The following is a 101,174-nucleotide window of genomic DNA, read 5'->3' on the forward strand; positions in this document are numbered from 1 at the left end:
CTTAGCAATCATTGGAAAGATTTGATAAACCATTTCAGGTCTTAATTGATTGTTCACGCTTACAGTGGCTTTCAGACAGCATACAAAAAAAAATTAGTCTCCCCCCTCCTCTTTTCAGAACATAGATGGACTAGTCCATCAAAATAAACTGCCAAATCGCTGCGCGTGGCGCTAACGTTTTTTACAAATAAATAAATACTCCCTTTTAAAATAAATACATTTATGCAAACCGACACACCTGAAGACGACCGTTTGTGTTATGGTCGAAACGTCGTGAGAATTTTTATTGTTTTATATGTATTTTATTATTTTGTTGTTTCCCTTCAACGTGACTTTACCGAAAGAACTAAGTATATGAATTACTGCAGTCACGAAAGCTTTAAATCAAAATTTAACCGCCTCTACGGGGAGGGTTTTCACATAACTTTAAGATCCTTCAACAAACTCCGGGATAAGAAAGCTCAGCTGATCGAGTCTCTCACCTTCCTGAAGAGATGCCGCGACTCTGGGGTAATACCAATCGCATTTACACTGACCTCTGCTGCTGTAACTTCTTCTAATGCGAAACGAATTATTTTCAAAACTAGCTTAGCTCTTATCTCAGAAAAAATCAGACTTATTCGCACCGAACTAGATCAGTTAGATAAGACACTCTACAAATCACACTTATCATTGACGGCAACAATGTCCACATCGGATTGGGAACATGTAGACAATATGACTGCCTCTTCAGCTGCTACTATGTCGACCAAATGTAAGGAAAACCTGATTTCCAAATTTAACCTCCTCTTCAACAAAAGACCGGACCCACACACCAAAAAGTTAGACGTTAACAAAGTCGTAATTAATCGCAGTAACAGTTCTATTTCCGATGGTCTGAAATCCGTTTTAGCTAAAGGTCTAAACTTTGCAGTCACACCTAAACACATACCAGTTAATGATATAATTGCCCAAGTAGACGTTGCTCTCAGGGGCCTGGGTCACATCGCTGCAGACGTAGCAAGATCTGAAATCGCTGCAACCCTCAAAAACGCTAAGATGCCAGCTAGCAACCTCAGCAAAGATGACCGTTTTGAATCATATAAATTTAAAAAGAGGGATGATATTGTAGTCCTCTCAGCTGACAAGGGCAATGCTACTGTCATCATGGATAAAATAGAATACAACAACAAAATTAAAGAATTACTCGACGATGGTAGTTATACAAAAATAAAAAGAGATCCCACCAACAGCCTCGTCACACAAACCAACAAAATAATTTCTGATTCAACCGCATTAATTGATCAATCTAAACAGTTTTCATTGAAACCTTCTGCTGCCAGGCCACCAAGATTATACGGCTTACCAAAAATACATAAAGTAGATACACCCCTTCGTCCCATCGTCTCTACTATCAACTCCCCCACCTACAAACTGGCTCGTTTTTTGTCTGAAATCCTGCGTCCTTTCACTGGAAAAACCACCTCTGCGGTACAAAATTCTACTCACCTGGTATCGACAATCAAGGGTATTTCCCTGTCCCCAGACGACCTGCTTGTCAGTTTTGATGTAGTTTCCTTATTCACCAAGGTTCCTGTACCTGACACCATTGCAATCATTGAAGACTTGGTTCATCAAGGACTAAACACTGAAGTACCCCCACTGGTGAGACACTGTTTAACCAATACATACTTCACTTGGAATGGAACTTTCTACAAACAAACTGAGGGCACCCCAATGGGCTCCCCCCTATCTCCGGTTATAGCTAACATTTTCATGGAGAAATTTGAGACTGACGCCATCTAGACTGCCACTCTGCGCCCAACCTCATGGAAGAGGTACGTGGATGACACTTTTGTCATCTGGCTACATGGCCGGCCTGCTCTAGACCAATTCTTCGACCACATCAATTCCATACACCCAGCCATCAGATTTACCATGGAAGTCGAAATAGATGGCAAGCTACCTTTTTTGGATGTCCTAATTAAAAAGAGACCTGATGGTTCAATGAGCCACTCTGTCTACAGGAAAGCTACCCATACGGATGCTTATCTGAAACCGGATTCCCACCATCATCCATCACAGAAGAATTCTCTCATCAAGACTCTGTATCATAGAGCCCAATGCATATCCGACCAGGAACACATAGGCAGTGAACTCAAGCACGTACACCAAGCTCTTAAGGCTAATGGTTACTCCGACTATACAATCCGCAAAGCTATCACTCAAACCATGAAGAAGGACCCTCTTGAGGAGCCTTTCTAAACCATCACTTTACCCTACATTGCGGGGATCACAAAAAAGATCTCCAAAATCTTGAATAAACACAAGATCCAGGTCCGTTTCAACACATTACATAAAATCCGTGATCTGGTTCCGTCTGTAAAAGATGTGATTCCGGACATACAATACCCTGGTGTCTACAAACTAAGTTGCCTCTGTGGTAGCAGTTACATTGGAGAAACCAAACGCCATGTCTCGGACCGCATTCGTGAACACAAAGCAGACCTTAAACACGGTAGGACCAACACCTCGGCCATGGCAGATCATTGCTATAATTCAGTAGGCTCACATGACATTGACTTTTCCAAGACAGAGGTTCTTTGTAAGCCATCTAGCTACCATGAGAGATTCGTTCATGAGGCTATCCACATATACAAGCACAGAGACAATTTCAACCGAGAAGATGGATTCTGGCTTAGCAATCATTGGAAAGATTTGATAAACCATTTCAGGTCTTAATTGATTGTTCACGCTTACAGTGGCTTTCAGACAGCATACAAAAAAAATTCGTCTCCCCCCTCCTCTTTTCAGAACATAGATGGACTAGTCCGTCTAAATAAACTGCCAAATCGCTGCGCATGGCGCAAACGTTTTTGAAAATAAATAAATAAATTGATAGATACACCGTTTTCAAATAAATAACTTTATGCAAACCGACACACCTGAAGACGACCGTTTGTGTTATGGTCGAAACGTCGTGAGAATTTTTATTGTTTTATATATTTTATTATTTTGTTGTTTCCCTTCAACGTGACTTTACCGAAAGAACTAAGAATATGAATTACTGCAGTCACGAAAGCTTTAAATCAAAATTTGATTTTTAACATTAGTTGTTTACACACACACACCACGCACACACATTGACTAACACACACACATCGACTGACACACATATATTTCGACTCACGCACACACACACATCGACCTGCACGCACACACATCGACTTATACACACACACACGAACGTACACACACACGGACGCACACACAAATACATCGACTTACACACACACATCGACTGACACACACACACACACACATATCGACTCATGCACACACATGGACGTGCAAACACACACATCGACTTATACACACACACACGGACGTACACACACATCGCCGCAATCACGCAAATAGACTCACATGCACACAAGGACTTAGACACACCCATTATTATTATTTGAATATTTACCAACTTAATTTGGAAATATTAGTTGTCTACACACAAACATTATTATTTTAATATTACCAAACTGATTTTTTTTAAAATCTTAGTTTTCTATCTACGTGAATTTAGCGAAATAAGCAATAAAATAGTACTGACTTAACATTGCCGTGGTGATGCCTAGTCCCGTGCAGAGCCCCCGGCCTCACCTAATTGCCCAGCCCGCCGAGGTGGCACCTTGGCAGGCTGGGGGCTGGGCAGCTACCCCCCCCCCACCATCCCCCCGCCCATGGTGCGTATATGATGATGGGTATATGATGATGATGATGCTCCAGGGTATATGATGGTGGTGCTGCTGGTGGTTGGTTATATGATAATGGTGGGTATATGATGATGGTGGGTATATGATGATGATGATGGTGATTGAGTTCATGAGTCCAGCAGAGTAGATGTCTCCCTTGTGTGTGTTGAACTTCTTTCGCACAGTGCGAAGCCAACCACGCAAATCGGAGGTGCGGGGTAAGGACGACAAACTAAATCCCCAAATCAGTTCTAAACAAATGAGTTTTCGATTGAAAAGTGAATCGCTCAAGTGGCTTCCTAATTTTGGAAGAGCGTTCCAGACGGCCACAGAAGGGCATCTGCAAACGCGTGATGCGGTGACCGTCTTTGTGGGCAAGCCAAAAGCCGCTGCGAGGATGACCAAAGGTCTCGTGATTGTTTGTACTCCTTGACCAGATCAGTAAGGTATTGTGGTTAATTTGTGGCAAACACTTTGTGTGTAATGAGTGCGACCTTTTAAGAGCAACCTTGTGGGTACCACCTGAGGTGGCGCTGGCTTTAGTGCAGCGGTGGGCAGTCCACCAAGCACTGGGATCTTCTGCCATTCTGGGGGTTTCACCGGCATAACTGCACGATCCACCACTAGAAAGCCACGACCAGCGATCTCACCTGGTGATGGATTTAACCCAGTGATATTCTGCAGACATACCCAGTTACTAGTGTAGTGAGTCCAACTGAGTTACAGACGTTATCTTGGGAGCAACACTATTTATTCAAATAACCATATGTAACATAACACAACCTACGCTCGGGTCTCGAATGCCCATCTAACCATGCGACGGCAGAACTAGGCACGGTTCACTATCCCGGTCCGGACCACGAGCTGGGTCCCGAACCGCGTGGCTCGAGACTTCTTCTCCCTGACGTGGATCTTGAAACACCAACACTGGAAGAACCCCGAGCTCCTCACGGAGCTCTCATTATATGCCCCCGGGCTGGTGCTGGCTCCGCCCTTAGCCCCGCCCACCTTCCAGGCTTCTCAAGCTCCTTCTCGAATGTTCCCGAGAGCTCTTCGAGACCACGTGACCGCCCCTCGGCCCCCGTCCACCGGTGCCCCCCCTCCAGTATCGTCCGGTCACATAACAACAGGTCAGCCAGAGTATCATGCCCCAGAGTAACCCTGGCTGGCTGGCTGACGCTCGCACTCGCTCCCTCACTGGGAGCCGGCACCGCACACTGCTTGCGGTGCCTTCGCACTAAGCAGCGCTCACCCAACCACCGCTGGGGTTGGTATTGCAGCCCGCAACCCGGGCTGCCTGCAATGACAACATTACCGGACGTGACTTCGCAAGTCCCGGCACCACACAGTGACAAATACAGTCACTACACTAGCGCCAAATATTGTGGAAGTCGGTGAGTTTGTAATATATGAATTCTTCTCAGTTGGGGATTTGTATTAGTTTTCTGTCAGCCATAATGGGGATTGTTGCCGTCTGCTGATGTCGGTGTCTATTCTGATTTGTTGTGATATTATTTTATATTTATGGAGTGCCTTTGTGCTCTGTTGACTACCACCACTGCTTTAACAGTTCCAGTTTCTTCACGTGGCAAAAAACTACTAGTTTCCCAGTAACCTTTGTTCATGAGGTTATAAAGTAATGCACTCACATTGGCCGTGTAAATAAATCGTGGCCGCCAAGATTCTGCTTGTGTAGGTGCCACCGATGTCCTCTGAGGCCCAGGGGCCATAAGTTGTTGTGGGTTGCGCTGCCAGTCATCTCAGTCTATCCCGTGACCTACTGCCAGTGGGCCTTCGACACTTCACGTGGCCTCAAAGTGCACCTGGTCTGGCACAAGCGCTGTAGTGAGGTGACTTCCACTTAGTGGCGAACGACAGCTGTTGTTGATGTGGGTGTCGGCAGGGGCCGTTGGTTGTCTGGGCAACATGGGAGGTGGGGGGGGTAAACGGTATAAAGATTCTGATTCTGAAACAGGAAACGAAGTTCACCGTCAGTTACATCTGGGACCTGTCTGGGGAGTCCAAGGAAACACATTCCAACGTATTCAGTGACGTGTGGTGAGGTCAATGGCTGGGGAGGCACTGGCTAGTGTTAGAGCCAGATTCACACACTGAAGGGAGCGTGGCCTCACTGAGGGGGTGTGTCCTTGCTTAGACACATCCCCCTCAGTGAGGCAGATGTGATAGCTGCCTCCCCTGGTGCTTTTTCATTGCAGTTTCATGACGAGACCAGCGAGCCTAAATATCTGTATACACATACGTGAAATGAGTTACCTAGAGTATGGAAGGCGAGGTCTACAAACATTACATTGGTGACACACTGAAATAGTAACAGGCACGTGCTTATTGCCCGCGCTCCATCCAGTTACTGAGGGGTTGCGCAATCAGAGGGGAGGCTGAGCTCGTCGCTGCCTCACCTCTCGTCTCTTCCTGTATTTGCAGCGGCGCTCCGTAAATTTGGCGATTTTGAATATAAAAATTATTGGAATCGTACAGAAATGACATTTATAACACAGATCAGTGGAAAAATCTTAATATTTATTTTATCTGATTATTATTTTATTTAACTTTTTGTAACAGCTATTTTCATTGGAGTATGACAGGTGAGGCTCTGCCTCCCCTGACCGCATGTCCCTGAACGTATTCTTTGGGTTTTTTTGGTAAAGTCACGTAGACAGAAAAATAATAATAAATTAAGTGAATAAAAATTAAAAAAACAAAAAAACACATGTAGACTGTCGGCTGGTTCTTAATCGGAGTGTAATGGCAGTCTATAATGTAGACTGTAGCCTGATTATCACGTTTGGTGAGTGTACCGTCAGTCTATAATGTAGACTGTAGCAACGGTAATTAAGCTGGGTGAGTGTACTGGCAGTCGAATATGTAGACCGCAGCCTGGTTCTTAACAACGGTGAGTGTACTGGCAGTCTATGATATAGACTGTAGCAATGGTTATTGAACTGAGTGAGCGTACTGGCAGTCTATAATGTAGAATGTAGCCTGGTTCTTAACCTGAGTGAGCGTACTGGCAGTCTATAACGTAGACTTAATCTTGGTTCTTTCAGTAACAAAAATAAAATAAACATTAAAAAACCACGACATTCCAACGTTGGGCCAACATTGGTATAGGTTGTAACCATTGGGTAGCCACCTGCCCGGGTTTGACCCACACAGTCCAGAAAAGTGGAATTGTTGTTCGCGCGGCAGTAATTGATTTGTAATGGGATTTGGTACCTGTTTTGTGTTGTACAGCATTATATTGTGTAGGACTGGATAACAGGATACTGCAGTTTTGATAGACCTGGGTTGAGAACCGTGTCCGGGTTTGGTCTACAGTTGGCAAGGTAGCGGACTCTAACCAACCCATGTGTAGCAGCTAGTTAGATATTCAGTGAGAAATCAATCCATGTGCAGTAGTCATGAATTCATCTCCTCCTCCAGATCCCTCAGACACCAGCATCATCAGTGATGCTGTGCTGGTATGACAGGAGAGACATAAGACACCGTTGATGCCATCTCGTGTTTTTATTTCTGCCGCAGTTAACACACAGAGGCTTCGGTTAAATAAACTCGCGGTCTCACTCACGCTCGCTCACACTCACTCATTCTCACAACAAAGATCCCCCATGTGGCCTCAACAGTGTTTTTGGGGCAAGTGCTGTTAGTGAGCGCCTATGAAGGCCGCCACGACACAAAGGGGTGGGAGGCCAACACTACACCTGACCGCCTTCGTCTCCCCAGTGGAAATGTTCACACACCGCACAAGGTACTCATTTGAGGCTCAGTCGACCTAGGGGAGGCCCAGGACCAGTTCAAATGATCGCCACTGGTGTTGTGAGTGTAAATCACACGGTTCACCAGGTTCAAAGTGCAGCGCGCTAACGGCGACACCACCACTCCCCACACTCGCTCACACTCGCTCGCATTCGCTTGCTGCCTCTGTCTCACTTCCCTTGCCAGCCACACTGATGGTAAGGCCGGTGCTGGTGAGGTTATTGCTGGTGAGGTTGGGCCCAATGACAGCACCACAATCACAACCACCACTACCGATAGCGCCACGAGTAGCGCCACCAGTAGCCCCACAAAGAGCGCTATCTATAGCTCCTGCCCAGTCACCATTATTAACCCACCACAGCACCATACACAGGGGTCTTGCCAGCTGATGAGATCCCCGCGACCCCGTACAGACCTCTCCATTAGGGACCCCCATTTCCATAGGTATCCCCTTTACACTGAACCCCCCATAGGGACCCCATTTACACCGATCCCCCCCTGGGGACCCCCTCATACACTGACCGAGCGGCCACGTTCCCACACACACCCAGGCACCGCGCGCTTCTCTTCCGTGCGGTCTAAGCAGGGGAAATGTACAGGATCATTCCGATGACGATGAGGATGACGATGAGGATGATTCGCATTGGCAATATATAAATAAATGAAAATCTCACACTGAAGCGCTTTAAAGTTGTGTATTAGTGTGCGTGTGAATGTGTTGCATGCACCTGGCCTGGCACAGGTACAGTGGTGACGTCACCGCCACTTAGTGGCGAATGGTGGGGGTTGTTTTTGTATTGTGTATGTGTATGTATTGAGTTATCTATGTGTGTATATGAGTGTGTGTATGCGTGATGGGTGTTTATCCGCTGCTAGTCTGCAGTTGCCACAGATTGTGTGTGCATATGTGCATACGAGTATGTGTACATGTGTATGTATGTATTTCTCCGAGTGTGTATGTGTGCGTATACAAGTGTGTGTATTTATCCACCGCTAGTCAATGCGGTTGCCACAGATGGTGAAGCGGTCTATCTCCAGCAGGTCGGTCTTAGGTTCCTCCTCCCTGCGGTGGGGGGTCTCCATGGTACCCCCCCCCTGAGGGGACTCCACCTCCCCCCTGGGGGACCCCTCCTGGGCCCCGGCAGCCCCCCTCTTGTCGGCCCCCCGTGAGCACGTGTGTGGGGAGCGGGCCCAAGCCTGGGACTCGCCTGGGGACGAGGGCGACCGAGATGGCTCCCGCATGAACGGGAGGGGGGGGCTCACGGAGGAGGAGGGGGGGGGCGGAGACGTGGGGCCTGGGGGGGGGCATAGGGGGAGACACAGAGCATGTGAGACATGGGGAGAGGTGGTGTGGTGAGAGCCCTGGTGGTGGTATGAGTCTCATTGGGTGAGGCGTTGTGGCGAGTGCCTTGATCGTGTGAGTCTGGGTTACTGTTGGTGCTTTCAGAGTCCCTGACTCTCTGCACACAATCATTAAGGACCTTCATGAAGGTCGGGCAGGCCCGGGTAAAACGACGTGGCCGGGAGTCAGAGCCATTCCCTGTACACCTTGGGAGTGCGACAGGGATGTCCTCTGGCTCCCACATTATTTAACATGTTTTTTTTACCACGTAGTTCATGAAGCCTTCTATGGCTGTACCGGAGAAATCTCCGTCTGGAACAGATACAATGGGATGCTAATCAATGCCCGGGTGCGGTCAAGGGATGGCTCCCTATTGGTCAACCATCTACGTATGATGATGATCTGGTGATTGCTGCTCACTCAGAGGAGGAGTTGTAAGCACTGCTGCTGAACCTGGAGCATGTCACTAAGAGGTGGGGCAGTTGTGGAGAGAGTGGAGAGTTTTCCATACCTGGGCAACGTGCTTATGACCAGCTCTGGTTTGACAGCAGAGGTCTCACTCCGAACCAGTAGAGCGGAATCTTTTCATCAGCTGCGTAATGCTGTGTGCAAGCGACCTGGTGTCACTCCACACGAAGCTTCGGGTCTCCTCGGCCATAGTCATGCCCTCCCTTCTCTATGCTTGCGAAACGTGGACCCCACTAATGGAATAACTTCGCTGGTTAGAAACATTTAAGCTGGTCTGCATACAATCCATCTGGGTCTTAATCAGGCTGGATTGTGTGAGGAGTCTCACCAGGTGAGGCGGTGTGGTAAGGGCCCTGGTGGTGGTCTGAGCCTCACCAGATGATGTGTGGGAAGGTGCTGGTGTGAGTCTCAGTAGTTGAGGCAGTGTGGTGAGCGCCCTGGTGGTGGTGACGGTGTGAATATCACCAGGTAAGGCAGCATGATGAGTCTCATCAGGTGAGGTGGTGTGGTGAGTCTCACCAGGTGAGTCGGCGTGGTGAGTGCCCCGCTGCTGGTGTTGCTGGTGCGGTGTGCGCTGCGGGGTGCACGGCGTGCGGAGCTTGTGCTCCAGTTTGGCGCTGCGGACGTAGCGACACGACTTCCCCAGCAGCACCACGCTCGTGAGCACCTTCAGGGTCAGCAGCCTACACACCGCGCACATACATACAACACATAAAAACAACACACAACACACATACATACAAAACACACACAACAAAGAGAAAAATCCGCCATATAGTCTTAACAGACTGTAGGGGCAAGTACTGTTAGCGAGCATCTATGAGGGCCGGCACGGCACATGAGGGGGTGGGTGGGCAGCACCACGCCCGGCTGACTTTGTCTCCCCAGTGGCGTTGTTTACACATGACACCAAGTTCTCATTTGAGGCTGAGTCGACCTAGGGGAGGACCTGCTCTGGTTCAGATAATCGTCACTATTGTTGGTCATGATCAGGTATCGAACTCAGGTCGCCGGTTTGTAGCGCAGCGCGCTAGCCACTACACTACCGTAACACACACGTAACACACACATAACCCACACACACATACACAACACACACGTATACATACAATACAGACACAACTCGCATATACACAACAAAGACAAACACACATACACAACCCAAAACACACAACACGAGACACAACAAGCACGCATATCACAACGTGCGTGATGCGTACCCGAGGAAGATGAGCAGCGCGGTGGCGTACGCCAGGGCTCCCTGAATCCTCACCGAGTTACTCACCACGCGGATGAGCTGCACACACACAGCACACACACAGCACACACACAGCACACACACTGACAAAAACCCCCGTGTAGCCCACACAGACTGTTGGGGCAAGTGCTGTTTGTGAGTAGCCCCTATGAAGTCCGGCACGGCACATGAGGGGGTACTAAATTGAGGCGGGGTCGACCCAGGGGAGGTGCAGGAAGGTTCAGATCTTCGTCGCTGTTATCGGGCGTAAGCGGGTTACTCGGTTCGTAACTAGATGCGCTAACTACTGCACTCCGTTCCCCCACACAACCTGGAGAGGCCTCACCATCAGCCCCACAAAAACAAAGCACCTGTATCCACCCCCTCCACTCTCCCATGAGTGATGGGACAGCTGTGGAGAGAATGGAGAACTTTCTGTACCTGGGCAGTGTACTCATGATTCGTTCTGGTTTGGGAGCAGAGGTCTTACTCCGAATCCGTCGAGCAGCATTATCTTTTGATCAGCTGTGTAATGCTGTGCGGACGCTACCTGGTCTATTACTCCACACGAAGCTGCGGGTCTTCTTGGCCAAAGTTATGCCCTCCCTTCTCTATGCTTGTGAAACATGGATCCCTTTGAATACATATCTGCACCAGTTAGAAACATTCAGGCTGGCCTGCCTATGATCCATCCTGGCTTTAACCAGACTGGATTGTGTGCGGAGCTCAAAGTCCCATCAGTGAGGTCCTCCAGCAGGCAAGGCTGCGTTGGCTGGGTCATGTAGCACGCATGCCCATCCACCGCATTCCCAAGCAACTTTTGTTTGACCGGATCGAGGGGGCTAAACGAGCACAGCATAAGCTAGAAAAGAAATGGGCTGATGCAGTACAGGAGGATGTGGAACTGAGTAGACTTGCCAATGATTGTTACCAGCGGTGTTAAGATTGGCCTCTATGCAGGAGGCTCATGTAAGACGTCACTGGGAAGTTGGGGACAGTCACCCTCCAACAACAGCGGAGGGCAGAGGAGCAACGCTCACAACAATGAGCGGAGTGCTCGGTGGCTAAAACACAGCAAGTTGGCACAGTACGAGGCACAGGTGGTGCCTCTGCCAGTCATCTCAGTCAACCCATGGCACCTGGGCCTTTCCCATGACCTCCTGTGACCTAGCCTTCGACACTTCACGTGGCCTGAAGGTGCACAGGCGCTGTCTTGATGTCATCATCACTTAGTGGCGAATGAGGGCTGTTGTTATTGTGTGTGAGTGAGTCTGTGTGAAAGTCTTACCACCACTGCCAGAGGAAGAGGGATGAATCCCATTCGCCGAGACACTGAGTCACTGTGATCAGTGTGAGCCTAAACACCATACAAACCACACACACCATATACAACATACACCACACACTACATACAATACACACTACATATAATACACACCACACACCACCACCACATGATGGCAACGACGATGATGGTGATGATGGTAATGGTGAGGATGGAAGTAATGGTAGTGATGATCTGATGGTGGTGATGGTAAAAATTATGGTGTGCCAATGGGGTTGATGGTGATAATGATGATGGTAGTGATGATGGCAGTGATGATGGTAGTGATGATGGAGAAGAGAATGGTGGTAGCAATGGTGAAGGTAGTGATGGTAATGATGGTGGTAAAGGTAGTCGTGATAGTGATGGTGATGATGGTGGTGATGACGATAATGATGTTACTCACATATCGCTGACGGCTGCTCACCAAGTCAAAGGCCAAACTCGCCCGGTACTCACTGTACACCTGAAAAATCATAGGCATCACCACCATCATCATCTTAATCGCCACCACTGCCACCACGTCATTATATTCACCACCAACAATGAATTACAACAGCCTTCTCTCACTCTCAGTTTCATGAAGGGTTGATAGCCTCAGCCGAGGCACCGGTGACTGCTCTAAAATCCCTGATTACAATGACTGTGAATCCGCACTGAACTTGGATGAGTTCCAGTTCTGAGATTTTAACATTAAATTAACTGATGGCAGTGATGATGGTGATGGCGGTGATGGTGTTGATGGTGATGATGGTGGTCTTATCTTATATAGATTTATATAGCACCTTAATCCAAGGCACAACAATAATGAAATGGTACATAAGATGGTTAAAAAAGTGGGGTATTCAAAGTGGTGTTGTAGTTATAGTGACAGGAGGATAGGTGGGAGTGGTTAAGGAGGGGTTGCAGTAGGGGTAGTGACAGGGGTTGGGATAGTGATACGGGTAGAGGTAGGCCTGGTCATAGCAGTAGGATGGGATAGGGGAGAAGAGACGAGAAAGAGAAGCAGGTGAGTGGAGATGATTGCTCTATATGCTGCAGTGGGAGTTGGTTCCAGTGAAGGGGAGCGAAAAGAGAGACAGAGCGAGAGAGCGAGACTGGGCACAGCAAAGCGAGGGAGGCACAGACAAGGACAGTGGAGACTGGGAGCGTAGAGGATGGTAGACGGTGGTGATGGTAGTGATGGTGGTGATGCCACCTCGTCGGTGATGTCGTTGAACTTGGTGATGAACGCGTGCTTCACAAAGTCCACCACCACCTCAGAAACGACGACCATCGCGACATCCGGGACCAACACCCAGAGGTGATCTACGGGAGACACGTGGACACGGGAGACGCGGGGACATGGGGAGAGAGGGACAGAGACACGGAGATGCGGGAGACACGAGGATGCAGGAAACATGGGAGAGACGAGGACGCGGCAGACACAGTGACGTGGGGAGAGAGGGACATGGGGACATGGGAGACAGGGGGACGTGGGGAGAGAGGGACACGGAGACATGGGGACATGGGGGACAGGGGGGCGTGGGGAGAGAGGGACACGGAAACACAGAGACGTGAGAACAAAATGAGAAGAATCTCAAACGACTTGATTGCGGTGATGTGGTGATGTGGTGATGTTGTTACTGCTGCTGGTTATGATGTTGCTGATGTTGTTGAGGTGGAGGGGATGATGGCCTCACCCGGGTTCCAAGAGAACTGCTCCATGTTGCGCAGACAGACAACCAAGAGTAGCACGGCGTTGTGGAACCGCTCCCGGATGTCTGGGAGACGAAAGAGGGATGGGGTCAGAGTCCCCCACGTGAGTCCCACGTGTTGTGTGTGTCACCACACATGTCCACGTGTCTCCATGTCGAGCTATGTGCATGTGCTGTGTGTCAACGTCCCTGTATCCCTATATTTCAGCGTTCATGTCTCTCCATGGCCATGTGTGTGCGGTGTGTGTCCTGTGTGTGTATTGCATGTGTGCTGCATGTATGCTGTGTGTGTAATGTGTGTGTACTATGTATACTGCATGTGTGCTGTGTGGGCTACGTGTAGTGTGTGCGCACTGTGTGCACCATGTCTGTGTACCACGTGTGTGCCGCGTGCGTGCTGCGTGTGTACTGCGTGCGTACTGCATGTGTACTGCGTGTGTACTGCATGTGTACTGTGTGTGTACGCTGTAACTTGTCTGTACTGCAAATCCCACACGAGTCTCATGCATCTCATGTGGTTCCTTTCTCGTGATTATCAGGCTTTGCGATGAGCACTAATCGCTGTCGCCCCCCCCCCCCCCACTGTCCCAGTGTGGGATGCAAAGCCCAACCCGAACCGTCGGTTGCTTGGCTCTGCCTGGCCCTGCTGGGACCCACTCACCACTGTTAGACATCTGGAAGAGGTTGTTCTTCTCAAACTTCTTGAACACGCTTCCCTTGAGCTCCACAAACTGCAAACGCACTCACACATATGCATGCGTCAACTCCTACAGAGACACACGCACACACACTGTGTGTTCCCGTCTCTCCCCATGTGTCTCTCCCTTTGTGTTACCCTCTTTATGTCTCCTCCTTTGTGTCCCCGTGTCTCCCCGCGTGTCTCCCCATATGTCCCCCCGTGTGACCCCCGCGTGTTCCCCCATGTGTCTACCCGTGTGTCCTCATATCCCCCCCCACCCCCGTGTGTTGTCGTACGTTGTTGGACATCATGATGGTGAGTAGAGATTTGTTGTGGGAATTGAAGGCGACATTCAGCGTCGTGGCCTGCACCAGCACCAGGATAGAGTGCAGGACTTCCAGGTTGCAGGTCAGGGGTCAAGGATCATCGAGACATGATCATCCCCAACACCCCTACCCCGTCACAAAGATGGTGGCAGCAAAGATGAAGATGGTGGTGATGGTGGTGGTAATGGTGGTGGTGATGGCGGCAATGGTAGTGGTGGTGGTCATGACAGTAGTGGTGGCTGTGATGGCAGTGGTGATGGTAGTGGTGGTGCTAATGACGGTAGTGGTGGCAGTAGTGGTGGTGGAGAGGTCGAGGTCGATAAAGAAGTGTAAGAGGTATAACCAGGAGCCAGGTGGTAGGTGTTACCAAGGTGTTAGTGATATGTTGATGAGGTTTGATGACACAGTTGATGGTGTTGAAACGCTGTTGACCATGAGGTTGAGAAGGTGGACGAGAAGGTGGGCGAGGAGGTGGGCGAGGAGGTGGGCGAGGATACAGACGTAGAGCACGGCCATAAAGAGGTGAGGCACGAGGCCCAGGCGGTGACGGGTGGGCGCACGTGGCTCCGTTGCTGTCCAGTAGAGCGCGTCCAGGATGTCCTGGCCAAACGACGAGAAGAGGCGGTCTGCCACCTACACAAGGACACAACAGAGACGGACCCCGTGCAGCCCACACTCAGAGCACTAACCATGGCGCCACTGCTCCCCACCAGCGCTGGCCCCGTGTTGCGCGGTGATAGGGAGAGGAGATCCGGGATCATCGCTTGAGCTACACTAACAGCCACCCACCGCACCCACCACCACCAAAGACAAAGACCCCACCCCCCCCCGTGCAGCCTTTAACAGACTGTCGGGGCAAGTTCTGTCAGCAAGCACCTATGAAGGACGGTGCAAGAGGGCGTGGGTGGCCAGCACCACACCCGGCAGCATTTGTCTCCCCAATGGAAATGTTTACTACACACTGCACCAGGAACTCATTTGAGGGGAAGTCCAGCATCGGTTCAGATAACCGTCACTGGTTTTGACCATGCACAGGAATTGAACTCAAGTCGCCAAGTTAATAGCGCAGTGTGCTAACCACAACGCCACCACTCCCTACACACAGCACTCAGTGTGTACCCGGTGTGCACCACCACTGCAGTTCACCACCAATGGTGGTACGTGTGTTGCATCTGTAGTGACTAACTTGGAGACGATAAGACTTGGTGGCACTTCTTTATTAACGAGCACCATCGGGATGAACACACTTAATATTGAGTCCGTCTATTATTGGCGACGCTACTCAGCCAGGACAGTTGGTAGGCTGCCTGACTAGCGGCACCCCGAGATTATAGAGATGGAGACGATGACGAGAAGAATGGTGGAGACGACGAGAAGAATGGCGACGATGGACTTCAGCAGCACGACGGGGATCCCATTCCAACAACAGCCCCGCGGATGCCCACAGGGGTCCCTCTTATACTGTCAGCTGGGCCTCACTTCGCCCCGGCCACGCCCCCTTTCTGGAACCTCCTAGCGGGTTCCTGGTGGGCCCCTTCTGTGACGTTTCCCCTAGATCCCCTCTCGTGTCTATCCTGGCCTGCTGACGTCAGGACTGCCTTACGCCACAGATCCCCTTTTCTGCCAGCAGCCAGCGCTATGCCACTACACGTATTGTGGTGTGTGATGGCGTACGGTAGTGCGGTGTATGGTGGTGTGGTGGTAGGTGTGGTGCATGTATGGTAGTATGTTATGTGACAGTGTATGGTGGTGTGGTGTATGATGGTGTAGAGGTACGTGTAATGCGTGTATGGTGGTGTGGTGTGTGACAGTGTATGGTGGTGTGGTGGTATGTGTGGTGTGTGTATGATGGTGTGGAGGTACGTGTGGTGCGTGTATGGTGGTGTGGTGTGTGACAGTGTATGGTGGTGTGGTGGTACGTGTGGTGGAACGTCTGGTGTGGTGGTACGTGTGGTGTGTGTATGATGGTGAGGTGATACGTGTGGTGCGTGTATGGTGGTGTGGTGGTACGTGTGGTGCATGTGTAGTAGCATTGTTGGGCACTGTGTACATTTCCAATTCATCCTAACCTGTAGTGGCAGGCATGTGTCAATAGGGGGTGGTATACTGAATGAGTAAGATGAGTCGGCCTGTTGGGCAAATAGGGCTCCCCAGCCCCCAAGAGAGGGGTTGGGGGGATATTTCAGAGCCCCCTAGAGAGTTCCAGAAGGAAGGCGTGGCTAGGGGCGGAGAGACCCTGGAACAGGCATAAAAGCCAGACCTCTGGACGGGTCCGGCAGTCATCGTCAAGCTGAAGACAGAAGACCTGCTTAGGCTAGGACCCTGGGAACCTCTGGACCCGACATCCTTCTAAGGGCCGGGACTGAGTGGGCCAGTGGTCGGACCCTGGGAACCCCCGGGACCCGACGTCCTTCTAAAGGCCGGGACCGAGTGGGCCAGTGGTCGGGACCCGAGGACCTTGGCTGGGTCGGGTCAGCTAGCCTCCCCTAGGACCCCTTAGCCGGAGGGCTGAGAGTACGTAGCTCCAGTAATAGGGCACGCTAGTCCGGCTATACCTCCCGAGGTATCGGGTGGAGGGGCCGCTACCCCTTTGTGTTAGGGTCCGTTATTGTTGTTATTGGAATAAACGTGTTGCTTCTACAAGCCATCTCGACTCTCCGTGAATCCGCTACATCTGGTGTCGGAAGTGGCCATGGAGACGAAAAAATCGTACCAGGAGCCCGGACGAAGACGACGATGACCAAGCAACCACGGGGCCGAGATGCTGCCGGCCGGGCAGCTGCTCCCCCTGCCGCCCGCCGTCTCACCGTCTCCGCGCAGCTCGCTGCGGGAGGCGCACTCCTGCCTCGCGGAGCTGCTACACGCCGCGGCCTCCGTCCTCAGGGACATCCACCGCGAGGAGGCTGCGGCAGGGGTGGGGGATGTGGCACAGCGGGCAACGGACGCCACCGCCACCTCTGAAAATCCCGCCAAAATGTTTTAATTTCCCACCATATTGGGGGACGCTTCCGCCGGACACGTGGTGCACCCTCGGGCGTACGTCACTTCCTGTCCCAGCGGGAACCAACCGGACAGCGCCGCGTCATCGGCGGCGCGACGGACCCAAGAGGCCGACATCTTGACCGCTGATGGCGACACTGTTCCAGCCAGGCAGGGAGATGCGAGGCTGCCCGGGGGATGCGCGCCACCCATCCATCAACGACTGCCAGCGCTGAAAGAATTCTCTGCTGCGGGTGGTGACTGGGCCACTTCTTGTCCCACCGCGAGATGGCCGGGTGGTCGGAGGCGCTCCAAGCGCTCCCGGCTGCGCTGGACGATGACACCCTCGACGGCCCCATTACAATACCGTAGGCAGACCGATCCACGCTGCAGCAGGCACTCCTGCACATGCAGGTAATTTAGGGGCCACCATCGGACTCCCGCCACCGCTTCGCTAACCGGAGGAGGGGCGAGTCCGAGACTCCCCTAGCCTTTCATAGCGCGCTGCTGGCCCTGGCCAGGGCTGCATTCCCTCGCATAGACCATGAGGGAATTGACACGCTAGTGTTAGAAAGACTGTTGAGCCTGGCCCGGGAGATGCGTATCGTCATGCCCGCGGTGGACGACGATAACTTCTGCTCACTGCGCGCCGCAAGATGTATGCAAGCGCATCTGCGGCTCCAGAAGGAGACCAGCCTCGCGGCCTGCGCTGCACCGGCCGACGCCTGCACTTCCAAGGAGGAGCCGCTGCACAGCCAAGCCTTCGCGTCCACTTCAGCAAGAGGGTGGAGGTCCGACAATCGCTGACACCCACGGGACTCCCGCCAGGGGGGACAGGCGTCTCCGCGCCCGGACACGGTGTCCATCACATGTTGCGCACGGCCTGTGCTACAGTCCAAGCGTTGGCGTCCCGTACTGTATGCATTCCACCCGGGTCTCAAATGTTGGTTCCCCTTCGACTTCGGAAACCCCTTGACTCGGATGCGAGGGCAGGGGTTATTTTGTTGGAGCCTTCGAACACGGCGGTACGGGGGTTAGACCTGGTCAGTGCGCAGACGCTCATTTCGGGTGACAGAAAATCCTTCATACAGGTTCTGAATGCGGGGTTGCGAACTACCGTCATCCCTCGGGGTACGGTGCTCGCTCACGTGGCACCAGCACTCCTGGAGGGATTCGGTGGTGGGCCACGTAGGGGATGTGTCTTGATCCAAACCGCATTCAGACCTCGACGAGCGGTGGATTGATGCGCTTTGCTCGGCTAGTGGCGAACCTGCTCGACTCCCAGCATGTTAAATTGCGTGCGCTATTGCGAGATTTTTCCGACGTTTTTAGCAAAAGCAAATTTGACATTGGGTGTATAAAGTTTATTAGCTATCATATTGACAGGGGACGCCGCTTCCATCCGACAAAACCCATTTCGCCTAAGTCCTGTCGAGAAGGAGCATGTCAGAGTGGCCGTAAATGACATGCTAGCGGCACCAATTGTTCTCATTAAGAAACATGATGGTAGCCTCAGATTTTGTGTTGACTTTCGGAAGCTCAATAAAATGTCCGTGGCCGATGAGTATCCACTCCCTCGTATGGACGATGCTGGACCTCGTCGGGGTTTTGGCAATTGCCCCTCAACAAAGCGTCGAAACCTAAGACGGCTTTCCGCACACCTCAGGGCCTCTTTGAGTTTAACCGGCTACCCATGGGTCTTCACTCGGCCCCAGCGACGTTCCAGCAACTGATGGAGCTGGTCCTCGCTGGGCTCCAGTGGGATTCCTGCCTGATTTATTTAGACGATGTTATCGTCTTTAGCTGTACATCCGACGAGCATCTCGATCGGTTAAAGGATGTTTGTGTCAAGATGTGGGTGGCAAATCTCGAATTTAAACCGCAGAAATGCCATCTCCTCCGGGATTCCGTTCGTTACCTTGGCCACATCGTTAGCCAGTCTGGCATTGCCACGGACCCGGAAAAAACAAGTTGCGTCCGCTCGTGGCCGACCCTCACTTAAGCTGGAGAGGTGAGGAGTTTCATTGGCTTTGCATCTTACTATCGGCGTTTCATGGCAGGATTCGCGTCCATAGCAAAGCCCCTCCATGTACTGTCGGCAAAGGGTGCGACTTCACTGGAGGGAGGTGGAACAGGCCGCATTTGACGCCCTTCGTAACGTCCTGGTCAATGCCCCTCCCTTGTGTTACCCCAATTCTCCGTGCCGTTCGTCCTGGACACGGATGCCAGCAACACCGGCATTGGGGGGGCGTTGTCCCAGGTGGTCGACGGGGTTGAGCGTGTCGTTGCCTATGGCAGCAGAGTGTTGTCCCCCACGGAACAATGCTATTGCGTCACACATCACGAACTGCTTGCCATTGTCTTTTTTGTTCAGCAGTACAGGCCATACCTGTATGGTAGGCACTTCACCGTGCGTTCGGCCCACGTGGCACTTCAATATGCACTGCGAGTTGACCAGCCATCCGGTCAACTAATCCCGCTGGCTCGAGGTGTATGCACACTATTGATGCCAATAGTGTGCATACGCGCGCGTGCACTCACTCACTCATACGCCCACCAGCCACACACACACCAACCCACCCACCCCTCCAATGATCCAATTCAACCCTCCCACCACCCCCTCCCAACCCACCTCCTCCACATGGGTTCCACACAGCAGGAGGGGGCTTTGGTGTGTGTGCGTGCGAGTCTGTGACGCGTCTAGAGGCCGACCGAAATTCGGTTTCGGCGCCGAAAGTTGGCAAATGGCCTCTTTCGGCATAGTTTCTGTTTCGGCCGAAGCCAAAAAGTTAACTTTCGGTTTACTTTCAGTTTCGGCCGAAAGTCAATTTTTTACTTTCAGTTTACTTTCGGTTTCGGCCAAAACCAGAATTCAGTTTCGGTCAGCCTCTAGTCGTGTGTTACAGTGTATGGTGGTGCTGTGGTACGTGTGGTGCGTGTATGGTCGTGCGGTGTATGGTGGTATGTGTGGTGCGTGTATGGTGGTGTGATGGCATGTGTGGTGCATGTATGGTAGTTTGGTGTGTGACGGCGTATAGTATTGCAGTGTATGATGGTGTGGTGTGTGACAGTGTATAGTGGTGTAGTGTGTGACGGTGTATGATGGGGTGTGTATGGTGGTGTGGTGCGACAGTGTGTGCGCTGTGCATATGCACCTCGAGCATGTTATAGATGATGTAGAGCTTGATGACCGATTGCCCGCGGATGAGGTGGTATGTCATCGAGTAGTCTATGTGCTGCATCAAAACGTAGCAACCGGCCATTATGACTCCCTTGAGTATATCGCACACTTGTGCTGGCTCCAGCCAACGCTTACGCCTGCATACGTACACATGCACACACGCACACACCGTGATGTGGTGTAGAGTATGGTACATTCTGGTGTGTGATGGTATATGGTGTGCTGTGGTGGTATGACTATGTGTATTATTGTGGGGACCGGTGGTACAGCAGGTAGCGCACTGTGCTACGAATCCGGTGGCATGAATTTGATTCCCACTCACAGCCAACTTCACTGACAATTATCTGAACTGGTCCTGAGCCTCCTCTAGGTCAACTCAGCCTTAAAATTTGTATCTAGTGCGGTGTGTAAACATCAGTACTGGGGAGACAAAGAAGGCCGTGCATAGTGCTGGCCACCTACATCCTCGTGTGCCGTGCTGGCATACATAAGTCCTCACTAACAGCACTTGATCTTTGTCTTTCTGGAAAATGGTGAATATGGCATGTGATGTATAGTGATGTGTGGGTGATGTATGATGGCCTGTATGGTACAGTGTGTGGTGCAGTGTATGCGGTGGTGTAGAGAGAGGAAGTGTAGCGGTTAGTGCTCTGCACTAAGAACCCAGTGATCCGAGTTGCATTTCCCCTCACAACCAATAACAGGTCGACTCAGCCCCAGATGTGTACCTGGTGCGATGTGTAAACATTGCCACTTGGACGACAAAGGAGGCCGGGTGTGGTGCTGGCCACCCACCCCCAAGTGTGTCGTGCCGGCCTTCTTAGGTGCTCGCTAACAGCATTTGCCTCGAGTCTGTTAAGCCTATACGGGGGATCTTTGTCTTTCGAGAAAACAGTTAATATGGCGTGTGGTGAATATGAAATATAGCACAGTTGGCTACGTGTGGTGTGAAAAAAGCTGAATAATGATGTGTAGGTGGTGTATGGGTTGGCATATGATGGTGTGTGGTGGTGTATGGTCCGGCATGATGTGCGGTGGTACCCATGTGGCCGGCACGGCACGGTGCACACCCTCAGCAGTGCCAAGCCGATTCTCAGCGGCAGCAGCGTGAAGACGAAGAGGAAAGCGTCAAGACAGAGACACGAGCCAAATGCCATGAGCTGCACGCGCGGAGAGACACGCACGGACAAGAACATACACCTACATACTTTACATACATAGCAAGTGTGCACACCTTCTCACACCCTCTCACACACGGTGCAACAACAGGAGCTGCTGCTAAGTAGCGGTGATGTCACCACGGGCCTTGTTCCAGGCCAGCTGCATATTATCTTCTTAACACGTAGGCTTTCGCGACCAATATTATTCATAATAAAGGTTTCTGGTTATATTCTTAGTTCTTTCGGTAAAGTCACGTTGAAGGGAAACAATAAAATAATAAAATATATATAAAACAATAAAAATTATCACGACGTTTCGACCATAACACAAACGGTCGTCATCAGGTGTGTCGGTTTGCATACATTTATTTTTAAACGGTGTATTTATTTATTTATAAAAAAACGTTAGCGCCACGCGCAGTGATTTGGCAGTTTATTTAGAAGGACGAGTCCATCTATGTTCTGAAAAGAGGAGGGGGGAGGCGAAAAATTAATGTATGCTGTCTGAAAGCCACTGTAAGCGTGAACAATCAATTAAGACCTGAAATGGTTTATCAAATCTTTCCAATGATTGCTAAGCCAGAATCCATCTTCTCGGTTGAAATTGTCTCTGTGCTTGTATATGTGGATAGCCTCATGAACGAATCTCTCATGGTAGCCAGATGGCTTACAAAGAACCTCTGTCTTGGAAAAGTCAATGTCATGTGAGCCTACTGAATTATAACAATGATCTGCCACGGCCGAGGTGTTGGTCCTACCGTGTTTAAGGTCTGCTTTGTGTTCACGAATGCGGTCCGAGACATGGCGTTTGGTTTCTCCAATGTAACTACTACCACAGAGGGAACTTAGTTTGTAGACACCAGGGTATTGTATGTCCGGAATCACATGTTTTACAGACGGAACCAGATCACGGATTTTATGTAATGTGTTGAAACGGACCTGGATCTTGTGTTTATTCAAGATTTTGGAGATCTTTTTTGTGATCCCCGCAATGTAGGGTAAAGTGATGGTTTTGAAAGGCTCCTCAAGAGGGTCCTTCTTCATGGTTTGAGTGATAGCTTTGCGGATTGTATAGTCGGAGTAACCATTAGCCTTAAGAATGGTGAAGCCCTCCACTGGCTCCCGGTCTTAAATAGAGCAGCAGCAGGGTGACGTCATCATTTAACTCATTCAGGTGCAGTGGTTTGAGGTGGAGGGGGGGGTATTGTAATTATATAATGGATGGTAAACAGTCAATGGTTATGATTAGTAATGAGTTGTAGATTAGTAACTAGTTGTAATGTGTTATTGTGATTATATGCTACGTTAGTAATCCGTTAATTAGTATGTGTTTCCCCTATAAGGAATTGTAATATGTATTATTTAATAATATGCTTCCAAGCTGCACTAAGCCTGTAGCTATCAGAGCAATAAAAGTTATTTCTATTTCTCTCAATTTCAATGGATTCTCTAATTAGTCTTTGCCAGTAAAAATTAGTTTTACACAACACTTCAACGTTATCAAAATCAATTGAGTGTCCTTGTTGACAAGCAGGTTCTGCCACTGCCGACAGTTGTGTTTGAGATAAATTAATATTTATTTGGTGTTCTTTTAGTCTTATGCTGCTGTTACGTCCCGTCTGTCCAATATAGCATCTGCCACATAAACAATTAATCCGATATACACCTTCTGTTGATAATTTAGGTAATTTGTCTTTAGTGCAAGATACTAGTGTTTGGATTTTGTGTACTGTACCAAATCTTACTTTAATGTTTTGCTTTTGCAAAACACGGGCTAATTTGTCAGTTACTCCTGAGATATATGGAATTTTAATTGTTTTTACACTTACACACACACATGGGGCTCGCACCCTCTTACATCCTCTCTCATACATGGTGCACACCCTCTTACACACACATACACACGGTGCGCACACCCTCTTACACACATACACAGGGCGCACACCTTCTCAAGCTCCCGCGGGATGCGTAGGAAGGTGTAGACGCGCTGCCTACGCTCGCTGTACGAGGCCTCGTTCCGCTCCAGCTGGTACCCACGTGCCAGCTCCTCCGCCAGGAAGCACAGTACACCTGGGCACACGTCACATTGTACATACACAGCACACGACGTGTACGTGCCACATTGTATACACGCTAGCACACGTCGTGTACGCTCCACATTGTACGCACGCAGCACACGTCATGTACGCACTACATACATGACACACTAAATACACGAGACACTCCATATGTACCACATAACATACATAAGACACACAATACTGCACACAACATAAACACCACACACTCTATATACAATGTACACATGAGACGCACCATAAACCAAATACACACACACCACATTTAACATACACACCACATGCACAAGTCACACAAGACACTTCACACACATCACATATTACACACCACGTACAACATACCCACTATACACCCCATACTGTACACACTATACAGATACACACCATGTACATCTTATACGTAGCGTACACACCACACTATATATAAACACACACCACAAATGACATACATATCAAATACATCATACACTCTACGATCCACAAATATAAACATGCACACACAACATACACACATTGTATGCATACACGTCATATACATTATACACAACACACACACCATCTACATCATATGAACCTTATGGCGTGACCCCGGTCCGGAATAAACAGAAGTCAAAATCATAATTAATTTATTTTTGGCGACTCTGTCCCACCGCGGGCATAAATGCCGTGACCCACCTGACACGGATCATTCTGTTGTCATGTTGTCCAAGCACAGCGAGGACAACATGACAACAGAATGATCAGGATCATCCAAAGCTGCTCAAACTGCCTACACGACTTAAGTCCTTTATTTGTCATAACGGTATGCATAACACAGTGAAACTGCTCTCTTATCTTCATTACTTGGGACCTACCAATGTCTGCAGCCAGGATCAATCGATGAAAATCCTATTACCTGCAGATATTTAACAGATGAGATGCATTGTACCGTTAATTCCTCCTGTTTGCTAATAATTCTCTTGTCCGTATGCATATGTGCAGATAGGTTTGTTTTGTTGCTGTTAAGCCATAGTCCCCACATAACGCTCATATCAATGCGGATAAGAGGAGCAACGACCCACGACTCTGTAGAGTAACATTGGTATAAACGCTTGTTACAATATGAACAGCGTATTGAAAACGCGTACTATTTTAGGTACTGTTTACAAAGTGTGTTAAAAAAATCCACACTGAGAAACACGATGATTGACTGAGGGGTGTCAATTATTTTTTCGATAGTGTATTTAAATAGAGGTACTGCAGGTAAGTAGTTTCTCAGTTTTAAATGCATCGTTTAACAAGACACTTGCCACCATCCTTCAAACCCACTGGTGAAAAAGAGCAACGTTTTTGTTTACATTATAATGTTTATGCGAGAGCCGGGGGCTTATGGGACCCCGGGGTCCGCCATACGGTTCATATACATAACACTCACTCCATACACACCACAGTCTACACGCAAAAGATCCCTTTTGGGACAGGCCCAATTCGTGAGCACCGATGCATGCCGGAACAGCAAAGGGGGTGGATAACCACAACGCCCGGCCACCTTTGTCTCCTTAGTGGCGATGTTTAGACATCGCACCAATTACTCAGAGGCCGAGTCGACCGAGGCGAGGCCCATGACCAATTCAAATAACTGTCACCGGTGTTGGACGTGAGTGAGACTCGAACTCGGGTTACCGGGTTCGTAGCGCAGCACGCTAAGCGCTACAATACCACCCCTCACTCCACACAGACACCACGAACATAAAACACCACACATCATACACTCCACACACAGCATGTCTCCCAAACAAACCCCACACCACATACACCATACACACCACACACACAATCTTCCTTACCCCTATACACTCGACGTACACACAGCCCGACGTACACACAGCCCGACGTACACACAGCCCGACGTACACACAGCCCGACGTACACACAGCCCGACGTACACACAGCCCGACGTACACACAGCCCGACGTACACACAGCCCGACGTACACACAGCCCGACGTACACACAGCCCGACGTACACACAGCCCGACGTACACACAGCCCGACGTACACACAGCCCGACGTACACACAGCCCGACGTACACACAGCCCGACGTACACACAGCCCGACGTACACACAGCCCGACGTACACACAGCCCGACGTACACACAGCCCGACGTACACACAGCCCGACGTACACACAGCCCGACGTACACACAGCCCGACGTACACACAGCCCGACGTACACACAGCCCGACGTACACACAGCCCGACGTACACACCAGTGCACTCTCCACACATACACCACACACTCCTGCTCACCCCTGGGCACTCCACACACCCTACACACACCCCACACACACACACACCACACGTACCACTTCTCATAACCCCCATCACACACACCACACCCACTACACACACTACTCCTCACCCCCTATGTACACCCCACGCACACCTCACATATGCCACAAACCCTCCAGACCACGACCGACACCTCACACTCGTGCCCTCCCCTCACCCGCCCTTCGACTCCTGCCCCCAGCGGCCCCCGCACCCTGCTGCTCCGTGAACCCGACGCTCTCGGCGCGCCACGCCGCGGACAAAGCCGCCGCTGGCGCGGAAGGGTTCGGGGCCGACTCCGCCGCCGTGGGGGTTCGGAATCCGCCGTTGGCGTCCCCCGCATCCTCCTCCTCCTCTGCCTGCTCCCGGGCGCCGCGGCCCCGCAAAAGCGCGGCCATCATCACGGCAGCGATGGCGTGCGGGCGGACGTGACGTCACATGTTTAGGGACGTGACGTCACGGGATTGAATGACCACGCGCAGGGCCCGCCTCCTCTTCTTTCTCGTGGACTCACGTGTGTGTGTGTACCACGTGTGTGTGTACCCCGTGTGTGTGTGTACCCCGTGTGTGTGTGTGTACCCCGTGTGTGTGTGTACCCCGTGTGTGTGGGTACCATGTGTGTGTGTGTACCGTGTGTGTGTGTCCCGTGTGTGTGTACCACGTGTGTGTGTACCCCGTGTGTGTGTGCCCGGTGTATGTGCCCCGAGTGTGTCCTGTGTTGTGCGTCACAATAGAGGTCCGCGTAAAACGAGAACCCATGTCTCACAGTGACAGCCCTTATAATCATCTGGCAGTCCGTTTCCACGATTGGTTCAAGTAAGCCTGACTGCTGACGAGACACTGAATATGGAAACCAGGCCTTTCCTATAAATATCTAACAGGTCAGGATTGGTTCAAGGGAGGGCAACCCTGCTAATGAGACACAGGATGTGAAATCCAGTTCTCACCGCTATTGGCACAGGCGAGACTTACTGCTGCTGACGAGACACTGAATGTTGAAACCAGTACAGAGTTGTGCGCGCGTCGAACCAACGATACACTAAAGTCAAGAAGGCAGGGTGGCTGATGGGACGTATAAAAAAAACCTGTAATATGTGGAGAGATGGTTAGGCACTGCCTTACCAACACTTACTTCACCTGGAATGGTACTTTCTACAAACAAAATGAAGGTACCCCCATGGGTTCCTCCTTATCACCGGTGATAGCGAAAGTTTTCATGGAGAAATTTGAAACAGATATCATCCAGACATCTACCCTACGTCCTTCCTTGTGGAATAGATATGTAGATGACACTTTCGTCATTTGGCCACATGGCCTGCCAGCATTGAACCAATTTCTCAGCCACATCAATTTCATACACCCATCCATAAAATTCACCATGGAAGTAGAGAAGGATGGTAAGCTACCCTTCCTAGGTGTTTTGTTTGAGAAGAGACCTGATGGCTCATTGGGACACTGTCTACAGGAAAGCCACCGACACAAATTCCTATCTAAAACCTGATTCCCACCACCATCCAGCACAGAAGAATTCCCTCATCAAAACACTACACCATAAGGCCCACTGCATCTCCGACCAACACCACCTAGCCAGTGAACTGGAACGCGTACACCAAGCCCTCAAGATGAATGGGTACTCGGACCGCATTATTCGCAAAGCTGTTTCTCCAACCATGGAGAAACAATCTGAGAATCCAATCAAAACCATCACTTTACCATACATATGTAGTGGTTGAACTTTACACGAAAAACTTTTGTCTTTCTTCAACCACTTATTTATTTTCATCGTTTTACACGTTCTCCAAACTCCACCGTATCCTGGACACAGCGGCTCGATCACCGTGATTCGGCCGTCTCGCTCACCACCTTGGTTCCCAGTATCACGTCGCTTTGCTCCGCACACACGTCTCCAACTCTATTCCTACGCTCTCTCCACTGCTGGCTATCCTCAGCTCCTCCGCTATACAGCGTCGTCGCACACAGCGAAACCCAATCTCACTTCTCTGTCTCCGCACACCTCGTCTCCAGCTCCTCTATTACTACGCTCTCTCCACTGCTAACTGCTCCGTCTTCTTCAGCTTCGCTATCACCTTGCTCACTCCACTGCTAACTGCTTTGTCTTGCTTCAGCTTCGCTATCACTATGCTCACTCCACTGCTAACTGCTTCGTATTGCTTCGGCTTCGCTATCACCATGCTCACTCCACTGCAAACTGCTTCGTTTTGCTTCAGCTTCGCTATCACTATGCTCACTCCACTGCTAACAGCTTCGTCTTGCTTCGACTTCGCTATCACTATGCTCGCTCCACTGCTAACTGCTTCGTCTTGCTTCGGCTTCGCTATCACTATGCTCCAACTCTCTTCCAAACTCTGTTTCCGAACTCCACGTCTTCACCGCACAGCTCCCAACTCCAATCTCTCTGTCTCCCCCCAATTTATCCCCATTCTCATTATCGCTAATTAATTGGTCCGCGTGCCTCCGCACGCCTCGCGTCTTCAACCACCTCCCTTTTTCCAGACACCTCGATGCCTCCTTGGCCCCAGCAACAGCACCAACCAATCACAGCCCTTCTGGCTTAATTGGCCCGACCGTTACCTCATCACCCCAGCCTCTTCACCTGGCTGTCCTAACACGACCTCACTGTTTCCGCCGTCTCCTCAGGCTGACCCCAGATAAACCCCACACTGTCCGTGTGATCAATACACTCGCGCAGTTTCCCCAGCACACCTTCCTACTCCACTACATCACCCCCCCCCCCCCCCCCGTGATAAAAAATCTAGCCGTCCCGGCTACGACGATATTTTGAACCTGGAGTAGTGGAGTACCGCGGACATAACAATGAACAACACAACAACTTTGTACAAGAACCGCAACATGCAAACCAACACAACAACTTTGTACAAGAACTGCGACACGCAAAGTCAATGGAAGGTCCGTCCTCGGGAGCGAGTTCCAGCTGCCGGCCCATTTCCCCTACACGGGACACCGTGGGGCAAGGGCGGGCCTCGCTCCTCCGTTAAGTGAGGGCCGCTCCTGGTCCTCGACACACACCCGTCCCTGTCCCAGAGACCATCCGCTGGCGGGACTGTCCATCGTCCATGCTCGGGCCGGACAGCATTTCGAAGTTGCGGCCCCGCAAGCGGCGTCCGGCCAGCAAACCTGCCCAAACCCCCTCGTCGAGTCAATAGAGATGGTCCTGCAGGCACACGGGGGGCAGATTTCTGAGGCGCGTACACATGCGACCTCCTCACAGGCTCGTCGGACACATCTAATACAGGCCGCTCTGGGATGGGAGATGACGGATCATACGGCAATACAAACTTCTTAAGGCGCGACGGGTGAACATACAATGTCCAACGACTGAATCGAATCCGTACACTTTGATCTCGGAGAACCTCAACAATCTTAACGGGCCCCTGCCAGGGCCGATGGAACTTTGGGGATGTTCCCACTGGTACCATGGGGCAATGTAACCACGCTTTATCCCCAACACACCACGGCTCTCGAGGCCGCTGCGTTCCATGCAACCGTTCATTGGCGGCTTGTCGTCGCGCCGTGTTACTCAACGTGGCCTCCCGAGTCTCTCTCCGTGCACATTCATGGCATGCTTTTACATATCGCTGAACATCGTTATACATTCCCGGCCAATATAAATCTTTTCCCAAATTCAACGCGGTCTTCTTCTCCCCCAAATGCATCAACTTGTCATGCGTATCACTAATGAGTTTCCCGCGCAACACAATCGGAACAATAATGCAAAACTTCTGTGCTTCAACATCCCAGAGAACGAGGAGACCATCGATAAGTTTTAGAAAGGGGCGATCTTCCGATCCCCTTTAGCGAGAGGCACGCAGCCTCATCCTGGTCAGGGAGGAGTCATCCACCTGCAATCGTTTCCACTGACCCAACGTCAACCCCAGCAACCCCGATTCCACCGCAGGAATCGCTTCTGGCCTAATTGAATCCGCTGCAGCGACCATTGATGGAACGTCCTGCAGCGGCGGAACGCAACGCAGCGAGCCCTCCGGACACTGACATGAGTCAGTCGGTCGCGGCAATCTCGATAATGCAACAGCGTTAACATGATGCGTCCCCAAAAATTTCATACATTTCCTCGATGGCAATTCCAAACACCCCTTCTCTATCGAAATTTTAAGCGGCATCCTTCGCAAAAAATCCGTGCCCAGCAAACACGGTACCGCCAAGGCCGTAGAAACCAAGACATTCCCCGTAACGCTCACTTCCCCAATTTGAATCGTCGCGACCATACAACCCATAATACCAAGGCTGCCACCGTTTGCTGCTATGCATGGCCCATCTACCGGTTCCAGGGTCCGGGTCGACGTTGGCAGTGATCGAAAAGTTTGTAACGAAATAAGGGTCGCAAAAGCCCCTGTATCAACAATAACCCTGACCATTACTCCTTGAATACGTGCCATCACATCCGACGACCCCGGCGCGGCGCTCAACACACTATGCACCAACGCGCCCTACATGTCTCGACCTTGCTCAACATACGAATTTGATGGGAACGGGTGAGATGACGCGGATGGGTGACGTGGAAAGAGCGGTCGTGTATTGAATGTATCGCGACTCACCCGGAATCCTCGGTCCTGGGGAAATCTCCAGTCGTAGCTGGTCAGCGCCCTTGGAGGGCCGCCCCTGCGCCGCCAGCAGTCGCAGGCGAGATGTCCTCTCCGTCCGCACTCGTAGCACGTTCGCGGCGTGCCACCTCCATACACCTCGGGACGACGCAGCATGCCCGCGGGTGGCACCCCAGCCGCCGCTGCAATCGGCGGCGCCTCGTTCACCGCCACCGCGCCCTCGGCCAAGGCAGCGCTCATCAGCAGCGGCTGCACACCCACCACCGCTGGCTCATCTCGGAGGTCGAGGTTGACTTGGATGTTCCTGGCGATCTGCAGAGACGACATGCCGTCGTCGTCGTTGCTGTCCGGGAGCGAAAGGACAATCCTTAGCTCCTTCGACAACTGCAAAAGTTTATCTTACAGTAAGGAATCCAGGGCCTCTTGGTCCATCGCCGGGTATGCCACTTGAGCGAGGGCCAACAAGGCACTTCGGAACGCAAGAGGGGATTCCGTGGCCTCCCGCTTCCTTTGCTGAAATCTACGTTTGGCGACCGACCGCGGCTCATAGACCTTTCTCATTGCCGCGAGTGCCCCGTCCAGTGTTGACCTGACGGCGGCAGGGAGCCCATTAAATGTCGCCAAAGAGTCATCATCGAGGGCCGTCGGCAGTGCCCGCAGCGTGGCACTCTCAGTCCACTCCAGAGATTCATAAGCCGCACGGAATCGTCGTGTAAACGCCGTCCAATCCCCAACTTTGGCCTCGAACCGCTGCACATGAAGTCGCCGTGCCGTTCCCGACAGCTGCGCTTCCTCGTCGTCGGATTCCTCCAATCGCTCTGATTCCGCAGCAACCTCTGCTGGTCGACTTGACACCGTTGGTTGTATGCGGTTCGATGTCAAAAAGTGGTGGAACTCCTCCGTCAGCGTCGCCATCCTGGCCTCTCACTGGGCCATGAGGACTCTCCAATCCCCCGATGGTCCCGGGCCTTCGGCCCCGCTCGAACCGCCGTCTCGTTCTGTTGTTTCCCGGTCGACCAGACCCGCTTGAGGAGTATCAGCCACTTGGCCGGACACAGGCAGCACGTCCTCATCGTTGCTGTCGTCGCACGAGTCCACCGGCACGATCTTCCTCTTTGCCGCCTTCTTTGACATCTCGGCGTGGTTCGTAGCTACTCTGACACCAAATGTAGTGGTTGAACTTTACACGAACAACTTTTGTCTTTCTTCAACCACTTCTTTATTTTCATCGTTTAACACGTTCTCCACACTCCACCGTATCCTGGACACAGCGGCTCGATCACCGTGATTCGGCCGTCTCGCTCACCACCTTGGTTCCCAGTATCACGTCGCTCTGCTCCGCACACACGTCTCCAACTCTATTCCTACGCTCTCTCCACTGCCGGCTATCCTCCTCAGCTCCTCCGCTATACAGCGTCGTCGCACATAGCGAAACCCAATCTCACTTCTCTGTCTCTGCACACCTCGTCTCCAGCTCCTCTATTACTACGCTCTCTCCACTGCTAACTGCTCTGTCTTCTTCAGCTTCGCTATCACTATGCTGACTCCACTGCTAACTACTTCGTCTTGCTTCAGCTTCGCTATCACTATGCTCACTCCACTGCTAACTGCTTCGTCTTGCTTCAGCTTCACTATCACTATGCTCACTCCACTGCTAACTGCTTCGTCTTGCTTCGGCTTCGCTATCACTATGCTCGCTCCACTGCTAACTGCTTCGTCTTGCTTCGGCTTCGCTATCACTATGCTCGCTCCACTGCTAACTGCTTCGTCTTGCTTCGGCTTCGCTATCACTATGCTCCAACTCTCTTCTAAACTCTGTTTCCAAACTCCACGTCTTCACTGCACAGTTCCCAACTCCAATCTCCCCCTCTTTCTGTCTCCCCCCAATGTATCCCCCTTCTCATTATCGCTAATTAATTGGTCCGCGTGCCTCCGCACGCCTCGCGTCTTCAACCACCTCCCTTTTTCCAGACACTTCGACGCCTCCTCGGCCCCAGCAACAGCACCAACCAATCACAGCCCTTCTGGCTTAATTGGCCCGACCGTTACCTCATCACCCCAGCCTCTTCACCTGGCTGTCCTAACACGACCCCACTGTTTCCGCCGTCTCCTCAGGCTGACCCCAGATAAACCCCACACTGTCCGTGTGATCAATACACTCGCGCAGTTTCCCCAGCACACCTTCCTACTCCACTACACATAGCAGGTGTTACCAAAAATATTTTCAAAATCTTAAATAAACACAAGATCCAGGTCCGATTCAATACAGTACACAAAATTCGTGATCTAATCCCATCTGTGAAGGAGGTCATTCCTGGCATTCAATGCCCTGGAGTCTACAAACTGAGTTGCACCTACGGTAGCAGTTACATTGGGGAAACGAAACGACATGTTTCCGACCGTATTCGTGAACACAAGGCAGACCTGAAATATGGCAGAACAAATACCTCTGCTGTAGCTGACCATTGTTATAACGTTGTGGGCTCGCATGATATTGTTTTTTCCGAGACCAAGGTACTCTGCAAACCTTCGGGCTACTATCAAAGGTTTTGATTTAAAGCTTTCGTGACTGCAGTAAGTCATATTCTTAGTTCTTTCGGTAAAGTCACGTTGAAGGGAAACAATAAAATAATAAAAAATATATATAAAACAATAAAAATTCTCACGACGTTGACGACCGTTTGTGTTGTGGTCGAAACGTCGTGAAAATTTTTTTTGTTTTATATATTTATTATTTTATTGTTTCCCTTCAACGTGACTTTACCGAAAGAACTAAGATTATATCAAAGGTTTGTTCATGAAGCTATCCAGATATATAAACAAAGACAAAACTTCAACTGAGAAGATGGATACAAATTGAACAATCATTGGAAGGGTGTTATCAACCAGGTAATGCCTTAACTTGTTGTTGTTTCCATCGTACCTGCCGGTTTACTGCTAGCCCCGCCCACGTCCCCCCCCCAGCCTCACGTCCTCTTTCTCTTCTTCCACCACCTTCCCACTTCTAGCCCCGCCCACTTCCCCCCCCCCAGCCTCACGTCCTCTTACCCTAGCACTTACGCGCCCCCCCCTCTCTCTCCCCTGTTTCAGGGGCCTGCTTAAGGCGCGGCTCCGGCTGGAGCACGCATACCACACACATGCCGGTGATGTGTACGTCTTCTTCAAACGCTGGGGAGCCGGTAAAGCCCTTGTGGTGCCACAGCAGCGAAGCCGCTCCGTCGGAGCCGTGCCTGCAACTGTGATGCCGCAGCAGCGAAACCGTCCTGACGACGCCGTGGCCGCGACGCCGCCACCTCCGAGCGACGGGGCCGACGCTGCTCTTCCCTCACCACCCCTCACATTAACACACACACACACCCCCACATAGAGCCCCCGAGGGGAGGTCACCTGGCCGACAGGTTTTCACCCAGAAGCCCTCTCATGGGACCAAACTTCACGTTTCCTGCGACCAGGGAATTGGGCGACCTCCCCCGAGGCTAGCCTGCATCGCGGCGCCGTGACTTGGGTTGTAATTACATGGTCACAACGGGGCTGCTGAGCCACCGCGGATAGAAAACACCCACAACACACACGGGTCAGCAGGCAGGTAGGGGGGGAAGGAGTCACGAACGGCAGGAAAAACAGGGCCGGTCCTCTGATTGGTAGGGCAGATGCGCTTGTTTAGAGGGTGAAAAGCGGACGTCTGAGAGAGCACCGGTCCGGGGAGAGTGGCGGGAAATCCGAGCCACCTGATTGGACGGGAGGCCAGTGGATCAGCGCCGATTTATCTTTGATGAAGAGGTCAATAAAAAGGGTCGAGAAGGTAGGGAGAGGGAGTTCGGATTGTACTCAAGCCAGGCTCGGGGCCGTCGACTTCTCATCCACTCGAACGTCCATGTGACGAGTCGAAGTGCAGCGAGGATCCGACCCAACAGCTCCGTACGAGTCGAACCGTGAGTACCCGAGAGTGAGATATTGAGGCCATTGGGAGATTGTCTTAGGAAAGTGATTTGAAAGAGGTGATACAGATCGGGTCTTAGACCATCGGGAGATAGGTTAGACCTGCCCTGCTGACTCAAACTGACTCGGGTAATTTAGCCTCGGACTCGCTGAGAATAAACTGCTGGGGATCAATAAACTTTGTCGTGTGGTTTCTGCGAGGGTGGAACGGATGCATGTTGGTGTGCATCGTTGTACCCTGTGTTTGTGCGTGAGGGTGTAATTACCCACGTGTTTGCGCTCGCCCATGCGTGTACGTCGTGGTTAGCGTATGCGTGTAGTGAGCGGCGGCGGACTCGTACAGGGGCACGTGAGATTACTCATATGCCCTTTCGTTTAACGTGTGCGTGAGGCTAACGGGCGGCGTAGAGGGATTATTCGTGCGGCCTTTTGTTTAGCGCGTGCGTGGGGTGAACGGGCGGCGTACCTGTGAGTTTGTTCGTGCAGCCCTTTAAATAAATCTCCAAGACAACCCCCCAATCGGCTGCGCGTGTGCGAGTGATGTCCCTGCCCTCTGACCCAGAACCCCGAGTCCCGCGCGCGTGATTGGTGCGTGGCATGGGAGAGGAGCGACGTCGGATTTCGAATGAGTAGGTGTGAGCAAGTGCGCGCGGAGATTGTGTGAATTGATCCCAGGTGGCTAAGCGTCAGCCATGAATCATGCCCCGAGGGGCCGCAGCGAAGGGGGGGGGGGGGGAGTCGGTGAACAGTAACCCTCCCCAGGATACGGAAGAAGGGAGCAGTGGATCCCACCTGAGCGAGGAGCCGGGGATCAGCCTCCCCGACACCCTATGTACCAGCGTGGACGGCACCCTCGTGTTCACCTTCTGAAACGCTCGCTCGTCACTGTGGCGTGCGCGATGACCACCACCACGTGACTTTCCTTTCGTGTTGTGCGTGCTGCATTTAGCGCCACAGCGCGTGGATTTATAGCGTTTATTTGTTTGTTTGCTGGTGACTGTGTATTTCATATCGGAATCGCCTCCAGTGCTGTTGCTGCTGGCGGCAATAAAAGTTGTTTAAAAGTCTCTCCCCTCTCTTACCTATATATAATCTCTTGCCACGGCAGCTCTCCCGCCGACTTCAGCATTTTCTTGCTGTGGTTGTTCCACCTGATGAAGACCGCTTGTGTTGCGATCGAAACATCGTGATTTGTTTTATTTTATTTCTACCTACGTGACTTTACCGACATAACCAAACAGGATGGATTCCTGCAGTTACGAAAACTTCAAATCAAGATTAAACTTAGTAAAATTTGGTAATGTTATGCAATGCAACACAGAGAGTCGGTCAACACACAACGCATAGCCTGGTTGATTACGTTCTTCCAAAGATTGCTAAATTAGAAGTTAAGTGTGAAATTTGAGAGAGAGAGAGACAAGACACAGACACGGAGACAAAAAGACAGACACAAGCAGAGAGAGACAACAGAGACACAGAGAGAGAGGGAAAACAAACTTAAAACCTCCCCGTAGAGGTGGTTCAAACTTGATTTGGAGCTTCCGTGACTGCAGGAATTACTCTTTGGTTCTTTCGGTAAAGTCACGTAGCAAGAAAATAGTAATTCAATAATAGCATACGACGTTTCGATTGTAACACAAGCAATCATCATCAGGTACAAATGAAAGAGAAAACAAACCTAGTGAACTTAGAAATATAATGCAATACGACACAGAGAGTCGGTTAACATAACAGTCAACACCCTACCTGGTTGATTACGTTCTTACAAAGATTGCTAAATTTGAAAGAGACAAAACACGGAGACACACAGGCAGACATAAGCAGAGAGAGATACACACATAGGCACACAGAGAAACAACGCCTCTGTGTCGAGGCCTTTAATAGAGAGATAGAGGGGGCAGAGAGAGAGGGGGGGGGGGTAGAGAAATTAGTATGTCAATGAGAGATTTGGAGCTTTCGTGCCTGCATGAAATAATAGAGCAACAACACAGAGACACACCGAGAGAGGGAAAACACACTTAAAACAAACTTAGTCAAATTTGGAAATGTAATGCAATGCAACACAGAGAGTCGGTAAACACACAATTATCGCATAGCCTGGTTGGTTACGTTCTTCCAAAGACTGCTAAATTAGAAGTTGAGTGTGAAATTTTGAGAGAGAGACAAGACAGACACGGAGACATGATGATTGCTTGTGTTGCAATCGAAACGTCGTATGCTATTTTTTTCTTTCTACGTGACTTTACCGAAAGAACCAAAGAGTAATTCCTGCAGTCACGAAAGATCCAAATTAAGTTTGAGTCTATAACAGTTTATGTCTATAGCAGGGAGCCAATAACAGTATGGAAACGGCAGTGTGCGTCTATAGCAGTGCATGCGTCTATCCATAGTAGTGGATCTATAGTGTATGTTGATGTCAGTGTCTATCTATAGTAGGGAGTCTTATGAACGTGTAATTGTGAGTAAACACGTGCCACGTGGGCCCCCCTCTGTTTGCCCGTGAGGCACCCAATGGGAGGGGGGGCACCCCCCCCCCCACTAATGCCCTTATAAGGGCAGGACCCGCGCTGCCCACGTGGACGCGTGGCTGGGTGAGTGAGCTGCGAGCTGGGACGCGGGCTGTGTGGGCGCCGTTGGGGTCGTTAAACAACGAGCCGGGAAACCGGTTACAGCTTTCAGAAGCGGTTACCGGTTCCCAGAGACAGGAAACCGGTAACCGTTTACCGTGGAATTTTACGATTGTTTTTTTTTGTTTAACCGCGCGGCAAACCAATCCGAGAATACAGCACTTGCAATGTCTGGCGGCATGGCCTCCATGCGAGGGTAATTTGGCCTTCTCTTCCACACCAACCGTTCTGTGGAGGAGGTGAGCGCGTCCCTCACTCGAGCCCACCACCACCACCACACGCGCGATCTGCCCGTTCGTGGACTGAAACTGCGGTGAACCCGTGCATGAGCTGCTGTGTGGACATGAGCGATAGATTAATCAACCTGCCCCACACACACTGTCGTGTCACCTCACGCCGGGAGATGGAATCCAACCGGTGGCCTGTGGATCGCAAGTCAGCAGGCCTGCTGCTACTGCTGCCCGCCGTTTCGCCACGACTGGGCAGCAGCAGCAGCTATCGGTTAAGGTGGTGAACGCTCCCAGATATTTAGGGGCGGCGAACCGGTTTTGCCGGGTTTGCTTTCATGCGGTTACCGGTTTGGAAAATGTTCCATTTTAAAAGCCCCGAGGAGGCACAGGCCCTCGGGGCAGTTTGTAGCGATGACAATTTATACATCCAGTGAGTGAGAGAGAGAGCGATGTCGTGAGGATAGCTGGAGAGAGATGTAGCGAGATATGCACTGTAATAAGATAGAGTTGCAGTGAGATGGGATCGAGAATTGTGACAGATGCACACTAGTAATGTGAGATAAGAGATAGAGTTGTAGTGAGATGAGAGATGGAGTGGGGTGGGAGTTCACATCCTAGCTGATGAGGTTCAATCGGCACATCGTAAACCCTATCTCCGGAGTCGATAAAACGAGCGTGACTCTGCTGTGGATAAGTCAACTGCGGTTATCCTTTGGGGGGGATACTCGCCCTCGCCGTAGGAATGTGGAAATTCCACCACAGCAGGAACTCGCTTCGACATCAGAGTGTGACAGTGATGGGGTGTGTTGTGATGGTGACGGTGTTCGATGATGTAACATCGCTCCAGAGTTGGGACACTGCTGACAATAAACCTATTAACCCCCGCCTAGATTCACTTCATGCCAAATTCGATCCTTTAGTGCTCAGCAAACTTCGTGCATTCCGCGCATGCGCATTGCGTGCTGGGCGGGGACATTTAGTGAGGTCCGAATTTCGCTTGGGAGTCCACGCTGGCAGCAGACAGAGGCAACAGTGACAGAAGTTGCGCCGAGCGACGCTGCGCAACAGACAGCGGCAAGCACAGAAGCCGGGTCGGTCAGACAGAGGCGATTTAGAACAGCAGCCATAGCGCGGGAACCGGTTGTGACAGGAGCCGCTGTTTTCGGCGCGTGGCTCCGGTCCATAGCCACTCGCGTGGCACCGCGATCCGTGCAGGCAGAAGAGCTCGAAGCCGGGGAGAGTCCCGGTAACAGGACGGGCGGTGGTGGTGGTGGAGGTGTCGTCGTTAAGGTGGTGGTGTCATCGTTGTGGTGGTGGTGTCGTTAAGGTGGTGGTGTCGTCGTTAAGGTGGTGGTGGTGTCGTCGTTATGGTAGTGGTGGTGTTGTTAAGGTGGTGGTGGTGGTGTCATCGTTGTGGTGGTGGTGGTGTCGTTAAGGTGGTGGTGGTGTCGTCGTTAAGGTGGTGGTGGTGTCGTTAAGGTGGTGGTGTCGTTAAGGTGGTGGTGGTGTCATCGTTGTGGTGGTGGTGGTGTCATCATTAAGGTGGTGGTGGAGCCAACAGCAGTGACGATTATCACCGGTCCTGGGCCTCCCCTAGGTCGACTCAGCCTCAAATGAGTACCTGGTGAGGTGTGCAAACATCGACACTAAGGAGACAAAGGCGGCAGGGCGTTGTGCTGGCCACCCACCCCCTCGTGCGCCATATCGGCCTTCAAAGGTGCTTGCTAACCGCACTTGCCCCAACAGTCTATTAAGGCTATACGGGGCATCTTTGTCTTTGGTGTAGTCACAGTGGTGGTGATGATGATGTTGATCCATGTGGTGATGGCGATGTATGTGGTGAAGGTGATGATGATGGTAGTGGTGGTGATGTTACACAGGTAGTAGTCGCAGCAGCTGGTGGTGGAGTTGGTGGTGTGCACGATGCTGTCAACCATGAGGGCGTGGAGCAGAGCCGGTGTGCAATGGAGGGCGGCCTGGGCTGTCAGTGGTGCGCACACCGCACACACAACCCACCTACAGACACTAGCTACACACACTAGTTACACACACACCCCACCTACACACCCCACCTACACACCCCACCTACACACCCCACCTACACACCCCACCTACACACCCCACCTACACACACTAGCTACACACACTAGTTACACACACACCCCACCTACACACCCCACCTACACACCCCACCTACACACCCCACCTACACACCCCACCTACACACCCCACCTACACACACTAGCTACACACACTAGTTACACACACACCCCACCTACACACCCCACCTACACACCCCACCTACACACCCCACCTACACACCCCACCTACACACCCCACCTACACACACTAGCTACACACACTAGCTACACACACACCCCACCTACACACCCCACCTACACACCCCACCTACACACCCCACCTACACACACTAGCTACACACACCAACTACACACACACCAACTACACACACCCCATCTACACACACCCCAACAACATATACACCAGCTACACACACACCAGCTACACACACCAGCTACACACACCTACACACACCTACACACACCAAATAAACGCACGCACACCAACTACGCACACACCAACTACGCACACACCAACTACGTACACACCAACTACACACACACACCAGCTACACACACCCCTGCTACACACACACATAAACCAACTACACACCAACTACGCACACCAGATACACGCACACCAACTACACACACACCAATTACACGCACACACCAACTACACGCACACCTCAACTACACGCACACCAGATAGATGCACACCAACTATACACACCAAATACACACACCAACTACACACACCCCAACTACATACACACCAGCTACACATACCAGCTACACACACACCAGCTACACACACCAGCTACACACACACACCTACACACACCAAATAAACGCACACACACCAACTACACATACACCACTGTGATTGTGTACACACACACTGGGTGTCCACTGTGACCATGTACACACACACACACACCTCGTGTTCACTGCGACCGTGTACACACACACACCTCGTGTCCACTGTGACCGTGTACACACACACCGTGTCCACTGTGACCATGTACACACACATACACCTCGTGTCCACTGTGACCGTGTACACACACACACCTCGTGTCCACTGTGACCATGTACACACACCTCGTGTCCACTGTGACCGTGTACACACACATACACCTCGTGTCCACTGTGACCGTGTACACACACACACCTCGTGTCCACTGTGACCATGTACACACACCTCGTGTCCACTGTGACCATGTACACACACATACACCTCGTGTCCACTGTGACCGTGTACACACACACACACCTCGTGTCCACTGTGACCGTGTACACACACACCTAGTGTTCACTGTGACAGTGTACACGCACACACACACCCCGTGTTCACTGCGACCGTGTACACACACACACACACCTCGTGTTCACTGCGACCGTGTACACACACACACCTCGTGTCCACTGTAACCGTGTACACACACACACTTCGTGTCCACTGTGACCATGTACACACACCTAGTGTTCACTGCGACCGTGTACACACACACACACCTCGTGTTCACTGTGACCGTGTACACACACACACACACACCTCGTGTCCACTGTGACCGTGTACACACACACCTAGTGTTCACTGTGACCGTGTACACGCACACACACACCCCGTGTTCACTGCGACCGTGCACACACACACACCTCGTGTTCACTGCGACCGTGTACACACACACATCCCGTGTCCACTTTGACCGTGTACACACACACACACCTCGTGTCCACTGTGACCATGTACACACACCTCGTGTCCACTGTGACCATGTACACATACATACACCTCGTGTCCACTGTGACCGTGTACACACACACACCTCGTGTCCACTGTGACCGTGTACACACACACACACCCTGTGTCCACTGTGACCATGTACACACACCTCGTGTCCACTGTGACCGTGTACACACACACCTAGTGTTCACTGTGACCGTGTACACACACACACACCTCGTGTTCACTGTGACCATGTACACACACCTCGTGTCCACTGTGACCATGTACACACACCTCGTGTCCACTGTGACGATGTACACACACACACACACCTCGTGTTCACTGTGACTGTGTACACACACACACACACCCCGTGTCCACTGTGACCATGTACACACACACACACACCCCGTGCCCAGTGACCGTGTACACACACACACACACCTCGTGTCCACTGTGAACGTGTACACACACACACACCCCCCGTGTCCACTGTGACTGTGTACACACACACACACACATCCCGTATCCACTGTGACTGTGTACACACACACACACCCTGTGTCTACTGTGACCATGTACACACATACACCTCGTGTCCACTGTGACCATGTACACACACATACACCTCGTGTCCACTGTGACCGTGTACACACACACACACCTCGTGTCCACTGTGACCATGTACACACACACACCCTGTGTCCACTGTGACCATGTACACACACACACCCTGTGTCCACTGTGACCGTGTACACACACACACCGTGTCCACTGTGACTGTGTACACACACACACATATCCCGTATCCACTGTGACCGTGTACACACACACACACTTCGTGTCCAGTGACCGTGTACACACACACACCTCGTGTCCACTGTGACCATGTACACACACACACCTCGTGTCCACTGTGTCCGTGTACACACACACACCTAGTGTTCACTGTGTCCGTGTACACACACACACCTAGTGTCCACTGTGACCGTGTACACACACACACACACCCCGTGTCCACTGTGACCGTGTACACACGCACGCCTCGTGTCCACTGTGACCGTGTACACACACCTAGTGTTCACTGTGACCGTGTACACACACACACACACCTCGTGTCCACTGTGACCGTGTACACACACCTCGTGTCCACTGTGACCATGTACACACACACACACCCCGTGTCCACTGTGACCGTGTACACACACACACCTAGTGTCCACTGTGACCGTGTACACACACACACACCCCGTGTCCACTGTGACCGTGTACACACACACACACACCTCGTGTCCACTGTGACCGTGTACACACACACATCCCGTGTCCACTGTGACCGTGTACACACGCACACACCCTGTGTCCACTGTGACCGTGTACACACACACCCCGTGTTCACTGTGACCGTGTACACACGCACACACACAACCCGTGTACACTAAGACCGTGTACACACACACCTCGTGTCCACTGTGACCGTGTACACACCAGGGACGTGCGGTCAGGGGAGGCAGAGCCTCACCTGTCATACTCCAATAAAAATAGCTGACGAAAAGAAAAAAAAGAAAATGAAATAAATATGAAGATTTTTCCACTGACCTGTGTTATAAATGTCATTGCTGTACGATTCCAATCATTTTTATAGTCAAAATTGCCAAATTTGCGGAGCTCCACTGCAAATACAGGAAGAGACGAGAGGTGAGGCAGCGATGAGCTCAGCCTCCCCTCTGATTGCGCAACCCCTCAGTAACTGGATGGAGCGCGGGCAATAAGCGCGTGCCTGTTACTATCTCAGTATGTCACCTATGTAATGTTTGAGACCCCTTCATTTCATGTCCTCGCCTTCCATACTCCCTGTAACTTATTTCACGTATGTGTATAAAGATATTTAGGTTCGCTGGTCTCGTCATGAAACTGCAATGAAAAAGCACCAGGGGAGGCAGCTATCACATCTGCCTCACAGGGGGACGTGTCTAACACGCCCCCCCTCAGTGAGGCCACGCCCCCTCCGTGAGGCCACACCCCCCCTCTGTGTGAATCTGGCTCTCACACAAGCCAGTGCCTCCCCAGCCATTGACCTCGCCGCATGTCACTGGTACACACACAGAGCATGTCCACTATGACCGTGTACACACTGTGTTTGCGCTCGCTCCGTGCATTGTCTCTCCCTCCAGCTCCCTGTGCCAGATTGTCTGCAACTGCTCCTGGCGGTGGCGGCAGCGGTGGTGGTGGCATCGCGGCCGGCGCGCCGTCTCCTCCGCGCGCCGCCGCCGCACTGGGGAGCCGGCAGCGTGGGTGTTCGGTGCCCCTGGTGCGGCGCGCCGAGTTGGTGCGGGCACGGCGTGTTGTCGTGAAGCTGGGCAGCGCCGTGGTGACGCGCGGAGATGAGTGCGGCCTCGCCCTTGGCAGGCTCGCCTCCATCGTGGAGCAGGTGAGCTCGCGCTGACCGCTCGCGCGCCTACCCACTCGCACAATGGTGAGAGCGGGCGTGTGTGGGCTCGTCTCAAGGCCGATTTCGAGGCAACCGTTGCTGGTGATGATTGCTGGCAATGATTGCCCTGAAATTGCCCGAGTGGATGGATGATTGTGGCTTTGAGAACAACTCGTGTCTGCTAAGGAGCAGGGAACCGGTGAGGAGTCCCTCGCCAATCGTTCACCACACTCGCCACACTCACCACACTCACCCCTCGCACACACACACCACGCTCACACCTCCACACTCACTCGTCACTCGCACACGTACGCCACGCGCACACCACACGGACTCGCCACACTCCCCTCTGACTCGCACACCAGGCACACTCTACACACTCGCCACGCCTGCCCCCTGACTCATACGCGCACACCACGAACACTTGCTCGCTCACTCAGGGACTCTTCACCTTTCCACTCACTTTCCACACACACTGTGTACGCTCAGTGCAGTGTGTGTGGTGAGTGTGTATGCTCCGTGCGGTGTGTATAGTGAGTATGTACGCTCCGTGCAGTGTGTGTGGTGAGTGTGTACGTACTGTGCGGTGTGTGTTGTGAGTGTGTACGGTCCGTGCGGTGTGGGTGGTGAGTGTGTATGCTCTGTGTGGTGTGTGTGGTGAGTGTGTACGCTCCGTGCAGTGTGTGTGGTGAGTGTGTACGCTCCGTGTGGTGTAATGTGGTGAGTGTGTACGTACCATGCAGCGTGTGTGGTGAGTGTGTACGTACTGTGCGGTGTGTGTGGTAAGTGTGTACGTACCGTGCAGTGTGTGTGGTGAGTGTGTACGTACCATGCAGCGTGTGTGGTGAGTGTGTACGTACTGTGCGGTGTGTGTGGTAAGTGTGTACGTACCGTGCAGTGTGTGTGGTGAGTGTGTACGCTCCGTGAAGTGTGTGTGGTGAGTGTGTACGTACCGTGCAGTGTGTGTGGTGAGTGTTTACGTACCGTGCAGTGTGTGTGGTGAATGTGTACGCTCCATGTAGTGTGTGTGGTGAGTGTGTACGCAGTGTGTGTGGTGAGTGTGTACGTACCGTGCAGTGTATGTGGTGAGTGTGGTGAGTGTGTTCGTACCGTGCGGTGTGTGTAGTGAGTGTGTACGCTCCGTGCTGTGTGTGTGGTGAGTGTATATACTCCGTGCAGTGTGTGTGTTGAGTTCGTACGTACTGTGCGGTGTGTGTCGTGAGTGTGTATGCTCCGTGCAGTGTGTGTGGTGAGTGTGTACGCTCTGTGCGGTGTGTGTGGTGAGTGTGTACTCTCTGTGCGGTGTGTATGGTGAGTGTGTACGCTTTGTGCGGTGTGTGTGGTGAGTGTGTACACACCGTGCAGAGTGTGTGGTGAGTGTGTACGCTCGGTGCGGTGTGTGTGGTGAGTGTGCACACACCGTGCAGAGTGTGTGGTGAGTGTGTACGCTCGGTGCGGTGTGTGTGGTGAGTGTGTACACACCGTGCAGAGTGTGTGGTGAGTGTGTACGCTCCGTGCGGTGTGTGTCGTGAGTGTGTACGTACCGTGCGGTGTGTGTGGTGAATGTGTATGCTCCGTGTAGTGTGTGTGGTGAGTGTGTACGCTCCGTGCAGTGTGTGGTGAGTGTGGTGAGTGTGTACGTACCGTGCAGTGTGTGTGGTGAGTGTGTACGTACTGTGTGGTGTGTGTGGTGTGTACGTACCGTGCGGTGTGTGTGGTTAGTGTGTACACACCGTGCGGTGTGTGGTCAGTGTGTACGTACCGTGCGGTGTGTGTGGTGAGTGTGTACGTACCGTACAGTGTGTGGTGAATGTGTACGCTCTGTGTAGTGTGTGTAGTGAGTGTGTACGCTCCGTGCAGTGAGTGTGGTGAGTGTGGTGAGTGTGTACGTACTGTGCGGTGTGTGTGGTGAGTGTGTACGTGCCGTGCGGTGTGTGTGGTTAGTGTGTACGCTCCGTGTAGTGTGTGTGGTGAGTGTGTACGCTCCTTGCAGTGTGTGTAGTGAGTGTATGCTAAGTGCGGTGTGTGTGGTGAGTGTGTACGCTCTGTGCGGTGTGTGTGGTGAGTGTGTACGCACCGTCCAGTGTGTGTGGTGAGTGTGTACGCTCTGTGCAGTGTGTGTGGTGAGTGTGATGAGTGTGTTCGTACCGTGCAGTGTGTGTGGTGAGTGTGTACGTACTGTGCAGTGTGTGTGGTGAGTGTGTACGTACCGTGCGGTGTGTGTGGTTAGTGTGTACACACCGTGCGGTGTGTGTGGTGAGTGTGTGCGTACCGTGCGGTGTGTGTGGTGAGTGTGTACGTACCGTGCAGTGTGTGTGGTGAATGTGTACGCTCCGTGTAGTGTGTGTGGTGAGTGTGTGCGTACCGTGCGGTGTGTGTGGTGAGTGTGTACGTACCGTGCAGTGTGTGTGGTGAGTGTGTACGTACCGTGCGGTGTGTGTGGTGAGTGTGTACGCTCTGTGCCGTGTATGTGGTGAGTGTGTACGCTCTGTGCGGTCTGTGTAGTGAGTGTGTACGCTCTGTGCGGTGTGTGTGGTGAGTGTGTACGCTCTGTGCCGTGTATGTGGTGAGTGTGTACGCTCTGTGCGGTCTGTGTAGTGAGTGTGTACGCTCTGTGCGGTGTGTGTGGTGAGTGTGTACGCACCGTGCAGTGTGTGTGGTGTGTGTGTACGCTCTGTGCGGTGAGTGTGTACGCTCTGTGCGGTGTGTTTGGTGAGTGTGTACGTACCGTGCGGTGTGTGTCGTGAGTGTGTACGCTCCATGCGGTGTGTGTGGTGAGTATGTACTACCGTGCGGTGTGTGTAGTGAATGTGTACGCTCCGTGTAGTGTGTGGTGAATGTGTACGCTCCGTGTAGTGTGTGTGGTGAGTGTGTACGCTCCGTGCTGTGTGTGTGGTGAGTGTGGTGAGTGTGTACGTACCGTGCAGTGTGTGTGGTGAATATGTACGCTCTATGTAGTGTGTGTGGTGAGTGTGTACGTACCGTGCGGTGTGTGAATTGAGTGTGTACCTACCGTGCGGTGTGTGTGGTGAATGTGTACGCTCCGTGTAGTGTGTGTGGTGAGTGTGTACGCATTGTGTGTGGTGAGTGTGGTGAGTGTGTACATACCGTGCAGTGTGTGTGGTGAGTGTGTTCGTACCGTGCGGTGTGTGTATTGAGTGTGTAGGCTCCGTGCTGTGTGTGTGGTGAGTGTGTATACTCCGTGCAGTGTGTGTGGTGAGTGCGTACGTACCGTGCGGTGTGTGTAGTGAGTGTGTATGCTCCGTGCAGTGTGTGTCGTGAGTGTGTACGCTCCGTGCGGTGTGTGTGGTGAGTGTGTATTGCTGCGTGCAGTGTGTGTGGTGAGTGTGTACGCTCTGTGCGGTGTGTACGGTGAGTGTGTACGCTCTGTGCGGTATGTATGGTGAGTGTGTACGCTTTGTGCGGTGTGTGTGGTGAGTGTGTACGCTCTGTGCGGTGTGTGTGGTGAGTGTGTACACACCGTGCAGAGTGTGTGGTGGGTGTGTACGCTCCGTGCGGTCTGTGTGGTGAGTGTGTACGCTCTGTGCGGTCTGTGTGGTGAGTGGTTACGTGCCGTGCAGTGTGTGTGGTGAATGTGTACGCTCCGTGTAGTGTGTGTGGTGAGTGTGTACGCTCCGTGCAGTGTGTGTGGTGAGTGTGGTGAGTGTGTACGTACCGTGCAGTGTGTGTGGTGATTGTTTACGTACCGTGCAGTGTGTGTGGTGAATGTGTACGCTCTATGTAGTGTGTGTGGTGAGTGTGTACGTACCGTGCGGTGTGTGTGGTGAATGTGTACGCTCCGTGTAGTGTGTGTGGTGAGTGTGTACGCATTGTGTGTGGTGAGTGTGGTGAGTGTGTACGTACCGTGCAGTGTGTGTGGTGAGTGTGTTCGTACCGTGCGGTGTGTGTAGTGAGTGTGTACGCTCCGTGCTGTGTGTGTGGTGAGTGTGTATACTCCGTGCAGTGTGTGTGGTGAGTGCGTACGTACCGTGCGGTGTGTGTAGTGAGTGTGTATGCTCCGTGCAGTGTGTGTCGTGAGTTTGTACGCTCCGTGCGGTGTGTGTGGTGATTGTGTATTGCTGCGTGCAGTGTGTGTGGTGAGTGTGTACGCTCTGTGCGGTATGTATGGTGAGTGTGTACGCTTTGTGCGGTGTGTGTGGTGAGTGTGTACGCTCTGTGCGGTGTGTGTGGTGAGTGTGTACACACCGTGCAGAGTGTGTGGTGAGTGTGTACGCTCTGTGCGGTGTGTGTGGTGAGTGTGTACACACCGTGCAGAGTGTGTGGTGAGTGTGTACGCTCCGTGCGGTCTGTGTGGTGAGTGTGTACGTACCGTGCGGTGTGTGTGGTGAATGTGTACGCTCCGTGTAGTGTGTGTGGTGAGTGTGTACGCTCCGTGCAGTGTGTGTGGTGAGTGTGGTAAGTGTTTACGTACCGTGCAGTGTGTGTGGTGAGTGTGTACGTACTGTGTGGTGTGTGGTGTGTACTTACCGTGCGGTGTGTGTGGTTAGTGTGTACTTACCGTGCGGTGTGTGTGGTGAGTGTGTGCGTACCGTGCAATGTTTGTGGTGAATGTGTACGCTCCATGTAGTGGGTGTGGTGAGTGTGTATGCTCCGTGCAGTGTGTGTGGTGAGTGTGTATTCTCCATACAGTGTGTGTGGTGAGTGTGTACGCTCTGTGTTGTGAGTGTGTACGCTCCGTGCGGTGTGTGGTGAGTGTGTACGTACCGTGTGGTGTGTGTGGTGAGTGTGTATGCTCCATGCAGTGTGTGTGGTGAGTGTGTACGCTCTGTGCCGTGTGTGTGGTGAGTGTGTACACTCTGTGCGGTGTGTGTAGTGAGTGTGTACGCTCTGTGCGGTGTGTGTGGTGAGTGTGTACGCACCGTGCAGTGTGTGTGGTGTGTGTGTACGCTCTGTGCGGTGAGTGTGTACGCTCTGTGCGGTGTGTTTGGTGAGTGTGTACGTACCGTGCGGTGTGTGTCGTGAGTGTGTACGCTCCGTGCGGTGTGTGTGGTGAGTATGTACTACCGTGCGGTGTGTGTAGTGAATGTGTACGCTCCGTGTAGTGTGTGTGGTGAATGTGTACGCTCCGTGTAGTGTGTGTGGTGAATGTGTACGCTCCGTGTAGTGTGTGTGGTGAGTGTGTACGCTCCGTGCTGTGTGTGTGGTGAGTGTGGTGAGTGTGTACGTACCGTGCAGTGTGTGTGGTGAGTGTGTATGTACTGTGTGGTGAGTGTGTACGTACCGTGCAGTGTGTGTGGTGAATGTGTACGCTCTATGTAGTGTGTGTGGTGAGTGTGTACACACCGTGCGGTGTGCGAATTGAGTGTGTACCTACCGTGCGGTGTGTGTGGTGAATGTGTACGCTCCGTGTAGTGTGTGTGGTGAGTGTGTACGCATTGTGTGTGGTGAGTGTGGTGAGTGTGTACGTACCGTGCAGTGTGTGTGGTGAGTGTGTTCGTACCGTGCGGTGTGTGTATTGAGTGTGTACGCTCCGTGCTGTGTGTGTGGTGAGTGTGTATACTCCGTGCAGTGTGTGTGGTGAGTGCGTACGTACTGTGCGGCGTGTGTAGTGAGTGTGTATGCTCCGTGCAGTGTGTGTCGTGAGTGTGTACGCTCCGTGCAGTGTGTGTGGTGAGTGTGTACGCTCTGTGCGGTGTGTACGGTGAGTGTGTACGCTCTGTGCGGTATGTATGGTGAGTGTGTACGCTTTGTGCGGTGTGTGTGGTGAGTGTGTACGCTCTGTGCAGTGTGTGTGGTGAGTGTGTACACACCGTGCAGAGTGTGTGGTGAGTGTGTACGCTCTGTGCGGTGTGTGTGGTGAGTGTGTACACACCGTGCAGAGTGTGTGGTGAGTGTGTACGCTCCGTGCGGTCTGTGTGGTGAGTGTGTACGTATCGTGTGGTGTGTGTGGTGATTGTGTACGCTCCGTGTAGTGTGTGTGGTGAGTGTGTACGCTCCGTGCAGTGTGTGTGGTGAGTGTGTACGTACCGTGCAGTGTGTGCGGTGATTGTGTACGTACCGTGCAGTGTGTGTGGTGAATGTGTACGCTCTATGTAGTGTGTATGGTGAGTGTGTACGTTCTGTGCAGTGTGTGTGGTGAGTGGGTACGTACTATGCAGTGTGTGTGGTGAGTGTGTATGCTCCGTGCGGTGTGTGTGGTGAGTGTGTACGCACCGTGCGGTGTGTGTGGTGAGTGTGGTGAGTGTGTACGTACCGTGCAGTGTGTGTGGTGAGTGTGTACGCTCTGTGTGGTGTGTGTGGTGAGTGTGTACGCTCTGTGCGGTGAGTGTGTACGCTCCGTGCGGTGTGTGTGGTGAATGTTTACGCTCCGTGCTGTGTGTGGTGAGTGTGGTGAGTGTGTATGTACCGTGCAGTGTGTGTAGTGAGTGTGTACGCTCCGTGCGGTGTCTGGTGAGTGTGTACGTACCATGCAGTGTGTGTGGTGAATGTGTACGTACCGTGCGGTGTGTGTGGTTAGTGTGTTCGTACCGTGCAGTGTATGTGGTGAGTGTGTATGCTCCGTGAAGTGTGTGTGGTGAGTGTGTACGTACCGTGCGGTGTGTGTGCTGAGTGTGTACGCTCTGTGCGGTGTGTGTGGTGAGTGTGTACGCTCCGTGCGTGGTGTGGTGAGTGTGTATTCACCGTGCGGTGTGTGTGGTGAGTGTGTACGTACCGTGCGGTGTGTGTGGTGAGTGTGTACGCTCCGTGCGGTGTGTGTGGTGAGTGTCTACGCTCTGTGCGGTGTGTGTGGTGAGTGTGTACGCTCCGTGCGGTGTGTGTGGTGAATGTGTACACACCGTGCAGGGTGTGTGGTGAGTGTGTATGTACCGTGTGGTGTGTGTGGTGAGTGTGTACGCTCCGTGCGGTGTGTGTGGTGAGCGTGTACGTTCTGTGCAGTGCGTGTGGTGTGTACGCTCCGTGCTGTGTGTGTGGTGAGTGTGTACGCACCGTGCGGTGTGTGTGGTGAGTGTGTACGTTCTGTGCAGTGCGTGTGGTGTATACGCTCCGTGCGGTGTGTGTGGTGAGTGTGTACGCACCGTGCGGTGTGTGTGGTGAGTGTGTACATACCGTGCGGTGTGTGTGGTGAGTGTGTACGTACCGTGCAGTGTGTGAGGTGAGTGTGTACGCTCTGTGCGGTGTGTGTGGTGAGTGTGTACTCTCTGTGCGGTGTGTGTGGTGAGTGTGTACGCTCCGTGCGGTCTGTGTGGTGAGTGTGTACGTATCGTGTGGTGTGTGTGGTGAATGTGTACGCTCCGTGTAGTGTGTGTGGTGAGTGTGTACGCTCCGTGCAGTGTGTGTGGTGAGTGTGTACGTACCGTGCAGTGTGTGCGGTGATTGTGTACGTACCGTGCAGTGTGTGTGGTGAATGTGTACGCTCTATGTAGTGTGTATGGTGAGTGTGTACGTTCTGTGCAGTGTGTGTGGTGAGTGTGTATGCTCCGTGCGGTGTGTGTGGTGAGTGTGTACGCACCGTGCGGTGTGTGTGGTGAGTGTGTACGTACCGTGCAGTGTGTGTGGTGAGTGTGTACGCTCTGTGTGGTGTGTGTGGTGAGTGTGTACGCTCTGTGCGGTGAGTGTGTACGCTCCGTGCGGTGTGTGTGGTGAATGTTTACGCTCCGTGCTGTGTGTGGTGAGTGTGGTGAGTGTGTATGTACCGTGCAGTGTGTGTAGTGAGTGTGTACGCTCCGTGCGGTGTCTGGTGAGTGTGTACGTACCATGCAGTGTGTGTGGTGAATGTGTACGTACCGTGCGGTGTGTGTGGTTAGTGTGTTCGTACCGTGCAGTGTATGTGGTGAGTGTGTATGCTCCGTGAAGTGTGTGTGGTGAGTGTGTACGCTCCGTGCGTGGTGTGGTGAGTGTGTATTCACCGTGCGGTGTGTGTGGTGAGTGTGTACGTACCGTGCGGTGTGTGTGGTGAGTGTGTACGCTCCGTGCGGTGTGTGTGGTGAGTGTCTACGCTCTGTGCGGTGTGTGTGGTGAGTGTGTACGCTCCGTGCGGTGTGTGTGGTGAATGTGTACACACCGTGCAGGGTGTGTGGTGAGTGTGTATGTACCGTGTGGTGTGTGTGGTGAGTGTGTACGCTCCGTGCGGTGTGTGTGGTGAGCGTGTACGTTCTGTGCAGTGCGTGTGGTGTGTACGCTCCGTGCTGTGTGTGTGGTGAGTGTGTACGCACCGTGCGGTGTGTGTGGTGAGTGTGTACGTTCTGTGCAGTGCGTGTGGTGTATACGCTCCGTGCGGTGTGTGTGGTGAGTGTGTACGCACCGTGCGGTGTGTGTGGTGAGTGTGTACATACCGTGCGGTGTGTGTGGTGAGTGTGTACGTACCGTGCAGTGTGTGAGGTGAGTGTGTACGCTCTGTGCGGTGTGTGTGGTGAGTGTGTACTCTCTGTGCGGTGTGTGTGGTGAGTGTGTACGCTATGTGCAGTGTTTGTTGTGAGTGTGTCCGCTCTTTGCGGTGTGTGTGGTGAGTGTGTACGTACCGTGCAGTGTGTGTCGTGAGTGTGTACGTACCGTGCGGTGTGTGTGCTGAGTGTGTACGCTCCGTGCAGTGTGTGTGGTGAGTATGTATGTACTGTGCGGTGTGTGTGGTGAGTGTGTACGCTCCGTGCGTTGTGTGTGGTGAGTGCGTACACCGTGCAGCGTGTGTGGTGAGTGCGTACACCGTGCAGCGTGTGTGGTGAGTGTGTACGTACCATGCAGTGTGTGTGGTGAGTGTGTACGCACCATGCGGGTGTATGTGTGGTGAGTGTGTACGCTCTGTGCGGTGTGTTTTGTGAGTGTGTACGCTCTGTGCGGTGTGTGTGGTGAGTGTGTACGTACTGTGCGGTGTGTGTGGTAAGTGTGTACGCTCCATGCGGTGTGTGTGGTGAGTGTGTACATTCCGTGCGGTGTGTGGTGAGTGTGTACGTACCGTGCGGTGTGTGTGGTAAGTGTGTTCGCTCTGTGCGGTGTGTGTGGTGAGTGTGTACGTACCGTGCAGTGTGTGTGGTGAGTGTGTACGCTCTGTGCAGTGTGATTGGTGAGTGTGTACGCTCTGTGCAGTGTGTGTGGTAAGTGTGTACGTACCGTGCGGTGTGTGTGGTGAATGTGTACGTACTGTGCGGTGTGTGTGGTGAGTGTGTACGCTCTGTGCAGTGTGTATGGTGAGTGTGTACGTACTGTGCAGTCAGTGTGGTGAGTGTGTACGCACCGTGCAGTGTGTGTGGTGAGTGTGTACGCACCGTGCAGTGTGTGTGGTGAGTGTGTACGTACCGTGCAGTGTGTGTGAGGAGTGTGTACGTACCGTGCAGTGTGTGTGAGGAGTGTGTCCGTACCATGCGGTGTGTGTGGTGAGTGTGTACGCTCTGTGCGGTGTGTGTGGTGAGTGTGTACGCTTTGTGCGGTGTGTGTGGTGAGTGTGTACGCTTTGTGCGGTGTGTGTGGTGAGTGTGTACGTACCGTCCGGTGTGTGTGGTAAGTGTGTACGTTCCGTGCGGTGTGTGTTGTGAGTGTGTACGTACCGTGCGGTGTGTGTGGTGAGTGTGTACGCTACGTGCGTTGTGTGTGGTGAGTGTGTACGCTACGTGTGGTGTGGTGAGTGTGTATTCACCGTGCGGTGTGTGTGGTGAGTGTGTACGTACCGTGCGGTGTGTGTGGTGAGTGTGTATGCTCCGTGCGGTGTGTGTGGTGAGTGTGTACACACCGTGCAGTGTGTGTGGTGAGTGTGTATGTACCGTGTGGTGTGTGTGGTGAGTGTGTACGCTCCGTGCGGTGTGTGTGGTGAGCGTGTACGTTCTGTGCAGTGCGTGTGGTGTGTACGCTCCGTGCTGTGTGTGTGGTGAGTGTGTACGCACCGTGCGGTGTGTGTGGTGAGTGTGTACGTTCTGTGCAGTGCGTGTGGTGTATACGCTCCGTGCGGTGTGTGTGGTGAGTGTGTACGCACCGTGCGGTGTGTGTGGTGAGTGTGTACATACCGTGCGGTGTGTGTGGTGAGTGTGTACGTACCGTGCAGTGTGTGAGGTGAGTGTGTACGCTCTGTGCGGTGTGTGTGGTGAGTGTGTACTCTCTGTGCGGTGTGTGTGGTGAGTTTGTACGCTATGTGCAGTGTTTGTTGTGAGTGTGTCCGCTCTTTGCGGTGTGTGTGGTGAGTGTGTACGTACCGTGCAGTGTGTGTCGTGAGTGTGTACATACCGTGCGGTGTGTGTGGTGAGTGCGTACACAGTGCAGCGTGTGTGGTGAGTGCGTACACCGTGCAGCGTGTGTGGTGAGTGTGTGCGTACACCGTGCAGCGTGTGTGGTGAGTGTGTACGTACCATGCAGTGTGTGTGGTGAGTGTGTACGCACCATGCGGGTGTATGTGTGGTGAGTGTGTACGCTCTGTGCGGTGTGTGTGGTGAGTGTGTACGTACTGTGCGGTGTGTGTGGTAAGTGTGTACGCTCCATGCGGTGTGTGTGGTGAGTGTGTACATTCCGTGCGGTGTGTGTGGTGAGTTTGTACGTACCGTGCGGTGTGTGTGGTAAGTGTGTACGCTCTGTGCGGTGTGTGTGGTGAGTGTGTACGTACCGTGCAGTGTGTGTGGTGAGTGTGTACGCTCTGTGCAGTGTGATTGGTGAGTGTGTACGCACTGTGCAGTGTGTGTGGTAAGTGTGTACGTACCGTGCGGTGTGTGTGGTGAATGTGTACGCTCTATGTAGTGTGTGTGGTAAGTGTGTACGCTCCATGCGGTGTGTGTGGTGAGTGTGTACGCTCTGTGCAGTGTGTATGGTGAGTGTGTACGTACTGTGCAGTCAGTGTGGTGAGTGTGTACGCACCGTGCAGGGTGTGTGGTGAGTGTGTACGCACCGTGCAGTGTGTGTGGTGAGTGTGTACGTACCGTGCAGTGTGTGTGAGGAGTGTGTCCGTACCATGCGGTGTGTGTGGTGAGTGTGTACGCTCTGTGCGGTGTGTGTGGTGAGTGTGTACGCTTTGTGCGGTGTGTGTGGTGAGTGTGTACGTACCGTCCGGTGTGTGTGGTAAGTGTGTACGTTCCGTGCGGTGTGTGTTGTGAGTGTGTACGTACCGTGCGGTGTGTGTGGTGAGTGTGTACGCTACGTGCGTTGTGTGTGGTGAGTGTGTACGCTACGTGTGGTGTGGTGAGTGTGTATTCACCGTGCGGTGTGTGTGGTGAGTGTGTACGTACCGTGCGGTGTGTGTGGTGAGTGTGTACGCTCCGTGCGGTGTGTGTGGTGAGTGTCTACGCTCTGTGCGGTGTGTGTGGTGAGTGTGTACGCTCCGTGCGGTGTGTGTGGTGAGTGTGTACACACCGTGCAGTGTGTGTGGTGAGTGTGTATGTACCGTGTGGTGTGTGTGGTGAGTGTGTACGCTCCGTGCGGTGTGTGTGGTGAGCGTGTACGTTCTGTGCAGTGCGTGTGGTGTGTACGCTCCGTGCTGTGTGTGTGGTGAGTGTGTACGCACCGTGCGGTGTGTGTGGTGAGTGTGTACGTTCTGTGCAGTGCGTGTGGTGTATACGCTCCGTGCGATGTGTGTGGTGAGTGTGTACGCACCGTGCGGTGTGTGTGGTGTGTGTGTACATACCGTGCGGTGTGTGTGGTGAGTGTGTACGTACCGTGCAGTGTGTGAGGTGAGTGTGTACGCTCTGTGCGGTGTGTGTGGTGAGTGTGTACTCTCTGTGCGGTGTGTGTGGTGAGTTTGTACGCTATGTGCAGTGTTTGTTGTGAGTGTGTCCGCTCTCTGCGGTGTGTGTGGTGAGTGTGTACGTACCGTGCGGTGTGTGTGGTGAGTGTGTACGCTACGTGCGTTGTGTGTGGTGAGTGTGTACGCTACGTGTGGTGTGGTGAGTGTGTATTCACCGTGCGGTGTGTGTGGTGAGTGTGTACGTACCGTGCGGTGTGTGTGGTGAGTGTGTACGCTCCGTGCGGTGTGTGTGGTGAGTGTCTACGCTCTGTGCGGTGTGTGTGGTGAGTGTGTACGCTCCGTGCGGTGTGTGTGGTGAGTGTGTACACACCGTGCAGTGTGTGTGGTGAGTGTGTATGTACCGTGTGGTGTGTGTGGTGAGTGTGTACGCTCCGTGCGGTGTGTGTGGTGAGCGTGTACGTTCTGTGCAGTGCGTGTGGTGTGTACGCTCCGTGCTGTGTGTGTGGTGAGTGTGTACGCACCGTGCGGTGTGTGTGGTGAGTGTGTACGTTCTGTGCAGTGCGTGTGGTGTATACGCTCCGTGCGGTGTGTGTGGTGAGTGTGTACACACCGTGCAGTGTGTGTGGTGAGTGTGTATGTACCGTGTGGTGTGTGTGGTGAGTGTGTACGCTCCGTGCGGTGTGTGTGGTGAGCGTGTACGTTCTGTGCAGTGCGTGTGGTGTGTACGCTCCGTGCTGTGTGTGTGGTGAGTGTGTACGCACCGTGCGGTGTGTGTGGTGAGTGTGTACGCTCCGTGCGTGGTGTGGTGAGTGTGTATTCACCGTGCGGTGTGTGTGGTGAGTGTGTACGTACCGTGCGGTGTGTGTGGTGAGTGTGTACGCTCCGTGCGGTGTGTGTGGTGAGTGTCTACGCTCTGTGCGGTGTGTGTGGTGAGTGTGTACGCTCCGTGCGGTGTGTGTGGTGAGTGTGTACACACCGTGCAGTGTGTGTGGTGAGTGTGTATGTACCGTGTGGTGTGTGTGGTGAGTGTGTACGCTCCGTGCGGTGTGTGTGGTGAGCGTGTACGTTCTGTGCAGTGCGTGTGGTGTGTACGCTCCGTGCGGTGTGTGTGGTGAGTGTGTACACACCGTGCGGTGTGTGTGGTGAGTGTGTACGCACCGTGCGGTGTGTGTGGTGAGTGTGTACGTTCTGTGCAGTGCGTGTGGTGTATACGCTCCGTGCGGTGTGTGTGGTGAGTGTGTACGCACCGTGCGGTGTGTGTGGTGAGTGTGTACATACCGTGCGGTGTGTGTGGTGAGTGTGTACGTACCGTGCAGTGTGTGAGGTGAGTGTGTACGCTCTGTGCAGTGTGTGTGGTGAGTGTGTACTCTCTGTGCGGTGTGTGTGGTGAGTGTGTGTGTGCGCTATGTGCAGTGTTTGTTGTGAGTGTGTCCGCTCTTTGCGGTGTGTGTGGTGAGTGTGTACGTACCGTGCAGTGTGTGTCGTGAGTGTGTACGTACCGTGCGGTGTGTGTAGTGAGTGTGTACGCTCCGTGCAGTGTGTGTGGTGAGTATGTACGTACTGTGCGGTGTGTGTGGTGAGTGTGTACGCTCCGTGCGTTGTGTGTGGTGAGTGCGTACACCGTGCAGCGTGTGTGGTGAGTGTGTACGTACCATGCAGTGTGTGTGGTGAGTGTGTACGCACCATGCGGGTGTATGTGTGGTGAGTTTGTACGCTCCGTGCGGTGTGTTTTGTGAGTGTGTACGCTCTGTGCGGTGTGTGTGGTGAGTGTGTAGGTACTGTGCGGTGTGTGTGGTAAGTGTGTACGCTCCATGCGGTGTGTGTGGTGAGTGTGTACATTCCGTGCGGTGTGTGTGGTGAGTGTGTACGTACCGTGCGGTGTGTGGTAAGTGTGTTCGCTCTGTGCGGTGTGTGTGGTGAGTGTGTACGTACCGTGCAGTGTGTGTGGTGAGTGTGTACGCTCTGTGCAGTGTGATTGGTGAGTGTGAACGCTCTGTGCAGTGTGTGTGGTAAGTGTACGTACCGTGCGGTGTGTGTGGTGAATGTGTACGTACTGTGCGGTGTGTGTGGTGAGTGTGTATGCTCCGTGCGGTGTGTGTGGTGAGTGTGTACGCTCCGTGCGGTGTGTGGTGAGTGTGTACGTACCGTCCGGTGTGTGTGGTGAGTGTGTATGCTCCGTGCCGGTTGTGTGTGGTGAGTGTGTACGTACCGTTCGGTGTGTGTGGTGAGTGTGTACCTTCCTTGCGGTGTGTGTTGTGAGTGTGTACGTACTGTGCGGTGTGTGTGGTGAGTGTGTACGCTACGTGCATTGTGTGTGGTGAGTGTGTACGTACCGTGCGGTGTGTGTGGTGAGTGTGTACGCTTTGTGCGGTGTGTGTGGTGAGTGTGTACGTACTGTGCGGTGTGTGTGGTGAGTGTGTACGCTACGTGCATTGTGTGTGGTGAGTGTGTACGTACCGTGCGGTGTGCGTGGTGAGTGTGTACGCTCCGTGCAGTGTGTGTGGTGAATGTGTATGTCCTGTGCGGTGTGTGTGTGGTGAGTGTGTATGCTCCGTGCGGTGTGTGTGGTGAGTGTGTACGTACCGTGCAGTGTGTGTGAGGAGTGTGTCCGTACCGTGCGGTGTGTGTGGTGAGTGTGTACGCTCTGTGCGGTGTGTGTGGTGAGTGTGTACGCTTTGTGCGGTGTGTGTGGTGAGTGTGTACGTACCGTCCGGTGTGTGTGGTGAGTGTACGTTCCTTGCGGTGTGTGTTGTGAGTGTGTACGTACCGTGCGGTGTGTGTGGTGAGTGTGTACGTACTGTGCGGTGTTTGTGGTCCATGTGTACGCTCCGTGCAGTGTGTGTGGTGAGTGCGTACGTACCGTGCGGTGTGTGTAGTGAGTGTGTATGCTCCGTGCAGTGTGTGTCGTAAGTTTGTACGCTCCGTGCGGTGTGTGTGGTGATTGTGTATTGCTGCGTGCAGTGTGTGTGGTGAGTGTGTACGCTCTGTGCGGTATGTATGGTGAGTGTGTACGCTTTGTGCGGTGTGTGTGGTGAGTGTGTACGCTCTGTGCGGTGTGTGTGGTGAGTGTGTACACACCGTGCAGAGTGTGTGGTGAGTGTGTACGCTCTGTGCGGTGTGTGTGGTGAGTGTGTACACACCGTGCAGAGTGTGTGGTGAGTGTGTACGCTCCGTGCGGTCTGTGTGGTGAGTGTGTACGTACCGTGCGGTGTGTGTGGTGAATGTGTACGCTCCGTGTAGTGTGTGTGGTGAGTGTGTACGCTCCGTGCAGTGTGTGTGGTGAGTGTGGTAAGTGTTTACGTACCGTGCAGTGTGTGTGGTGAGTGTGTACGTACTGTGTGGTGTGTGGTGTGTACTTACCGTGCGGTGTGTGTGGTTAGTGTGTACTTACCGTGCGGTGTGTGTGGTGAGTGTGTGCGTACCGTGCAATGTTTGTGGTGAATGTGTACGCTCCATGTAGTGGGTGTGGTGAGTGTGTATGCTCCGTGCAGTGTGTGTGGTGAGTGTGTATTCTCCATACAGTGTGTGTGGTGAGTGTGTACGCTCTGTGTTGTGAGTGTGTACGCTCCGTGCGGTGTGTGGTGAGTGTGTACGTACCGTGTGGTGTGTGTGGTGAGTGTGTATGCTCCATGCAGTGTGTGTGGTGAGTGTGTACGCTCTGTGCCGTGTGTGTGGTGAGTGTGTACACTCTGTGCGGTGTGTGTAGTGAGTGTGTACGCTCTGTGCGGTGTGTGTGGTGAGTGTGTACGCACCGTGCAGTGTGTGTGGTGTGTGTGTACGCTCTGTGCGGTGAGTGTGTACGCTCTGTGCGGTGTGTTTGGTGAGTGTGTACGTACCGTGCGGTGTGTGTCGTGAGTGTGTACGCTCCGTGCGGTGTGTGTGGTGAGTATGTACTACCGTGCGGTGTGTGTAGTGAATGTGTACGCTCCGTGTAGTGTGTGTGGTGAATGTGTACGCTCCGTGTAGTGTGTGTGGTGAATGTGTACGCTCCGTGTAGTGTGTGTGGTGAGTGTGTACGCTCCGTGCTGTGTGTGTGGTGAGTGTGGTGAGTGTGTACGTACCGTGCAGTGTGTGTGGTGAGTGTGTATGTACTGTGTGGTGAGTGTGTACGTACCGTGCAGTGTGTGTGGTGAATGTGTACGCTCTATGTAGTGTGTGTGGTGAGTGTGTACACACCGTGCGGTGTGCGAATTGAGTGTGTACCTACCGTGCGGTGTGTGTGGTGAATGTGTACGCTCCGTGTAGTGTGTGTGGTGAGTGTGTACGCATTGTGTGTGGTGAGTGTGGTGAGTGTGTACGTACCGTGCAGTGTGTGTGGTGAGTGTGTTCGTACCGTGCGGTGTGTGTATTGAGTGTGTACGCTCCGTGCTGTGTGTGTGGTGAGTGTGTATACTCCGTGCAGTGTGTGTGGTGAGTGCGTACGTACTGTGCGGCGTGTGTAGTGAGTGTGTATGCTCCGTGCAGTGTGTGTCGTGAGTGTGTACGCTCCGTGCAGTGTGTGTGGTGAGTGTGTACGCTCTGTGCGGTGTGTACGGTGAGTGTGTACGCTCTGTGCGGTATGTATGGTGAGTGTGTACGCTTTGTGCGGTGTGTGTGGTGAGTGTGTACGCTCTGTGCAGTGTGTGTGGTGAGTGTGTACACACCGTGCAGAGTGTGTGGTGAGTGTGTACGCTCTGTGCGGTGTGTGTGGTGAGTGTGTACACACCGTGCAGAGTGTGTGGTGAGTGTGTACGCTCCGTGCGGTCTGTGTGGTGAGTGTGTACGTATCGTGTGGTGTGTGTGGTGATTGTGTACGCTCCGTGTAGTGTGTGTGGTGAGTGTGTACGCTCCGTGCAGTGTGTGTGGTGAGTGTGTACGTACCGTGCAGTGTGTGCGGTGATTGTGTACGTACCGTGCAGTGTGTGTGGTGAATGTGTACGCTCTATGTAGTGTGTATGGTGAGTGTGTACGTTCTGTGCAGTGTGTGTGGTGAGTGGGTACGTACTATGCAGTGTGTGTGGTGAGTGTGTATGCTCCGTGCGGTGTGTGTGGTGAGTGTGTACGCACCGTGCGGTGTGTGTGGTGAGTGTGGTGAGTGTGTACGTACCGTGCAGTGTGTGTGGTGAGTGTGTACGCTCTGTGTGGTGTGTGTGGTGAGTGTGTACGCTCTGTGCGGTGAGTGTGTACGCTCCGTGCGGTGTGTGTGGTGAATGTTTACGCTCCGTGCTGTGTGTGGTGAGTGTGGTGAGTGTGTATGTACCGTGCAGTGTGTGTAGTGAGTGTGTACGCTCCGTGCGGTGTCTGGTGAGTGTGTACGTACCATGCAGTGTGTGTGGTGAATGTGTACGTACCGTGCGGTGTGTGTGGTTAGTGTGTTCGTACCGTGCAGTGTATGTGGTGAGTGTGTATGCTCCGTGAAGTGTGTGTGGTGAGTGTGTACGTACCGTGCGGTGTGTGTGCTGAGTGTGTACGCTCTGTGCGGTGTGTGTGGTGAGTGTGTACGCTCCGTGCGTGGTGTGGTGAGTGTGTATTCACCGTGCGGTGTGTGTGGTGAGTGTGTACGTACCGTGCGGTGTGTGTGGTGAGTGTGTACGCTCCGTGCGGTGTGTGTGGTGAGTGTCTACGCTCTGTGCGGTGTGTGTGGTGAGTGTGTACGCTCCGTGCGGTGTGTGTGGTGAATGTGTACACACCGTGCAGGGTGTGTGGTGAGTGTGTATGTACCGTGTGGTGTGTGTGGTGAGTGTGTACGCTCCGTGCGGTGTGTGTGGTGAGCGTGTACGTTCTGTGCAGTGCGTGTGGTGTGTACGCTCCGTGCTGTGTGTGTGGTGAGTGTGTACGCACCGTGCGGTGTGTGTGGTGAGTGTGTACGTTCTGTGCAGTGCGTGTGGTGTATACGCTCCGTGCGGTGTGTGTGGTGAGTGTGTACGCACCGTGCGGTGTGTGTGGTGAGTGTGTACATACCGTGCGGTGTGTGTAGTGAGTGTGTACGTACCGTGCAGTGTGTGAGGTGAGTGTGTACGCTCTGTGCGGTGTGTGTGGTGAGTGTGTACTCTCTGTGCGGTGTGTGTGGTGAGTGTGTACGCTCCGTGCGGTCTGTGTGGTGAGTGTGTACGTATCGTGTGGTGTGTGTGGTGAATGTGTACGCTCCGTGTAGTGTGTGTGGTGAGTGTGTACGCTCCGTGCAGTGTGTGTGGTGAGTGTGTACGTACCGTGCAGTGTGTGCGGTGATTGTGTACGTACCGTGCAGTGTGTGTGGTGAATGTGTACGCTCTATGTAGTGTGTATGGTGAGTGTGTACGTTCTGTGCAGTGTGTGTGGTGAGTGTGTATGCTCCGTGCGGTGTGTGTGGTGAGTGTGTACGCACCGTGCGGTGTGTGTGGTGAGTGTGTACGTACCGTGCAGTGTGTGTGGTGAGTGTGTACGCTCTGTGTGGTGTGTGTGGTGAGTGTGTACGCTCTGTGCGGTGAGTGTGTACGCTCCGTGCGGTGTGTGTGGTGAATGTTTACGCTCCGTGCTGTGTGTGGTGAGTGTGGTGAGTGTGTATGTACCGTGCAGTGTGTGTAGTGAGTGTGTACGCTCCGTGCGGTGTCTGGTGAGTGTGTACGTACCATGCAGTGTGTGTGGTGAATGTGTACGTACCGTGCGGTGTGTGTGGTTAGTGTGTTCGTACCGTGCAGTGTATGTGGTGAGTGTGTATGCTCCGTGAAGTGTGTGTGGTGAGTGTGTACGCTCCGTGCGTGGTGTGGTGAGTGTGTATTCACCGTGCGGTGTGTGTGGTGAGTGTGTACGTACCGTGCGGTGTGTGTGGTGAGTGTGTACGCTCCGTGCGGTGTGTGTGGTGAGTGTCTACGCTCTGTGCGGTGTGTGTGGTGAGTGTGTACGCTCCGTGCGGTGTGTGTGGTGAATGTGTACACACCGTGCAGGGTGTGTGGTGAGTGTGTATGTACCGTGTGGTGTGTGTGGTGAGTGTGTACGCTCCGTGCGGTGTGTGTGGTGAGCGTGTACGTTCTGTGCAGTGCGTGTGGTGTGTACGCTCCGTGCTGTGTGTGTGGTGAGTGTGTACGCACCGTGCGGTGTGTGTGGTGAGTGTGTACGTTCTGTGCAGTGCGTGTGGTGTATACGCTCCGTGCGGTGTGTGTGGTGAGTGTGTATTCTCCATACAGTGTGTGTGGTGAGTGTGTACGCTCTGTGTTGTGAGTGTGTACGCTCCGTGCGGTGTGTGGTGAGTGTGTACGTACCGTGTGGTGTGTGTGGTGAGTGTGTATGCTCCATGCAGTGTGTGTGGTGAGTGTGTACGCTCTGTGCCGTGTGTGTGGTGAGTGTGTACACTCTGTGCGGTGTGTGTAGTGAGTGTGTACGCTCTGTGCGGTGTGTGTGGTGAGTGTGTACGCACCGTGCAGTGTGTGTGGTGTGTGTGTACGCTCTGTGCGGTGAGTGTGTACGCTCTGTGCGGTGTGTTTGGTGAGTGTGTACGTACCGTGCGGTGTGTGTCGTGAGTGTGTACGCTCCGTGCGGTGTGTGTGGTGAGTATGTACTACCGTGCGGTGTGTGTAGTGAATGTGTACGCTCCGTGTAGTGTGTGTGGTGAATGTGTACGCTCCGTGTAGTGTGTGTGGTGAATGTGTACGCTCCGTGTAGTGTGTGTGGTGAGTGTGTACGCTCCGTGCTGTGTGTGTGGTGAGTGTGGTGAGTGTGTACGTACCGTGCAGTGTGTGTGGTGAGTGTGTATGTACTGTGTGGTGAGTGTGTACGTACCGTGCAGTGTGTGTGGTGAATGTGTACGCTCTATGTAGTGTGTGTGGTGAGTGTGTACACACCGTGCGGTGTGCGAATTGAGTGTGTACCTACCGTGCGGTGTGTGTGGTGAATGTGTACGCTCCGTGTAGTGTGTGTGGTGAGTGTGTACGCATTGTGTGTGGTGAGTGTGGTGAGTGTGTACGTACCGTGCAGTGTGTGTGGTGAGTGTGTTCGTACCGTGCGGTGTGTGTATTGAGTGTGTACGCTCCGTGCTGTGTGTGTGGTGAGTGTGTATACTCCGTGCAGTGTGTGTGGTGAGTGCGTACGTACTGTGCGGCGTGTGTAGTGAGTGTGTATGCTCCGTGCAGTGTGTGTCGTGAGTGTGTACGCTCCGTGCAGTGTGTGTGGTGAGTGTGTACGCTCTGTGCGGTGTGTACGGTGAGTGTGTACGCTCTGTGCGGTATGTATGGTGAGTGTGTACGCTTTGTGCGGTGTGTGTGGTGAGTGTGTACGCTCTGTGCAGTGTGTGTGGTGAGTGTGTACACACCGTGCAGAGTGTGTGGTGAGTGTGTACGCTCTGTGCGGTGTGTGTGGTGAGTGTGTACACACCGTGCAGAGTGTGTGGTGAGTGTGTACGCTCCGTGCGGTCTGTGTGGTGAGTGTGTACGTATCGTGTGGTGTGTGTGGTGATTGTGTACGCTCCGTGTAGTGTGTGTGGTGAGTGTGTACGCTCCGTGCAGTGTGTGTGGTGAGTGTGTACGTACCGTGCAGTGTGTGCGGTGATTGTGTACGTACCGTGCAGTGTGTGTGGTGAATGTGTACGCTCTATGTAGTGTGTATGGTGAGTGTGTACGTTCTGTGCAGTGTGTGTGGTGAGTGGGTACGTACTATGCAGTGTGTGTGGTGAGTGTGTATGCTCCGTGCGGTGTGTGTGGTGAGTGTGTACGCACCGTGCGGTGTGTGTGGTGAGTGTGGTGAGTGTGTACGTACCGTGCAGTGTGTGTGGTGAGTGTGTACGCTCTGTGTGGTGTGTGTGGTGAGTGTGTACGCTCTGTGCGGTGAGTGTGTACGCTCCGTGCGGTGTGTGTGGTGAATGTTTACGCTCCGTGCTGTGTGTGGTGAGTGTGGTGAGTGTGTATGTACCGTGCAGTGTGTGTAGTGAGTGTGTACGCTCCGTGCGGTGTCTGGTGAGTGTGTACGTACCATGCAGTGTGTGTGGTGAATGTGTACGTACCGTGCGGTGTGTGTGGTTAGTGTGTTCGTACCGTGCAGTGTATGTGGTGAGTGTGTATGCTCCGTGAAGTGTGTGTGGTGAGTGTGTACGTACCGTGCGGTGTGTGTGCTGAGTGTGTACGCTCTGTGCGGTGTGTGTGGTGAGTGTGTACGCTCCGTGCGTGGTGTGGTGAGTGTGTATTCACCGTGCGGTGTGTGTGGTGAGTGTGTACGTACCGTGCGGTGTGTGTGGTGAGTGTGTACGCTCCGTGCGGTGTGTGTGGTGAGTGTCTACGCTCTGTGCGGTGTGTGTGGTGAGTGTGTACGCTCCGTGCGGTGTGTGTGGTGAATGTGTACACACCGTGCAGGGTGTGTGGTGAGTGTGTATGTACCGTGTGGTGTGTGTGGTGAGTGTGTACGCTCCGTGCGGTGTGTGTGGTGAGCGTGTACGTTCTGTGCAGTGCGTGTGGTGTGTACGCTCCGTGCTGTGTGTGTGGTGAGTGTGTACGCACCGTGCGGTGTGTGTGGTGAGTGTGTACGTTCTGTGCAGTGCGTGTGGTGTATACGCTCCGTGCGGTGTGTGTGGTGAGTGTGTACGCACCGTGCGGTGTGTGTGGTGAGTGTGTACATACCGTGCGGTGTGTGTAGTGAGTGTGTACGTACCGTGCAGTGTGTGAGGTGAGTGTGTACGCTCTGTGCGGTGTGTGTGGTGAGTGTGTACTCTCTGTGCGGTGTGTGTGGTGAGTGTGTACGCTCCGTGCGGTCTGTGTGGTGAGTGTGTACGTATCGTGTGGTGTGTGTGGTGAATGTGTACGCTCCGTGTAGTGTGTGTGGTGAGTGTGTACGCTCCGTGCAGTGTGTGTGGTGAGTGTGTACGTACCGTGCAGTGTGTGCGGTGATTGTGTACGTACCGTGCAGTGTGTGTGGTGAATGTGTACGCTCTATGTAGTGTGTATGGTGAGTGTGTACGTTCTGTGCAGTGTGTGTGGTGAGTGTGTATGCTCCGTGCGGTGTGTGTGGTGAGTGTGTACGCACCGTGCGGTGTGTGTGGTGAGTGTGTACGTACCGTGCAGTGTGTGTGGTGAGTGTGTACGCTCTGTGTGGTGTGTGTGGTGAGTGTGTACGCTCTGTGCGGTGAGTGTGTACGCTCCGTGCGGTGTGTGTGGTGAATGTTTACGCTCCGTGCTGTGTGTGGTGAGTGTGGTGAGTGTGTATGTACCGTGCAGTGTGTGTAGTGAGTGTGTACGCTCCGTGCGGTGTCTGGTGAGTGTGTACGTACCATGCAGTGTGTGTGGTGAATGTGTACGTACCGTGCGGTGTGTGTGGTTAGTGTGTTCGTACCGTGCAGTGTATGTGGTGAGTGTGTATGCTCCGTGAAGTGTGTGTGGTGAGTGTGTACGCTCCGTGCGTGGTGTGGTGAGTGTGTATTCACCGTGCGGTGTGTGTGGTGAGTGTGTACGTACCGTGCGGTGTGTGTGGTGAGTGTGTACGCTCCGTGCGGTGTGTGTGGTGAGTGTCTACGCTCTGTGCGGTGTGTGTGGTGAGTGTGTACGCTCCGTGCGGTGTGTGTGGTGAATGTGTACACACCGTGCAGGGTGTGTGGTGAGTGTGTATGTACCGTGTGGTGTGTGTGGTGAGTGTGTACGCTCCGTGCGGTGTGTGTGGTGAGCGTGTACGTTCTGTGCAGTGCGTGTGGTGTGTACGCTCCGTGCTGTGTGTGTGGTGAGTGTGTACGCACCGTGCGGTGTGTGTGGTGAGTGTGTACGTTCTGTGCAGTGCGTGTGGTGTATACGCTCCGTGCGGTGTGTGTGGTGAGTGTGTACGCACCGTGCGGTGTGTGTGGTGAGTGTGTACATACCGTGCGGTGTGTGTGGTGAGTGTGTACGTACCGTGCAGTGTGTGAGGTGAGTGTGTACGCTCTGTGCGGTGTGTGTGGTGAGTGTGTACTCTCTGTGCGGTGTGTGTGGTGAGTGTGTACGCTATGTGCAGTGTTTGTTGTGAGTGTGTCCGCTCTTTGCGGTGTGTGTGGTGAGTGTGTACGTACCGTGCAGTGTGTGTCGTGAGTGTGTACGTACCGTGCGGTGTGTGTGCTGAGTGTGTACGCTCCGTGCAGTGTGTGTGGTGAGTATGTATGTACTGTGCAGTGTGTGTGGTGAGTGTGTACGCTCCGTGCGTTGTGTGTGGTGAGTGCGTACACCGTGCAGCGTGTGTGGTGAGTGCGTACACCGTGCAGCGTGTGTGGTGAGTGTGTACGTACCATGCAGTGTGTGTGGTGAGTGTGTACGCACCATGCGGGTGTATGTGTGGTGAGTGTGTACGCTCTGTGCGGTGTGTTTTGTGAGTGTGTACGCTCTGTGCGGTGTGTGTGGTGAGTGTGTACGTACTGTGCGGTGTGTGTGGTAAGTGTGTACGCTCCATGCGGTGTGTGTGGTGAGTGTGTACATTCCGTGCGGTGTGTGGTGAGTGTGTACGTACCGTGCGGTGTGTGTGGTAAGTGTGTTCGCTCTGTGCGGTGTGTGTGGTGAGTGTGTACGTACCGTGCAGTGTGTGTGGTGAGTGTGTACGCTCTGTGCAGTGTGATTGGTGAGTGTGTACGCTCTGTGCAGTGTGTGTGGTAAGTGTGTACGTACCGTGCGGTGTGTGTGGTGAATGTGTACGTACTGTGCGGTGTGTGTGGTGAGTGTGTACGCTCTGTGCAGTGTGTATGGTGAGTGTGTACGTACTGTGCAGTCAGTGTGGTGAGTGTGTACGCACCGTGCAGTGTGTGTGGTGAGTGTGTACGCACCGTGCAGTGTGTGTGGTGAGTGTGTACGTACCGTGCAGTGTGTGTGAGGAGTGTGTACGTACCGTGCAGTGTGTGTGAGGAGTGTGTCCGTACCATGCGGTGTGTGTGGTGAGTGTGTACGCTCTGTGCGGTGTGTGTGGTGAGTGTGTACGCTTTGTGCGGTGTGTGTGGTGAGTGTGTACGCTTTGTGCGGTGTGTGTGGTGAGTGTGTACGTACCGTCCGGTGTGTGTGGTAAGTGTGTACGTTCCGTGCGGTGTGTGTTGTGAGTGTGTACGTACCGTGCGGTGTGTGTGGTGAGTGTGTACGCTACGTGCGTTGTGTGTGGTGAGTGTGTACGCTACGTGTGGTGTGGTGAGTGTGTATTCACCGTGCGGTGTGTGTGGTGAGTGTGTACGTACCGTGCGGTGTGTGTGGTGAGTGTGTATGCTCCGTGCGGTGTGTGTGGTGAGTGTGTACACACCGTGCAGTGTGTGTGGTGAGTGTGTATGTACCGTGTGGTGTGTGTGGTGAGTGTGTACGCTCCGTGCGGTGTGTGTGGTGAGCGTGTACGTTCTGTGCAGTGCGTGTGGTGTGTACGCTCCGTGCTGTGTGTGTGGTGAGTGTGTACGCACCGTGCGGTGTGTGTGGTGAGTGTGTACGTTCTGTGCAGTGCGTGTGGTGTATACGCTCCGTGCGGTGTGTGTGGTGAGTGTGTACGCACCGTGCGGTGTGTGTGGTGAGTGTGTACATACCGTGCGGTGTGTGTGGTGAGTGTGTACGTACCGTGCAGTGTGTGAGGTGAGTGTGTACGCTCTGTGCGGTGTGTGTGGTGAGTGTGTACTCTCTGTGCGGTGTGTGTGGTGAGTTTGTACGCTATGTGCAGTGTTTGTTGTGAGTGTGTCCGCTCTTTGCGGTGTGTGTGGTGAGTGTGTACGTACCGTGCAGTGTGTGTCGTGAGTGTGTACATACCGTGCGGTGTGTGTGGTGAGTGCGTACACAGTGCAGCGTGTGTGGTGAGTGCGTACACCGTGCAGCGTGTGTGGTGAGTGTGTGCGTACACCGTGCAGCGTGTGTGGTGAGTGTGTACGTACCATGCAGTGTGTGTGGTGAGTGTGTACGCACCATGCGGGTGTATGTGTGGTGAGTGTGTACGCTCTGTGCGGTGTGTGTGGTGAGTGTGTACGTACTGTGCGGTGTGTGTGGTAAGTGTGTACGCTCCATGCGGTGTGTGTGGTGAGTGTGTACATTCCGTGCGGTGTGTGTGGTGAGTTTGTACGTACCGTGCGGTGTGTGTGGTAAGTGTGTACGCTCTGTGCGGTGTGTGTGGTGAGTGTGTACGTACCGTGCAGTGTGTGTGGTGAGTGTGTACGCTCTGTGCAGTGTGATTGGTGAGTGTGTACGCACTGTGCAGTGTGTGTGGTAAGTGTGTACGTACCGTGCGGTGTGTGTGGTGAATGTGTACGCTCTATGTAGTGTGTGTGGTAAGTGTGTACGCTCCATGCGGTGTGTGTGGTGAGTGTGTACGCTCTGTGCAGTGTGTATGGTGAGTGTGTACGTACTGTGCAGTCAGTGTGGTGAGTGTGTACGCACCGTGCAGTGTGTGTGGTGAGTGTGTACGCACCGTGCAGTGTGTGTGGTGAGTGTGTACGTACCGTGCAGTGTGTGTGAGGAGTGTGTCCGTACCATGCGGTGTGTGTGGTGAGTGTGTACGCTCTGTGCGGTGTGTGTGGTGAGTGTGTACGCTTTGTGCGGTGTGTGTGGTGAGTGTGTACGTACCGTCCGGTGTGTGTGGTAAGTGTGTACGTTCCGTGCGGTGTGTGTTGTGAGTGTGTACGTACCGTGCGGTGTGTGTGGTGAGTGTGTACGCTACGTGCGTTGTGTGTGGTGAGTGTGTACGCTACGTGTGGTGTGGTGAGTGTGTATTCACCGTGCGGTGTGTGTGGTGAGTGTGTACGTACCGTGCGGTGTGTGTGGTGAGTGTGTACGCTCCGTGCGGTGTGTGTGGTGAGTGTCTACGCTCTGTGCGGTGTGTGTGGTGAGTGTGTACGCTCCGTGCGGTGTGTGTGGTGAGTGTGTACACACCGTGCAGTGTGTGTGGTGAGTGTGTATGTACCGTGTGGTGTGTGTGGTGAGTGTGTACGCTCCGTGCGGTGTGTGTGGTGAGCGTGTACGTTCTGTGCAGTGCGTGTGGTGTGTACGCTCCGTGCTGTGTGTGTGGTGAGTGTGTACGCACCGTGCGGTGTGTGTGGTGAGTGTGTACGTTCTGTGCAGTGCGTGTGGTGTATACGCTCCGTGCGATGTGTGTGGTGAGTGTGTACGCACCGTGCGGTGTGTGTGGTGTGTGTGTACATACCGTGCGGTGTGTGTGGTGAGTGTGTACGTACCGTGCAGTGTGTGAGGTGAGTGTGTACGCTCTGTGCGGTGTGTGTGGTGAGTGTGTACTCTCTGTGCGGTGTGTGTGGTGAGTTTGTACGCTATGTGCAGTGTTTGTTGTGAGTGTGTCCGCTCTCTGCGGTGTGTGTGGTGAGTGTGTACGTACCGTGCGGTGTGTGTGGTGAGTGTGTACGCTACGTGCGTTGTGTGTGGTGAGTGTGTACGCTACGTGTGGTGTGGTGAGTGTGTATTCACCGTGCGGTGTGTGTGGTGAGTGTGTACGTACCGTGCGGTGTGTGTGGTGAGTGTGTACGCTCCGTGCGGTGTGTGTGGTGAGTGTCTACGCTCTGTGCGGTGTGTGTGGTGAGTGTGTACGCTCCGTGCGGTGTGTGTGGTGAGTGTGTACACACCGTGCAGTGTGTGTGGTGAGTGTGTATGTACCGTGTGGTGTGTGTGGTGAGTGTGTACGCTCCGTGCGGTGTGTGTGGTGAGCGTGTACGTTCTGTGCAGTGCGTGTGGTGTGTACGCTCCGTGCTGTGTGTGTGGTGAGTGTGTACGCACCGTGCGGTGTGTGTGGTGAGTGTGTACGTTCTGTGCAGTGCGTGTGGTGTATACGCTCCGTGCGGTGTGTGTGGTGAGTGTGTACACACCGTGCAGTGTGTGTGGTGAGTGTGTATGTACCGTGTGGTGTGTGTGGTGAGTGTGTACGCTCCGTGCGGTGTGTGTGGTGAGCGTGTACGTTCTGTGCAGTGCGTGTGGTGTGTACGCTCCGTGCTGTGTGTGTGGTGAGTGTGTACGCACCGTGCGGTGTGTGTGGTGAGTGTGTACGCTCCGTGCGTGGTGTGGTGAGTGTGTATTCACCGTGCGGTGTGTGTGGTGAGTGTGTACGTACCGTACGGTGTGTGTGGTGAGTGTGTACGCTCCGTGCGGTGTGTGTGGTGAGTGTCTACGCTCTGTGCGGTGTGTGTGGTGAGTGTGTACGCTCCGTGCGGTGTGTGTGGTGAGTGTGTACACACCGTGCAGTGTGTGTGGTGAGTGTGTATGTACCGTGTGGTGTGTGTGGTGAGTGTGTACGCTCCGTGCGGTGTGTGTGGTGAGCGTGTACGTTCTGTGCAGTGCGTGTGGTGTGTACGCTCCGTGCGGTGTGTGTGGTGAGTGTGTACACACCGTGCGGTGTGTGTGGTGAGTGTGTACGCACCGTGCGGTGTGTGTGGTGAGTGTGTACGTTCTGTGCAGTGCGTGTGGTGTATACGCTCCGTGCGGTGTGTGTGGTGAGTGTGTACGCACCGTGCGGTGTGTGTGGTGAGTGTGTACATACCGTGCGGTGTGTGTGGTGAGTGTGTACGTACCGTGCAGTGTGTGAGGTGAGTGTGTACGCTCTGTGCAGTGTGTGTGGTGAGTGTGTACTCTTTGTGCGGTGTGTGTGGTGAGTGTGTGTGTGCGCTATGTGCAGTGTTTGTTGTGAGTGTGTCCGCTCTTTGCGGTGTGTGTGGTGAGTGTGTACGTACCGTGCAGTGTGTGTCGTGAGTGTGTACGTACCGTGCGGTGTGTGTAGTGAGTGTGTACGCTCCGTGCAGTGTGTGTGGTGAGTATGTACGTACTGTGCGGTGTGTGTGGTGAGTGTGTACGCTCCGTGCGTTGTGTGTGGTGAGTGCGTACACCGTGCAGCGTGTGTGGTGAGTGTGTACGTACCATGCAGTGTGTGTGGTGAGTGTGTACGCACCATGCGGGTGTATGTGTGGTGAGTTTGTACGCTCCGTGCGGTGTGTTTTGTGAGTGTGTACGCTCTGTGCGGTGTGTGTGGTGAGTGTGTAGGTACTGTGCGGTGTGTGTGGTAAGTGTGTACGCTCCATGCGGTGTGTGTGGTGAGTGTGTACATTCCGTGCGGTGTGTGTGGTGAGTGTGTACGTACCGTGCGGTGTGTGGTAAGTGTGTTCGCTCTGTGCGGTGTGTGTGGTGAGTGTGTACGTACCGTGCAGTGTGTGTGGTGAGTGTGTACGCTCTGTGCAGTGTGATTGGTGAGTGTGAACGCTCTGTGCAGTGTGTGTGGTAAGTGTACGTACCGTGCGGTGTGTGTGGTGAATGTGTACGTACTGTGCGGTGTGTGTGGTGAGTGTGTATGCTCCGTGCGGTGTGTGTGGTGAGTGTGTACGCTCCGTGCGGTGTGTGGTGAGTGTGTACGTACCGTCCGGTGTGTGTGGTGAGTGTGTATGCTCCGTGCCGGTTGTGTGTGGTGAGTGTGTACGTACCGTTCGGTGTGTGTGGTGAGTGTGTACCTTCCTTGCGGTGTGTGTTGTGAGTGTGTACGTACTGTGCGGTGTGTGTGGTGAGTGTGTACGCTACGTGCATTGTGTGTGGTGAGTGTGTACGTACCGTGCGGTGTGTGTGGTGAGTGTGTACGCTTTGTGCGGTGTGTGTGGTGAGTGTGTACGTACTGTGCGGTGTGTGTGGTGAGTGTGTACGCTACGTGCATTGTGTGTGGTGAGTGTGTACGTACCGTGCGGTGTGCGTGGTGAGTGTGTACGCTCCGTGCAGTGTGTGTGGTGAATGTGTATGTCCTGTGCGGTGTGTGTGTGGTGAGTGTGTATGCTCCGTGCGGTGTGTGTGGTGAGTGTGTACGTACCGTGCAGTGTGTGTGAGGAGTGTGTCCGTACCGTGCGGTGTGTGTGGTGAGTGTGTACGCTCTGTGCGGTGTGTGTGGTGAGTGTGTACGCTTTGTGCGGTGTGTGTGGTGAGTGTGTACGTACCGTCCGGTGTGTGTGGTGAGTGTGTACGTTCCTTGCGGTGTGTGTTGTGAGTGTGTACGTACCGTGCGGTGTGTGTGGTGAGTGTGTACGTACTGTGCGGTGTTTGTGGTCCATGTGTACGCTCCGTGCAGTGTGTGTGGTGAGTGTGTACGCTCCGTGCGGTGTGTTTGGTGAGTGTGTACGCTCTGTGCGGTGTGTGTGGTGAGTGTGTACGTACTGTGCGGTGTGTGTGGTAAGTGTGTACGCTCCATGCGGTGTGTGTGGTGAGTGTGTACATTCCGTACGGTGTGTGTGGTGAGTGTGTACGTACCGTGCGGTGTGTGTGGTAAGTGTGTACGTACCGTGCGGTGTGTGTGGTGAATGTGTACGCTCCGTGCGGTGTGTGTGGTGAGTGTGTACACACCGTGCAGTGTGTGTGGTGAGTGTGTATGTACCGTGTGGTGTGTGTGGTGAGTGTGTACGCTCCGTGCGGTGTGTGTGGTGAGCGTGTACGTTCTGTGCAGTGCGTGTGGTGTGTACGCTCCGTGCGGTGTGTGTGGTGAGTGTGTACGCACCGTGCGGTGTGTGTGGTGAGTGTGTACGCACCGTGCGGTGTGTGTGGTGAGTGTGTACGTTCTGTGCAGTGCGTGTGGTGTATACGCTCCGTGCGGTGTGTGTGGTGAGTGTGTACGCACCGTGCGGTGTGTGTGGTGAGTGTGTACATACCGTGCGGTGTGTGTGGTGAGTGTGTACGTACCGTGCAGTGTGTGTCGTGAGTGTGTACGTACCGTGCGGTGTGTGTAGTGAGTGTGTACGCTCCGTGCAGTGTGTGTGGTGAGTATGTACGTACTGTGCGGTGTGTGTGGTGAGTGTGTACGCTCCATGCGGTGTGTGTGGTGAGTGTGTACATTCCGTACGGTGTGTGTGGTGAGTGTGTACGTACCGTGCGGTGTGTGTGGTAAGTGTGTACGTACCGTGCGGTGTGTGTGGTGAATGTGTACGCTCTATGTAGTGTGTGTGGTGAGTGTGTACGTACCGTGCGGTGTGTGAATTGAGTGTGTACCTACCGTGCGGTGTGTGTGGTGAATGTGTACGCTCCGTGTAGTGTGTGTGGTGAGTGTGGTGAGTGTGTACGTACCGTGCAGTGTGTGTGGTGAGTGTGGTGAGTGTGTACGTACCGTGCAGTGTGTATGGTGAGTGTGTACGCTCCGTGCTGTGTGTGTGGTGAGTGTGTATACTCCGTGCAGTGTGTGTGGTGAGTGCGTACGTACCGTGCGGTGTGTGTAGTGAGTGTGTATGCTCCGTGCAGTGTGTGTCGTGAGTGTGTACGCTCCGTGCAGTGTGTGTGGTGAGTGTGTATTGCTGCGTGCAGTGTGTGTGGCGAGTGTGTACGCTCTGTGCGGTGTGTACGGTGAGTGTGTACGTTCTGTGCGGTATGTATGGTGAGTGTGTACGCTTTGTGCGGTGTGTGTGGTGAGTGTGTACGCTCTGTGCGGTGTGTGTGGTGAGTGTGTACACACCGTGCAGAGTGTGTGGTGAGTGTACGGTCTGTGCGGTGTGTGTGGTGAGTGTGTACACACCGTGCAGAGTGTGTGGTGAGTGTGTACGCTCCGTGCGGTCTGTGTGGTGAGTGTGTACGTACCGTGCGGTGTGTGTGGTGAATGTGTACGCTCCGTGTAGTGTGTGTGGTGAGTGTGTACGCTCCGTGCAGTGCGTGTGGTGAGTGTGGTGAGTGTGTACGTACCGTGCAGTGTGTGTGGTGATTGTGTATGTACCTTGCAGTGTGTGTGGTGATTGTGTACGTACCGTGCAGTTTGTGTGGTGAATGTGTACGCTCTATGTAGTGTGTATGGTGATGGTGAGTGTGTACGTTCCGTGCGGTGTGTGTGGTGAGTGTGTACCCTCCGTGCGGTGTGTGTGGTGAGTGTGTACGCACCGTGCGGTGTGTGTGGTGAGTGTGTACATACCGTGCGGTGTGTGTGGTAAGTGTGTACGTACCGTGCAGTGTGTGTGGTGAGTGTGTACGCTCTGTGTGGTGTGTGTGGTGAGTGTGTACGCTCTGTGCGGTGAGTGTGTACGCTCCGTGCGGTGTGTGTGGTGAATGTGTACGCTCCGTGCTGTGTGTGTGGTGAGTGTGTACGCTCCGTGCGGTGTGTGTGGTGAGTGTGTACGTACCGTGCGGTGTGTGTGGTAAGTGTGTACGTACCGTGCAGTGTATGTACTGAGTGTGTATGCTCCGTGAAGTGTGTGTGGTGATTGTGTACGTACCGTGCGGTGTGTGTGGTGAGTGTGTACCCTCCGTGCGGTGTGTGTGGTGAGTGTCTACGCTCCGTGCGGTGTGTGTGGTGAGTGTGTACGCTCCGTGCGGTGTGTGTGGTGAGTGTGTACACACCGTGCAGTGTGTGTGGTGAGTGTGTATGTACCGTGTGGTGTGTGTGGTGAGTGTGTACGCTTTGTGCGGTGTGTGTGGTGAGTGTGTACGTACCGTCCGGTGTGTGTGGTGAGTGTGTACGTTCCTTGCGGTGTGTGTTGTGAGTGTGTACGTACCGTGCGGTGTGTGTGGTGAGTGTGTACGCTACGTGCGTTGTGTGTGGTGAGTGTGTACGTACCGTGCGGTGTGTGTGGTGAGTGTGTACGTACTGTGCGGTGTTTGTGGTCCATGTGTACGCTCCGTGCAGTGTGTGTGGCGAGTGTGTACGCTCTGTGCGGTGTGTACGGTGAGTGTGTACGCTCTGTGCGGTATGTATGGTGAGTGTGTACGCTTTGTGCGGTGTGTGTGGTGAGTGTGTACGCTCTTTGCGGTGTGTGTGGTGAGTGTGTACACACCGTGCAGAGTGTGTGGTGAGTGTGTACGGTCTGTGCGGTGTGTGTGGTGAGTGTGTACACACCGTGCAGAGTGTGTGGTGAGTGTGTACGCTCCGTGCGGTCTGTGTGGTGAGTGTGTACGTACCGTGCGGTGTGTGTGGTGAATGTGTACGCTCCGTGTAGTGTGTGTGGTGAGTGTGTACGCTCCGTGCAGTGTGTGTGGTGAGTGTGGTGAGTGTGTACGTACCGTGCAGTGTGTGTGGTGATTGTGTACGTACCTTGCAGTGTGTGTGGTGATTGTGTACGTACCGTGCAGTTTGTGTGGTGAATGTGTACGCTCTATGTAGTGTGTATGGTGATGGTGAGTGTGTACGTTCCGTGCGGTGTGTGTGGTGAGTGTGTACCCTCCGTGCGGTGTGTGTGGTGAGTGTGTACGCACCGTTCGGTGTGTGTGGTGAGTGTGTACATACCGTGCGGTGTGTGTGGTGAGTGTGTACGTACCGTGCAGTGTGTGTGGTGAGTGTGTACGCTCTGTGTGGTGTGTGTGGTGAGTGTGTACGCTCTGTGCGGTGAGTGTGTACGCTCCGTGCGGTGTGTGTGGTGAATGTGTACGCTCCGTGCTGTGTGTGTGGTGAGTGTGTACGCTCCGTGCGGTGTGTGTGGTGAGTGTACGTACCGTGCGGTGTGTGTGGTAAGTGTGTACGTACCGTGCAGTGTATGTACTGAGTGTGTATGCTCCGTGAAGTGTGTGTGGTGATTGTGTACGTACCGTGCGGTGTGTGTGGTGAGTGTGTACCCTCCGTGCGGTGTGTGTGGTGAGTGTCTACGCTCCGTGCGGTGTGTGTGGTGAGTGTGTACGCTCCGTGCGGTGTGTGTGGTGAGTGTGTACACACCGTGCAGTGTGTGTGGTGAGTGTGTATGTACCGTGTGGTGTGTGTGGTGAGTGTGTACGCTTTGTGCGGTGTGTGTGGTGAGTGTGTACGTACCGTCCGGTGTGTGTGGTGAGTGTGTACGTTCCTTGCGGTGTGTGTTGTGAGTGTGTACGTACCGTGCGGTGTGTGTGGTGAGTGTGTACGCTACGTGCATTGTGTGTGGTGAGTGTGTACGTACCGTGCGGTGTGTGTGGTGAGTGTGTACGTACTGTGCGGTGTTTGTGGTCCATGTGTACGCTCCGTGCAGTGTGTGTGGTGAGTGTGTACGCTCCGTGCGGTGTGTGTGGTGAGTGTGTACACACCGTGCAGTGTGTGTGGTGAGTGTGTATGTACCGTGTGGTGTGTGTGGTGAGTGTGTACGCTTTGTGCGGTGTGTGTGGTGAGTGTGTACGTACCGTCCGGTGTGTGTGGTGAGTGTGTACGTTCCTTGCGGTGTGTGTTGTGAGTGTGTACGTACCGTGCGGTGTGTGTGGTGAGTGTGTACGCTACGTGCGTTGTGTGTGGTGAGTGTGTACGTACCGTGCGGTGTGTGTGGTGAGTGTGTACGTATTGTGCGGTGTTTGTGGTCCATGTGTACGCTCCGTGCAGTGTGTGTGGTGAGTGTGTACGCTCCGTGCGGTGTGTTTGGTGAGTGTGTACGCTCTGTGCGGTGTGTGTGGTGAGTGTGTACGTACTGTGCGGTGTGTGTGGTAAGTGTGTACTCTCCGTGTGGTGTGTGTGGTGAGTGTGTACATTCCGTACGGTGTGTGTGGTGAGTGTGTACGTACCGTGCGGTGTGTGTGGTAAGTGTGTACGCTGTGTGCGGTGTGTGTGGTGAGTGTGTACGTACCGTGCGGTGTGTGTGGTGAATGTGTACGCTCTATGTAGTGTGTGTGGTGAGTGTGTACGTACCGTGCGGTGTGTGAATTGAGTGTGTACCTACCGTGCGGTGTGTGTGGTGAATGTGTACGCTCCGTGTAGTGTGTGTGGTGAGTGTGTACGCATTGTGTGTGGTGAGTGTGGTGAGTGTGTACGTACCGTGCAGTGTGTGTGGTGAGTGTGTTCGTACCGTGCGGTGTGTGTATTGAGTGTGTACGCTCCGTGCTGTGTGTGTGGTGAGTGTGTATACTCCGTGCAGTGTGTGTGGTGAGTGCGTATGTACCGTGCGGTGTGTGTAGTGAGTGTGTATGCTCCGTGCAGTATGTGTTGTGAGTGTGTACGCTCCGTGCGGTGTGTGTGGTGAGTGTGTATTGCTGCGTGCAGTGTGTGTGGCGAGTGTGTACGCTCTGTGCGGTGTGTACGGTGAGTGTGTACGCTCTGTGCGGTATGTATGGTGAGTGTGTACGCTTTGTGCGGTGTGTGTGGTGAGTGTGTACGCTGTGTGCGGTGTGTGTGGTGAGTGTGTACACACCGTGCAGAGTGTGTGGTGAGTGTGTACGGTCTGTGCGGTGTGTGTGGTGAGTGTGTACACACCGTGCAGAGTGTGTGGTAAGTGTGTACGCTCCGTGCGGTCTGTGTGGTGAGTGTACGTACCGTGCGGTGTGTGTGGTGAATGTGTACGCTCCGTGTAGTGTGTGTGGTGAGTGTGTACGCTCCGTGCAGTGTGTGTGGTGAGTGTGGTGAGTGTGTACGTACCGTGCAGTGTGTGTGGTGATTGTGTACGTACCTTGCAGTGTGTGTGGTGATTGTGTACGTACCGTGCAGTTTGTGTGGTGAATTTTACGCTCTACGTAGTGTGTATGGTGAGTGTGTACGTTCCGTGCAGTGTGTGTGGTGAGTGTGTACGCTCCGTGCGGTGTGTGTGGTGAGTGTGTACGCACCGTGCGGTGTGTGTGGTGAGTGTGTACATACCGTGCGGTGTGTGTGGTGAGTGTGTACGTACCGTGCAGTGTGTGTGGTTAGTGTGTACGCTCTGTGTGGTGTGTGTGGTGAGTGTGTACGCTCTGTGCGGTGAGTGTGTACGCTCCGTGCGGTGTGTGTGGTGAATGTGTACGCTCCGTGCTGTGTGTGTGGTGAGTGTGGTGAGTGTGTACGTACCGTGCAGTGTGTGTAGTGAGTGTGTACGCTCCGTGCAGTGTCTGGTGAGTGGGTACGTACTATGCAGTGTGTGTGGTGAGTGTGTACGCTCCGTGCGGTGTGTGTGGTGAATGTGTACGCTCCGTGCTGTGTGTGTGGTGAGTGTGGTGAGTGTGTACGTACCGTGCAGTGTGTGTAGTGAGTGTGTACGCTCCGTGCAGTGTCTGGTGAGTGGGTACGTACTATGCAGTGTGTGTGGTGAGTGTGTACGTACCATGCTGTGTGTGTGGTAAGTGTGTACGTACCGTGCAGTGTATGTACTGAGTGTGTATGCTCCGTGAAGTGTGTGTGGTGATTGTGTACTTACCGTGCGGTGTGTGTGCTGAGTGTGTACGCTCTGTGCGGTGTGTGTGGTGAGTGTGTACGCTCCGTGCGTGGTGTGGTGAGTGTGTATTCACCGTGCGGTGTGTGTGGTGAGTGTGTACGTACCATGCGGTGTGTGTGGTGAGTTTGTACGCTCCGTGCGGTGTGTGTGGTGAGTGTCTACGCTCCGTGCGGTGTGTGTGGTGAGTGTGTACGCTCCGTGCGGTGTGTGTGGTGAGTGTGTACACACCGTGCAGTGTGTGTGGTGAGTGTGTATGTACCGTGTGGTGTGTGTGGTGAGTGTGTACGCTCCGTGCGGTGTGTGTGGTGAGCGTGTATGTTCTGTGCAGTGCGTGTGGTGTGTACGCTCCGTGCGGTGTGTGTGGTGAGTGTGTACGCACCGTGCGGTGTGTGTGGTGAGTGTGTACGTTCTGTGCAGTGTGTGTGGTGAGTGTGTACGCTCTGTGCGGTGTGTGTGGTGAGTGTGTACTCTCTGTGCGGTGTGTGTGGTGAGTGTGTACGCTATGTGCAGTGTTTGTTGTGAGAGTGTCCGCTCTTTGCGGTGTGTGTGGTGAGTGTGTACGTACCGTGCAGTGTGTGTTGTGAGTGTGTACGTACCGTGCGGTGTGTGTGGTGAGTGTGTACGCTCCGTGCAGTGTGTATGGTGAGTATGTACGTACTGTGCGGTGTGTGTGGTGAGTGTGTACGCTCCGTGCGTTGTGTGTGGTGAATGCGTACACCGTGCAGCGTGTGTGGTGAGTGTGTACGTACCATGCAGTGTGTGTGGTGAGTGTGTACGCACCATGCGGGTGTATGTGTGGTGAGTGTGTACGCTCCGTGCAGTGTGTTTGGTGAGTGTACGCTCTGTGCGGTGTGTGTGGTGAGTGTGTATGTACTGTGCGATGTGTGTGGTAAGTGTGTACGCTCCATGCGGTGTGTGTGGTGAGTGTGTACATTCCGTGCGGTGTGTGTGGTGAGTGTGTACGTACCGTGCGGTGTGTGTGGTAAGTGTGTACGCTCTGTGCGGTGTGTGTGGTGAGTGTGTACGTACCGTGCAGTGTGTGTGGTGAGTGTGTACGCTCTGTGCAGTGTGATTGGTGAGTGTGTACGCTCTGTGCAGTGTGTGTGGTAAGTGTGTACGCTCTGTGCAGTGTGTGTGGTAAGTGTGTACGTACCGTGCGGTGTGTGTGGTGAATGTGTACGTATTGTGCGGTGTGTGTGGTGAGTGTGTACGCTCCGTGCAGTGTGTGTGGTGAGTGTGTACGCTCCGTGCGGTGTGTGTGGTGAGTGTGTACGTACCGTCCGGTGTGTGTGGTGAGTGTGTACGTTCCTTGCGGTGTGTGTTGTGAGTGTGTACGTACTGTGCGGTGTGTGTGGTGAGTGTGTACGCTACGTGCGTTGTGTGTGGTGAGTGTGTACGTTCCTTGCGGTGTGTGTTGTGAGTGTGTACGTACCGTGCGGTGTGCGTGGTGAGTGTCTACGCTCCGTGCGGTGTGTGTGGTGAGTGTGCATGCTCCGTGCGGTGTGTGTGGTGAGTGTGTACGTACTGTGCGGTGTGTGTGGTGTATGTGTACGCACCGTGCAGTGTGTGTGGTGAGTGTGTACGCACCGTGCAGTGTGTGTGGTGAGTGTGTACGCTACGTGCGGTGTGTGTGGTGAGTGTGTACGCTCCGTGCGGTGTTTGTGGTGAGTGTGTACGTCCTGTGCGGTGTGTGTGTGGTGAGTGTGTACGCTCCGTGCGGTGTGTGTGGTGAGTGTGTACGCTCCGTGCGGTGTGTGTGGTGAGTGTGTACGTACCGTGCGGTGTGTGTGGTGAGTGTGTACGTACCGTGCAGTGTGTGTGGTGCGTGTGTGCGCTCCGTGCAGTGTGTGTGGTTAGTGTGTACGCACCGTGCAGTGCGTGTGGTGTGTACCTACCGTGCGGTGTGTGTGGTCAGTGTGTGCGCACCGTGCAGTGTGTGTGGTGAGTGTGTACGCACTGTGCAGTGTGTGTGGTGAGTGTGTACGCACTGTGCAGTGTGTGTGGTGAGTGTGTACGCACCGTGCAGTGTGTGTGGTGAGTGTGTACGTACCGTGCAGTGTGTTTGGTGAGTGTGTCCGTACCGTGCGGTGTGTGTGGTGAGTGTGTACGCTCTGTGCGGTGTGTGTGGTGAGGGTGTACGCTCCGTGCGGTGTGTGTGGTGAGTGTGTACGTACCGTCCGGTGTGTGTGGTGAGTGTGTACGTTCCTTGCGGTGTGTGTTGTGAGTGTGTACGCTCTGTGTACGCTACGTGCGTTGTGTGTGGTGAGTGTATGCTACGTGCGGTGTGCGTGGTGAGTGTGTACGTCCTGTGCAGTGTGTGTGTGTGGTGAGTGTGTACGCTCCGTGCGGTGTGTGGTGAGTGTGTACGCTCCGTGCGGTGTGTGTGGTGAGTGTGTACGTACCGTGCGGTGTGTGTGGTGAGTGTGTACATACTGTGCGGTGTGTGTGGTGAGTGTGTACGCACTGTGCGTTGGGGTGTGTATTCACTATGTGGTGTGTGTGGTGTGCGTGCGTGTGTGCAGGTGGCCGAGCTGCAGAATCAGGGCTGTGAAATGTTGATCGTGACGAGCGGCGCCGTCGCCTTCGGCAAGCAGCGCCTGCGCCACGAGATCCTCCTGTCTCAGAGCGTGCGCCAAGCGCTGCACTCAAGCCACAACCAGCTCAAGGACATGGTGACACACACTTTGACACGCACAGTGACACGCGCGGTGACACGCGTTGATGCACACGGTGGCACGCGTACGACACACACGGTGGCACGCGGAGACAAAGCGTGTGCCAAGCACTGCACTCGAGCCACATCCAGCTCAACGCCGTGCTGTGAATGTGGTTGTTTTTGTTGTTAACGTGGTTGTTGTCATTGTAGGGGTTGTGGTAGTTGTGGTGCAGGCGGAGCCCGTGCTGGAGGCGTGTACATGTGAACCTGTTTGGTTGTTGTATTTGTGATTGTGGTTTTTGTGGTGGTGCAGGCAGTGCCCGTGCTAGAGGCTCGTGCGTGTGCTGCTGCGGGGCAGAGCGGCCTCATGGCGCTCTACGAGGCGATGTTCACCCAGTACAGCATCTGCTCCGCACAGGTGACGACCGCCACCACAACCATAGCCACCAACAGCACCAACACCAATACCAATACCCACTATTTGCCACGATGCGGCGGTGACGTAATCACGGCGCCTGTGCCAGTCCAGGTGCACTTTGAGGCCACGTGAAGTCTCATTGGCAGGAGGTCACGAGACAGACCCAGGTGCCATGAGTTGGCTGACTGAGATGACTGGCAGATGCACCAACTGCACCTCCTACTGTGCCAACTTGCTGCGTTTTAGCTGCCCGGCGCTCCGCTTTTTGTTGTGAGCGTCGCTCCTCTGCCCTCTGTTGTTGTTGGAGGGTGACTGCCTCCAACTGCCCAGTAGCGTCCTTCACGAGCTTGCTCCATAGAGGCCGATCTTGACACCGCTGGTACCAGTATTTGGCAAGTCCTCTTAGCTCCACATCCTCTATCCATCTCTTCTCCAGCCCATGTCGTGCCCATTTAACCCCCTCTATCTGGCCAAACGGCAGCTGCTTAGGGTGCCATGGTGGTGAGATGTGAACTACCTTGCTGGTATACAGGAGGTCGTGGGTTCGATCCCGACCCTGATGCTTTTATATTTGGAGTTTGCATGTTCTTCCCGTGGTCGCGTGGATATTTCTCTGGATCCTCTGGTTTTTCCTTCCATTTAAAAACATGAATTTAGAGTATTTGTCTGTTATAAATTTCCACACGATAAGCCACTTAATTGAGATATAATTTATGGCCAGGTTGCTTCTGAAAAAGAGCTTCATAGCTCAGTCGGCCTTATCTGGTAAAATGTTATTTTTTTACATGCGGTAGTTGGGCATGCGGGCCACATGACCTAGCCAATGCAGCCTTGCCTGCCGGAGGAGCTCGCTGATGAGAATGTGTCCAGATCTTTCAAGGATTTGTGAGCTTATCGCACAATGCAGCCTGGTTAAGCCCAAGATGGATCGTAGGCAGGCCAGCCTGAATGGTTCAAACCGGTGCATATGTTCCATTAGAGGGGTCCATCTTTACAAGCATAGATAAGGGAGGGCATGACCGTGACCAAGAAGACCTGAAGCTTCGTGTAAATCGACAGACCAGGTAGCTTCCACACAGTATTATGCATCCGGATACTGTTGGAAGCCAGATAATCGATGATCAACTTTATAACAGCCACAACCACCATTACCATCTTGTCTCCATCTCACCGTGTCTCTGTCTTCTTCTTACCGTGTCACCGTGTCTCCGTGTCTGTATCTCAGATCCTCGTGACGAACCTGGACTTCCACGACCAGCAGAAGCGCCTTAACCTGCGTGGCACGCTGGACGAGCTGCTGGCCATGAACATTGTCCCCATCATCAACGCCAATGACGCCGTGGCCCCTCCACCTGAGCCCAGCGGGGACCTCGCCGGGGTGCGGAGACACGGCCTCCCCGCCAACGCCACGGCAACAACAACAACCGCAACGCAACCGCATGGCGTGCGCCACCACAACCACCCACAATCGCAAGCACTCGCAACAGTCACACACACTGGCACAAGCTCTGCACGATGTGCGTGCGATTGCAGAAACAACCCCTGACCTCGGTGGTTGCCGGTCGGTCATGCTGTCGTGGCTGTAAGCAATGCCATTTGGGACGATGCCAATCGGCCGTTCCCCTCATGGCACTCGTAGCTGCCACGGCGGCCAACGGGGCCTGTGGACGGGCACAAGATGCTGGCGAGCCCTCCACCTTGAACTCATTTACCAGAAAGTCACGTATAAAGGATCCAAGCTTGTGCCGTAGGAAACTCCTGGCCAGACCCCAATGGGTGGAGCCAGGAGACTGAACGCTCCAGAAACGGCACAAAGTTACTGCGGTTGGTCACGTGAAATGTTTGTGGAGCTGATATGCCCACTGACTTGTCATCTGTAAGATGCGCCTGCCATTCCTCCACTGGTGGTGGGTGCCCACCAAGGACCCCATTCAAACCCACAATATCTTGGTACCGACTTGCTGAAAGTTGTAAGCAAGAATTTAATCGCCTGCAGCTGGGGTTGGCCTCGTCCCCTCCCCCTCCTGATGTTGAAGAAAAATGGGTGAGGTTCAGGACTGTGGCTTGTGCAGTTGCTATGGCTGCGTTGGGTACACAGCCATAGCCTCCCCATTACAGCCACACAATATGCAGCCTTACCGCAGCCTTCGATCAGAGGTTCAGGGAGCTGTACGCCACTGCAAGGATGAGTGCTGGTCGTGGGAGGAAGAGGAAGCTCATGAAGGCAGTCACCCTCCAAAAACAGAAGTGGGCAGAGGAGCGACGCTCACAATGACGAACAGAGCACCGGGCATCAAGAATGCAGCAAGTTGGTGCAGTAGGGGACACAGTCGTCTCGATAAACCCATGGCACGACCTGGGTCTGTTCCATGAACCTGTCACAACGTCTCAAAATTAACTTTATTTGGCAAAAGAGTTTTGGTTATGTCATTGTCACCGACTGGCGAATGGGGACTGTGTTATGTGCTGTGCTATGTATGGTGTGGAGTGTAGGTTACAGCATGTCTGTCGGGGTGTGTGTGGTGTGTATAGGTGATCAGCGTGCAGGATAATGACAGTCTGGCGGCGAGGATCGCCGTGGAGATGGAGGCTGATCTCCTCATTGTCCTCTCTGACGTCGAGGGTACGGCCACCACCACCACTACTACCACAACAACCACTACCACAATAACCACAATCACCACCACAACAAACACCACAATAACCACGATGACGTACGTTGATGGTGTATGATGATGAGGTGCTGGTGACGAGTTGTATAGATGGTGACGAGGTGGTGGTGATGAGGCGTGTTGATGGTAAGGACGTGTCGTTGACGAGGTGGTTGTGTGTGCGTTTGTGCAGGGCTGTTTGACAGCCCTCCTGACTCTGAGGACGCCAGGCTGCTGGATGAGTTCTACCCGGACGAGGCGGCCGCCATCACCTTCGGGGGGAAGTCTCGTGTCGGCGTCGGGGGCATGGAAGCCAAGGTGACGGGGGGGGGGGTGGTGGGAGGTGGTGAGGGAGTGGGATGGTGGGGTGATGGCGTGGTGGGGTTGTCGGTGGTGGGGTGATGGGTCAATGGGGGAATGGGGTGGTGGGATATTGGGTGGTGGCGTGGTGGGTAGTGGAGTGACGGGGTGATGAGGTTGTGGGTGTCGGGCCGGTGGCTCTGCCGGCCATGGCTGACTGCTGCTTCCGTAGCGGCCGCCCAACATCGCAGTGGCTGGTCCTCTCGCAAGTGCAGCTCTGTGAGTCTTTGTGAGTCTCTGTGGGTGTTTCTCTATCTCTATGTGTCTCTGTGTATATCTATGTATCTCTTTGGGTTTCTGTGTATCTCTGCGGGTGTCTGCGTCTGTATCTTTGTGTCTCCGTGCATCTCTGTGGGTGTCGGGGTGCAGGTGAAGGCTGCGCTGTGGGCCTTGCAGGGCGGCACCGCCGTGGTGATTGCGAATGGCACCAACCCCAAGGTGACTGGGCACGTCATCACCGACATCGTTGCCGGCAAGCGCGTCGGCACCTTCTTCACCGAGGTCAAGCCCGAGGGTATGGCAACCAGGTGCAGGGGCTGGAGAAGGAGGGGGTGATAGTGGTGTTAGTGATGGTGGTGATCGAGGTAGTGATGATGGTGGAAGTGGTGATTGGGGTAGTGATGATGATGGTGGGGGTGGTGGTTGTGATGATGATTATGATGGTAGTGATGATGATGGTGGTGGCGATGATGATGATAGTGATGATGGTGGTGGTAGTGATGATGATGGTGATGTTAGTAGTGATGATGTCGGTAGTGATGATGGTGGTGATGTTAATGATTGATATTGATGATGGTGGCGATGTGTAGGGATGAGTGTAGAGACTCAGGCAAAGCTGGCGCGAGCTGCAGGCAGGGAGCTGTCCACACTGCAACCTGAGCAGGTGAACAATATGCAAAGACCCCCTGTGTAGCCTTAACACACTCTGTACTGTTCGTGAGCACCTAATGAAGGCCGGCACGGTACACGAGGGGGTGGATGGCCAGAACCATGCCCGGCAGCCTTGGTTTTCTTAGTGGCGATGTTTACACCCTGCAACTGGTTCTCATTTGAGGCTGAGTCACCCAGACACATACTGACATACGCACCTGCGCTAACATGCACACGCACAGACCATACGTGTGTGTAAGGTGTGTACGGTGTGTGTGTGATGGGGAATATGTGGTGTGAATGTGGCGTTTGTAGCTGTGTGATGCTGCGAGCGCGATGCTGCACATGCGACACTGCGCTCACGTGACACTGCATGCGTGATGCTCCTGTGTGATGCTGGGTGCGTGTGATGCTGCGGTTAGCGCGCTGCGCTACGAACCTGGAAACCCGAGTTCGATTCCCGCTCACGGCCAATGCTAGTGACGATTATCTGAACCGGTCATGGGCCTCCACTCGGTCGACTCAGACCTCAAATGAGTACCTGGTGCAGTGTGTGAAGTGAACATCCCCACTGGGGAGACAAAGGTGGTAGGGCGTGATGTTTGCCACCCACCCCTTTGTATGCCGTGCTGGCCTTCATAGGTGCTCGCTAACAGCACTTGCCCCCTACAGTCTGTTAAGGCTACACGGGGGATCATTGTCTTTGTCTTGTCTTTGTGTGACGCTGCTATGTGTCGTAGCGGGCAGAGATCGTGGTACGTCTGGCCGAGCTGCTGACCGAGAGGGGAGACGAGATCCTGGCAGCCAACCGCGTCGACCTGGAGGCGGCGGCCTCCACCGGTGCCAGCATCTGCATCACCCTCGCTCACTCGCTCACTCACTCGCTAACACTTACAATCGCTCACTCACTTCCACTGACTCGCTCGCTCACTGACTCGCTCGCTCGCTGACTCACTCACTCGCTCACGCTCACTCATCCTCACTCTCACTCCTGTGGTCCCGTGTGTGTTGACGTATCGGTGTGTACTGTGGTGCGGTGAGTGTGACGTACTGGTGTGTACTGTGGTGAGTGTTGACGTACCGGTGTGTACTGTGGTGTTGTGAGTGTGACATACCGGTGTGTATAGTGGTGAGTGTGACGTACCGGTGTGTACTGTGGTGAGTGTGCCATACCGGTGTGTATAGTGGTGAGTGTTGACGTACCGGTGTGTACTGTGGTGTTGTGAGTGTGACGTACCGGTGTGTACTATGGTGAGTGTGACGTACCGGTGTGTATAGTGGTGAGTGTGACGTACCGGTGTGTACTATGGTGAGTGTTGACATACCGGTGTGTACTGTGGTGAGTGTGACGTACCGGTGTGTACTGTGGTGAGTGTTGACGTACCGGTGTGTACTGTGGTGAGTGTTGACGTGCCGGTGTGTGCCACGTTGTGGCTTGTGTATTCCCCGTGGTGTGGAGCAGGCTTGGCCGAGCCCCTGCTGAAGAGGCTTGCTCTCTCCACTGCTAAGCTGAACAGCCTGGCTATCGGGCTGCGTCAAATCGCGGTGGCGTCCACGACGGCGTTGGGGCGTGCGCTGCGCCGCACGCTGCTCGCCCCGGGCCTGGAGCTGGAGCAGGTGACGGTTCCCATCGGCCTTCTCCTCGTCATCTTCGAGTCACGCCCCGACTGCCTGCCTCAGGTGAGTTCTGGCTCCACGGGGGACGGGGCAGGGCACGGGGTGGACGGGGGGAGGAGTGGGGCATGGGGGGGTTGCAGGCGAGCGCACTTCGAATTTTCTCAGCCACAAAACACAGCAAATTGGCACAGTAGGGGGGCGCAGGTGGTGCATCTGCAAGCCATCTCAGTCGGTCAACCCATGGCACCTGCCAGCAGCCTGCAACACTTCACGTGGCGTCGAGGTGCACCTAGCCTGTGGTGACGTCACCGCCACTTAGTGTGCGTATATAAGTGTGTACCTGTGTGTGTTCAGGTGTGGTGCTGGATACCCACCCTCTCGTGTGCCTTGCCGGCATTCATAGGTGCTACTGGCTAACAGCAATTACCCCAACAGCTGTTAAGGCAATACGGGGGATCTTTGCCTTTGTTATATAGGTGTATATGGATATGCATCTGTGTGTTGTGGTTGTGTGGTTATGCAGGTGACGGCGCTGGCGGTTGCCACGGGTAACGGGCTGCTACTGAAGGGTGGGCGCGAGGCGACGCGGTCCAACCAGGTGCTGCATGCGCTTGCGCAGGAGGCGCTGGCGCTGCACGGCGCGTCCGCAGCGGTGCAGCTGGTACCCACATACAAACAAGACACAGAATCTTCTTTGGTTCTTTCGGTAAAGTCACGTAGAATGATAATAAAATAATAAATTGATAAAATAAAATAACACAATAATATTCTCACGACGTTTCGGCCACAACACAAGCGGCCTTCATCAGGTGAAGGGGGGCGAGACTGTCTGGTAGGACAGCGCTGGAGTGAAAGAGCCACGTTCAGATACGGCCTTTAAGCTGTGTGAGAGGAACAAAGCGCCTTGACAAAGGAATTAGCATATAATTTAGCATTGAAATGGCTGAATGATTAGCTTGTGACTGGTCACAGAAATAGCTATGTTAAAAGTTAAAGCATACACACCCGCAGAGGCACCCATTGTTAAAGGAATTAGCATAGAATTTAGCATTGAAATAGCTAAGTTAAGGCATACACATCCGCAGAGGCACCCCTTGACAATGGAATTAGCATAGAATTTAGCATTGAGATAGCTGAGTGATTAGCTTGTACCTGCTGCAGAAATAGAGCTTGTACCTGCTGCAGAAATAGCTACGTTAAAGTCAGAGCATACACATTCACCGAGGCCCTTAGTACAAATCAAACAGGAGAATTTAGCATTGAAATAACTAGGCGAATCCAGCATTGAAACAACTGAGTGATTAGCTAGTGACTGGTCACAGAAATGACTACACATCTGAGCTGTTCACAGTACTATATAGTGAACCAATAAAAACTAAAATATAAATTACCTTCATGTTATCAATAAACTCTATATTCTCCAATCAGCTAAGCTACCAACAATAAGTCGTTATATATCACAATGCTATATGGCGAAAAAATGGGTGGATTCTTACCCTCAAATTTCAGCACCACGAATAGCTACGGGCCCCGTTCAGACGGACGAGTTCGTCCATGGTCGGAACAGAGGAGGGGGAGAGAGACAGCTGCGAGGCCCTAGTATGCTCCATGTTGTAAAACTATACCATTAACCGTGGTGTGAGAGGTATTAAGAGGCAATGCTGGCGAAAGAGCTGCGGTCTGAAGGTCATCGTAAAAATACAATTAATTAAGAACAGAAATGATTTAAAACATATTTCCAGTGGTTACTAAGCCTAAATCCATCTTCTCGGTTGAAATTGTGTTGTGGCCGAAACGTCGTGAGAATATTATTGTGTTATTTTATTTTATCAATTTATTATTTTATTATCATTCTACGTGACTTTACCGAAAGAACCAAAGAAGATGAATCATTGCAGTCACGAAAGCTTTAAATCGAAAGGCACAGAATCCCCCTCGTAGCCTTCACAGACTGTTGGGGCAAGTGATGTTAGCAAGTACCTGTCAAGGCTGGTATGTCACTCGAGGGGATGGTTGGCCAGCACCACGCCCGACCGCCTTTGTCTCCCCAGTAGCGATGTTTACACACCGCACCAGGCACTCGTTTGAAGCTGAATCGACCGAGCGAAGGCCCAGAACCAGTTCAGATAATTGTCACTGGTGTTGGCCGTGAGCGGGAATCGAACTCTGGTCGCCGGGTTGGTAGCGCAGTGCGCTAACCACTACACTACCGCTCCCCACACGCCTACACACAAATAGACACACATACTCCCTCATGCACTCTACCAACATCATGGCACTTTCCCCAACTGCCTGTGTAGGCCACATCGGTGTGGGAGTATATCTGTATCTGCATCTGCCGTGTGTGTGCGTGTACATGTGTATGTTCATATCTTTGTCTTTGTGCGTGCGCGTGTCCAAGCGTGTGTGCATGTGTGTCTGTGTGTTTGCGTGCGTGTGTAAATGTATGTCCATATCTCTGTGTGCACATGTCCGTGTGTGCACGCGTGTCCATGTGTGTGTCTTTGTGTGTGCGTTTCCGTATACGTGTGTGTATGCATGCATGTCCGTATTGGTGTGTGCCTGTGTCCGTGTGCGCGTGTCCGTGTATGCATGTGTAGGTGTCGTCCCGCGAGGAGGTGAGCGATCTCTGCCGGATGGACAAACTCGTCGACCTCATCATCCCTCGAGGCTCCTCGTCTCTGGTACACACCACAGTGCTCGACCCCGACCCTGACCCAGACCCTGACACACAGGACAGTGCCAGACCCTGACACACAGGACAGTGGCAGACCCTGACCCCGACCCCAACCCTAACCTTCGTACACATACCCAAAAACAAAGATCCCCCGTTTAACCTTAACAGACTGTTGGGGCAAGTACTGTTAACGAGCACCTGTGAAGGCTGCACTAGCACACGAGGGGGTGGGTGGCCAGGACCACGACCGGCCGTCTTTGTATCCCCAGTGGCAATGTTAACACATTGCACAAGATGCTCATTTGAGGCTGAATCGACCTAGGTAAGGCCCAGGACCTGTTTGACCCCTAACGCACGCACACCCGGCGGCCGCCATTTCTTCATTGTATAAAGTTTCTAATTGTGGGTGCTTAGAAAAAAGTCCATCTGGTAAGCATTGAATGTCTGCAGAGGAGCGAGGCTTGATACGCATGAGGTGAGCCAGGAGCGCAAGGCCCTCCCCAGAGCTGTTGTGTGGCCCTTGAAGAATGTCAACTTGGGTTGCGAGAGGCAATCCAGAACCGTCGGCTGATCCCTGCCTCCCTCACCCTAAGGGCTCACCACACCTACATGCAGGGGGGGTGCGTTGGGGGCCTGGAGCTTGGCCAGGGAGAGCTGAGGTCAGGTGGAGAGCTCGCGGCCCATCCCCACACGTCGGCGGTCGAGGGGGAGATTGAGGACAGTGAAGAGGCTTCTGAGCGGGTGCCACAGTGGCTAGGAGATGTTCACTACCTCACCTGGTTATACAGAAGGTCGTGGGTTCAATCCCGAGCCTGACGCCTTCTGTATATTTGGGAGTTTGCGCTATAAATTTCCATGTGATAATAAGTCAACTTCGTTGGGCTATCATTTGTGTGGCCAAGTCACTTGGAGCTGTTGCCTGTAATTTCCAGCAAAACGTTATGGTACCTGAATAGTAAATTCTGTGGGTTCAGTGTCCAACACACCGGTGTGCTGAACTAGTAACTAATTAGCACTGCTTTGTTTACGTGACAAACCTTATTGATTGGCTGTGTCGGGTGGTGCGTGTTTGATGACACATTCATAGTTACGCGATCTAACCCAAAAAAACTTCAAATGGAAGCGCTAATAGGTCAGTTCGCCTTACACCTGGTAAAATAAAAAATAGTTTAGTTCAGAGACCGACCTCGGGGCGGCTTAGGAGGGAACTCTGATTGGGGGGGTGGGGGTTTGGTAGTGGGGGGTGGGGAGGGTGGGGGTGGTGGGGGGGGGTTCTGGGCTGTCTGGGCTGACTGTGGCAGAGAAGCCGTTTGTGCCTCGTGCTGGAGGGGGCCAAGAGGGGCTGGACGAGCGTTGCTCATGGGGGGAGTAGAACCCTCCCTCACGAGGGGGGTGGGGGGTGGGGGGGGCTTCCTGCTGGCCTCAGCTTGACCGGGGCCTAGCGGGGGGGGACGGGGGGGTGGTGAGGAATCGGCAATGGGCCCCCGAGGGAGAGAACGTACTGGTGGAGCGTACCAGCAGAGTTTGGGCCGAGAAGGCTGCGACCCATGCGTGGGGGGTCTGTTCCATGCCGTTAATGTCTCTTGTGGCGTTGACTCCCTTTACGCCGTAGCTCGGTGGTTAAATGGGCTGAGTTTTGCGCGGTCTTTTTCGCAGGTTTGTAAGAGTGTTTGGGCCTCCACTAGCTCGCTGGGTTCGTAGTCGCTGACGGACTGGCAAAGGGGCTAGGGTGGCCACGTGGGACGTGTGGCAGGTTACCTCGAGAGTAACTTCCTCATTGAGGTGGAGTTCCTCGAGTGCCCCAACACAGGGCGGCGTACAGCGGTCGCTCATAGGAGGGTGTCTGTGAACACCTATGAACACTGTTGTGAACGCGCGTGAACGTGAGCGAGTGAACGCCTGCAAGTGAAGGCAAGTTAACGCGCGCGAGTGAAATGAACGCGCGCGAATGAGCGTGTGCTTTGGCCGTCCGCAATGTGCCACTCTGCGTGCAGGTGAGCTCCATCACGCGGGCTGCTCGTGGCATCCCCGTGCTGGGACACAGCGAGGGCGTGTGCCACGTGTACATAGACAAGGACGCGGACACGGACACTGCGCTTAAGATAGGTACAGACAGAGGTCCCCCTACGCCTCTGAGACACACCAACCAAAACCAATACTCACCATTCGCCACTAAGTGACTTTGAGGCCACGTGCGGTGTCGAAGGTGTGCTAACAGGAGATCATGGGACAGAACCAGGTGCCATGGGTTGGCTGACTGATATTACTGGAATTGTAGCCACCTGGTGCTCTGCTTGTTGTTGTAAGCATCGCTCCTCTGCCACCAACTGCCCAGTTGGAGGGCGACTGCCTCCAACTGCCCAGTAGTGTCTAACGCGAGCAGCTCTCGACACCGCTGGTACTAGTCTGGGGAAAGTCCACTCAGCTCCACATCCTCCCAATCCACATCAGTCCATCTCTTCTCCAGCCCATGTCGTGCCCGTTTAGCCCCCTCTATGCGGCCAAACAGAAGCTGCTTCGGCATGCAGTGGCTGGGCATGCGGGCTACATGACCCAGCCAACACAGCCTTGCCTGCCGGATGATCTCACTGATGGTAATGTGTCCAAATCTTTCAAGGATTTGTGAGCTCCTCACACAATCCAGCCTGGTTAAATCCAGGATGGATCGTCGGCAGGCCAGCCTGAATGTTTCTAATTGGTGCAGATGTTCAATTAGAGGGGTCCACGTTTCACAAGCATAGGGAAGGGAGGGCATGACTGTAGCTGAGAAGATCCAAAGCTTTGTGCGAAGCAACAAACCAGGTAGCTTCCACACAGCGTTACGCAGCCGATGAAAAGATAATGCCGCCCGGCTGATTTGGAGTGAGACCTCTGCTGTCAAACCGGAGTTGGTCATAAGCACACTGCCCAGGTATGTGAAACTCTCCACTTTCTCCACAACTGCTTCATCACCAATGGGGAGCTGAGGAGGTGAAGTGTTTGGTGACACAAAATACCCAGGCAGGTGCTTAGTTTTGGTGGGGCTGATGGTAAGGCCCCACCTCTTAGTGGCACGCTCCAGGTTCAGCAGCAGCGCCTCCAACTCCTCTGAGTGAGCAGCAATCATCAGATCATCTGCATACATAACATGGTTGACCAATAGGGAGCCATCCCTCGACTGCACCTGGGCATTGATCAGCCTCTTATTGTATCTCTACCAGATATAAATTCCTCTTGGATGCACACACATGCTCATTGTTAGCAATGCTATGTAGGGAAGTTCAATTCCAAAAACGGCAATGCCGCTTCATGGCACTTGTAGCCACCTAGTGGTCAAACGGGGACTTTGGATGGATGTGAGGGGCTGGTAACTCCTCCACCTTCAATTATTTACCACTAAACCACGTGCAAAATTTAGAACGAAGCTTGTGTCATAGGCCCTGGAGAGACAGGCGTCTATGACGTTTACTGGCCAAACTCCATTTGGTGGAGCCAGGAGATTGAATTCTTACCCTTGGGGTTCCTCCAGAAACAGCAAAAAGCCATTGCGGGTGGCCACGTGGAATATTCGAACGCTCACTGCAGCGGAGAGGCTGCCACTCCTCTGTTGGGAGCTGAACTGGTACCGTCTGGATCTCTGCGGTATTCAGGAGGTCCGGTGTACTAGCTCTGCCTCCTGCCACCATGAAGAGTGGACAGCCCTCTACTTGGGGCAGGAGACTGCCAAACAACAGGGAGTGGCTGTTCCTCTGAGCAAAATAATGAAGGGTGTGTGGGTGCGTGGCGGTGAGGTGTGGGAAGCTCTAAGCCCTAGGCTACTTTGGGTTCACCTTCCCAACAACCATAGGCGAGGAATAACATTAATACCCGAGTGGGTCATGATGCTGGCACCTGGTCTGGAGTGATTGGAAGGCATGGGCCAGATCAGCTCAATAACAACAGTAGGAGGCTGCTAGACTTTTGTGCAGCCCATGGGCTTGTAATTACCAACACGCTGTTCCAGCATCGGCCTATCCTCACAACAATGAATGAACGCCGGGTTTCAAGCAAGAACATCTGCTGGACTATATAGTGACAGCGGGTGCAGGCCTATGACACCAGGACCTACAGTGGAGCTGATCTACCCACTGACCATGACTTGTCATCTGTAAGATGCGCCTCCCATTATTCCACTCCGATGGTGGATGTACATCCAGGACCCCATTCAAACCCACAGCGGCCTGGTCTCAGCTACCTGATGAAAGTTGCAAGCGAGAATTTCATCATCGTCCTCCCCTCCTCCTGATGCCAAGGGGACATGGGCGAGGTATAGGACTGTGGCTCTTCCAGCTGCAATGGCTCCTTTGAGTACACGGCCCACACCTCCCCAGAAACCCTGGCTGACAGAGGAGGTGTTCTGGCTGGCTGAGAAAAAGTGACAGGCCCACTCTCATCGGTTACAGCATCCCACGTCAGAGAATGACGAGGCTTATCACAGCCCTCACTCGGAGGTTCAGAGAGCCGTGCGGCGCTGGAAGGATGGGTGGTGGTCGCAGGTTGCTGAGGAGATGGAGTCTGCCTCGGTAGCCCGCGATCACAAATCACTCTTTAACTCCATAAGAAAATACTTGCAGCGCCACACATAACCATCATTAGGGTAAATAAAGGTGATCCGATCTCCAACCCCCAGGAACAGGTTTGCAGATTTCCTGAGCATTTCTGTGAGGTCTTTGGGGAGGAGAAATCCCTCGGCCTCAAAAACTTAGGGCAAAGTGGGGATGACCCTGCTGAGGTTGCTGTGCCACAAATATTGGAAGTTGTCACCCCCTGTGAGTGGCTGGCTGAAATGCTATCTGTTGAAGTAAAGAAGGCCATCCAGAGATGATTTCCCAAGCGAAATGCTGAGGGAGGGTGGTTTTTGTGTGCAGACTGCATTATATGACATCATAATAACAGTCTGGAACACTGGATGGGTTCTGCAGGATTGGAAGGATGCCCTGGTGGTCCCCCTCTTAAAGAAAGGATGGCACAGACTGTAACAACTACAAGGGAATCTCTTTTTTCAGTGTGCCGGGAAAGGTTCTGGCCAGGATTACTCAACATCGCCTTGCCAGGCACGCTGAAAAGAGGCTTGCGGAGCCCCAATGTGGTTCCAGACCAGGGCGGTCCTACACGGATGTTATATTGTCTGTCCGTCTGCTACAACAGAGGTGTAGGGAATTTCAACAAGACCTACATCTCTATTTTATTGACCTGGTCAAGGCCTATGATGCCATCAGTAGGCCTGGTCTCTGGGTTGTTCTTTGTGCTTTCAGAGTCCCTGATTCTGCTCACAATCATTAAGGACCTTTGTCAGTTTAACACGTAGGCTTTCGCGACCAATATTATTCATAACAAAGGTTTTTGGGTTAGATTGCGTTAGTTATAAATGTGTCGTAACCCTCCACCACCCGACACGGCCAATCAGCAAAAAGTGTCACGTTGACAAAAGACAAATAGTTCACTACTTTAGCCCACCGGTGTGTTGAAGAGTGAATCCACAAAATTTACAGTTTGAGTACGACATTTCACTGGTAATTACATCCAGCATCATCGGGCAATTCGCCAGAATGGTGAAGCCCTCACTTGCTCCCAGTCTTAAATAGAGCAGCAGCAGGGTGACGTCATCATTGAACTCATTCAGGTGCAGTGATTTGAGGCAGAGGGGGGGGGGGGTATTGTAATTATATAATCGATTGATAATCAGTCAATGGTTATGATTAGTAATGAGTTGTAGATTAGTCATTCGTTGTAATGTGTTATTCTGGTTATATGCTACGTTAGTAATCAGTTAATTAGTATGTTTCCCCTATAAGGAATTGTAATATGTATTATTTAATAATACGCTTCCAGGCCGCACTAAGCCTGTAGATGTCAGAGCGATGAAATTATTTCTATTTCTCTCAATTTCAATGGATTCTCTAATTAGTTTTTGCCAGTAATAATTAGTTTTGCACAACACTTCATCGTTATCAAAATCAATTGAGTGTCCTTGTTGACAAGCATGTTCTGCCACTGCCGACAGTTGTGTTATATTGGAGATGCTATATTGGACAGAAGGGACGTAACATCAGCATAAGACTAAAAGAACACCAAAGAAATATTAGATTAACGTGCACATACCCTGGCACAAGCTCCACCACCATTGACTGATTATCAATCGATTATATAATTACAATACCCCCCCCCCCCCGACTAAAATCACTGCACCTGAATTAGTTCAATGATGACGTCACTCTGCTGTTGCTCTATTTAAGACCGGGAGCAAGTGAGGGGTTCTCCATTCTGGCGAATTGGCCGATGATGCTGGATGAAATTACCAGCGAAACGTCGTACTCAAACTGTAAATGTTGTGGATTCACTCTTCAACACACCGGTGGGCTAAAGTAGTGAACTATTTGTCTTTTGTCAACGTGACACCTTTTTGCTGATTGGCCGTGTCGGGTGGTGGAGGGTTACAACACATTTATAACTAACGCGATATAACCCAAAAACCTTTATTATGAAGGACCTTTGTGATGGTGAGCAGGCCCGGGTAAGACTATGTGCCCTTCCTATGATCTATCCTGGGTTTAAGCTGGCTGGATTGTGTGAGGAGCTCACAAATCCTTGCAAGCTCTGAACAAAGTCCCATCGGTGAGCTCATCCGGCAGGCAAGGCTGTGTTGGCTGGGTCATGTAGCCCGCATGCCCAATCACCACATGCCAAAACAGCTTTTATTCTGCTGGATAGAGGGGGCTAAATAGGCACGGCATGGGCTAGAGATGAGCGGAAGTGATTTGGTACAAGAGGATGTGGAGCTGATTCGACTTGCTGATGACTGGTATCAGCAATCTTAAGATCGGCCTCTGTGGAGGAGGCTCGTGAAGGACGCTGCTGGGCAGTTGGAGTAGCAATGCTCACAACAACGAGCAGAGCATTGGGTGGATAAAACACAAGTTGGCACAGTAGGGGGCACAGGTGGTACATCGGCCAGTCACCCAGTCTGTCCCGTGACCTTCTGCCAGCGGGTGTTCCACACTTCACATGGCCTTAACGTGCACATATCCTGGCACAAGCTCCACCACCACTTAGTGGAGAATGGCGGTTGTTATTGTGTTTGTCTGTCTGTATGTGTCGCTCTGTGTGTGCAGTGCGCGACTCTAAGTGCGAGTACCCGGCCGCGTGTAACGCGATGGAGACGCTGCTCATCCACCGCGAGCTCCTCCGCACACCGCTCTTCGACCAGCTCATAGACACGCTCCGAGCGGAGGGGGTATGGGGACATAGGGACACGGAGACACAGACACGGAGACACGGGGACATGGCTCGTAGACACGCTCTGAGCAGAGGGGGTACGGGGACACGGGGACAAAGAGACACGGGGGACATGGGGTCACAGCGACAGTGTTTTTGTTATTGTGATGGTTGTTGTTGATGTTGTGGTGGTTGTTGATGTTGCAGTGGTTGTGGTGGTGGTTGTTGTGGCTGTAGGTGGTGATCCACGCGGGACCACGGTTTGGCTCCATGCTGGCGTTTGGCCCTGCGGAGGCGGCGTCTCTGCGCCGTGAGTACGGGGAACTGGCCTGCTGCCTGGAGCTCGTGGAGGGGCCGGCCGGGGCTGTGGAGCACATCCACCACTATGGCAGCGGCCACACCGATACCATCGTCACGACCAACGGTCTCGCCGCACCGCTCTCCACGCTCATCACGCTCGCCACGCTCGCCACACTCGCCACACATTACAAAACACAAACACCACAACATACACACCACATGGGCCACACTACATGCACCACACAACACATATCATAGCACATAACATATAATACAGAACATAAACACAATAACATACAGAATAATAAACAACAACACATACACAGCACACCTGTGTGTTGTGTTATATTGTGTTGTGTGTGTGTTTATGTATATTGCTGCATGTGTGTGTGCTGTATTTTGTGCTGTGTGGTTGTGGATTGTGCGGTGTGTATTGTGGTGTTCATAATAAAGGTTTTTGGGTTAGATCGCGTTATTTATAAATGTGTCATAAAGCCTACGTGTTAAACTGTATTGTGGTGCTATGTGTGTGGGTTGTGGTTCTGTGTGTGTTTATTGTGCTGTATGTGTGTAGTGTGGTGTGTTTTGTGCTGTGTGTTTTGTATTGTGTGGGTGAGTGTGTTGCGTATTGTATGTTTATTGTCCTGTGTGCGTGTGTTGTGTAACAGAGGAGACGGCCGAGTACTTCTTGCGTCATGTGGACAGTGCATGCGTGTTCTGGAACACGAGCACCAGGTTCTCGGATGGATACCGATTCGGCCTGGGTACGAAACACTCATACACACGTAACTACACACTTGCAACTACATACTACACGCTCGCAACTACACACTACATGCACTCGCAACTACACACTACATGCACTCGCAACTACACACTCGCAACTACACACTTGCAATTACACACTACACACTCGCAACTACACACTCGTAACTACACACTACAGATATGCAACTACACACTTGCAACTACACTCGCGCAACTACACACTACATAACAACTGCTATTCACCACTAAGTGGCGGTAACACGGGGCTTGTGCCAGACTATGTGCACATTAAGGCCACGTGAAGTGTCGAATGCCCGCTGGCAGAAGGTCACGGAACAAACCCAGGTGCCATGGGTTGACTGAGATGACTGGCTGATGCACCACCTGCACCCCCTACTGTGCCAACTTGCTGTGTTTTGGCCACCCGGCACTCCGCTCGTTGTAGTCAGCGCCGCTCCTCTACCCTCCGTTGTTGCTGGAGGTCGACTGCCTCCAACTGCCCAATAGCGTCCTTCATGGGCTGCATGAACCAGCCAACGCAGCCTTGCCTGCCGATGGGACTTACCAGATCTTTCAAGAATTTGTGAACTACTCCCACAATCCAGCCTCGTTGAACCCTCGATGGAGCGTAGGCAGGCCTGGCGCGTAGCTCTTTGTTGTGAGTGTCGCTCTTCGTGAAGGATGCTACTGGGCAATTGTAGGCAGTCGCCCTCCACCAACAGCGGAGGGCAGAGGAGTGACGCTCACAACCATGAGCGGACAATCGGGCGAATAAAACGCAGCAAGTTGGAACAGTAGGAGGCACAACTCATGGCACCTGCTGGGTCTGTCCCGTGACCTCAAAGTGCACCTAGCCTGGCACAAGTGCCATGGTGACTTGACCACCACTTATTGGCGAATGGCGATTGTTGTTGGTGATGTCAATGCGCCGCATTGCACAATGTTATCTCTCTCGCCTGGTATGCAGGAGGTCGTGGGTTCGATCCTGACCCTGATACCTGTGTAGTGAGTTAAACTGAGTCGCAGACGTATTCTTGGAGGCAACACATTTATTTAACACCAACACACAGGGTAACTGCCCCTTAACAGAATAACAACATATGGTGGTAACCACCAGGCTAACTACACTAATTACAACGTAACTGCTACTACGGACCGGACCGCAGTTCGGGTCCAGGTCCACGTGTTGGAGACTCGGTAGAACGTCGGACGTCGACGAAGGTTGCTTCAGAATGAACAACAACGTCAGTCCCTCTGGGGGACCCGGCTTATATTTTCTGCGGCGTGGCCGCCTCCGCCCTTGGCCACGACCACCTTCCAGAATCCTCGAGCAGGATCTGGACCCTGACCACGTGACCACCCCTAGCCCCCACTTGGGGCCCCTTTGTAGACTTAACTGGTCACATGTCCCCTCAGGTCAACCAGAGTGCCATAGCCTTTAGTAACCTCATTCCTATGGCCGGCACTCCCACACCCTATCCTTTAGGGCCGACACTGCACGCCAAGCGTGGTGCAATCCAGCGCTATCAATCAGCACTCACCGAGCCCCTCTAGGACCGGTACTACAGCCATACCACTGTGGTATCCGCGATGTCGTTACACCGCACGCTGTGCCTCTCTAGGGCCGGCACTACACAGTGACATCTCGCGATGTCACTACACCTTTATAAATGGAGTTTGCATGTCTTTCTCTCCCCGATTGCATGAATTTTTCTCCGGCTCCTCCAGTTTTTCCCTCCACATTTAGAATCAACATTACACGTTCAAAGTATTTGGCTGCTATACAATTTCCACATGATAAGCCACTTTGTTGAGCTATCGTTTGTGGCCAGGACGCTTCTGAAAAGAGCTTCATAGTACATCGGATTCTTGCAGAATAAATACTGATTCTGATACTGATTTATCACACATGCTTGTGGCAAAATATTCAAATAAACATGCTTTAATAATATATGCATTTTTTTAGCTGATTGGCTTACACCAGAGAGCCTCCAGTATGGCCTTGTCTCACCACTGGTGTTAGTTCAGAGAAAGCCAAACTGCGAACAGTACTAAGGCAATGCAAGCATCACGGCATTAATAGCTCGGGTTGAACAGTTATAACTATAAACTAATCTGTACACACGGGTGTAAACAGAGGTTATATAGTTTATTGATGTTGCTGCTCCAGGAGCGGAGGTGGGCATCAGCACCTCGCGTGTCCACGCCCGCGGCCCTGTGGGCATGGATGGCCTCCTCACCACCAAGTGGCTTCTCCGGGGCTCGGGCCACACGGCGGCAGCCTTCAACAACAATGGCGCCAGCTTCCTGCACGAGGACCTGCTGCCCACGGCGTGCCACCCGGCGCGCCACACCACCCACAGAGTCCACCCACACTCGTAGAGATAGCACCACCCACAGAGTCCACCCACACTCAGAAATGGCACCACCACCCATAGAGATAGCGCCACCCATAGAGTCCACCCCCACTCAGAGATCACACACCGTTTATAGAGGTCCCACACTTACCACTCACCACGTGCCACCACACACCCCACCCAGCCTGACGCTCACCTGGGTGTGGTCTGTGTTTCCAAAACTCAACCCGGGTGTGTCACATGTCTGTGGTGCACACCTGAGTGTGCCACATGTTTGTGGCACACACCTCAAGGTCACTCAGCTGAGTGTCACACATTTCAGTCACACGCCCAAGTGTGTCACTGGTGGCGTAGTGTTACAGGTCGGAGAAGCTGAAAATTTGTTGCAAGGCGCTAACGCTGCAACGTTTGACTCCCATCTCCGTTCCGAGCGAGAGAGCGCAGAGGGGCTCACTGCAGAATGAAGGAGGGAATTATTGCAGGCCCGGGTTTCCTTCACTCGAGAGTTGCGTGATGGTGCCTGGTCCGCCTGTGTAAGGACAGATCTCTGTTACGATGACGCAAGCTACATTTTGCTGAATAAAGGAGTTGTGTTTCTCAGGTCTGCCTTGTTGGGGTGATTGTGTGTGGTAGTGGTTTGCCTGTGTGTGTCTGTGGTGACTGGGCTGTGTGTGTAGCTAATCTGCACATTGACCATTAGCTTGTTATCTGTAAGATGTGCCATCTGTAAGCCCATTCAAGCCCACAGTGGCCTGGTCTCAGCTCACTGATGAAATTTTCAAGCGAGAATTTCATCATGGCTTGCAGCTGGGGTTGGCAT

General features: G+C 53.2%; 2 protein-coding genes across 11 annotated transcripts; one reads left to right on the top strand and one right to left on the bottom strand.

Annotated features, from left to right (window-relative positions):
* Positions 1-7,234: 7,234 nt before the first annotated feature.
* On the bottom strand, positions 7,235-26,744 carry TAPT1 (transmembrane anterior posterior transformation 1). Of its 2 annotated transcripts, none has more exons than XM_032958489.2 (14): positions 26,498-26,744; positions 23,841-23,965; positions 21,777-21,895; positions 20,710-20,872; positions 15,073-15,208; positions 14,546-14,643; positions 14,232-14,301; positions 13,556-13,636; positions 13,072-13,181; positions 12,280-12,339; positions 11,838-11,906; positions 10,533-10,609; positions 9,832-9,995; positions 7,235-8,797 (listed from the first exon to the last, which is right to left on the bottom strand). In XM_032958489.2, exons 1-14 carry the CDS (start codon positions 26,682-26,684, stop codon positions 8,496-8,498), a joined length of 1,761 nt encoding a protein of 586 aa, XP_032814380.1. In that variant the 5' UTR covers positions 26,685-26,744; the 3' UTR covers positions 7,235-8,495. The 2 variants fall into 2 exon arrangements, with proteins under 2 accessions (XP_032814380.1, XP_032814379.1); XM_032958488.2 differs by having other exon boundaries at positions 26,462-26,744.
* Positions 26,745-37,342: 10,598 nt separating this feature from the next.
* Positions 37,343-100,954, top strand: ALDH18A1 (aldehyde dehydrogenase 18 family member A1). Of its 9 annotated transcripts, XM_076068389.1 has the most exons (20): positions 38,809-38,926; positions 39,278-39,397; positions 39,561-39,670; positions 43,668-43,924; positions 80,970-81,119; positions 81,417-81,521; positions 82,747-82,965; positions 84,054-84,144; positions 84,366-84,490; positions 84,902-85,046; positions 85,342-85,415; positions 86,143-86,242; positions 86,865-87,082; positions 87,543-87,680; positions 89,620-89,703; positions 91,691-91,802; positions 96,827-96,948; positions 97,167-97,353; positions 97,898-97,993; positions 100,168-100,954. In XM_076068389.1, exons 3-20 carry the CDS (start codon positions 39,604-39,606, stop codon positions 100,377-100,379), a joined length of 2,502 nt encoding a protein of 833 aa, XP_075924504.1. In that variant the 5' UTR covers positions 38,809-38,926; positions 39,278-39,397; positions 39,561-39,603; the 3' UTR covers positions 100,380-100,954. The 9 variants fall into 9 exon arrangements, with proteins under 9 accessions (XP_075924506.1, XP_075924501.1, XP_075924507.1 ...); XM_076068391.1 differs by lacking the exons at positions 38,809-38,926; positions 39,278-39,397 and adding an exon at positions 37,343-37,414; XM_076068386.1 differs by lacking the exons at positions 38,809-38,926; positions 39,278-39,397 and adding an exon at positions 37,426-37,689.
* Positions 100,955-101,174: the final 220 nt, after the last annotated feature.

This window comes from Petromyzon marinus, chromosome 21 (assembly GCF_048934315.1).
Source record: "Petromyzon marinus isolate PM22_M1 ecotype Great Lakes invasive population chromosome 21, UKy_Petmar_22M1.pri1.0, whole genome shotgun sequence".
In the NCBI taxonomy this organism is placed as follows: domain Eukaryota; kingdom Metazoa; phylum Chordata; class Hyperoartia; order Petromyzontiformes; family Petromyzontidae; genus Petromyzon; species Petromyzon marinus.

Coding starts and splice junctions, on each gene's coding strand:
- TAPT1 (XM_032958488.2), bottom strand. CDS start 26,684: ATGATGGCCGCGCTTTTGCGGGGCCGCGGCGCCCGGGAGCAGGCAGAG. Junction 13,182..13,555: donor GCAGTTCTCTTGGAACCCGG/GTGAGGCCATCA, acceptor TGTCTCCCGTAG/ATCACCTCTGGGTGTTGGTC. Junction 10,610..11,837: donor CTCTTCCTCTGGCAGTGGTG/GTAAGACTTTCA, acceptor GTGTGTGTGCAG/CTCATCCGCGTGGTGAGTAA.
- ALDH18A1 (XM_076068391.1), top strand. CDS start 39,604: ATGCTGTCAACCATGAGGGCGTGGAGCAGAGCCGGTGTGCAATGGAGG. Junction 39,671..43,667: donor GGCGGCCTGGGCTGTCAGTG/GTGCGCACACCG, acceptor CTCTCCCTCCAG/CTCCCTGTGCCAGATTGTCT. Junction 85,047..85,341: donor CACCGAGGTCAAGCCCGAGG/GTATGGCAACCA, acceptor GGCGATGTGTAG/GGATGAGTGTAGAGACTCAG.